We start from the raw sequence: 122,192 nt of genomic DNA, 5'->3' as shown, positions 1-122,192 counted from the left end.
CTAATGTTTATCGTCCTTTTATTCTTACCTGCTGTGTTATTGTTTTTCTTTGTTCAGGGTTATATTCCACATTTGTTATTTCCAACTGTGTTAACAAGTAAGAAATTATTCCTTTTATGATTTTATCTTTGTACGCTCTCTGGGGCGACAACTTTCTATCCAAAGTATAAAATGTGTAAACGGCTCAATAAAGATTGAAGATTTAGGACATGACTCTGTTTGTGTGACAGTTCTTCACACATCCATGCAGACCATTGATGACTGAGAAACAATCATTACTGAACTGACGAGGAAGAGAGATCTAATTCTTACATGAACTTTAATAGGAATAGTGTTCACGATCACTCAGCATTATTTCACTGACTGCTAGTAAGCAAGGCAAGGCAAGGCAAGTTTATTTATATACATTTCGTACACAATGGTAATTCAAAGTGCTTTACATAAAAGAAAGTAAAATAATCATGAAAGAAAACAAAATAATAATAATCACAAAAATAAAACAAGGAATTTAAAATGATGTAAAAATTGACTTAAGAATTTAAGACACAGTACCGTGTCCTGCAGTGCTGTAGTTGAAGGTCACTGGAGCGGTGAAGGTGTTTTCAGTAAATACAGGAGCATTTACAGTTCCTCTCGTCTCAGCATTCACATTAACACTGACTCCAGTGTGAGCACTCCTGCTCTTCTGGTCTGGAGTACAAACAGAGAGATTCATTACATTTCCTAAATGACAACTTTAACATCACTCATATTCTCTTCTTCATTACCTTCCTCGAGATTCAGCTTTTTTCTTTTTGGATCATCTTGTGTGTCACAATCCTGCTCACCAGATGCCATCGTCCTTCACTGACTCACTGCTGTTGGACTGGAAGAAAAAGCATTTTAATCGCTCGAATTTCACCAGACACTTTCCAGAAATAAACAACTCTTTGAAAATTAGTTATTAAATGTCTCTATGTGGATGTATTATTCACAACATTTAAAGAAACAAATAATATTGGGTTTTGTTTACTAAGAATCATATAAAATAATGATAAAATAATAAAAAGAATCGGAGAACTTCTCTCAGTAAATGCCTGCTAATTCAATATGCTTACAGCTTTAGTTGTTGTTTCTGCTGTTTCTCTTTTCATCAGTGATTCTGCTCATTAACAGCAGCTGTTCATCAGTGTCTGAATTCACTCATTAGTGTTCATTTTCTCTGTCAGGTGGACTACATTAATAGACTCATGTACACAGCAAAATCCCCAGTGTTAATTTAACACTCTGAGTGTGGACTCATATAAACACTGAAGTAGTGTTAAAAGTAACACTGAAGCAGTGTTGAAGTTGATGAGATAATTAGGTGTTTGATTGAGTGATGATTAACCATTACTGAAGACACCTGATTTTAACAAGCAGAATCACCAAAGAAGAAAATCACAATTTGTGTGTCACCATTATAGTGGTCAGTATTAGCTTTAGTTGGGATCTTGACCCTTAAGTGGTTAACTTTAGGTTTTGTGTGGCTGTGGTAACTGAGTTATAACAGACAGATAAACCAGAGGAAATGTGATCATGTGGTATTGATTATGTTTTGGCTTAATTGTCATGTAGTGACCTGAATACCTGAGTTGGGTTTTCTTTATTGATTACATCAACTAGGTGAAAAAAAAATGCAAGATCAGACAGATGTTTTTAAAAGTAGCTTCTACATAAATAAAGAGTTCTTTATTTAGACACACAGACATCAAGAATCAGCGTGAGCATCACAACAATGGTGACCATCAAAAAAGCATGTTATAGCCAATAAAAACTCACCATTTTTGCCGTTTTTATGTGACTTTTTAAGTATCTAGTTTTGTGATGTTCAGAGTTGATCTGGAAAGACTCTGAATGAGTTCAGACTCTGAATGAGTTCAATGATTCAAGGCACATAATGATTACATTAAAACATAATCATCACCACCTGATGACTTTCACTCTCGGCTTATCTGTCTGTTATAACTCAGTTACAACAGCCAAACAAAATTCAATATTATGAAGTCAAGTGTCAAGATCCCAACTAAAGCAAACACTGACCACTATAATGGTGACACACAAATTGTGTTTTTCTCGTTTAGTGATTCTGCTTGTTAGCATCAGGTGTCTTCAATAATAGTCAATCATCACTCAATCAAACACCTAATTATCTCATTAACTTTAACACTGCTTCAGTGTTACTTTTAACACCTACTTCGGTGTTTATATGAGTCCACACTCAGAGTGTTAAATTAACACTGGAGATTTTGCTGTGTAGGACACTGATTGTGGAGACATGGGACAACACATGTCCAGCAATTGTACCTGCTATTGGGTTTAAAATGAACATATTTTCAGTTGTGAATGTTGTGAAGGATTAATAACAATGTATTTAACAAAAGTATCCCCTTCAATTTAATTTTATCATTATTATATGAAATCTATGACACTTATTGTGTCTTCTCACTACATCTAAAACAGTGTATCCACAGAGAAGGGTTCAATCATTCATAAGCTATAAAATGGATAAAAAATGTTTTCAATGATTAAAAAAAAAAAGAGCATTTTTTATCAAAATCAACACTTTATAATATCTCATATTAAAGCAAGGTTGTATTTCAATTCCCCACTTTTTGTCAACACCACCAGACATACATTAAACTGTGGTAAAATCAGGGAATATCAGGGCAGCTATTACTCTAAAGGACCCCCTGCCACATTCACATCTGCAGAGACATCAGTGTCAGACAGGCTGTGGTAAGATTTAGAGTTTAAGAATATTTTAAATCCTTATGTTAATATTTCCTGATTCACAACCATGATATGTCAACTCAACACCATCTTCCAGTTTCTGAGAAAATTATTTATTTTGTTTAGATCATTTTATTCTCCTGAAACAGGTTCTGTTAGCATCTCACATCAACAGAGAAAACAAAATGGCCTCTACATGAACTCCATTTGTTTTGTGAAAGATATGCCAAATTAGTCAACATCATCAGATGTCAACACCATAAGATTTTCTGTCTGACGGTAGTGAAGAGGCCAATGACCCTACCAATGACGGAGTTTACATTCAATGTGAAGTTATCATATTGTTGTGGTTTTCATTTTTAATTTTATTAAATATAAAACCGTGTTTAATTTTTCTAATAATGTATAATTACTAAATATACAGCAGATATTGATTTTGTGGATTGATAGTCATCACTTAGCAGAGTTAGGCTTGAGGGAACATCAATAAAACAAATCTAGTGTGTTGCTGTTAATTGCTGTTAATAGAGTTCATCATCTGGTTGACTACGTCTTGTATTAATTGTTCTGAAGATTTCTGTCATATGTACATGAACTGACAGTCACCACTGATAAGCTACTACTAAATATTGTAGAAACTTACTGTAAAGTTGCTTTGCAGTGATTTATATCGTAAAAAGCACTATACAAATAAACTTGAATTGAATTTAATTGAAATCAATACATGATACAGTTTGTTTTATTCTGATCATATGTGTTCTGATCATTTTTGGATCATTGGTTAAGATGTTTAAATGTGAATATTACAGTTTTTTTTTCCCAATTGCTAACAAGCCTTTACCAATACTTAAAGTATTTTTTCTAGAGATGCACTGATCGATGGGCCAGGGATCGGAATTGGCTCAAATTTAGGCCCGAGCCTGGCGCTGGCCCGAGACGCCCAATTTCCGATTTCGAGCCAATCCATTTTCTTACCAGCGGCACATAGAGCCCTGCACGAGCCTCGAATTTAGGCCCGAGCCCGGCTCTGGCCCGAGACGCCCAGGCCCGAGCCCGGCCCGTGTCCGACAGCTTATCAGAATTACCGGCCCGAGCCCCTTCTCCCAAAACAGCTTATACTACTGTTACAGCTATTAAAAATAGTTCAGTTTTGTATGTAATGGCAAAGTGATTATATTTCGTTTAGTTTTTTTTTTTTTTTTTTTTATTCATTTTGAAAAACGTTTGGAGCATTTTTTGTTTGTTAAATATAAGTTTTTTTCTTTTTTAAAGTAATGACCTAGCGGCCAGCGGCAGACAGTAAGCTGATCAAATATGTTTGATCAATTTAGCCTTCTCAAATCATCACGACTTGCCTAAAATAAAATCTATAGATATAAAATAATTCAAGCAACTAACAATGTTTAAATGTTAAACCTAGATAAATGTGCTCTATATCCAATAGTTTGTGCAAGTGGAAGCTATGTGCGCTTTGCAGGACATAGAGGCGCCAGCATGATCACTTGCATGTTTTCCGTGGATACACTATAATTTTTGCTCATAAAGGTAAGAGTAATTCATCATTCGTAGCTGTAAAGGGCTCTACTTTTATTTTTGTTCACTCACAATTTTAACAAAACGTTGTGCTTTTATAAAATAAAGAAAACAAACATGATGCGCTTTCTTCCGTCTTGTCTTGAGGAGCGCTTCACAAAAATGAACCGAAACTCAGTGAATACATGCCTCACAGACATGATAAATATATCTATAGAAAGCTTTAAATTAGTACTTAACTAAATAAAACATATCGAAAACAAAAACTCTTTTATTATAATAATCCGTATAGATGCATTTCTTAAAGGTGCGTCTAATGATGAGATGGCGAGCACTGCACATGACCAATTGGCTCGTTTGTCGTGGTAATCAAATCAAAACTCTGTCAAAATGCAGCTTTTCCCAAAGCATTGGGAACTTTTGATAATGCTCCAACTATCGGGACCCAACGGGCTTGCAGACCTCTAGTGGCACAGGCTACATAACATCAGCCATGCATTCTCGCTCTTTCCTCTCTGACGACCACTTCTCTCTCACACACGTCTCATTCAGCTCAGTCTCAAACAGCTTATAAGCCACAAATACCAAAATGAGTGGCAAAGTGCGCTAAAACGTTTAAATACATACAAAAGTAGGTTACACTTTAATTCGATAATGCACTTTAGACATTCTACTAACTATAAGTAACTTTGTAACTACATATCAACTACATGTCAACTAATTATCATTAATTTGCAACTACAGGTCTACTAACTCTCAGAGTAGACTGTTAGGGGTAGGTTTAGGGTTAGTATAAGTTCACGAACAAAGAAAGTGTTAGAAGATATTAAGCAGACAGTCTACTAATACTCTACTAAGTGCGAGTTGACATGTAGTTGCAAATTTACTAACTGTTAGTAGAATGTTTCAAGTGGACTATCAAAATAAAGTGTTACCCAAAATGATGTCAAAATGCACGTCTTGGCGAGTATCCAGTTAAACACAGTCAGATTTGGAACATAAAATAGTTGAGAAAGAGAAGGGATGTTGTCTAACAATATATTGGGTCCATAGATAAACTCTTAAAGGGACCGCAGTCCAATATGCCTGCGGCTGTCTGTTACGTTAATCAAAGAACAAAAGGCAAATAAAATCACTTTCTGCTCTTGACTGCACTCTAAAAAATGCTGGGTTAAAAAGGGACCAACCCAACGGTTGGGTTGTTTTGACCCAGCGGTTGGCAGAGGTATAAAGTCCAGATGTCAGAAAGTAAAAGTCCTGCCATATGTTTATTTCACCCATGAACTCAGCAGCTGATTTCACCAGAGGAGAACCAAGTCATTCCTTTCAAGTCACAAGCAAATCTTGATGTTTGTGTGACAAAATGTTTTATTTTTTTCTCTAATCCTTGAAATTATCTGCTTTAAATTCAGCTGTATTTCAGGCTGTGGACCCATTGAGTCACTTGAATAAATAATATGCAACTTACTAGTGATGGGATTTATGGCTCTTTGAGGGGATCCTGATCTTCGCTAGCCGTTCCTTTCAAAGAGCCGTTCAAAATAACGGCTCTTTTGGCTTTTTTTAAATATTTAGTCAGTTTTAAGAAGCCAGCTTGGGGGCATCTCAGTTTATCCTGGAAATAATCACTGAGAGGAATGATGAGGTGAGATTTGTAGTCAAATAATTAAAACTCAGATATCACACACCAATATCGGAGTTTGAATTATTCTGAAATATTGATTATTACCTCATTTGTCATGTGTGGACTATATTCCATAGGGTTGCACAAATCCTTCTGCTTAGACAGTGACATCACTATTTTGGATTTACCTTTAGTACAAAGTGTGTGTGTGTATGTGTGTGTGTGTAAAGCTACGTTGACTTATGTTATTCATACAATACCTACTCACAAATAAACATCAAAAACAAAGCCGGCTGCAATGAATTTCTGTGCAAAATCGCTTTTACTACAAACACTTCCACACAAGAACATTGTTATCACACAAGAACATTTTGATAGAACACAAAAAATATTTAAAGAAGATAAAATTAGAATAAATAAAATGGAAATGTCTACATACTACAAACTATTACTACTGTAAACTTTGCAATTAGGACATCAGCCCCTTCAAGTCAATGAACAATAACAAAGTGGGCTGCAATGAATGTCTGTGCAAAACAGCTTTTAGTGAAAAATTTCTATACAAGAACAGTATCACAAAAGAACGTTTTTATCATAACTAATATCATCACGCTATAAAGGGTTGGCCTGCGCTGGGTGCGCCCCTCCCCCTATAACTGTTCTGTCTCGCGGAGGAGCTCATTTGTGTGCATCTGTGTGAAACACGCATAGGAAAAAAGAACCACAGAAAGAACGGCTCCCCTCCAGCCGCGACTCGGCTCCCATCGTTCATGTTTATGAGCCGTTCAAAAGAATCGGTTCATTCACGAACGTCACAACTCTACAACTAACACCATACGTTAGATTGGGTGAAACCAGGTAATCAGAACACATATGTGCTGATATCTTAATCATCTAACCACATGTTCTCTTGCTGTTTTTGCCATAACAAAGATTACAGCAACTAAAGAACAACACTGACAAGTCAAGTGTCAAATTGCACAACTAAAGCCAACACTGACCACCATTATGGTGACATCAAACCAAATTATTACTTTTAAACAGACATCAACATCAACATCTAAACCTCTGCTTAAATCTTTATTAGAATGTTAGAGGATAATGTTCTAATAATGTTATTAATAAACATTTTTAGAATGTTTTTAGAGAACGTTATCCTATCTTTTGAGAGAACGTTCTGGGAACAAAAATAAAACTACCCGCTAAAAACATTGTTAGAACAATGCATGGTAATGTTCTTAGAACATTTTTAGAACAAAAAAATTCTAGCTGGGAAGAGCCACCCCACACAGTTGGTCAAGGAATTTGCTGAACCACAGACAATGTCAGAGGCTCCTTACCTGCACTGTAAAACATTGTGCCGTTAAATAACAGTAATTTACTGGCAGCAGGGGTTCCAGTAAGGTACTGTTAATTTACAGCTATCAACCGTTAATTTACAACTCTTAATTTTTTTACAGTGTTTTACCGTAATTCTACAATGGAAATTAACTATACTCCCACTGCTTCAAACAGTTCGAGTTTCAAAACTAACATTCATACGATGTTAGTACTGTGAACTTATTTCATTTGAGTCCACTGAGAAGGAATATTTCTTAATATAAAACTGCAAACACTTAATATGTAATAGTAAAGTAAAAGCATGACTTTTACTCAAATCACTGCAGTTCATTGTCAGCTATAGCACACATGTATGTGCTGAAGTACTTAACACAGAGATCATCACTGTATCAGCAACTCCACATTCACTGTCTTTATATAAAGCAGCAAAACATCAGTGTTTGTGGCTCATCATTGACTGAAGCACAGACTCTACTCTCCAGTAGGGCTGGGCGATATATCTAACGATATGATCATGCACATCTAGTCAGTAAATCTGGTTCCGTGATTACCGCTAAATTGCCATCACCTGCTTTCAAATGGAGCGGCATTTAATAGACAGAGCCGTAGTTCAATGACAAGGTACGCAATATCGCGTTGATTATCGAAGGCGATTCATCTGGGATAATGAACGCGATATTGCGTAGCTTGTCAGTGATCTACGGCTCTGTCTATTAAATGCTGCTCCATTTGAAAGCAGGTGATGGCGATTTAGCGGTAATCAAGGAACCGGATTTACTGACTAAATGCGCATGATCATATCGTTAGATATATCACCCAGCCCTACTGGAGAGTAGAGTCTGTGCTTCAGTCAATGATGAGCCACAAACACTGATGTTTTGCTGCTTTATATAAAGACAGTAAATGTGGAGTTGCTGATACAGGTCCTTCTCAAAAAATTAGCATATTGTGAAAAAGTTCATTATTTTCCATAATGTAATGATAAAAATTAAACTTTCATATATTTTAGATTCATTGCACACCAACTGAAATATTTCAGGTCTTTTATTGTTATAATACTGATGATTTTGGCATACAGCTCATGAAAACCCAAAATTCCTATCTCAAAAAATTAGCATATCATGAAAAGGCTTCTCTAAATGAGCTATTAAACCTAATCATCTGAATCAACTAATTAACTCTAAACACCTGCAAAAGATTCCTGAGGCTTTTAAAAACTCCCAGCCTGGTTCATTACTCAAAACCGCAATCATGGGTAAGAGGTTAACCCAGAAGGCCATCAATTACACCCTCAAGCGAGAGGGTAAGACACAGAAAGAAATTTCTGAACGAATAGGCTGTTCCCAGAGTGATGTATCAAGGCACCTCAGTGGGAAGTCTGTGGGAAGGAAAAAGTGTGGCAAAAAAATGCTGCACAATGAGAAGAGGTGACCGGACCCGGAGGAAGATTGTGGAGAAGGACCGATTCCAGACCGTGGGGACCTGCGGAAGCAGTGGACTGAGTCTGGAGTAGAAACATCCAGAGCCACCGTGCACCGGCGTGTGCTTTTGAACCAGAAACAGCGGCAGAAGCGCCTGACCCGGGCTACAGAGAAGCAGCACTGGACTGTTGCTCAGTGGTCCAAAGTACTTTTTTCGGATGAAAGCAAATTTTTCCATGTCCATTCGGAAATCAAGGTGCCAGAGTCTGGAGGAAGACTGGGGAGAAGGAAATGCCAAAATGCCTGAAGTCCAGTGTCAAGTACCCACAGTCAGTGATGGTCTGGGGTGCCATGTCAGCTGCTGGTGTTGGTCCACTGTGTTTTATCAAGGGCGGGGTCAATGCAGCTAGCTATCAGGAGATTTTGGAGCACTTCATGCTTCCATCTGCTGAAAAGCTTTATGGAGATGAAGATTTCGTTTTTCACCACGACCAGACACCTGCTCACAGTGCCAAAACCACTGGTAAATGGTTTACTGACCATGGTATTACTGTGCTCAATTGGCCTGCCAACTCTCCTGACCTGAACCCCATAGAGAATCTGTGGGATATTGTGAAGAGAAAGGTGAGAGACGCAAGACCCAACACTCTGGATGAGCTTAAGGCCGCTATCGAAGCATCCTGGGCCTCCATAACACCTCAGCAGTGCCACAGGCTGATTGCCTCCATGCCACGCCGCATTGAAGCAGTCATTTCTGCAAAAGAATTCCCGACCAAGTATTGAGTGCATAACTGAACAAAATTATTTGAAGGTTGACTTTTTTTTGTATTAAAAACTCACTTTTCTTTTATTGGTCGGATGAAATATGCTAATTTTTTGAGATAGGAATTTTGGGTTTTCATGAGCGTATGCCAAAAATCATCAGTATTAAAACAAAAAAAGACCTGAAATTTTTCAGTTGGTGTGCAATGAATCTAAAATATATGAAAGTTTAATTTTTATCATTACATTATGGAAAATAATGAACTTTTTCACAATATGCTAATTTTTTGAGAAGGACCTGTACATAAACAATGTCCACAGATACATTTATATATGGGTTCATTTCATTTGTTGCAGGCAGTGATGTATTCATCAAATGATAACAACTAATAACAGACACAGCTTTAAAGCATTGCAAGCTACAAATGAAGAGCACGAAGAACTGAAATCAATGTATACAACTAGCTGAAGTTTGCTGTGTTTTTATCCTAACAACACACAAAGACTGCCTGCAATCATTCAGTCAGGGACGACTGCACAAAATGTGCAAAGTGTTTGTGAACAAAATGTACACTGTAGATTAATAAAAACATTATAACTGTTACAAAAGATTGCGGTTTTAGTGGGGGGTTTATGGAAAATGCACATATTTAACAAAGTTTGTGGATTTTGCACTTTTGAGACACTCCCTAACTTGATGTGCGCAAGCGGAGATCATTGTAAGGAGTTTTTCACTTCTGATGCTTAAAACAATTACATCGTCAAATAATATTATTATTCATTCTGATATTATGCTTTTAAATCTAATCTGAACGAGATACAGCATGAGCCATGAATATTATGCCTTTACATTAATTAATGCTGAAGAAAAGATTGAATGTCCAAGGAATGTCCAACATAAAACCAACTTTCTAGCATCCTGACAAAGTCACACATGATCATCTGCTTGATCATCGCATGAAGAGCTTTAAATAAAACCATCAAAATGACTTCAGCACTGCATTAAAGAAGCAGGAAATGATCAATGGCATCAAAACAACAAAAGAAAGATGAAACACTCACCTCAAACAGTACTTGTAGATCTTCTTCCGCGATGAACAGATCTGAAATCTCTTTCACTTCTAGCAGGATGTGGTCGAGTGAGCTCAGCTCAGTGCGCTGCACATGAAAAAAAAAAAAAAAAAAAGAAAAGAAACCATCATCATTTTAACACACGTGCACTGCAAATGCTCCCAACACAAAACAAATAAAGAAATGAGATGCAAAAACATACAGACCAAATGTTTAAGGGAACAGCAAAGCTACAAACATGGCGATGCATGTTTATCAATGTTTGCTCAGAAAGGTGAGATTTTTGTTGTTTATTTTAACATCCTCATCATAGGATTACTTAGCATATATTAGCCTAAATAAGCTGACAAAATACACAATTACTGTAACTATGAAAGATTATGTAAGCTGCATGGCTAAATTTTTAAAATTGCCTCTATGGTATTACCAATTTTTGGTTGCCAGAACATTAGTTTTTGGTTTGTAGAGTGTTATTCTACGTTCCCAGACCTCAAATTATTTATTTTCATTCCTACGAATTCATACAACCTTTAATCAAATAAAACAGATTGTTTAATTGATATATATATATATATATATGAATAACATTCAAAATATTCAATACAGGCCAAAATGGTGCAAGAATATATATATATATATATATATATATATATATATATATATATATATATATATATATATATATATATATATGAATAACATTCAAAATATTCAATACAGGCCAAAATGGTGCAAGAACATTATAACAATAGCAAATAAATTAACTACTTAAAATAGCTACTTTTAAATTTAAATTTCATTCAACACTGAAACACTTTTCTTAGTAATTGTAGATTCTGCACATTCAAAACATTTAATAAATACATGCATAAAAGCGCAAGAATATTACAACAATAACAAATTAACTGCTTTAAAATAAAAACAGCTACTATTAAAATTTCATTTACCACTGCTTTTAACACTTACAAGTAACTGTAGATTATGTACATTCAAAATATTCAATACATGCACAAAAAAGGTGCAAGATTGATATAACAATAACAGATTTACTACTTTAAAATAAAAAATAGCTACTTTTAAAAACTTTAATAGTAACAGTAGATTCTAATGGCAGATTCTTGGCCATTCTTGGCAGATTCTTATTAATAGCTATCAGAAAAGCAAATAGCCATAATACAACGTTTCTCCCCCCATTTAAAACCGTCAGGATATAGAAAGGATCCTTAAGGGAAGCTGGACAAAGACAGTATAGGCTATATAGGCTTAAACCAAAATATGGTAAACAGTTTATTAATAAAATATAGCCTATTATGCACAGGAAAGCAGGCAAGCCCAGAATAACAAGCCAAAAGCTAATGTAAAGCGAAACTGGGCTCACGTACAGCTCTCTTTCATCACAAATCCAAATGTTTCCATATTCGCAATGTATTTGAAGAAAAAATCATAATGAACAAAAATGTGCCGCACTGGAGTGGGCCGGGGCTCACGATACGGCACAAACATAATACAGATTATTTAAATTGATTGTGTAACGTTATATCTGTATTGGTGATTCTTTATTTTAATAATGAACAGGCCGCACTTGCAATGAACATATGCGCATGAGGCGCTACCGCGATCAAATCGCTGAAACAAAATACTCCGTCACTTAGGCTACAGTAGGGCATAATGCGATTTTGAATTCAGTTTGAAGATTCAATAATATAAAAGATTATTAGAAATGTTATAAAGCGAACACTGTTACGTTCTCATTCCGCTCTGGAACCTATACGAGAATGCAATTTTCCCCTGAATATCCAGAATATTGCATATGTGAAATTGATTTTATATAGGCCTAACAGTTCAACAAAAAAGGCAATATTAAGTGTACATTTTAAATTTTAAAAGAAGCCTACATTTTAAACACAATATTGTCCATATTGTATTTTACAAAAAAATAATAGTTCCAAATGAGCCCCCGCCCACTCCAGTGCGGCACATTTTTGTTCATTATTATTTTTTTCTTCAAATACATTGCGAATATGGAAACATTTGGATTTGTGATGAAAGAGAGCTGTACGTGAGCCCAGTTTCGCTCTACATTAGAGTTTTGGCTTGTTTCTAGCTATTCTGGGCTTGTCTGCTTTCCTGTGCATAATAGGCTATATTTTTATTAATAAACTGTTTACCATATTTTGGTTTTAGCCTATATAGCCTATACTGTCTTTGTCCAGCTTCCTTAAGGATCCTTTCTATATCCTGACGGTTTTTAAATGGGGGAGAAAACGTTGTATTATGGCTATTTGCTTTACTGATAGCTATTAATAAGGTTATTAATATTACAATTTTTATTAGCATTAATAGTAATTTATTAGGCCTTACCGAATTGGGCCTCCAATGTCACTGTTATAGTAGCTACATCCACATTAAGTGTTTTAGAATGTCCCAAAACCATGTCTTAAAACTATAGGCAAAGCTGACTGTAGCCTATTTGAACTTGAGTCCAAGTTTAAAATAAAACTCTTTCTTTCTATGAGGGATAGCCTAACGCTTAAAGTGCAGTTTACCAGGTTACGTTCATATTCTGGGCTATTCTGCTTGTCTGTCTACTTTAATAATATGGTGTGTAATCCGTATACTGAATTTAGTCATCCAGTGTGTAACAAACGTTATAGTCACGGGAAGAATGAGGCGGGAACCGGCGAACATTCAAACAAAACTTTAATAATAAAATATACCTAAAAGACCGCGACAGCCCCTACTCGCGGACGACTGTCGCACACAAAACAGAACCAAAACACAAAATAAAGTCCGAGCCTGGTCCTCTATCGTCCAACACTGTCATCAGTCCCTCCTTCAGTTCTCCTTCGCGGGACTCGTTACCGGTGAATGGCGCAGGTGCTCCACCGGCCTCGCTCCGTTCCCACGGCTCTCACACAGTGTTTTACATTAAGCGTTTTAGTATGTCCCAAAACCGTGCCCTAATAAGCATGCACTGACTATTTTCTCCAAGTTCAAAACACAAACTCTATGAACCGCTCCATTGTGAACTTATGGAGCTGTATAAACCACTACAAGCTGTAAAGTAAACAGGAAGTGTTTGTCCGAACACATCTTTTTTTGCAAAAAAACCAAAATTTTTTAGAGAGAAAACAAAAATATCTTTGAGAGAAAACAAAAAAGTTCCCCAAAAAAACCAAAAATTTTCGAGAGAAACCAAAAAAAAAAAAAAAAATATATATATTTTTTCCTCCCACCCCAAATTTTTTTCACTCACTCTGATTTTTTTCCACCCACAATGTCCCTTAAGGGGCTCCGTAAGAACCAGCATATGAATCTCTACAATGGTGACAATCAACAAAATGCTTCATGTTGCAATACATGAAAAACTCCCCATAATGCACTGCAGTATGAATAATGATTTTCACCACTGTTGAGGATCATATGATAAATGTTCATGGCTAAATGCCTAATATAGTTACTGTTTTTTTTTCTTCTTAATATTGAAGCATTATGCTGGCATTTACATAATGATATATCTCTCTTTTTTAAGAATAATCAATAAATTTAAATCAAGATCATACAGTCATCATAAGCTATCTGCTAGTTCAAGATTTTTTTCAGCATTGCATAAATGTTTGCTGTGAAACAATAATGCAATTGTTTAGAAGCAAATTTATCAAAAACTGCTAAAAGGCTCAAGAGCCCAACTGAAGCAAATACTGACCACAAATATGGTGGAAATGTGTTTTTTTTCCCTTCCAGTTGACTTCATCCAAGGCTGTGCTTAAAGTCAGTTGTAGTTCTTGTGTTTCTCTTTTCTTCAGTGATATTGATTGTTAACAGCAGGTGTTCATCACACTAATGCACAATCTTCATTTAATTAGTCACTTAATTATCTCATTAACTTTTAACTCTTTGAGGACTTGGGATTTAACTCAAGACTGTTTGTGTTTTGGAAGGAATGACTTGGTTCCTCCTCTGGTGAAATCAGCTGCCGAGTTCATGGATGGAGCAAAAATATGGCAGGACTTTTACTCTTTGGCCCCTGGACTACCCACCTCTGATCGCAAGCTACAAATGAAGAGCACGAAGAACTGAAATCAATGTATACAACTAGCTGAAGTTGCTGTGTTTTTATCCTAACAACACACAAAGACTGCCTGCAATCATTCAGTCAGGGACGACTGCACAAAACGTGCAATGTTTTTATGAACAAAATGTACACGGTAAACTAATAGAAAAATTATAAACTGTTAAAAAAAGGTGAAAAAGTGTAGTTTAAGGCATATGGTGTGTGCAACGCTGGAAATATAACTACCTTTTTTTGAAATAGATTATTCCATAAACCTGCTGAGAGACAGCGCGCATCATGTCCATTCATGAATGCCCCCGCCCACTGAAACTGAGAATCTCCTCACAGGAAAGAGTGAGTGCAGGTCAGTGGGGGAGGGGGAGTACACCCTCAGTTTACTTACATCTATAACAGATATACTAATCATATACAAATTAAACATTGTCTTAATCAATATTCATCTATTCAGGCACATCTGCTAACATAAACTTTCCAGCCTCCTGACAGAGACACATTTGATCATCGCATGAAGAGCTTTAAATAAAACCATCAAAATGACTTCAGCACTGCATTAAAGAAGCAGGAACTGATCAATGGCATCAAAACAACGAAAGAAAGATGAAACACTCACCTCAAACAGTACTTGTAGATCTTCTTCCGCGATGAACAGATCTGAAATCTCTTTCACTTCTAGCTAGTGAACTGAACCAGAGACAATAGCTATGTCCCAAAGTTGAGTGTGCACACTTCGAAGGCCACGGACTTCGAGGACCAGACCTCCGAAGTGCGTGAGATGCTCCGCCTTCACAGGATTTCCTAATTCCGTCACCAGGTGTTTCCGATTAGCGCTCTGTCGCATAGCAACGGCGAGAGAAGAGCGCTGACGAGAGGACAGTCCTGCCAGGATAGGAGGAGCCAGAACTGATCGGTTTTGTTTTTATGATTTACTCATAATGGAGGAGATGGTGATGAACCTCAGGTTTAGCCAAGACCGAGGCCAGGTAAACTACACTGGTTTACTGCGATCTTCGTCGGATTACAACTTTAAATGCAGGTACTGGCTTGGAGCTTACTTGAATAATGTAATGATACATATGAAAAACTACAAAATACACACATAGCAGTTCAAATGCTGACTGATATCTTACAAAGGTGTGATTTTATGTAGTTTATTGTCTTGACCATATGTAGACAAGTTTTGCAACCCGTTTTTTTTTAGGCAGTTAACCATAAAAATAAAACTGTATTTAAAAAAATAGAGAATAGTACAGCTTAATGTCCAGCAACTTTAAATTTAATAACCTTGAACATATTTAGAAGTAAACTGCAACATACACAGAAGTGCAGCAGTATTATTAATGTAAAACCATCCTGACAAATTCTCTTTTTCAAGACAATACTGCACATACCTTTACTTTTACTCTCAATACCTTCAGTATATTAGAGTATGCAAGATAATACTTTTACTTAAAGATAGTTCAGCCAAAAATGAAAATTCTGTAATCATTTACTCACCCTTCAGTTGCTCCAGGTTTGTCATTTATATTTTTGGGTTTAAAAGGTTGTAAATATGACTAGTAGTTTTTCCCCAATATGGTATTGTATGGAATGATTTTTGTGTCTTTATTATTCAATCAAACATTCTGTGTTTGAAAGTAAAACTAATTATTTTGTAATTAAAAAATAAAAAAAGATTGCAAAAAAAAAGTCCTCTTAAGGCTCAAAAATAAAGAAATTCATAACAAAATTATTTGCAGCGCATATAAATCTTTGAAAATCTTTATTTTTCTTTATGCACTCCAATATTTTTTATAGCGAAACCACAAATGTTGCTCTTTTCTGCCGGCTTTTTTTTGCGGGTCTAAAACTTTTTTTTGCGAGTTGAAAAGTTTTGCTTGCGAGTTAAGCTGTCTCTCAGTGGGCAGTCTCTACCCACCAGGATGAAAGGCCTTTTCCTATTGGTCACTCTCGATTGAAGTCACAGGTTGACCACGCCCACTCAGTTTACCCGGAATCAGCTGCACTGCCGCCGCAGTCTGACAGAAGAGCGAGCGAGGGTGCATCATGACGAGCAACATGTCGTGTAGCCTACTGGGTAAGATAACTAACTTAACATCTTAAACTCAGTGACAAGTCAACTTAATTATTATCTCCTCTCATGCTCTCCCATCTAAATACGTTATATTTGATTAGCCAACAGTATAGCTAGCTGCCAGAGCCCCCAATAGTACAGCGTCAGGCCAATATTTTTAGAGATTATTATAGCTCCAGTGAAGTAAGGAAAGTAACGCACATCAAATAACTAGCTCATTTGGCGGGTTATGATTAATCAATTATGACCGTATGCACACTCAAGTCTATTCGCGGCACCCCACAGCTGTAGTCTGCCATTAAGTTTCTAAAATACAACGATTTGGGACTATTGTCTGTACATTCTGACTTCACCCTAGTCTACAGAACTGTGTATTGTGCATTTTAATAACAGGTTTGTTTTGTACTATCTTTAAGACCTGTGCAAAGACCTGTTGGGGTGAGTGAATGAACAGCGCTCTCTTCCACCCTCAATACTCATGGCTGAAGTGCCCTTGAGCAAGGCACTGAACCCCCAGTTGCTCCCCGGGTGCTGGATATATAGCTGCCCACTGCTCCGGGTGTGTGTTCACGGTGTGTTCACCTCTCACTGCTGTGTGTGTGCACTTGGATCGGTTAAATGCAGAGCACTAATTCCGAGTATGGGTTACCATACTTGGCAAATGTCACAACTTTCACTTTCATGACAATTGCCAAACTTATTACTTCAATAGTAAGGACTAATATTCAGGACTTGTCAGCCAGTACCACTGTAGCCTTGCAAAGACTTTGCTTTGAAGATTTTAATGAACTAACTTCCACATTTCAATATGCCCCTGACTTCTAAGGGGTGTTTATATTTGTGACCACTTCCCAAAAAGCCTAGAATTCTATCAGTAGAACATCACATTTTTCTTTTCTGTTTGCAGGAAGAAGATTTGGTGTTGATGGAGGAGGCAACATCTTCAAGGCAAAACCTTAGACCTGATCATCCAGTGTCAAAATCACCCTTTAGGAGGTACACAAGCAAAAGCTAAATTGAACATCGCCAATTATCAATTCCTATTTTACAAAATTTGTCCTGCATACATTTTTATCTTTAATGTGTAGGCACTTGAAGACCAGTGCCCAATATGCACAGGAACATTTCCAGTGTCAGAAGTAGACCTGCCATGCCAGCTTTTGTGGAGACAGGTAATGGTAATAGGGACTCACATTGACTTAAAAAACACCTTTCAAACAAAAAAAACAAAAAAAAAAAACTTACAAAACATCTAAAAGGGACACTTAGGACTGGAGTAATGGAGCTGTACATTTTGCTTTATTGTTTTTAGCTTTATATACATATAATTTTATTTATTTATTTTTACAGGCTCTCCAAGGAAGGTGATTTTCAGGGGATTGACTGGAATTCCTGTTTTTTTTATGTTTCCACAACTTCAGACGTGTTATCTCGTGACAGACTTCAGATGTCTTTGTGGTGTTTATCTGTGCTGCTGCATGACGAATCACATCCTCCTCACTGTAAAAATAAATAAATAAAATCATATACATGTATATAAAAACAATAAAGCTAAATTTTCAGCATCATTACTCCAGTCTTAATACAAACAATACAAAAATACACAATTTTTTTTTTTTTTTTTTTTTGATCAACAAACATTATTATTGATGTTGAAAACAGTTGTGTACAATTTTTTCAGGATTCTTTGATGAATAGAAAGTTTAAACGAGCATCATTTATCTGAAATAATATACACTACTGTTCAAATGTTTGGGGTAGGTAAGACTTTCATCAAGGATGCATTAAATTAAACTTTTATTCAGCAAGCATGCATTAAATTAATCAAAAGTGACAGTAAAGACATTTATAATGTTATAAACAGTTTTTACTTCAGATAAATTTCTATTCATCAAAGAATCCCCCCCAAAAAAAATTTAACATTGACAATAATAAATATTTTTTGAGCAACAAATCAGCATATTAGAATGCTTTCTGAATGATCATGTGACATTGAAGACTCGAGTAATGATGCTGAAAATTCAGCTTTGATCACAGGAATAAGTTAATTTTTAACGTATTCAAATAGAAAACATTTATGGTAACAATATTTCACAATAATACTGTTTTACTGTATATTTGATCAAATTAATGCAGCTTTGATAAGCAGAAAACATTGTCAAAAAACATTTAAAAAAATTTAATGTTTCCAACCAACTGTCTGTGTGTGTATATATGTATATATATACATTTTGATTTTTTATGACCTTTGCAATGTACTGTTTTGAACTAATGTAATGAACATAGGTAGGTTACCGTGAGGTATGATCCAAATCAGAGCACATTTTAGGTGTTTTTAAGCTTCAATGTGAGTCCCTATTACCATTATCTGTCTCCACAAAAGCTGGCATGGCAGGTCTACTTCAAACACTCCAAAAAATATTGGACACTGGTCTTCAAGTTCAACAAACGCCTACACATAAAAGATAAAAATGTATGCAGGACAAATTTTGTAAAATAGGAATTGATAATTGGCGATGTTCAATTTAGCTTTTGCTTGTGTACCTCCTAAAGGGTGATTTTGACACTGGATGATGTTGCAATCAGGTCTAAGGTTTTGCCTTGAAGATGTTGCCTCCTCCATCAACACCAAAATCTTCTTCATGCAAACAGAAAAGAATAATGTGATGTTCTACTGATAGAATTCTAGGCTGTTTGGAGTGGTCACAAATAAAAACACCCCTTAGAAGTCAGGGGCATATTGAAATGTGGAAGTTATTTAATTAAAATGTACTCAAAGCAAAGTCTTTGCAAGGCTACAGTGGTACTGGCTGACAAGTCCTGAATATCAGTCCTTACTATTGAAGTAATAAGTTTGGCAATTGTCATTGCACAGGTCTTAAAGATAGTACAAAACAAACCTGTTATTAAAATGCACAATACACAGTTCTGTAGACTAGGGTGAAGTCAGAATGTACAGACAATAGTCCCAAATCGTTGTATTTTAGAAACTTAATGGCAGACTACAGCTGTGGGGTGCCGCGAATAGACTTGAGTGTGCATACGGTCATAATTGATAAATCATAACCCGCCAAATGAGCTAGTTATTTGATGTGCGTTACTTTCCTTACTTCACTGGAGCTATAATAATCTCTAAAAATATTGGCCTGACGCTGTACTATTGGGGGCTCTGGCAGCTAGCTATACTGTTGGCTAATCAAATATAACGTATTTAGATGGGAGAGCATGAGAGGATATAATAATTAAATTGACTTGTCACTGAGTTTAAAATGTTAAGTTAGTTATCTTACCCAGTAGGCTACACGACATGTTGCTCGTCATGATACACCTTCGCTCGCTCTTCTGTCAGACTGCGGCGGCAGTGCAGCGGATTCCGGGAAAACGGAGTGGGCGTGGTCAACCTGTGACTTCAATCGAGAGTGACCAATAGGGAAAAGGCCTTTCATCCTGGTGGGTAGAGACTGCCCACTGAGAGACAGCTTAACTCGCAAGCAAAACTTTTCAACTCCCAAAAAAAAGTTTTAGACCCGCAAAAAAAGACGGCAGAAAAGAGCAACATTTGTGGTTTCGCTATAAAAAATATTGGAGTGCATAAAGAAAAATAAAGATTTTCAAAGATTTATATGCGCTGCAAATAATTTTGTTATGAATTTCTTTATTTTTGAGCCTTAAGAGGACTTTTTTTTGCAATCTTTTATTTTTTAATTACAAAATAATTAGTTTTACTTTCAAACACAGTATGTTTGATTGAATAATAAAGACACAAAAATCATTCCATAGTATTGGTAGTTACTAAAAGTAGTTTACTAAAGTATGTCAATATTTCTTGAACAAATTATGTTGTCATAGCTCTAAACAATTTCTCTTTTCCTTCTTTCCCTAAATCAGAGCAGACCCCTGTACTGCAGGATAAAGCTGAATGTGGCAGTGCTGAACAGGTGTTTAATGGTTTGTTCTGAGCAGGGAGACCCTGACTGTGCTGCTGGATCTACTGGGAAGTGAACGGCAACAGTGATGGTGTGCCACGATCCAGACCCTGGTGTTTCTCTTCTGTCTGCCAGCGGTACATCATACAGATGGTCTCCAGAGTGTTTGACATGTCCCTCGTTCCACAGTCACTGCACTGTCCTCCGAGTCTCTGAGGAGGTGCTGTCCATTCACCAAGAGACTGACCTCCTGAAGACCCCAGAACACATGGAGGCAGGGCCGGGCTCAAACTGATGCTGTTTTCTGATGTTAAACCTAAGCTATGTTGTAAATGGTTGTAAAAAGTACTTTCTATTATGTATAGAACAATTAGTTTTAATGTGTAAAAAAGTATTTTACAGGACAAACAAATAAATGTATAAAATAATGTTTTGTGAAAAAAATTATAAGCTACATTAAAAAAAATAATAATGTACATAAGCACTTTTCTTTTATTTACACATGTGAATATGCAAAACAAAAATACAAAATGTACAGAAAGTACTCAGGCTTATTTACGAATAAATTACACACAAAAAAATGAATAATGTATACAATTTATGCATTTCATTTTTAACTTGCGTCACAAAAATAAACTACAGATATTAGGTTGTTTCATTGACAATATGACATTTAAAAAATATATTGTAAAAACTGTAATGTGCTCAATTTTTCCCACTGTTTTCTCTTGACTAATGAAGAATGTATTTGTTTGAGTTTGATGTCCTCTGTCCACTCGCTCCCTCACCTGTCTCAGAGCACTTCACAAATAAACCATGCCTGTTAACAACAAAAACACATGCTCACTTTCTCCAGAATAGTATTAAAACAAAAGAAAATGGAAACACTTATAAAAAAAGACAGGTTTGCGATCTTAACATTAGAAAATATGACACACCAGGACATGCATACAAAATACTGAAGTGCTTAAGTTTGGTTAAAACATTTGTAGACATCTCTTGCATGACTGCACTACAGAAACACAACAAATGGAAAGACCATTGCCTTATATAGTGGCTGTCTTATTGTTTGTGGGCTTTATGTTAAAAAAAACCCTGGCTTTAAACACTTTCGCTAGGTATTTGAGTAAATGAAAACACAACACTAACATTTCAATGTGAAGTCCTCCACAGAACTCTCACCTGCCTCTGAATATAAACACCTTCGTCATATGCACGCAAGTGATTCTGGGATATGGAAGGGTGCGAAGTGTCCATAAGATGTACACTTCATTTTCATGGGAAATGAAGGGCGCATTTGAAGTCGCTTTCGAAACTTGTCAGCCTTCGCCGCGCCGCGGTGACGCATGCGCACTTCAAATGCGGTCTTAAGCTGTGTCCCAAACTGGGGTTCCGGCAAGATGGCGGGCTGAACACACGCGCCCTCACTAAGCGGCCTAGTTATCTCCCGTTTTCTATTACGAAAATAAGCTTGTTTCTCAATTACACCTACCCAGAGTGACTTTAAAGATTTCGTGCGATTGTTGTTGACCTAGAAACTGCAGTTTCAGAGATGGAAACAACAACTGATTCATTTAGAGAAACGCCGTGATTCCTCTCACTTTACACCCACTAAAGTACATATGTCGAAAAAGCTAAAACCTCAAGAAGAGGACATCACCAACGCTACTCTGCTGCAAGCCATTACTTCCCTAACTGCTTGCTTCGATTCACAAGATGAAAAGTTAGAAGAATTGGCGAATCAAATGCGAAACAACTGCATCATGATTGCAGAGATTTCCAAAGCTGTTGAATTTAACTCGGCTGAAATTAAAGACTGCAAAGAAAAGTGCAAAGAGTTGAGCAAATGGTTTACCACCGCACACAATGACTTGGAAAGCAGAACATCTGATCTTGAACGATATAAAAGAAGATGGAATCTTCGGATTAACGGCATGAAGGAGAAGTCTGAAGAGGATCCCCGCAGGGAAGTGATTGACCTGATTGCCGAAATTGCTCCGCACTCGATACAGAAGTTAGACGATATTATTGACACAGTGTACCGGATCAGGAAGAAAGAATCAGGAAGACCAAGACAGATGATTGTCCAATTCGCAATGCGGAAATACAGGGACGAAATTTGGAAATCAATGAAAAACTCATCTGTTTGCCTTAACCGGGGAGTCAGATTTGTGGAAGACTTCACGAAGGAAGACCGTAACGCTTGTGCCGTTCTGTGGCCGCTGATTGCTCAAGCACGTAAAGAAGTAAAAAAAGCGTATTACAGAGGTCCGTTTGGTTACATTGAAGGAAGACGGGTAGGATGGTGTGAGATGTGATATTTTGGAGAAATGCTAGGTTGCAAGATATGTACTCGGTTAATTGTCATCCATTTAGTACATATCTGATTCGAGTTCGCAATCTGTATTTGTTTTTTTTTTCTATTTTTTATTTTTATTTGTTCTTCGTATGTTTCCAGTTAAGCTACCGTTTTCATTACTCTCTTTAAATGTTCGGGGCATTCAAAATAAGGTCAAAAGAAAGGCTACACAGCAAAATCTCCAGTGTTAATTTAACACTCTGAGTGTGGACTCATATAAACACCGAAGTAGTGTTAAAAGTAACACTGAAGCAGTGTTGAAGTTAATGAGATAATTACGTGATTAATTGAGTGATGATTGACCATTATTAAAGAAACCTGATGTTAACAAGCAGAATCACTAAACGAGAAAATCACAATTTGTGTGTCACCATTATAGTGGTCAGTGTTTGCTTTAGTTGGGATCTTGACCCTTAAGTATTTAACTTTAGGTTTTGTGTGGCTGTGATAACTGAGTTATAACAGACAGATAAACCAGAGGAAATGTGATCATGTGGTATTTATTATGATTCGGACTAATTGTCATGTAGTGACCTGAATACCTGAGTTGGGTTTTCTTTATTGATTACAGTCGTGGCCAAAAGTTTTGAGAATTACATAAATATTAGTTTTCAAAAAGTTTGCTGCTAAACTGCTTTTAGATCTTTGTTTCAGTTGTTTCTGTGATGTACTGAAATATAATTATAAGCACTTCATACGTTTCAAAGGCTCTTATCGACAATTACATGACATTTATGCAAAGAGTCAGTATTTGCAGTGTTGGCCCTTCTTTTTCAGGACCTCTGCAATTCGACTGGGCATGCTCTCAATCAACTTCTGGGCCAAATCCTGACTGATAGCAACCCATTCTTTCATAATAACTTCTTGGAGTTTGTCAGAATTAGTGGGTTTTTGTTTGTCCACCCGCCTCTTGAGGATTGACCACAAGTTCTCAATGGGATTAAGATCTGGGGAGTTTCCAGGCCATGGACCCAAAATTTCAACATTCTGGTCCCCGAGCCACTTAGTTATCACTTTTGCCTTATGGCACGGTGCTCCATCGTGCTGGAAAATGCATTGTTCTTCACCAAACTGTTGTTGGGTTGTTGGAAGAAGTTGCTGTTGGAGGGTGTTTTAGTACCATTCTTTATTCATGGCTGTGTTTTTGGGCAGAATTGTGAGTGAGCCCACTCCCTTGGATGAGAAGCAACCCCACACATGAATGGTGTCAGGATGCTTTACTGTTGGCATGACACAGGACTGATGGTAGCGCTCACCTTTTCTTCTCTGGACAAGCCTTTTTCCAGATGCCCCAAACAATTGGAAAGGGGCTTCATCAGAGAATATGACTTTACCCCAGTCCTCAGCAGTCCATTCACTATACTTTCTGCAGAAGATCAATCTGTCCCTGATGTATTTTTGGAGAGAAGTGGCTTCTTTGCTGCCCTTCTTGACACCAGGCCATCTTCCAAAAGTCTTCGCCTCACTGTGCGTGCAGATGCGCTCACACCTGCCTGCTGCCATTCATGAACAAGCAAAAAACTTCTAAAAATACAATCCATCAGCTGAATCCTCTTTAGGAGACGATCCTGTCGCTTGCTGGACTTTCTTGGACGCCCTGAAGCCTTCTTTACAAGAATTGAACCTCTTTCCTTGAAGTTCTTGATGAACCTATAAATTGTTTATTTAGGTGCAATCTTAGTAGCCACAATATCCTTGCCTGTGAAGCCATTTTTATGCAACGCAATGATGGCTGCACGCGTTTCTTTGCAGGTCACCATGGTTAACAATGGAAGAACAATGATTTCAAGCATCACCCTCCTTTTAACATGTCAAGTCTGCCATTCTAACCCAATCAGCCTGACATAATGATCTCCAGCCTTGTGCTCGTCAACATTCTCACCTGAGTTAACAAGATGATTACTGAAATGATCTCAGCAGGTCCTTTAATGACAGCAATGAAATGCAGTGGAAAGGTTTTTTGGGATTAAGTTAATTTTCATGGCAAAGAAGGACTATGCAATTCATCTGATCACTCTTCATAACATTCTGGAGTATATGCAAATTGCTATTATAAAAACTTAAGCAGCAACTTTTCCAATTTCCAATATTTATGTAATTCTCAAAACTTTTGGCCACGACTGTACATAAACTAGGTGAAAAAAAAAACAATATCTTTCATTTTTGTCCTAATCAGATAGATGTTTTTAAAAGTTACTTCTACATAAATAAAGAGTTCTTTATTTAGACAGACAGACATCAAGAATCAGCGTGAGCATCACAACAATGGTGACCATCAAAAAAGCATGTTATAACCAATAAAAACCCATCATTTTTGCCGTTTTTATTTGACTTTTTAGTATTTAGTTTTGTGATGTTCAGAGTTGATCTGTTTATCTGAATATGCTGTTTGTCACCGTTGTTGAGATTCATACACTGATTCTTGATGTCTGTGTGTGCCTAAAACAACAAACGTTTTAAAATCAGAACAGTTAGCAAGGGACCCTTACAAAATGTATAGTAAACACAGACTCTTTCACTGTGGAATGAAAGTTGTTATATTCTATCAAGAATACATAACTCAGAGAAAAGTCTCTGAATGGATTCAGTGATTCAGGTCAAATAATGATTACGTTAAAACATAATCATCACCACTTAATGACTTTCACTCGCTTATCTATCTGTTATAACTCAGTTATATCTGCCAAACAAAATTTAATTTTATGAAGTCAAGTGTCAAGATCCCAACTAAAGCAAACACTGACCACTATAATGGTGACAAGCTAATTGTGATGTTCTCGTTTAGTGATTCTGCTTGTTAACATCAGGTTTCTTCAATAATGGTCAATCATCACTCAATTAATCACCTAATTATCTCATTAACTTCAACACTGCTTCAGTGTTACTTTTAACACTACTTCAGTGTTTATATGAGTCCACACTCAGAGTGTTAAATTAACACTGGGGATTTTGCTGTGTATGTTTTTATTTTGTAAAGCAACTGGTTCGCATTGTATTTTTTTGCAAGAGACGCACTCTACCGTAACTGATGCTGCTTTTTGGTCGAATCAATGGGGAGATAAAATGTTATTAAGCCACGGATCCTCCCACTCTGCAGGGACTGCGATTTTATTTAACAACTGTCCAGGTAAAGTGATTTCTGTTAAAACTGATTCTAATGGACATTGGGTTGCAATTGTTCTGGATATTGAATCTATCTTTTTTATTTTGGTCAATGTATATGGTCATAATAATGCAAAACAAAATCAACAGCTTTTTGCTGAGGTCTCTTCTTTAATTTGTAATTTCAAGAGGTTATTCCCAACAGATAATATTGTTAAAGGTGGAGACTTTAATGTTACACCAGATGAAACTCTTGACAGGCATCCACCTAAAAGTAGTTCCCCTCAACCAAACTCTATGATTACTCATTTTTGCAACAATCTTAAAGTATTGGATGTATGGAGACATCTTAACCCTAACATCAATAAATTTTCCTGGTTTAGACCTAATGCCTCTAGCAAATCAAGGATCGATTATTGGTTAATTTCAGATAACTTGTTACATTTTGTTAAGGATTGCTCTATTTCACCAACACCTCTAACAGATCATTGCGCTATTGTCTTGGTTGTTGAGCCAAAGAGTAAGATTTCATATAAAAAGGGGTATTGGAAATTTAATTCTGATTTGCTTGAAAATGCAGGATTTTGTGCAAAGATTAAAGATTTAATTAAAGTAATTGAGAATAGTAATGATTTCAGTTCTCATAAAGCCAGATGGGAATTTCTTAAATTTAAAATTTGTGAATTTTCTATAAGCTATAGTAAAATGCTTGCCAAATTAAGAAGACAACATGAATACAATATTATATTTGAAATAAATAAGTACTGTAGCAAAAATGCATTAAGTAGCATTGAAAAAAGTAATTTTATTTCTCTTTTGAAATTGGATAACTTATACATCAAGAAAGCTAAAGGTGCATACATTCGCTCAAAGCCCAAATGGATAGAGGAGGGAGAGAAAAGCACGTCCTATTTTTGTAGATTAGAAAACAGACGACAGTCTAAAAACAGTATTATTTCCCTAATGGTGAATAATACTGAAATTACTGATCCTACAATAATAAGTAAAGAAGTTCATAATTTCTACAGTGATTTATATTTATCTAATTTTTCTCCAAAAGAGTGTGATGACTTCTTTGAAAAAAATTGTAATTTTATTCCTAGGATTGACAATGAATTAAGAGATCTTTGTGATGCACAATTAGGTATGGAGGAACTCGATCTAGCAGTTCAGAAACTTAAGTCAAACAAATCCCCTGGTCCCGACGGCCTTACAGGAATTTTTTATACATTTTTTTGGAATGATTTGAAAATGTTATTATTTAATGCTCTTACTGAATCTATTGAAGATGGATTTTTGTGCCCCACAATGAGTCAAGGCTTGATCATTTTAATTCCCAAACCAGATAAAGATCATAGATATTTAGATAATCTCCGCCCAATCACCTTGCTTAACAATGATTATAAAATTTTTACACACGTTCTTGTCAATAGACTGAAAGAGGGGCCTTAATGGGGTAATTAATGAGGTTCAATCGGGATTCCTTAAAGGTAGATCTATTCACAATAATGTAAGACTAGTAATGGATATGGTTGAATACAATCATCTGATAAAGGATGATGGATATATTCTTTTCTTAGACTTCAAGAAAGCCTTCGACACGTTAGAACATAGGTTTTTATTTAAAGCTTTAGAGCTCTTTGGTTTTGGTGAGCACTTTCTCAATATTATAAAAATTATTTATAAAGATATGAACAGCTCCATTTCTCTTCCTTACGGTACTTCACAAAGATTTTCTATTAGTCGTGGAATAAGACAGGGCTGCCCTCTATCCCCTCTTTTATTTATTTTGGCTGCAGACATGTTGTCTACTTTAGTTATTCATGATCGAACGGTACAGAAATTAAATGTATTTGATAAAAGTATAGCAATCAGTCAATTGGCAGATGATACTACGCTATTCTTAAAAAAACAAGGATCAAATTCATCTGGCTATTTCATTAGTTAATACCTTTGCTAAGGCATCAGGACTCCAGCTAAATTTAAGCAAATGTGAACTCTTTGCCCTTCATCAGAGTGATATCACTTGTCTGAATAATATTCCGGTAAAAAATAAGGTAAAATATTTAGGCATTACAATTACCAAAGATCAGAAAATTTGTACGAAAGATAATTTTGAAAATAATCTACAAAAAGCAAACCGAATCTTAAATTGCTGGTTACAAAGAGACCTTTTAATTTTTGGTCGAATTTTATTATCCAAAGTCGAATACTTATCCAGATTGATTTATCCAGCTCTTTCTTTAGCTCCCCCCACAAATTTTATTAAAACTTGTTCCCGGAAAATGTAAAATTTTATTTGGAGACAAAAAGCTCATTATATTAACAAAGTTGACATTGTTAAATTTTACGAACAAGGCGGTTTGAATGTGATTGAATTTGAAAACATGAATATTTTGCTAAAACTCAAATGGCTAAAAATGTTTGTATGTAATGAAGATAGTTTTTGGTTTACAATTCCCTCAGCTCTGTTTCAAGAATTTGGTGGAATTCAATTTTTGCTCAATTGTGATTTTGATTTATCGAAACTCCCGGTGAAACTATCAACATTCCATCAACAAGTTCTCTTATATTGGAAATTGGCACATAAACACAATTTTACACCTCATACTGTTTCTATCTGGAACAACAAATATATACTGCACAGGAATAAATCTTTATGCTTTAAGAATTGGCTAAGCAGAAGTTTATGGTCGGTGATGGATCTAATGGATGAAAAGGGTAACCTCTTAGACTATAATGCTTTTACATTGAAGCATGGATTTACCTGTCACCCGAAGGAGTTCTTCACTGTCATTAATGCAATACCTTCTGGCTTAAAAATGCTGATGAGATACTCCCTTTCTTATGCTAAAGTTAAACCAGCTCTTCCTAATTTATTCATTGGAGATATTAATTTTAAAAGTGTTCATTGTACTAACAAGTATATAAGACAGATCGTCTTAATAACATGTTATCCCTGTCAAATTAAAAGAAACAAGCTACATAACATGTTTAGTAAGAATACTGTAAAATATCTTAGAACAGCTTATTTACATTTTCCTATTCCCCCTAAAGCAAAAGAAACGCACTTCAAAATTTTAAATGAGATTTATCCCTCTAATAAATTCTTAAATCAAAAATTTAAAATAGATACTGTCCCCTGTTCCTTCTGTAATATAGATTCTGAAGACACTGACCATATCTTCTTTACATGCAATTTTTCCAAAGTCTTCTGGATATCAGTTCAGGACTGGTTGATAGAAAAAGAGGTGGTTGTTGATGGTTTTGCTTTTACTTTACAACATATCTTATTTGGTATTCCCAAAGATTGCTGTGTTAATTTTTATTTGATTAATAACATTGTAATAAAGGCAAAATATTTCATTCATAAATGTAGATTCTTTAAGTCCCTCCCACTACTTGTGGTGTTCAAAAATGATCTAAAGTGTTATTCTAAAGCCCTTGAGAGAATGAGAGGTGGGAGTGCGATAAAGCTGCTTGATCTTTTGATTTCATATGATTTGGTGTGATGTCCCTTAATTTAATTTAATTTAATTTGTTTCTACTTATTTATTTTTATTTATCTGACTATAAGTGAAATGTAAGATATGATATAGTTTTTATTTATTTATTTATTTTTTTATCCTTTGTAAGTAATTTTTTGGTTAAATTGTGTTGAGCCTATCATTCGATATCTTTATGTCCTGTAGAAGGAATGCAGTTGCCTTGGTTGTATGTATAATTTTGTATTCAATAAAAAAAAAAAAAAAAAAAAAAAAAAAAAAAAAAACCTGTGTCCCAAACTTAAGTGCATGGACTCCGGAGGGCGCATTTGAAGTGCGAATGCGTCACAACGGCGCGACGAACGCTGTCCCAAACTGAAGTGTGTCAAAAGATTAATAATATACGCTTCCCTTTCTATACTCTTTTCATATTGTAAAAAAACAAATATTACATGTTCGTATAACAAAAGAAAATTACATTCCAATTTGTTATTTATAAATTTAGAAACTTCCCACCACAACCTTTTGGTATATTGACAGTGCCAGAAAATATGAGGTAAGGTTTCTGGTTGCAAAAAACAAAATGAACAATTTACATTTATGTCTTTGTTAAATTTGGATAGAAAATGTTTAGCAGGGTAAAATTTATGCAGTATCTTAAATGAAATTTCCTTGACATTATTTGTAATAATATATTTATTAGGTAACAATCAGACCTTATTCCAATTAATAGCTCCAATAAACCTTGACCAATAGGAAATGACATGTGGTTTACTGACTAGTTGTTTTTGAAAAAGGGAATGTATAGCCTTTGCTTGTCGAAAAACAAACTTTACCACAAATCGTATCAGCTAGCTGCAATAGAGACACACGTTTAGAGTATGAAATACCTCTACATAAAGAAACAACACTCAAAGAGATAGCACCAATTACTGAGGCAAATTCTTTAGGAGAAACAGGGAGGTTGAAATATGAAAGAAACTCATCATAAGTCATAAATACCCCTGATAATTCAACAACTGACCAACCACAAGAATGCTCTCATCAAACCAAGTTTTCAAAAATATACTCTTGTTTGTACAAAATATTACAATTATTCCAGATGTAATAATGATGTGTAGAAAAATTATGCTTGTAAATTAACTTCCAAGCCAAAAGTGCTTGCCTGTGAAAAGCTGACTGTTTAACTGGAAGTTTCTCGATTCTGTAATCACACATAATCAAAAATGAAAGGCCACCAAGTTTGTCAAAAACCGATTTAGAAATCATATTCCACACAGAATCAGTGTTTTTTTAGAAAATATTTCAACCAGTTAATTTTAAAAGTGTTATTTAAAGTAGAAAAATCTAAATAATCAAGCCCTCCATTTTTATAAGAATTAACAATTACAGATTTTCTAATATAGTGTTTTTACACAAAAAATTCAGCATAATTTGATCAATTATCTTATTTATTTTATTATCTGAGTGTATTGAGGAAGCTATATAATACCTTCCGCTTTAGCCTGCAGAACACGACCTTTGAGAGACAAGTCCCTCTGCAACCAAATATTAAATCTATTCTTTACTTTTTTTAATCACCGGATCGAAATTTTGTGAGATTCTCTCCTGCACATTTTTAGTAATAATCATACCCAAATAAGTTGGAGAATCATTTACAGGGATATTACATATATTTCTGTAATGGCAACTTTTTAAAGCAAATAGTTCATATTTTTGTAAATTAAGGCACAGACCTGAGGCACTGGAAAAAACTTAAATAATCTTGACAGCGGACTGAATTTGATCAACATTTTTCAGGAAAAGAGCCGTGTCATCAGCCAACTGACTTATCAGGACACTTCTCTCTTCAACTTGAATTCCTTTTAAATTGGATGATTTAATAAAGTGACAAAACACCTGAGCAACAATGAGAAAGAGGTAAACAGAAACTGGGCAGCCTTGCCTAACTCCTCTTTCCAAATCAAATCTTTGAGTAGTGCCATTATTTAATTTCACAGAACTATTTCCCCCTGCATAAAGAGTTTTCATGGCATTACAGAAATAAGCCCCAAACCCAAAGTGTTCTAAACAGTAGAAAATAAAAGGATGCTCAACAGAATCAAAGGCTGTGAAAAAGTAAAAAAAAAAGTATAAAGCTATCATCATTTATAAGGTCAGAATAATCAAAAATAAGATAAAAAATAAGTCTAATATTGTTACATATATGACGGTTTCTCATAAACCCAGATTGATTTTCATTAATAATAGAATCTAATACTAATTTGAATCTTTGGGCAAATACCTGAGCAAATATTTTATAGTCATTATTTAACAGACTAATGGGTCTCCAATTATCAATAAGCAACAAATCTTTCTTGGGCTTAGGAATCAAACAAATTATACCTTGCGTCATAGTTGTAGGAAGCTGTGAGTACTGTAAGCTTTCAGAGTATACTACAAAAAGAAACGGGGCAAGAATCTCAGAAAACTGCTTATAGAACTCTGTAGTAATTCCATCATAACTGCACAGCAAAAAATCCAGAGTGAAATTAACTCTGCTGGGAGTACATGTGAGACCACACTCAAGAGTGTGAAAGTGTTAAAATATGAGTGTTAAATTAACACTGAATCAGAGTTAAAGTTAATGAGATAATTAAGTGATTAATTGAGTGATGATTGACCAACAAAATAAAGTTGGCAAAAAGGTCAACCACATAATGTAGCACCATAAAGACTTGTATTTTGGGCAAATAAGCATCTCTTCAATCAAAGAAAAAAAATCTCTTGCTTCATCCGCTGAAACAGTAACTGTCCAAAAGTGCAGATATGCATACAAGATCACGCAACACGCGTCTTATGTCTTCAACTCTTCAACAGAAGTCAACATGTCTTCAACAGCATTAGTTCCCAACTCAGTCGACTTAGTCGGGCCTTGTACAAAGGCTCTGCCTCCAACAAAGTTTTCCCAGCCGCTCAAGCTTTTTGAACTTCCGGCCACAACTTCATCCTTCTCTCGTGATCTCCCTTGGAAAAGTCCTCTCTGAACTGAAAACCCTTGACCCGCAAATACGAGGAGCTTTTGGCAGCCTTCCAAACTGCATCTCTGTAGGAGCGCGTGGAAAACTGTAGTATGGTTGCTCTAGGTCTACCACTGCTTTGTTGCGCACTCCCGAGACGGTGAACAACATCAATGGCATCTGGAAGCTTATCACTTTCGCTGGGAAGAACAGCTTGACAAATCTTGATGACTTCTAGACGAATATTTTCATCAGCTGCCTCTGGAATGCCTATGATCTTCAGATTGCGTCGTCTCATGTAGGTTTCTAATCCATTCTTCTCTCCATTTTGTTGACCGGCTTTTCAATTCAATTTGATCCACGCGCCGCTCTAAGCACACCACCTTTGCTGTGACAGTCTTTAAATCAGACGACACAGCATCCACTTTTTCTCTCAGGTCGGAGATCTTTCGCTCTATCGCGTCAGAGCGGCAGTTAATCAGCTGCGTTATGTTCGCCAGCTGAGAGGAAATATCAACGCGTATTATCACTGGCCTTTTTTTTAGCAGCTGGTGGCTTGCTTGGAGTAGCAGGCAGAGCTGGGAACTCCTCTTCTGCCAGGCTAAATGAATCCTCTTCGCTCATGCTGACAACATAATCATGCCCGCTGCTTACCACTGAGGATGTGCTTGTGCTAGCAGCACTTGCATTACCCTTTTCCTTTTCAGACAACGCTGAGAGCCCTCTTTTACGAACCATGGTGAAGCAAAAAAAGAATTGTCAAAGACGCAACAGGCTGTTACAACTCAATAAAGAACCAGAAGATCTAATTACTGCTTATAAGCAACATTTATAAGACAACTTGGTGCAAGCACTCAAAATTGCGTCCGTTCAGGCTGCCATCTTGGTCACACCCGCGTTCCACTGATCTATAATATATAACTGGATTGCTCATGACGTCATTAAAGTGAAGCCGCCGCGCCGCCATATTGGTAATCCCTAGTGTGCGTAAACATTCTATTGAATTAATAGGAAATTGTATGATTTTAATGAAAAAGCATCATCTAACAAATCAGCGTTTATAAATCTGAAGTATTTCTGTACATTATTACTATGCAAACACCCTAGGCATGTAAACGGTTATTTTTTTAAATGTCGGGAATTTCCCCTACTTATTAAAAACCTACGTTCATTACAGTAGCGAACATCATGAACATGATAAACATCAGACGGACACGACCTTAACATATAAAACAAACGACAAAGTGCTCATTCTGAAATCTGAATTTATTCAGAGAAATAACTGACTATATACAGTAGCCTACGGATTTAAAGACATAAAGCTTTATTTCCAAGATAGTAAGTTAAGCTTTTCATTTCATTATAGAGCAACATTAACAACATAATTGTATTATTCATTGTAATATATTCAAATCCATTTCTGATACTAATACGTTCATGTTTAATAATTCCTGAATAATTCTTAAAGAATAGTTCTTAAAGAAATAGGCTATATTTTGTATTTTGTGTTGGATCGTTACCTGTGTCATCAGTGCGCAGCAGGCACGCCCACCTAAACGGTTTAAATAAATCGCTTATACTGCCCCAAAAGACCGTAAACACTGCAGATAACATCTGAAGTAAACATTAATTTACATACACATAACATAAAAACTAGTCCTGTTTGACTAATTTGCTTCTAATCGGGTGATTTTAGGACAGCGGTTTGAATGTGACTCAATGGTGCTCTCTGCCGGTAGGGTTTAGTAAGATGGCGGATCGAACACTTCCGGGGGCTTCACTGTCTGCTGGCAGTTTAGAACGCGATGAGCGATCCAGTCATATATAGATCAGTGGTGCGTTCTTCACAGGGTTTTCCGCCATTTTAAGTGAGATTCCATTCCGAAGAGAGCGAACATGTTCAGTTCAAAGGGCATAGGGAATAAGGGAACATCGATACATCACTTCACAGGAAGTGGAGGAGGACCAGCGGTGCTCTTGCTTTCCGGTTTGGGATTATAGCGGGCCGGGTGTGACGGTCTGAGAGATGGCAGAGGGAAATGATGTGTCAGGAAGTGAAATCGGAATGGAAGTAGGTGCCAGTGGCGGGAAAAATGAAAAAGATGGTATATGGCATACTCAGAAAGTTAGGCGAAAACGTAAAAAAACTAGAAAGTTAACTGAATCTTCCCAGTCTGATAAAGATGAGGTACATAGTGCGGGAGTAGTAGAAGTAGCAACGGAGTTTAAAGTAGTTGTGAAATTGATTAAAGAGGGCGAGTCGTTTAGTAAATGGAATCCGGTTAAGCTTACAAAGGAGATAAACACACTGGTTGGAAAAGTGAAATGTGCGAAAGTCTTGCGGGACGGGTCTTTGTTAGTCATCTGTAAGGTTGCCAAACACAAAGAGAGAGCACTCAGTCTGAGTAAAGTTTTAGGTGAAAATGTGAGTGGAAAATTGCTTGACAGTGTAAAGTATTTGCGTGGTGTCATTACAGGCATCCCACCTGAGGTCCCAGTCGAAGAAATTAAATCCAATGTATCGGGAGGAAAGGTTGTAGAAGTTAGACGACTAAAAATGAACAGAAATGGGGAAAGGAGTGATAGTTTTTCAGTCATGTTGAAGTTTGAAGAGAGGGTTCTACCAGATAAAGTCTGTGTTGGTAACATGAGTTATGGTGTTAGGCCGTTTATTACTCCACCACTTCGATGTTTTAAATGTCAAATGTTTGGACATGTCACGGCAGTATGTAAGGGGAAGCAGAGGTGTGGGAGATGTGCCGGGGATCATGAATATGGGAAATGTGAGGAAGGAGCTGCCTTGAAATGTTGTAATTGTGGAGGTAAACATAGCTCAGCTTACAGGGAATGTACAGTTAGCAAAAGAGCTGAAGAGGTACAGAAGGTTAAAATCCAAACTGGGGTCTCATTTGCGGAAGCGGCTAGGAAAATACCTGCTCAGCCAACCGTACAGGTGAATAAAACAGCGGCTGTAGAGGCATGCAATTCTGCTTGTCAGGGATGCAGTAAGATCAAAGAAGATACTCTACTCATGAGAAAAGATGACTTTGTTTTGTTCATGGTAGAGGTTATTAATTGTACTGCTCAAGTTGAAAGGAAGTAATTGTAAAAGCAGCGCAGAAGTACCTCGGTTTTAAAAATACTAGCTGGGAATTAGTGGAAGAGAAATTAAATGAGAGTCAATTTTCATCCCAACCTCAAACATGGAGTGGTGTACCGTCTGTCTCATGATAATTATTCTCCAGTGGAATGCGAGAAGTCTCATCAGCAATGGTCAAGAGTTTAAGAAGTACATCTCTGATTTGGGAGATAGGCCCCATATAATATGTATTCAGGAGACATGGCTCAAACCTCAGTTAGATTTTATTATTCAAGGTTACACAGCAATAAGAAATGATAGGAAGGATAGACAAGGTGGGGAAGTAGCAACATTTGTTCAAGATGGTCTGAGGTACAAAGTTGAAAATATGGGGCAGGAGTATGAATCAGTAGTTGTTAAAATCTGGATAGGTAATGATCAAGTTTCAGTGGTTAATTTTTATAATCCTAGTAAGAGGTTGAGTATTGAGGACCTAGGTGCTGTAAGTGGACAGATTCAAGGAAAGATAGTGTGGTGCGGTGATTTTAATTCTTATAATGTATTGTGACGTAAGAATAGAGGAGACAATAGCAAGTCAAACAGATCCTTTTATTTGGGATGAATAGCACCAGTCTCAGGGTGACAAAAGGGGAAGCAGACACAGTTCTCAGACATGCAGTACACCGGTACTTCCGAATGTGATGGTCTCTCCGATGCTGACGATGACTAGGCAGCGCAGGCTTGCATGGACAACTCGATCCAATGGTCAGACGTGAAGTGGGGAATCCAGTGTTGTTGAATAGTGAAGACAACACTGCAACGGCGAACTTCCAGCCGGAGACAAACCAGGAGACACGAGGAGCCGAAGAGACAGGAACATCCATACAACAACGATCTGACAAACACAAGACGCATGAGGTGAGTATAAATAGACAGTGGTAATGCACAACACCTGTCGCTGATTTCCCGGAGGATCATCAGCGACCATGCCCACACACACACACAGTGCAAGGGATCGTCAATGAATTCCTCAACCGTGACAGTACCCCTCCCTCTAGGAGCGCTTCCTGGAGCTCCCAGAGGAACCTACCTGTTGATAGTAATCATCAATAAGGGAGTGATCCAGAATGTCCCTAGCAGGAACCCAACTTCTCTCCTCTGGAACCGTAACCCTCCCAGTCCACCAGATACTGAAATCCGCGTCCCCTCCGTCTTGAGTCCAGAATTCGATTTACCGAATAAGTGGGTTCCCCATCGACGAGTCGCGGCAGTGGGGGAACCGGGGCTGGCAGATTAATGGGTGAATAAAATACGTGTTTCAATTTGGAAACATGGAACACGGGATGAATTCTTCTGTACGCAGGATGGAGTTTAAGGCGGACTGTCACCGGACTAATGACTTTGGTGACAGGAAATGGGCCAATGAATTTGGGAGCTAGCTTATTAGAAACGGAACGGAGTGGAATGTTCTTAGTAGAAAGCCACACTTTGGAACCGACGACATACACGGGAGGTCTTGACCGGTGGCGATCGGCCTTAACCTTGGTGCGCGCCCTTACTTGGAGCAGAGTCTCACGGGCTCTAGTCCATGTACGGTGACACCTCTGGACAAAAGCGTGAGCGGAGGGGACCGCGACTTCGGATTCCAGACTAGGAAAAATAGGTGGCTGGTACCCTAAGCTACCCTCAAACGGAGATAGGCCCATGGATGACACAGGTAGCGAGTTGTGGGCGTACTCCACCATTGAGAGTTGTTGGCACCAAGAGGAAGGATTCTTGACGGCAATACATCGCAACATTCTCTCCAAATCTTGGTTGGCTCTCTCGGTCTGCCCGTTGCTCTGGGGGTGGTAACCCGAAGATAGACTGACAGTGGCCCCCAGTAATTTACAAAATTCTTGCCAAAATTTGGAGACAAATTGGGATCCCCTGTCAGAGACCACGTCCGTCGGGAGGCCATGTAACCGAAAGACGTGATCGATGACAGTCACCGCTGTTTCCTTGGCTGAAGGCAATTTGGGCAAGGGAATAAAATGAGTCGCCTTCGAGAACCGGTCCACTACGGTTAAAACAACCGCATCGCCTTGGGATGGCGGGAGGGCGGTAACAAAATCTAGCACTATGTGGGACCAGGGTCTCGAAGGGACAGACAGCGGTTGAAGAAGCCCATCTGGGGGTCGATTGGCAGTCTTACCCATCGCACAGATCGAGCAGGCCAAAACAAAATCTCGAATGTCGCAAGCCATAGATGGCCACCAGAATCGTTGCTTAACTAAAAATCTAGTACGATTTACTCCTGGATGACAGGCTACATTGGAACAATGACCCCATTGAATAACGTCAGACCGTAATTCCTCCAGCACAAACAATCGGTTCGGTGGGCACCGGGCCGGAGGTGTTACCCCTTCTAAGGCCGTCTTGACCTTCGATTCAACCTCCCATCGGAGTGTGGAGATGAATAGAGTCTCTGGTAAAATGCACTCGGGAGTAGCCGGGCATTCGGATGGATCAAAAATACGAGATAATGAATCGGGTTTGATGTTTTTAGAACCCGGACGGTACGAAAGAGTAAAGTCAAAACGACCAAAAAAAAGAGCCCACCGAGCCTGCCTGGAGTTGAGTCTTTTGGCAGATTGAATGTATTCTAAGTTCTTGTGATCAGTCCAGACGATAAAAGGTACCCCCGACCCTTCTAACCAATGTCGCCATTCTTCCAATGCTAACTCGACTGCCAACAACTCCCTGTTACCAATGTCATAGTTACGTTCGGTAGGCGACAAACGATGAGAAAAGAACGCACAAGGATGCATCTTGTCATCTGAAGAAGAGCGTTGAGAAAGCACTGCACCTACCCCCACCTCTGACGCATCGACCTCCACCACGAACTGACGTGATCGATCAGGGGTCGTAAGAATGGGAGCCGAAACGAAGCGACTCTTCAGGTTGGTGAATACAGCTTCGGCTGTTTCGGACCACCTGAACGTCGTTCTGGGGGAGGTCAAGGCAGTCAGATGCGTGGCTAGTTGGCTGTAATTACGAATAAAATGTCGGTAAAAATTGGCGAACCCCAGAAACCTCTGTAGGGCCTTACGGGAATCAGGACTTGGCCAATCCACCACAGCCTTAACTTTGTCAGGATCCATACGCAGTCCCTCAGACGAAATGACGTAACCTAGGAAAGGGACAGACTGTGCATGAAAAGCGCATTTCTCCGCCTTGACAAAAAGCCCATTCTCTAGCAACCTCTGAAGCACTCGTTTGACATGCTGAACGTGTTCCTGGAGAGACGAAGAAAAAAATCAATATGTCATCCAGGTAGACATAAATGAACTGATCGACCATGTCTCTCAGCACATCATTGACGAGTGCCTGGAAGACCGCTGGGCTATTGGAGAGCCCGAAAGGCATAACCAAGTATTCAAAGTGCCCCCTAGGGGTGTTAAACGCGGTCTTCCATTCATCCCCCTTCCTGATGCGGACCAAATGATAAGCATTACGTAAGTCCAGTTTTGTGAAGACCGACGCTCCCTGCAACCTCTCGAAGGCTGAAGACATCAACGGCAAAGGATAAGTATTCTTTACCGTGATGTTATTCAACCCCTCGGTAATCAATGCAAGGTCGCAGAGAACCGTCCTTCTTCCCCACAAAAAAAGAACCCCGCCCCCGCTGGAGAAGAGGAAGGTCGGATGAATCTGGATGCCAGAGAATCAGAAATATATTTCTCCATGGCCTCCCTCTCAGGAACAGACAGAGAGTATAACTTGCCCTTAGGCGGAGACGTACCTGGCAGTAGATCTATAGCACAGTCATAGGGACGATGCGGAGGAAGAGAAGCAGCTCTGGACTTACTGAACACTTCCTTCAGGTCGAGGTACTCGGCGGGCACATTTGACAAATTCACCGGCTCTTCCTGCAAGACAGAACAAGACAGAGACGAACAAGCAGACACTAAACAAAACGCATAACACTCAGTGCTCCAGGCCGAAACAGAGTTATGTCCCCAGTCCACCCTGGGATTATGCCGCACCAACCAGGGGTGGCCGAGGACAATGGGAACCTGAGGGGAGTCCATGAGGAGAAATGACAGTTCTTCAGAATGATTGCCGGATGTGATGAGTGTTATCTGACTGGTGGTGTGAGATACTGTGGGTAACTGTTGACCATTGAGTGCGTTGACTGAGATCTTGTTAGTGAGAGGTATGGTGGGTATCTGAAGTTGTTGTGCAAATGACCAGTCCATAAAGTTACCTTCACAGCCCCGGAATCGAGAAGAGCTTGACCGTGATGTGACCGAGTTGCCCACTGCAATCTCACCAGGAGGAGGGTGGAAGAGGCTTTCTGGATGGAGACCCCACCCGACAGGATCCTCTTCTTTACTGCCGGGCCTGCTCTTTTACTGGACAACGATTGAGAAAATGTCCAGATCCGCCACAGTAGAGGCACAATCCTCGGGATCTCCTTCTCTCTCTCGTCTCCCGGGAGAGCCGGGCTCGACCCACCTGCATGGACTCGTGATTGTCGACGGGGCTGACCGCATCACAAGCGTTGAGTGGGGAGATCCCAAAGTTCCTCTGTGTAAGTGTCATACGAGTGTGTTGTTCCAACCGATGCAGGCGTGCGTCCACTCTTAAGGCCAGTTCGATCAGATCGTCGAGTTTCTTTGGCAGGTCCAGTGTATAAATCTCGTGTTGGATGCGGTCAGCCAGCCCATGCAGGAAGATGTCCCATTGCGCCGGCTCGTTCCATTGGCATTCTGCGGAGAGGGTGCGAAACTCGATGGAATAGTCGGCGACGGATCTTTCTCCCTGGCAGATGTCTGCGAGCTGGCGAGCTGGCGAGCTGCCTCTCTGCCTGCGACTGCCCGGTCAAACACCCTTCTCATCTCCTCTGAGAGTGCCGCAAATGAGTCACAACAGGGTCGATGGTTTTCCCACACCGCCGTCCCCCATAGCGCCGCACGTCCGGACAGCAGTGTAAGCACGAAGGCCACCTTCGAATCTTCAGTGCAAAACGTCTGGGGTTGGAGAGCAAAAAACATTGAGCACTTGGTCAAAAAAGCTCTACAATAACTAGGCTCACCAGAATAACTCTCCGGCGTTGGCAGACGCGGCTCATGTTGACGGACGGATGCGGGGGAAATCAGCGGTGGGTTAGGCACAATGGGCTGTGTCAGTTGTTGGACCTGCTGGGTGAGCCCGGACACCTGCGCTACCAATGCCTGCACCACCCTTCCAGTTGGAGCGAGATTCTCCTCCTGCCGCTCCATACGGGCCGTGTTGTGTGCGAAGTACTCAGTGACATTAGATCCGCTTGCTGCCCCCTGCATGGTCAGATCGTTCTGTGACGTAAGGATAGAGGAGACAATAGCAAGTCAAACGGATCCTTTTATTTGGGATGAATATCACCAGTCTCAGGGTGACAAAAGGGGAAGCAGACACAGTTCTCAGACATGCAGTACACCGGTACTTCCGAATGTGATGGTCTCTCCGATGCTGACGATGACTAGGCAGCGCAGCCTTGCATGGACAACTCGATCCAATGGTCAGACGTGAAGTGGTGAATCCAGTGTTGGTGAATAGTGAAGACAACACTGCAACGGCGAACTTCCAGCCGGAGACAAACCAGGAGACACGAGGAGCCGAAGAGACAGGAACACAACAGGTACATACATACAACAACGATCTGACAAACACAAGACGCATGAGGTGAGTATAAATAGACAGTGGTAATGCACAACAACTGTCGCTGATTTCCCGAAAGAACAAAAGACAAAACTCAATTGCTTAAACCAAGTGCAAGGGATCGTCAATGAATTCCTCAACCGTGACAATTATGGGGAAGCCTGAATACAGATACAAATGGTGTGATTATTGAGGAGTTCCTTGAATTGAATTCGCTTGTTTGTGTTAATGATGGTAGAGGTACAAGATATGATTGCTGTAGAAACACAGAGAGTTATTTGGATTTAACATTTATATCGAGTGGAGTAGCAGGTATTACATCATGGGAGGTGTTAAGTGACTTACCTATGGGTAGTGATCACTTCCCCATAATTGTAACAGTTGGAATTGATGTAATTAAAGAAGATGAAGTGCGGGTACCGAGATGGAGGTTAGATAAAGCCAACTGGGAATTATTTCAAGCTTTAGCTGAGAGGAAGTGTTATGAATTAGATGAAAGATGTTTGAATGATGTGGAATTACTTAACTCTGAATTTGTGTGTAATATTCTTCAGGTGGCTGAGGTCTCAATTCCAAAGACTGGTGGAAGAGGACTTAAAAAGTCTGTACCATGGTGGAATGAGCAGTGTAGTGCTGCAATTAAAGAGAGAAGTAAGGCATTTGAGCAGATAAGGAAGAATCATACACTTAAGGCTTTAGTCCAGTATAAGAGAGCGCAGGCTGTTGTTAGAAAGACTGTTAGAGCTGCAAAAAAGGCTTTCTGGAGGGAATATTGTAATACAATTGAGAGAGAAACTAAGTTGTCAGATGTATGGGGAGTTATTAGGAAAATGAATGGTGTTAAAAGGAATTATTCTATGCCTGTTTTGCTTCGTAATGGTCAGACTGCTCTTAGTAATAAAGAAAAAGCAGAGCTGTTGGTGGAGACTTTAGTTAAAGTACACAGTTCTGAGAAATTGTCAGGCACTGCCAAGTGCTGTAGAGAGGAGGCTTTAGCTGAAAATCCAGGAGTTATTGTTTGGAAAAGAATTACAAGTCGGGATCTTGATATGCCTTTTTCAATTTTTGAATTAAAGAAGGCTGTCTCTAATGTGAAGCAATCTACACCTGGCAAGGATGGTATTTGCTACTCTATGCTTGGACATTTAAGTGATAGGTCTCTTAATGTTGTCTTGAAGCTTTTCAATCTGGTTTGGGAAACAGGAAGGATTCCTGGTGTGTGGAAACAGGCAGTCATAGTGCCAGTGCTGAAGCCTGGTAAGAGTGCAAATGACCCTTCTAATTACAGGCCCATTGCGCTTACCTCGCAGTTAGGGAAAACGATGGAGAGAATAGTAAAAGATAGGCTGACATATTATATGGAAAGTAAAAACTTGTTCTGCCTTTTTCAAAGTGGTTTTCGTAAGGGAAGAAATATGATGGACGCAATTCTATGTTTGGAGTCAGAAGTGAGAAAAGCCCAGACAAACAAAGAAATAGTGGTTGCTGCCCTTTTTGATACAGAGAAAGCTTACAATATGTTGTGGAAGGAGGGATTGTTGATGAAGTTTGAGAAACTTGGTATTGGAGGTAAGCTTTATAATTGGGTACTGGATTTTTTATTTGGAAGAGAAATTGAGGTTAGAGTTGGCACGGCCTATTCTAGTACATATGCTGTAGAGAATGGTACACCGCAAGAGAGCGTCTGCAGTCCAGTACTTTTCAACATAATGATAAATTACATTTTCGATCGAATTGATGGAAGTATAGGCAGGTCTTTATATGCGGATGACGGAGCCCTTTGGATGCGGGGACGTAATCTGAAGTACCTGGAAAAGAAGATGCAGGATGCAATCGTGGTGGTGGAGGAATGGGCTAATAAGTGGGGCTTTAGAATGTCTGTTACTAACAGAGGTGAGAAGTCCAGGGGCCAAAGAGTAAAAGTCCTGCCATAATTTTGCTCCACCCATGAACTCAGCAGCTGATTTCACCAGAGGAGGAACCAAGTCATTCCTTCCAAGACACAAACTAGTCTTGAGTCAAATCCCAAGTCCTCAAAGAGTTAAAGGTAATGAGATAATTAAGTGTCTAATTAAATGAAGATTGTGCATTAGTGATGAACACCTGCTGTTAACAATCAACATCACTGAAGAAAAGAGAAACACAAGAACTACAACTGACTCCAGGCACAGCCTTGGATGAAATCAACTGAAAAAAAAAAAAAACCTTTGCCACCATAATTGTGGTCAGTATTTGCTTCAGTTGGGCTCTTGAGCCTTTTAGTAGTTTTGATAAATTTGCTTTGAAACAGTTGCATTACTGTTTTACAGTAAATGTTTGCGCAAAGCTTGTGCAAATCTTGAGCTAGTAGTTAACTTATGCTTTTGTAATGTATGATCTTGATTAAAGTTTCTTGATTGTTCTTTAAAAAAGAGAGAAATCTCATTACACAAATTCCACCATAATGCTTCAATATTAAGAAAAAAAAACTCTGTTTAAAATTAGGCATGTAGCCTGAACATTTATCATATGATCCTCAACAGTGGTGAATATTATTATTATTCATACTGCAGTGCATTATGGGAGTTTTTCATGTATTGCAACATGAAGCATTTTGTTGATTGTCACCGTTGTAGAGATTCATATGCTGGTTCTTGATATCTGTGTGTGTGTCTAAAAAGCACTAGAGTTCAAATTTCTATGTGCATTACACAGGTTTACAATTAATTTCCTGTAAATATTATAGCAGTTATTTTTTTGTGCTGTAGTTTCACTGGGATGGTTATTCAAAACCAAAACATATGGGGGGAAAAATAGAAGACAAAAAAAACATCAATTTGGATATAATCAAACCAGCTCATTGTGACTATATGTTCACTGTATATTACTGATCCCTCTTCTCCACAACACCACATACAGAGCTACAGAGAGAAAGATCTAGCACAACAAGTCAAGGGTCAAGAGCAAAACTAAATCAAACACTGATCTCCATGATGGTGGCATCATTTTAACCAATAAAACATCAACATCTGATCCTCTGTAATTTTCAATAACAGCAGGTGTTCACAATCATCATTTAATTAGTCACTTAATTATCTCATTAACTTTAACTCTTTGAGGACTTGGGATTTAACTTGAAACTAGTTTGTGACTTGGAAGGAATGACTTGGTTCCTCCTCTGGTGAAATCAGCTGCTGAGTTCATGGGTGGAGCAAAAATATGGCAGGACTTTTACTCTTTGGCCCCTGGACTTCCCACCTCTGGTTATTAAAACCCAAGTTATTTGTTTTTCAAGACGACATAAAGACATTAAAACTTTATGAGCAAAAGTTGGAACAAGTGAGTGTTGTGAGGTTTTTGGGAGTTATATTTGACGAGAAACTTACATGGAAGCAGCATATAGAGTATGTTCAAATTAAGTGTAAAAAAGTTAATAATTTGTTGAGGTGTTTGTCTGGTCAGAACTGGGGAGCTGCAAGAGGAGCATTGTTGAGGATTTACCAGACTCTCATGAGGTCTTCCCTTGATTATGGCTGTTTATCATATATGGGAGCAGCTGAAAGTCATTTGATTAGGTTGGACAGAGAACAATCACAAGGGTTGCGTATTTGTTGTGGAGCTTTTAGATCGTCTCCTATTGCTGCTTTGCAGGTTGAGACTGGAGAACTTCTGATGCGGTTAAGGAGAGTTAAGTTAATGTATGCATACTGGGTCAATCTCCAGGGTCATAGCTGTGTTCACCCAGCAAAAGCTGTGTTGAAGGATTGTTGGGAAAATCAGAAGTCTAACTACTATAGCTTTGGGTGGATTGTAGATATTTGTTAGATTATATTATGCTCTCTGCCAGATGTTTTTGTGCCTCTCTATAATCCCTCCTCCCTTCCAGATGTTTTCTATTATATGAGATCTCATCTGCTGCCTTGCTCCTACCCTCCCTTTCTTTCCCCTTGGTTTTCTCCCTCCTCCCATCTGTGTGCTCTCTCTCTTTTCTATTCCTATATCTCTTTACCTCAATGTATACCCGCATGCGCAGTTGATGCATAGGGTTCAATCGGTGAAGAATGGTGGGGGACCTTTGTGGGCCCAGGTTACTGGGTTTAGGTTGTCCTTTACTGAAAGTTGAAGAGTCCCACTGCCAGTATTATTCCTTATATGTCCAGTAGTTCCTGAACATATGTATGACTTATATAACTTGTTGTTTTGGCTCATACTCAACACATATGTAATCTGTATCCTATTGGTTGAAAGGGCTAAACCACCCTCATTTTATCCTTATATATACCCTGTGTAAGACAATAAAGATTTGAAGTGAAGGTATACTCAGATTTTGTGTCTGTTGTGCCTTTTCTTCCCACGGCCGTGAACACTTCTGGAGGACTGAGAAAACTTTGGTGCCAACGAGATAGGACGGGATCAGTTTATTTGTATATTAATTAACAATTTGGGGGCTCGTCCGGGATTTCTCAACAGACAGGTAAGAAATAATTTAATCATTCCTCCCTGTCTAAAAGAGAAATTGATGATACTCTCGTTTCGATATTTTGATTGAGCCATATTTGGCATTCAATCTGTTATCTTCACATTTGGTATGTGAGAAGAAGAGTGGATGTTTTGTTGAAAACTTTCATTACCTATTTCTAAAATTCGAAATAGATGCTTTGTGAAAGATTATCCATTTATTTGCCAGAGTGTTCTCAGTCCTTCCTAGATTGATGATTTTTAAATGATTTGAGAGTTTTGTGAAGTCCTTGCAAGGCACTAAAACAAATAAACTGATAAATCGCAATTCTTTTAATTGTCTATGTATGTCCCTTGATCTATACAGGATGGGTGAAACAGCAGAGTAGTATGTTCCAGCAGATTGTTTAGTGCACATTCATCTAATGGCTATTTGCCATTCTAAGTTCACTTGGATTTAGTGAAGTTTGAAACAAATCTACTCTTGCTTTGTTCTCTCTCAGCTGTGTTAGATCAGTGAGTTGCTATTTTAAGAGGCACAAGGTGGGTTTCCATTACAGATTTGCGCAAAACTTTGGTGATATTTAATAAATGTCGAAAAATTGGCATTTCCATTAACCGAGGTTATGCTTCTAAAACGTAATATTTTGCCACCCGCGATAAGTCATGGCAACTGATTTTGGCTATATTTATTCAAAGGAGGTGTATGCATGTATCTTTACAGAAGCTGAAAGCCACTTCAGAAACATGTGTGGCGTGGCTGGAACAAACACAAGCATTGACTAGAGTGTGATCAGCTTCATTGGCTGTATCAGAGCCAAACTTCACCGCAGACGTGTGCAGTGTAAATTGTCTAAGCATTAATGGTAGGGGAAAACCCTTATACCGGACGTATGAAATGTTTTTTGAAGATTATTGTACATTGAAGAATTATCATATGACTTTTTACATACGGCATGTAACATGTAAATGCGAAAACCCTGTTTCCACAACAGGTTTGCGAATTATTAATTTTTTAATAATAAAATATAAAATATGAATAAAAACAGCAAGTTTTTGCGAAATTGGTGTTTCCATTAGGTGTATTTTCAATTCGCAATGTCAGCTTGCGCAATATGAAGGGGAATGTAAGCACGCATGTCAGTAACCAACAAAGCCAAAATTAGGACAGTACTGTTGATCAGACGGATGAGCAGAAATGAAAACTGTATTTAGATGATTTGGCAGAATTTTTTTTAGGACATTTGAGTTAAGTATTGGCTCTGAAAAGTTAAAGGCTAATTTATATGAAAAGTAGGAGCCACAAGGGAATAATATTGATGAATAAACAAGTAATATAATGATAAATAGATATTTTCAAAGAGATAGCTTGCATTACATTTTATCTTTACAAGCATGAAGTTTGTGTCCGTTATCTCTGGGGGACAGCCTGAAATGTGATACAAAAACTATAGTCTCAATCTCCACAATGTGTTAACTAAAATAACTTGTGCATTGTGATCAATGGGAACAAGATTGAGTGACTATTTTAAACGGCCATATTAAGCTAATAATTTAAATAAAATAAAAAATCTTGACTTTGGTTGTTACATTGGGTATAATATTTACAAGATTTCAGACTGAAGTTATAATACAATGCATCAGGCTGATGTATTCATAAGAATTATAGAAGCAGGAAATGCTCTTATCAGACAGAACACTCTACAGCCCAATTCTACATTTTGCAAATAAAGAATTTCTTTCACTCCCCCACAAAAGAAGAACTTGCTTATTAACCCTCTGGAGTCTAAGGGTATTTTTGGGGCCTGGAGAAGTTTTGTCATGCCCTGACATTTGTGCTTTTTTTCAGTTTCTTATAAATCTGAATGGCTAAAGTCTAATCTCACTGTAATCAGCACAAACTGGCCTATGATAATATGTGAGCAGCATGTATGTACATGATTGTGTTTTTGAGAAAAAAAATGTTATGCGTGGTTAGTGAAAAACTAAAAATGTTAAATCACTTGAATAAGGCAATAAAACACATACAGAACATTGGTTCCCGGGACTTTTGAGAAATGGAGCTTGTAGCCTAGAATTTTTTTTTTCTAAATGATGTGAAAATCATCTTGTTTACTCACTTACAGAAAACAATATATTGATTTAAATTTTCTAAAACACTTTTTGTTGGTAAAAGTCATATGCGAGTAGGCGTAAAACTATCATGAATTCACACCTGAGAAGACAAAGGCCTGCATAATGAGCTGCATAATGAGCCATTCAGTCAGCTGTGTCACTGAGAGGGATGAGTTACAAGAAAGAATGTGAGGACAAAATAAATGTATATAATTTTATATTTGTAGTTTATTTAGAATATATTTAATTATCCCACAACATAATTTAATATTCACTTGTGAGTGCAGTTAAACAGTTTATTAGGAACAATCAAAGCTGACTTTCAAACTGAATTTTTTGCATCATTACTCCAGTCACACAATCCTCCAGAAATCCTTTTAACAATCTGATTTTCTACAAAAAAACATTTATTGTTATTATTATCATTATTATCATTATTATTATTATTATTATTATTATTATTAATGTTGAAAAGAGCTGAGAATATTTTTTTCAGGTTTTTTAGGGGGGATAAATTGAAAGAACAGCATTGTTTATTACATTTGTTACAGTTACATTTATTGGTACATTTATATTATTTACATCAAGCTTTTGAATGGTATAGTAGTGTATATTGTTATTGAAACTTCATAATATTTCACTTGATTAAACATTTAGTCAGGAATTATAGTTTGGAAAAAGTCTTTGGAAAAAGTCTAACTAGTAAAATGTTTACACGTTATGTGAAAACTAGTACAAGTATATAAATAAAAAGAGACTTACTCATGTTTATGATCTCTGCTGGATAAAGCGCTTCATTCTTTTTTTCTGAGGAAATCCAAATCTCAAATCCTCAACCACATCACATCTTTTTGGGGTGAATTATGTCTTATTCCTCTCATCGCGAAGCAAACAGTAAAATAAAAAAAACTTGAAGAACAGTTTTGCTGTTGTCTTCTGTTGTGTGGGCGTATTCAAAAGCCGCGCGCTTCAGTGAAACATTTGAATCTCAATAGCGCGCTCGGCGCGGGGGCCGTGATCACATTAGAAGATAATGAAGGGAGACGTGAAAAACGGACATTGCGTTGTTTTCATATGAATTACTTTATCACAGAATATTTGTTTTCGGCAGCATTTGTTTAGTTTAAAAAGTAGACATGTCAGGCTTTCTATAGATATCTCTCTCATGTCTCTGTGCTGAGTATTCACTGAGTTACAGTTCATTTTAATGACGTGTTTGTAACTGAAGATCAGCGCAGACAAAAGCTGCAGACAGCACTCCTTGTTTGTTATCTTTATTTTATATTTGCACAAAGTTTTGTTGTTATTATGTCTGTATACAAAAAAAAGTAGACCCTTTACAGATTCGATTGATGTAGCCTATTGCTCTTATCTGTACGATCAAAACTGAAAGTGTAATTTAAGTTCTTTTCGGGGTTATCAGGAGAAAATACCCCAAAACGCGTATACGCGTTAATCTACTCCAGAGGGTTAAAATAAACCAAAGAACTGCTATATATATATATTGTTAACTGGATGAGATTCCTTAAATTTTGGACAGTTGCACAAGATGACTGACCATACCAGAGATTGCTTATATGCAGTTGTGGTCAAAGTTTACAATGCGGTTCTCTTGAGTGTTCATTTTATAGAAGCAACAAGACGACATCTTGGGCAGCTGCCAAAGGGCGATCCAACATGAAGAAAGAGACATTATGGCTGTGAAGAACAGGAAAAGCTGAGGAGTGATCGGCTACACCCCCTGTAAGAGGAATCTGACACTTCTGGGAGGGGCTGGAATGGAGAAAGAATGAAAACATTGCAGACATCTGCCATGAGAGGCAGAGCCGAAGATAACTGCATCCTGAGTCAAAACTCCGATGCCCCACCATATCCTCATCACCAAATGACAGACTGGAAGACACTGCAGAAGGAAAAATACACTAAGACAGCCAAGATATGTTCAAATGACTTTCAGAGACTTTCATCTTTTCCCTCGTGGGCAGGTACTGCATATACAGTGACCACTACAGAGACCGCCTCAGATTTTGATTTGTCATATTAATTTGCAACGTGATAATTCAATGGTCTAATAGCAGTTCTTTGTATAGGCATCAGTCCAACCATATGAAAGAAGTTAAATGTTTGCTTGATTTCTCAATCAGCTAAAACTTGGACTGGATTTAGCATAGAGAGGACTTACTGTGAAATACAGGGAGAGTTTAGACTCTGATGTAGCTTCTTGTAAAGCTGATAAACATAGATGTTCCAAGATTCCTTAAAACATAGGGGAGTAGAGGGCACAAAGTGTCCAAGATCAAAATATGAATTGTAAAGCAATGATACTAGTCACTCCATCTTGGTAAATATAGATTTCTTAGGGCTGAATTAAGTTTAAAAAAAAAAAAAAAAAAAAAAAAAATTCCAAACTTGTCAAATCACAAATGCTGTCATACCCAGAGAAAGCGGTTACATGATGTAAGTGTTTTTGGCCATGGATCCAAGATTATGTGGAGATCTCCAATCTTTAAGAGCAGCTCATGAGCAATAGAAAAAACTAGTAAAGACAAAACTAAAATACACAGAATAATTATATCTCAGAAATTAAAATTGGTTCTTTCAATAATGGCATGCCTAGGCCTAAAAGATTATTTTGACAAAGTAGTGAAAATTTGGGGGTTATGAACGCGATGAGAAATTCAGCCCCATTGTGATGGACATCATCCAACGGTTATAGTCCAACGTTTAGACACTGTCACAAGGGGAATGCCACAGTGCCTACGTTGAGTAGCTTCTGTCGGTACCAAAATTGTTTTATTTGAGAAAGACTTGGTGGTATTCCACCCTAGAAACTGACATTCCCCATTCAATTCACTGTCTGTGAAGGCAGTGACAAAAAGAGATGATGCTCTGGCCAGAGGTGGGTGTGAGAGTGTGTGAAAGTGTGTGAGTGATGGTGCACCAAGGCAGACAAACTGCCATGAACAGCGGTTTCAAAAATTTTCTAAGTGGGCACACAAGGTAGATTATGCCCCAGAAAATAATGGCTATGGATTAATTTGGCTAATTATCCTGGCTTGGGATATTTTGTGGCAGGAAAAGAAAAGTGCCACACCTGCGCAGGGTAAAACATGGGAAGGTAGAGCAAGAAGGCTTGCCCTGTCCACCCCACACTTTACTTTTATTTTTCCCTTTCAGGATGTCATGATGGACTTCATCAAACTGATTATGTGTCATATGTATGAAATACATTGTGCTTGTTAACATGTTACATGTGGGCTGAGTGTTTCACAGGTCATGTTTCAGAAATTATTTGATGATAGTGAGATACCTTGAAACAACACATAAATAGTTGAGTTGAGCTGAGTTGAATTGAACTTTAGTGTATACCACTTAGACGTGGTATACGGGGGGAAGAGGAAAGAAATCAGATGGGAAAATAAATGATATTGACTGAAATTGGAATGATATGGGTTCTAGTCCTCTCACTTTACTGGTGTTATTGGGAAAATGGACAGCCCTCAGTCCACATGATTTTTTGGGAAAATGGACAGCCCTCAGTCCACATGATTTTTTTCCTCACAGGTCACTACAATAAGGATCGACTAGGTGATGAGTAAACGTGTTGTTTCTAACAAAAACATTTTAAGATTTCCTATCACAGGTATAGGTAGTTCTTCTGATATAAAGTATGGTTTACTCCGCTAATCTGGAATGTCCGATGAGACAGCGATATACATGGCTTCGGTGTTCCTTGTCGTTGAAAGGTGTGCCTCTAACCCAGGCAGGGGCAGAAGAGTCCCTTAGGGGGACCAGCGAGGAGAATGAGGAAACTCAACTGGTGGCTTAAAAGCCCGCTGTTTGTTTCAACTGATTAAGATCCTGCCAGAATCAAGGAAAGATTGAGGAGCAACTCTTAGCAGGGGAAAGTGACTGATTAAATCATCCTGATCCTGACCTCATTCTGATACAGCATGGAACGAAGAGATTATGATGTTGTTTACATTTATCAGAAGATTTATTTTTTGTGTATTTGTTTGACATTACTGATAATGTTGTTGTTCTAGTAGTTGACTCGAGTTACTGCATAGGTCTATAGCACTGATATAGACTTTAAAAGTTAATTTGTTAGATTAACTTGATTTTTACATTATAATTATTAATAACACAAGCTAAAATTAAAAGTGCAGCACAAATGAGACGAGATGAAAAATTGGACCACCTCTGGAAGTCCACCTGACATTATAAGCCTGAGAGCTGTAGTAAGTCAGCAACCCAGCAGACATCCAGATGACATTAGGGGTTAGTTTATATTGGCCCGAATCTGACTGTCCTAGTTAAGGTCTCATACATTAAGCATATCCAGTTGGGGATATAGAGGTATTTTTAGAAACCAAAGATGTGAACAATGTAATGAAAAGCATTTAAATTTTTGCAATCTAATATATATTATGTTTTTTATAGAGAATTATGTGAAGGAAATTAGAACTTGTAAGAATAATATTAAAATTATCAGGCCATGGCTGCTAAACTGGTAATATGCCTGGCTGTACAGAAAGCTTGCTCATCTGTGCATATTTCCTTGTAAATATGGGTGAGGAAAATTGGCTAGATAATGCAGATAGACCATACATTTACTATGAACATGTGGTAGTAACTAGCCAACCATATTGTTAAGATTGAGGCCAAGGAAAAGCTACAAGGCTTACAGTTACCTGCACTGCAAAATGAACAGATTATGTTTAAAGGACAAAATGTGTTATAGTGGGAATATTATGTTACACAGATAACCCTCATAATGAGGCGGATGGTAAATGTTTGATCAAGGTTGATTGATGCTGATTAATAAAGGTTTACTGAATATGTCTAGGAATGCTTAGGAATTATAAGCCAAGGGAAGTAGCGAACACTCAGAATGATTTTTGCCTTGGTTCGCAAGTTGGTAAAGGATGCTCGTAAGTGTGTTGATGAATAGAACTGTTGAATGTGCTGATCTTAAGTGGAATGAGAATGTTAGAGATGAAGGGAATGGGCAGAGAGCTTAAGAGAAAAAATGCTGAGCTAATGTTTAACTCTGCTGGAGAGAAGGGGAATTGGGCAGAGAGCCTTTATGCACAGCAAAAAATCCAGAGTGAAATTAACTCTGCTGGGAGTACATGTGAGACCACACTCAAGAGTGTGAAAGTGTTAAAATATGAGTGTTAAATTAACACTGAATCAGAGTTAAAGTACTAATGAGATAATTAAGTGATTAATTGAGTGATGATTGACCATTATTGACGAGACCTGATGTTTTGAACAAGCAGAATCAACAAAGACAAAAAAAGTAAAAAAAATATTTATGTCACCTGATTATAGTGGTCAGTGTTTGCTTTTAGTGATTTTTGGGCTCTTGACCCTTACGTTTTTTAAAATTAGATATGGTTTGGCACTTATAAACACTTCAGTTGTAATAGAGAAGACGAGTGAGTAAAAGAATAATATATGATTATGTGATATTAGTTATGTTTTTGTATGAACAGCTGCTGTTATAATCACCAGCTATTTTAAAACCTGAAAACGTCACCGATCTTATTGACTTTTAGATGTTTGATTTAAAGCCATGTTAAAGACAGTGTTTGCTTTAGTTGGGCTCTTGACCCTTGATAATTTGTTGTGACGTTGTAACCATGTGTTTTTGAAACACCTTTATTATAACTAACCCAGAAAAAAATTCAGGTAATACAGCATATTCATCATCTCGTATGGAGCTGCCAAATCAGTGCTACAGTTCATGGTCAGAGCCATGGATTAACATAAATTTTTGATATGGTGGCACCAGCAAATATGCAACTGCAACAAAAAAAAAAAGCTCAATGCATGCATCCATGGAAACATGCTTTGTTTGATTTGTTTTTTATGGTCACCATTGTTGACCGTCGTTGACTAAGGTTCACACAGGTTTTGATTCTTGATGTTTGAACCATGTCTAAAATGAAAGAACTCACAACACCTTTGAAAGATTTTTGAACAAACACCACTTTTACAGAAATTCCTAACAAGTTGCTTTGATTGTATTTAAAAGTGCCAGCTGTCTGTCTGTCGTGTCTGTCTATATAACACCTGATGATATTTTCTGAAGAGCCAATCATTCGGCAAGAGGCAATAACCACTGATCAATGAAACTGAAAACATAACTCAAACCTGATCTCAATCAAAAACCACAGAAATATTTTTTGGAGCTGGTGATTGCCCGTTTGTGGGGTGTTTTATAACTCCATACAAATCCAAGCCAAACTAAATCACAATTATCACTTTAAAAATATTAAGGGTCAAGAGCCCAACTAAAAGCAAACTCACAACTATTGGCCACTATAATGGTTAAGGCAATCATTAAAAAACGGTGTTATTTTTGTCTTTTAGTGAGGGCTTTGTCAGTTGATTCTGCTCGTTAACATCAGGTCTTTAACGTGTTCAATAATGGTCAATTATCATCACTCAATTAAATCACTTAAACTAACTGAATTAAGTTCAGAGTCATTAACTTTACAGTTTTAACTCTGATTCAGTGTGAATTTAACACAAACGGTTTATTTTAAGGATACTTGTTCACACTCTTGAGTGTGGTCTCACATCGGTTTAGAAGGATCATTTAGTTTCCATTTGAAAAAAGCTTTGGGATGACAGCTGATCTTCAGAGTTAATTTCACTCTGGATTTTTTGCTGTGTAGAAAGAGAAGGATCATTTAGTTTCCATTTGAAAAAAGCTTTGGGATGACAGCTGATCTTCCTAATAAGAAATCTCCTAATCCAGAAATAGTTACATTTGACAATGGAAAGCTCCAAACCTCCAATAGACAACTGGGGCATTACTCTGTAGCTACAGTATGACCTAACCATATGCAAAAGTTTAAGTGAAATAGAATTAATAACCCAGTTATAAACTTTAGGTGAGGAGTCTACTCCAAAAAGGTTGATAAATTCATTATAGGAATAAAAGCTACCATCCTTATTCAATAAATCCAAAACAAAAATAACACCTTTGTCAACCCAATCCTTAATAAAGATAGATTTTTTTTCCATGCTGCACATTCTGATTATTCCATATAATACTCATATGAGGGGAAAAATTGTGGCAAAATGCAAGCTTACATTTAAGGACAAAGCTGGGTAAACAATCCTAGAAATGCCTTCAGCTTTAGCTATCAAGACACAACCATAGATACACAGCAAAAAATCCAGAGTGAAATTAACTCTGCTGGGAGTACATGTGAGACCACACTCAAGAGTGTGAAAGTGTTAAAATATGAGTGTTAAATTAACACTGAATCAGAGTTAAAATTAATGAGATAATTAAGTGATTAATTGAGTGATGATTGACCATTATTGACGAGACCTGATGTTAACAAGCAGAATCAACAAAGACGAAAATCACTATTTTTATGTCACCATTATAGTGGCCAATGTTTGCTTTAGTTGGGCTCTTGACCCTTAATATTTTAAAGTCAGATTTTGTTTGGCTGTTGTAATGGAGTTATAAAACAGACGGGCAAACAAAAAATATTGGTTTTCCTGAATCACTGAGTTAAACTTTCATTGTTGATTATTCCGGCCGAATGATTCTTCAGCATAGGATTACCAGCATTTTAAATACAATCTGTGGAATTTCGTATAAGTTGTTTGTTTAAAAATCTTTCAAAAGAGTCTTTCATTTAGACATGCAAACATCAAGAATCAACCTGTGAACCTCAACGACGATGACAATCAAAAAAGCATGCTGCAGGAAACTTGTGTTGCAGTGCATTCTGGGTGCCACCTATCAAAATTCATCCATGGCTCCCATGATGCACTGTGGCATGAATGAATTATTACCTGAATTGTCTTAGTAATTTCCTTTATGTTTTAGGCTTTAAATAAGTTCGGTGATTCAGGTCAAATAATTACTATGTAAAAACATAACTAATATCACATAATCATGTTTTTATTTTTGCTCGTCTCTCTATTACAACTGAGTTATAACAGCCAAAAACCAAGTCTAATTTTAAACGTAAGGGTCAAGAGCCCAACTAAAGCAAACACTGACCACTATAATGGTGACATAAAATTTTTTGATTTTTTGTCTTTGTTGATTCTGCTTGTTAACATCAGGTTTCGTCAATAATGGTCAATCATCATTCAGTTAATCACTTAATTATCTCATTAACTTTAACTCTGATTCAGTGTTAATTTAACACTCCTATTTTAACACTTTCACACTCTTGAGTGTGGTCTCACATGTACTCCCAGCAGAGTTAATTTCACTCTGGATTTTTGCTGTGTATCATAGAAGCTGTCAATATGCTTTATGTGAATTACTTGTGATTAAGCTCCGTTTTTGTTAGTGATCGGGGGAAATGCGATTTTTTTCATTGGATTTTAACTAATCGTGAGGCTAAGTAAGAATGTCAAAATGTTTTAAGTTATTATTTATGTAGAGCTGAATAATAATAATAAAAAGTAGGCTATGCGTTTCTAGCCAATCGTAATTTAAAGCTTGATATTTTTCCTGAAGCTGTAAATATGATTCATAGATTATTTGTGTCTTGTGTCCTTGTTGTCTGTTTTTGGAGCAATATAATATCATTCTATTTTAGCTCATTGTTAAATGAGAATATTATGTTTAAGTCATTATTTGTTCATAGAGATTAATTTTAAACATGAAAAGCTGTGTTTCTAACCGAGGTGAACACGCTGAACGTTCATAATATTTTTATTAAGCCGAATGTTGTATATGTGAGTATGTTTCATGTGCATTCATTGTGTCTATAGCTCCGTTTCTGTAACTGTGGGACTGAAAATAAATAAAAACCATAAGTTTGTCATGTCAATCGTAAGTGAACACGTGTGCAATATTTACAGAATATAATATTTACAGAAGCTGTCAATAATGAATGAATAATGCATTTCTTATGTTTCTGGCCTACTCCATTGTAACTTAAGATCCTGAACAAGATGAATTGTTCGTTGTGAGTTTGATCAAATGTTTTAAGATATAATGCTTATGGCAATTAAAAATTAAAAACAAGTTTAAATGGCTGAATCTTCTATACAGACTTTTTATTCTTCATTTTCTTTCATGACGTACTCCAGTTCATGTTAAAACACACTAGACATTGTTGTTCTGTGCATGTTTTGTGTGAAATCATATTTATTTGGTCCATCAGAAGTGAATGCACTCATTGATTAACATGGACAGTGAAAACAAACACGCTCCACTCACGCTTGCAGTGTGAAACCGGTTTTATCAGCAGAAGAAGAAGAAGTGGATACGGGTCACTGGAGAAGAGAAGACTCTTTGTTGCAAGCGAACAAAGGCGAGGCATTGTTGTAGGGCGAGGCAAAGGCGAAACTTTTTTATCCTTTGGGATTACACACGTTTATGAGCTTCTGCATCACGCCGCTATCTTACACAACTTTTTATCACTCTTTCTTCCTTTTAGAGCAGAAAATTAACGTTACATATTTTTTGTCTTATTTTGTAAATCGTGGAGAAGAATGTTAGATGTTGTTCTCACACTGTGTGTTTTGCTCTTACATGGTAAGCCATTTTAATAATTTGACATCCTGTTATTGTATTTTAGACATTTCTAGCTGCGGATTCCATATGACTCTCTCTTAATATTTAAGGTTAACATTGAAGACAACATGTTGTTTGTTTTGAATGCTAAGTATATATATTTGTGTAGTCTCAAGAAGTCCTGTATTTGGTGATGTGATGCGTTTTGATTTGGTTGACCCTTGACCCTTTGAGCTGAAAAACAACCTCGGGTTCGTCTTCATACATCCTCAACTGTGTGTACTACAACTCTGTCTGAAAGAAAATCAAAATAGAGTTTAGAATATTTCTACATAGGCCTTACTCTTGACACAGACGCTGTGTTCACAGACAAACTGTGTAGAGTGAATATGTGAAATAGTGTCATTTGAGCCTTAATTAAATGATAAATAACAGTAGGTTATTTGCTAACCCTCTTAAAATAAAGGACATCATCCGTGCTGTATGAAATATGCAAAAACGTAATGTTTGTTTGATGATATAAATCAGTGATGTTCTTCTGCTGTTTTACATTATAAATCCAGACATATATCTCTCCTCTCATTCTTTATGATCTGTAGAAACACATTCCTGTTGTATAAACTTGTCCCACTGTCCCGGACATGATTTCTAATGGTTTATTAATTTCTTCTTCAGGAGCGTCTGGTGTTGAAACAGACAGTGTGTCAGTGATGGAGGGAGATTCAGTCTCTCTATACACTGCTGTTAAAACAAACCAGCAAGGCAGAATCAGATGGTATTTTAATGACCATCACATCGCTGTAATCACTGGAGATCAGAGTGAGATGTGCACAGATGCTGAGTGTATTGAGAGATTCAGAGACAGACTGCAGCTGGATCATGTGACTGGATCTCTGACCATCACAAACATCAACACCACACACTCTGGACTCTATACAGTACACATCCACAGCAGCAGCCGTGAAAAGATATTCAATATTACTGTTCAAGGTAAGTTAATAAAGGGATACTCCACCATGAACATTTTGTCATTAATCACTTACCCCCATGTCGTTCCAAACCCGTAAAAGTTTCATTCGTCTTCAGAACACAATTTAAGATATTTTGGATGAAAACCGGGAGGCTTGAGACTGTCCCATAGACTGCCAAATAAATAACAGTGTTAAGGTCCAGGAAAGTATGAAAGTCGTGGTCAGAAAACTCCATCTGCCATCAGACGTGCAATCTGGGTTATATGAAGCGACAGGAACACTTTTTGTAAGCGAGGAAAATAAAAATAATGACTTTATTCAACAATTCCTTTGTCAGCAGTCTCCTCCATATCACTGTATGCTGTGTATGCTCTTCTGAGTCATCCGCGCCACAAGGATGCGCTGTTTTCTTTCAAATCAATGCTTAATACACGTAGAAACCATCCTTGTGGCGCGGATGATACAGAAGAATATACATATATACAAATACATACAAATATATATATTTTTAAATATATACGTGTGTGTATTATATATACTTAATAAATATACACAGTACACACATATAGTATGTAAACTAGGGGTGTAACGATACACATATTCGTATTGAACTGTTCGGTACGAGGCTTTCGGTTCAGTACACATTACAAACCGAATGATTCGTTGGACTAATCCTATTACAACATGTTATTCTGTTAGGATAGATTAGTGTGAGACGAGTGCGCATTTACAGTTCTTTAACTGCATGATTCAGTCTATTAAAATACATTTAGAATGATCACAAAATTCAAGATATGGGGACAGAAAATGTATACAGTATTTGTACATGATTTCATATACACTGTAAAAAAAAGTCTGTAGTTTTTACAAAATAATTTTGGCAGCTGTGGTTGCCAGAATACTTTTGTAAAAAATACAGAAAAACGGTAAAACACAATTACGGCCAAAAACTGTAAATTTTACAGTACACTGTAAAAAAAAGTCTGTAGTTTTTACAAAATAATTTTGGCAGCTGTGGTTGCCAGAATACTTTTGTAAAAAATACAGAAAAACTGTAAACACAATTACGGCCAAAAACTGTAAATTTTTACAGTATAAAACTGTTATTTACAAACAAGAAAATTTTAATGTAAACCAGTAAATTCAACAACGCACACTGCTATTAAAATCTGTTTTGTACCTTTAACATACTGACAACCACCATAATAATGCAGGTGGTAAAAGAGAAAGCCACATGAAGAATCGAAGTTCATCACAAGTAGCTTCGCCACAAGCAGAAGTTTATATTAATATATAGAAGGTGCACAAAGTCATTCATGCAAACACAAAACACCATCATGGTGACACACGATACTTAAACAATTCAATAAACTTTCATTAAACAGCAGAAGATGTAACATAAAGCCCAAATGTACAACTGATAACAAAAAACTATTAAAAAAAACATGATTATTTAAACAAAATACTTTCAAATGTGGAGCGTCACACAGGGAATTATGGGAATATCAGTTTACAGTTTTTGACTGTAAATTATACATTTGATTTGTTCTTTTTTTATTTCTAAAAACTGTAAAATTAACAGCATTTTACTGTAAAATTACATGAAATGTCTGGTTAGATCTTTTACAGTTTTTCCCTGTATATAGTACAGGAACTTACTGTTAACCTATTAACACTTTTTTTTGTAGCGTTTTTACAAAATTGTACAGTTAAAATGACACTTATTTTTTACAGTGTACAATATGCTACAAACAAATAGCCTAAATTATAAAAACAATATTATTATAATTGTAGCCATATTTTTATATATATAGATGGGCAACCTCTCAGGTTCACAATTATTTTTATTTTTTTGTGGAAAAAAATGTATTACCTCAATTTGCATCGTTTCATCAATCATGCTAAAATTAGCCTACGGCATAAACTTGTAAAGTGACATACATACTTTATTTGTATTTTTAAAAACAACAGACTAAAACTTTAGTTTTTACAAATATTTGCATGTCAAATTAACAAAATTGTTTTGTTATGAGTATTACAGTATTTCTCTGTTTTTGATACCAATAATTTGTAATTTTAACAAATAATTTTGATTACAATCACATATTGTTATTGTAAATATATAACAAAATATTATGTTTAATAGTTTACAAAATTCCACTGTGAATTAAACAAAAAAAATATGTTTTGGGGTTTACAATACTTTTCTGTATGGATTTTACATAGTTTTTCTGTAAATTTCACGGTCATTTTTTACAGTGTAGTTAATCAATATCACAGAAGAGTATAGTTTTTTTTTTCTCTTCCAAAATCAGAATGATTACAAATGATTTTTACAACAGTTCAGTAAGCAAGAAATTAATTGAGACTTACGTTTTAGACGCCATATTGCCTGTTTTTGCTCGATTTCGCCAACAAAAACAATTCCAAACACAGCCACAGCACAGTTTTGCATCTCTGAGCAACATGATGGTGTTTCGTTCCTGAATGAATCAACCGTTTAAATCAGTCCCTCCAGGATTTCACAATTTTTTTTTTGTGATTTTTGCGATCAAAATGAATGATTTTGCTGCGGCTTTTCTCAAAATTTGCGATAATATTTGCGCCATTTCTTATTGTTTTGCAGTGAAAATATACCACAGACAACATTCTTCTAACACTGTTATGACTTTTCTGACTTCGAGAAGCACTGTAGGGCTCCAGACTAACGTTCGACGACACCAGCACTAGTGCCATTAAGTTCTACAGAAGGTGTCTCCAGTACCTGACAGTAAAGCACTCTCCCTAATCACACATGTACATCTCGGAGATGTCTATTTGATGTCTGCATTTACATATGCAAGATGTATTTTTAAGAGTGCTTTATCATCTGCAGTATGTCTCTAAAATGTTTCCTGTCAGATGTCAAATAGACATTTATTAGAATGCATGTAAAACTGCTTCTGAGACGTTTATCAGAGTACATAGCAGATGATTCCCAGATCTTTAGCAGACGTCTTACAGATGTAATAAATATATTACATCTGATAAAATGTACTTATATTACTGTCATTCATAATGTCTAAATATAATTTAATGAATACAAAAAATATATAGGCTATATTAGGGAATGGAAATGGCCTATAAGTACTTCTCTGCAGCCATCTACTAGTGGTCATTTAATATCATTATTTATTTATTTATTTATTTTTTTAAATAAGTGTTTGCTTTCCTACATTATAAAACTTTTAGTTGTATACATTGGGGAAACCTATTAAGGATGAACAAATATCATCACATTAAAAATAACTTTCAGATTCGGTAATACTTAAAGCTTTGAAGTGCTGGGAAAAGTTGTGTGAAGCATTTAAAATCACTCGAAAACATTAGACCATTTCTGCCACAAGTTGTTCCTGTAGTCTTACTGTTAAATCCATGGTCAATGGTGGAGATTTTGTGTTTATTGAACAATGTTTCTTCTGGTTTCTACATCAGTGGCGTTTGTTCTGATATCAGCTTTAACAGAATTCTTCGCTGAATTTGAATGCTTCTCACAAGATTTCACAGAGATGTTATTGATTCTGTGGTGAATTCTACTGCTTTCTTCACACTGTATCTCCCAGCGCTGTGTATAACGGTGCTGCGTGATCGAGTTCAGCCCGCGGCTGCGGCTCGAGCAGATAAACGGTCTGCGCAGCCCGGACTAGTAACACGGATTCGTTCCGCTTTCGGTTCGTTTATCCAATGTAGCTCTTGTAAATCGGTCCTGATGAGAACACAAGGCCTTTCTTTGACTGAATGCGCTTTGCGATGATGTCACGGAACGCTTCTAAGCCAAAATTATGCGGAAAATTTGTGGCAATTACGAAAATTTGTGATCTTTTGCGAAAATTGAGGAGTTTCCTTGATTTTGCGATATATTCAGCGATCGCAAAATCCCAAAATTTTGTTTTATATGCCGCTAAGAAGACACCCCAGAAGATGGGTCAAGTATAGCTCCATCATTGTTCAGAGCAAAAAAAAAAAAAATGTTTAATAAACAAAGAATTCGTAAAATATCAAAGAAATTTCTCTGGCATTTTTTCTTTTTGCTGTATTGTATCGAACCGAACCATGAATTTTGCGATCCGTTACACTCCTAATGTAAACACAGAGGTGGGTAGTCCAGGGGCCAAAGAGTAAAAGTCCTGACATATTTTGCTCCACCCATGAACTCAGCAGCTGATTTCACCAGAGGAGGAACCAATTCATTCCTTCCAAGACACAAACTAGTCTCAAGTTAAATCCCAAGTCCTCAAAGAGTTAAAGTTAATGAGATAATTGAATGACTAATTAAATGAAGATTGTACTTTAGTAATGAACACCTGCTGTTATTGAGAATTACAGAGCATCATATGTTGATGTTTTATTGGTTAGCATTATGCCACAATCATGGAGATCAGTGTTTGCTTTAGTTGTGCTCTTGAACCTTGACTTCTTGTGTGAGCGCTCTCTCTGTAGCATTGCATGTAATGTTGTGAAGTAGTGAGATCAGTGCTATAGTGATTGTATAGTCATCATGAGCTGGTTTGATTATATTTAAAGTAACATCTGTTTTCTTTGTATTTTTAGGTTTTGATTAATCAGTCCTGTGAAACTACAACATGCAAACAAGATACTGCATTAATATTTTGTTAATTAATTTTAAATCTGTGTAAGACATATAGAAATTTGAGCTCCAGCACTTGTTAGACACACAGACATCAAGAACCAGCATATAGATCACAACAATGCTGACAATCAACAAAATGCTTCATGCTGCAATGCATGCTGGGTAACACCATGATAAAAACTCCCATCATGCAATGCAGTATGAATAATGATTTTCACCACTGTTGAGGATCATATGATAAGTGTTCATGTCTAAAAGCCTTATCCTAAACAGCTTTCTTTTCTCAACATTGAAGCATTATTGTGGCATTTGTTTAATGAGTTTTTTCTTTTCTTTAATAAACAAGTGTTGTTAGTAAACTAAAAATATTTAAACCAGGAACATTCACTCATGAAAAGTATAATTTAATCTGCTACTTCAAGGTTTGTTTCAGCATTGTATAAATGTTTGCTATGAAATAATATTGCAATTGCTTAGAAGGAAATATTTCTGAATTCTTAAAAGGCTCAAGAGCCAAAAAACACTGAACACAAACAACAATTAAAGTGGCAAAGTCCCCCCCCCCCTTCCAGTTGATTTCATCCAAGGCTGTGCCTGGAGTCAGATGTAGTTCTTGTGTTTCTCTTTTCTTCAGTGATGTTGATTGTTAACAGCAGGTGTTCACCACTAATGCTCAATCTTCATTTAATTAGTCACTTAATTATCTCATTAACTTTAACTCTTTGAGGACTTGGGATTTAACTTGAGACTAGTTTGTGTCTTGGAAGGAATGACTTGGTTCCTCCTCTGGTGAAATCATCTGCTGAGTTCATGGGTGGAATAAACATATGGCAGGACTTTTACTCTTTGGCCCCTGGACTTTACACCTCTCAAAGTGATCTTAAGTTTGCAATTGTTTTCATATCTGCACATGTTGTGGAGTTGATTATTATTTTCATCAAAAGATCCTCCAGCAGAAGTTGGTCTGTGTTTCAGATGCTCCTCCTGCCAAACAAGATGATGTGAAGTCAGTGATGGAGGGAGAATCTGTCACTTTACATCCTGGTCTAATAAAAAACACAAATGACGCGATGACATGGCTATTTAATGCTATCTGCATCGCTGCAATGAATTCACATCCCAGTAAGACCTGCACAGATGCTGAAGAGCGATTCAGAGACAGACTGCAGCTGGAGAATCAGACTGGATCTCTGACCATCACAAACACCAGAACCACAGACTCTGGACTTTATTATCTACAGATCAACAGCAGCAGCAGCAGCTTCAGTGTTAGAAGGATGAGGAGTTTCAGTGTTTCTGTCACTGGTGAGTGTCCTCCATTGCAAACCAGAGGTGGGAAGTCCAGGGGCCAAAGAGTAAAAGTCCTGCCATATTTTTGTTCCACTCATGAACTCAGCAGCTGATTTCACCAGAGGAGGAACCAAGTCATTCCTTTCAAGTCACAAACGAGTCTCAAGTTAAATCCCAAGTCCTCAAAGAGTTAAAGTTAATGAGATAATTAGGTGACTAATTAAATGATGATTGTGAACACCTGCTGTTATTTGAAAATTACAGAGGATCAGATGTTGATGTTTTATTGGTTAAAATGATGCCACCATCATGGAGATCAGTGTTTGATTTAGTTGTGCTCTTGACCCTTGACTTGTTGTGCTAGATCTCTCTCTGTAGCTCTGTATGTGGTATCATGGAGAAGAGGGATCAGTGATATACAGTGAACATACAGTTACAATGAGCTGGTTTGATTATATCCAAAATGATGTTTCTTTTGTCTTCCATTTTTCCCCATATGTTCAGGTTTTGAATAATCATCCCAATGAAACTACAGCATGCAAAAAAAATACTGCTATAATGTTTACAGGAAATTAATTTTAAATCTGTGTAATGCACAAAAAAATTTGAACTCCAGTGCTTTTAGACACACACACAGATATCAAGAGCCAGCATATGAATCTCTACAATGGTGACAATCAACAAAATGCTTCATGTTGCAATACATGAAAAACTCCCATAATGCACTGCAGTATGAATAATGATTTTCACCACTGTTGAGGATCATATGATAAATGTTCAGGCTACATGCCTATTTTTAATTTTTTTTTTTTTTCTTAATATTGAAGCATTATGGTGGCATTTGCGTAACGAGATTTCTCTCTTTTTTTAAAGAACAATCAAGAAACTTTAATCAAGATCATACAGTCATCATAAGCGTAAGTTACCTACTAGCTCAACTGAAGCAAATACTGACTACAAATATGGTGAAAAAGGGTTTTTTTTTCAGTTGATTTCATCCAAGGCTGTGTTTAAAGTCAGTTGTAGTTCTTGTGTTTCTCTTTTCTTCAGTGATGTTGATTGTTAACAGCATGTGTTCATCACTAATGCACAATCATCATTTAATTAGACACATAATTATCTCATCAACTTTAAATCTTTGAGGACTTGGGATTTGACTCAAGACTCGTTTGTGTCTTGGAAGGAATGACTTGGTTCCTCCTCTGGTGAAATCAGCTGCTGAGTTCATGGATGGAGCAAAAATATGGCAGGACTTTTACTCTTGGGCCCCTGGACTTCCCACCTCTGACTGTTTTAAGTAATATTTTAAATAATCTTATTAACCTGCACAATGCAAGAAGTTTTCCTGTAAGCAGTGATGTTGTTTTAGTTCCTGTTCTTCTAATACCATTATTTACCAGCTAAATCTGTAGTACACAACTGATGAACAAAGCAGAAATCTGCACAGCTCAGTTAGATACATCAGTAAAACTGGAACTGTATGGTTCCAGGTTCAGGTCAGTTTTTGGCTGCTGTAGCAGGAGTATGTGCTGCTGTAGATATTCCAGAAATCTCAGTTAATCTGAAACTGTATGGTTCCAGGTTCAGGTTGGACTTCGGCTGCTGTAGTTATTCCAGAAATCTCAGTGAAAACATGAAGCTCTATCAGGATCCAGTTCCTCTTCTATCTATTCCTGCAGAAACATCAGTTAAACCTACATTACCGATTCTACTCGTGGCTGTTGCTGCTGCTATCATTTACTACCGTAAGCAAAGGGAAAGTGAGTATTACATACAGCTGATTGAACAAGATGGAAATAATAGATTTTTTGTTTGTGCGTTATGTGAAAATATGTATTTTCATTCTAATTTGCCAAAGTCATCTTTGTATGTAACTGAGTTTTTCATTATTGTTTAACAAGCAGCACAGTGAAGCAAAATAATAAGGTAATTTAACCCAAAATTCCTCAAAAACACATCTCCAGTCTTCAGTTTTTGTCTCTGTGTAACTAAATCATCGATCCTGTTCATTCTCTTACTCTCTGTGTTCTTTTATTTGTTTACAGACTGATGTTATGAAATACTCATCTGTTAATCAGACTGAGGCTGCTGCTGATGGAGCGTCCCAGGAAAAGACTGACACTGAAACACCACCGTAACATTATTTACTATCCTATTTGTATTGAAAGCCAGTTAAGCAGTAAACCAGCAATAAACTAAGAAACAAAACACATTACCAGCAGCAGAACAGCGAGTGCTAGAGGTTTTTCAGTATTTAGTAGAGATGTGCATCTCATAACTGATGCGATACGCATCTCGATGCACAGCCAATGATACGATACACTGAAGATACACATGAAGCAGCTAGCGATGTGATGCAATGCGATACACCCCTGTTACGATGTGATCTGATTTCAATTCAATTCGATTTGATTCAACACAATATGATGCAATGGATGCAATATGATTGCTTTTATTTCTCTGGTTCATACAGACAGCAGATCATAAATTAACTTAAGTGTCTTCTAACTTCAAGTTTCAAGTTTACTAAATAAGCCAGGCTTATTTCAGTTAGTCTGACTCATTGCCAAATGATTTGGTTGCATCAATCTAATTTAACATAGATCAAGCTCATTCACTGTGGGAACTTATTCTGGGAAACTAGCCTGGTCCGGAGCAGACTAACTGTCAGACTAAGCTGAGCTCCTCTAACACTGACCAATAAAACACAATGATATGACCACTGGCTCTCTCACATATTACTGTAAACCCCAACAAATTATGTTAACTCAAACTGTTTGAGGAAACCGATTACCTTAAACCATTCAAGTTTTAAAACTTAACAGTTATGAGTACTCTGAACTTAATTCAGTTGAGTTCACTGAAAGAAGATATACATTGCAATTAAGTAATTAAGTGCTTAACTGATTGATAATTGTGAATTAGTGATGAACAGCTGCTGTTAACAAACAGAATTACTGAAGAAAAGAGAAACACAAGAACTACAACTGACTTCAGACACATCCTTAGATAAAATAAACTGAAATAAAATACATTAAATCTCTCAAGATCTGATTAAACAACCCCACAAACAGAATCACCAGCTCCACTTATTAATAACCAGACTGACTTTATTTCTGTCAGACGTCTACAGAAGATCTGATTGAGAATTAACTAAGGTTTAGATGTTGATTTATTGTTTCATTTGAAGTAACCATGTTAGAGATCAGTGTCTGCTTTAGTTGGGCTCTTGACCCTTGACTTCTGTCTTAGTTTTTTCTATGGTTGTTGTAGCCATGTGTTCCTGGAACATATATACTGTATATTATAACACAAAAGCCCAGAGAACATGCGATCAGTAGTTGGTTGTAGTATATTTATGATGACAATCATTAATTAGTGGGCTGATTTCATTCAAAGTATAATCTCTGGTTAAATGGATGTTGTATTGATTATAGTACATTTACATTTACATTACATTACATGTAGTCATTTAGCAGACGCTTTGACTTACAAATGAGGACAATGGAAATAATCAAAAACAACAAAAGAGCAATGATATATAAGTGCTATAACAAGTCTCAGTTAGCTTAAACGCAGTATACGTAGCAACGGCTTTTAAATAATATAATAAATAAAAAGAAAACAGATAGAATAGAAAAAGAATAGTAGTAGTAGTAGTAGTAGTAGTAGTAGTACTTTATTGTTCAGCCTAAGCTGAAAATTGATCTTTGGTCTCGCCATACAATCACAAAACAATTAACAATACAAAACACCCAATAAATACATCTAACCATACACAACATCCACAATGACAAAATTAAAATATACATTTCCTACCTCTTATTCAAAAGACTTATTGCATTTGGTACAAAGGTTTGTTTATATATTGCTTTAATTGCTTTTGGTGTTCTGTAATGATGACGTGATGGTAATAATTCAAAAACTTGATTCAAGGGGTGTGTTGTGTCTCTCATTATAATCAAAGCTTTTCTCTGAACAGCAATTTGGTATAACTGAGCGACTGACTTTTGCTTTAATCCTATAATTTTCCCAGCTACTCTTATAATTCTGTCTAATTTAACTTTATTCGCAGAAGTAACTCATCCGAACCACACAGTTATATTATACCCTAAAACACTCTCAATTAAACCTGTATAAACTCTTTGCAACACAGCTTTGCTCACACAAAATTCTTTTAGTTTCCTTAGCAAGAATAGCCTTTGATTTGCTTTCTTACAAATAAGAGCCACATTATCAGAGAAGTTCAATATACAGTCTATCATGATTCCTAAATACTTAAAAGTCTTCACAATTTCAACAGTTTGATCACATAACATTATTTCTGTTAGAGGCTCTGAATGATTTAAAATCAACTCTTTTGTTTTACTTACATTTATCAATAAAGAACTTTCTTCACACCATTTTTCTAGTTTCAAAACCTGCTCCTCGTACTCAAAATGTACACAGTCTTTCCATAAAAGTGCCACAAGTGCCATATCATCTGCATATTTATATAGTTTGTAATTCTCATGCTGCGCTCTAATACCACTTGTATAAACAGAAAATAAAAGAGGTGACAGGACGCATCCTTGGGGTGCCCCCGTGTTTAAAGATATAAAATCTGATTTGAACCCCCGAGCACAAACTTGCTGTGGTTGATTTGTTAAAAAATTCTTTATCCAATGAACTATTCCCCCATTCACACCTAGAACCAGAAGACATTCCAAGAGTAAATGTATCTGTAAATGTAGAGCAAGCTAGTGTTAAAGGTATTTTTTTATATATAATTGTATAATAAATGAAAAGAAAATAGTTAGAATACAAAAAGATTAGAAAGGTAGTTAGAATTTTTTTTAAAAATAGAATTAGAATAGTGAGTGCTAGCGTTAGAGGGTCAAATAAAGATGGAAGAGATGTGTTTTAAGCCGATTCTTGAAGATGGCTAAGGACTCAGCTGCTGGGATTGAGTTGGGCAGGTCATTCCACCAGGAAAATAATAATAGTAAAAATGATTCTGTATGATTCACAGATGATGAAAATGATTCACCATAGTAAAAATGATTCTGGGAGCCTGTAGGTATGTGATAATCAGTTAATAAAACTAAATATAACTTTCCTAAATCTGATTATTGATGTCTGTGTAAGTCTGATTAACACTATAAATGAAAACTTCTTGTGCAAAAACTGTTCGGAAAAGGGTTTCAACTGATTATCAGAGAATCACTTTTACTAATTATTCCAACTAATTGCACAACGTCTATTCAATCAGATATATAACAAACAAGACCTGATTATATCTTCTCTGTTATATTTGAGTTACAACAAATATATTTCAAGAACACATGGTTACAACAGCCAGAGAAGAAACTAAGACAAAAGTCAAGGGTCAAGAGCCCAACTAAAGCAAACACTGATCTCTAACATGGTTACTTCAAATGAAACAATAAATCAACATCTAAACCTTAGTTAATTCTCAATCAGATCTTCTGTAGACGTCTGACAGAAATAAAGTCAGTCTGGTTATTAATAAGTGGAGCTGGTGATGCTGTTTGTGGGGTTGTTTAATCAGATCTTGAGAGATTTAATGTATTTTATTTCAGTTTATTTTATCTAAGGCTGTGTCTGAAGTCAGTTGTAGTTCCTTTCTCTTTTTTCTTCGATAATTCTGTTTGTTAACAGCAGCTGTTCATCACTAATGCTCAATCAGCACTTAATTAATCACACAATTAACTGCAAAGTTCTAACACTTACATGGTTTAAGTCAAGGCAGGTTTGAGTTGCATGACTTGTCGGGGTTTACAGTGTAATACAGCCACACAGCCTTTCTCTCTGGTTCTGTGACAGCTGTGCCTTTTACAGTTAGAACAGAGAGCAGAAGATGAGAACATTACAATCTATCATTGCTCTTTAAAGCATTACAATCACTAAATTAAAAATGACAATAAATAAAGAGAAGGACTACATTTTAACTGCTATAAGAAACACAACTCATTAACTCATTTGAGCTTAGTATTTTTACTCGGCTACTGTATTAGCTAACATTTTATTAACCCATTACAATACTCCATTAACATTTACAGATGAAGAATATAACTGTGAGATGTCTTTTATACATGGAGGAAAACACATCATCTCAAAAGCAATTAAACAGCACAGATGTATTCGATGGTGGATCGATTTGATCCCTGATCAACATTACCATTTCATAAATCAGTAAGAGCTGGACATGGATGTTTAATTTCACCAACACAAATGTTTCTGTGTTTTTAGTAAGCTGCTCAGGTGTTGTGAAGTATCTGTGTATATAAAGAGCTTTTGTTTCATGGTAAAAGAGAAATATGTGCCTTTCTTTAACTTTGCATCACTCAGTGTGAAAAAGTGCTTTAAAGTTGTAAAAAAGTTGAGTCTATATAAATGCTCTTGTTTTTCTAAATAAAATAATAAAATTATCTGTATGTTTAAAGATGATTATTCACACATAATCGCTGGATTCTTTAAATGGTGAACTAGTTTGGACACAAGATCACTAATAATATTATAATACTGCTTGTATTATACACACATGTATTAATGAAATATCAAGTGATAATGTGATATCAGACGCTGAAAAAGAAATGACACTTACACTTTGAAAACATATTAAATTGTAATTTTAAAGTAGGAATAATAGTAAGACTTTGTAATGTATTATTTTTTTGTTTCCTTCAAGTGGTGAACATTATTAGTAGCACTAATATACGCAGTAATAACTTTTGTATTCTTTTCTGTATAAATATAGTGGTCAAACACCACCGTTTTTCCATATTCCACTATGTTCTTCCCTCAACTTTGATGAGTTGATATGTACCTCTCCCATCTCAGTGCATGCTCTTAATTGATGTAGCGCCACTATGATAGCGTTTAGCTTAGCACCATTCATTCCTTAGGATCCCTGCACGACGGGAGAGGTACATATCAACTCGTCTATGTTGAAGGAAGAACATAATGGAATATGGAAAAATGGTGGCATTTTCTTTTAATTTTTGAAAGAGTTGATCTGCCTGCATGGATTTCTATCACAACCTCATGTTCATCTTTAACACTAGATGAGACTCCAGTAGTACAGTATTAATACTCGGAGGATTTTACCTTCCTCTCTTTCAGAAAGTAACACTTATTATACACTGTAAAACCTGACAAGTCACAGTAACTCAAACCGTTTGAGTAAACAGATTGCCTTTACTTAAACCATGTAAGTTTTAAAACTTTGCAATTATGTAATCAAGTGATTAATTAAGTGCTGATTGAGCTTTAGTGATGAACAGCTGCTGTTAACAAACAGCATCACCAGCTCCACTTATTAATAACCAGACGTCTACAGAAGATCTTATTGAGAATTAACTAAGGTTTAGATGTTGATTTATTGTTTCATTTGAAGTAACCATGTTAGAGATCAGTGTTTGCTTTAGTTGGGCTCTTGACCCTTGATTTGTGTCTTAGATTATTATTTTTTTGGACGTTGTAACCATGTGTTTTTGAAACATGTTTGTTATAACTCAAAAAAAACCAGAGAAAATATTATCAGGTATTGGTTGTTATACAGCATATTGGTGATGATAATCATCAATTATGGAGCTGTTCAGAGTTCAAAATCTTACTAAATATGTGTTCCATAGTTAGTTCAGTTGATTACAATGAAAGACATTCAAAAAGTCAGTGGTTTTTTCATAATCAGTTAATATAAAGAACTTTCCAAACAGTTTGGTCTTCTATGGTTTCAATTAGTCACACACAGACATCAATAATCAGAATATGAACCTCAACAATGGTTACGAAAAAAAAAAAAACATGCTGCAACCCATGCTGGGTACTATTGTAGTACAAAACTCATCCATGGCTCCCAGCATGCTCTGCTGCATTGTTTTTGTTTATGGTCACCATTGTTGAGGTTCATATGCTGATTATTGATGTCTGTGTGTGACTAAGTGACACCACAGAAAACCAAACTGTTTGGAAAGTTCTTTATATTAACTGATTACCACAAAACCACTGGCTCTTAGAATCACTTTTACTGTAATCAATCCAACTAAATTACACGACACCTATTTCATCAGAGATTAGACTCCAAACAGTTCAATAATCAATGACTATCATCACCAATATACAGTATAACAACCAACATCTAGGTACAGGTTAGATAAAAAATGCTAACCTGAATGCACCGTAAGTTGCTTTGGATAAAAGCAGCTTCTAAGAGTGTGAGTGTGTGTATAACACCTGATGATATTTTCTCTGGGCTTTTGAGTTACAACAAATGGTTACAACAGCCAAAGAAAAAACTAAGACAGAAATCAAGAGTCACGAGCCCAACTAAAGCAAACACTGATCTCTAACATGGTTACTTTAAGTGAAACAATAAATCAACATCTAAACCTTAGTTAATTCTCAATCAGATCTTCTGTAGACGTCTGACAGAAAAAAAAGTCAGTCTGGTTATTAATAAGTGGAGCTGGTGATGCTGTTTGTGGGGTTGTTTAATCAGATCTTGAGAGATTTAATGTATTTTATTTCAGTTTATTTTATCTAAGGCTGTGTCTGAAGTCAGTTGTAGTTCTTGTGTTTCTCTTTCTTCAGTAATTCTGTTTGTTAACAGCAGCTGTTCATCACTAATTCACAATTATCACTCAATTAATCACTTAATTATTTAATTGCAATGTATATCTTCTTTCAGTGAACTCAACTGAATTAAGTTCAGAGTACTCATAACTGTTAAGTTTTAAAAACTTAAATGGTTTAAGGCAATCGGTTTCCTCAAACGGTTTGAGTTAACATAACTTGTCATGTTTTTAAGGATATCTGTTTACTCAAACGGTTTGAGTTAAGTTACTTGTCGGGTTTTACAGTGTAGTGATTACAGGAAAACCGAGCTAATATCAGACATTACTGTCTTAAAAATGACAACATTTCTTTATCTTGCCCCAGCTAGCTCTAAGTGGGACTCGAACCCAGGTCACCAGCATAAGAGTAACTATATGATTTTCAGTCAGATTTCTCAATATATTATTTCATTTGTCTTAATTATGTCACAGTAATTTCATTTACAGAAAATTATTTCATTTAAAATTTTAATTGATGCTTCAACAAATAAATTACAAAATTACCAAGGGTTTATATATAAAAATAAATACTAACTATATACACACACATATAAAATCACAAAATAAATAAAACAAAAAATTTCACAATATCTTAAATGTACTAAACAACACAGTTGTTCTTCTAAAATGAGCATTTTTATCATGCTCCTCTGTTTAGGTTCAGTTATTTTACTCTAATATCAATGTACAGGTCCTTTTCTACACAATTAAGTGAAATAACTGAACATAAATATAGGAGCCTGATAAAAATGCTAACAGTAATGCTATTATTGCTAACACCATTGATATTTTAGCTTCATCCATTAAAACTAAACAAGTAAGTTCACTTGTAAACATGTAAGTCATTATTCTGATTAAAAACAAGAAAACAGACAGCGGTCAGTGTTTAGATCAGCGATCAAACAAGCATCTTCTCAGTCGCTCAGACTCTGGTTGTGTTACACTGCAGTAATGTTGATGAGAAACACTGTGAAAAGCTCAGGCTGATGACCGTTTGAGATTCCTTCCCATCAGATCTGATCAGAGCTGATTCTCAGGATGAAGCTGCAAGCACAAGAAAAAAAGACACTATTGTTCAGAGCAGTGTTTGCAGATTTCTCCGAACTCTCAAACTGTGTGCCATGTGCACTCTGATGTTAGTAAAAGCACACACACACACCTGAGTCTGAATGGACCTACAGGGATGCTACATTATTAGTAGTGTAACGCTTCAAATTACACACAGTTCTGCTTTTATCATGGTTTTAGGGTCACGTTTTGGTACGGTTCTCTGTGTGCTGTGTTCAGTGAAAATCTGTGAAACAATAATAACATAAGAACAAATAAACTACAAGCAACAAGATGATTTCTTGCTCATCTTCTGTTTGATCAACATTAAAACCCCAGACAGCAGGAATATTAGGCTGCAGTCATGACATAATCAAAATCATAATCATGATTCAACACACTGATAGTGATACACATGCGTTGTCTTTCTCCACTGTGTCACTTAAGACAGAAGCTGCTATGTTTGCTATGATGCTTGCCACGATCAGTGTCTGTGGTTCACTGTGCAATGCTGTCTTTTGTGATTGGCCATAATCTCCGCAGACTGCAGCCAATAGAAATGCTTCTCTATCAGTGTGTGTGCTGCTCCTCACAGAACAGATCGTGAAATCAGATCAAGTTTCTGTTCACAGATCACAGATTAACCACTGCACATCTCCAAGAAAACACAGCACTGTTTACTGATGAATTCATCTGAGTCAATGATCCATTCATAAAGAGAGTCACTTGCTTCGTTCCTAAATGAATCAGCCGTTTGAATGAATCGATTGAATGAATGATTCAGTGAGAAAGACAATGACTTGCTGCTGGCCGTTTCAGTTTCATTTTTAAAGTATAAACTGAGTTATTTAAATTGTTCAGTATATTCAAAACTTTATATTTACAACATTAATTTCATAACATCGTTATTATGAATTTAAATGCATTCCTCGTTAAACAGTCTGTAAATATGCCACGTGTGTGTTGTTTCTGTGCCGCCTCAGTGCAAAGATAACACATGATAAAATTTAATAGTTTCCTTAATCTGAGCAGTACAAGTCCTGGCTAGTTCTAAGTTTGTTACCAGAATAGACAATAAAAAAAAGGACTCAATTTAACAAAGTTAAGTTGTTGGGGTGGGGGGGGGTGTCAACTCCTACATTTGTCCTTCGTGGACAAAAGTGGGCACCCATAGGAAATGAATGGAAAATACTTTAATTCAGAGCATTGTTTTGTTTGTTTTTTCCAATAATCAATAATTGATATTTTGATAGTTTTATTTTTAGGTTTTGGCTGTCTTGAGTTTACTGGAATGATTATTATTAATATTTTATTTTTTTCTGAAGTAAAATAAATATTAAATATAACAAAAATAAGAATATTTTAAATTAAAAAAAATGTACTTTTAAAGTTTTTTTCTAAAGTAAAAGCAATATGAAATACAAAAAATTGCAGGGAATAAAATTAATTAAATCACTTAAATACAGTGTAAGTTGCTTTGGAAAAGAAGTAGATATTTGATATCTTTGCTGTATTAATAAAGGCAGATTGCTAACTCTTTCTAAGCTGTTGTGTGTGTTAGTGCAGAGCAGTGGTGTACAGTCAGGGAACAGCAGCTGCAAACATCATCATAAAGACACCAAGACACTGACGGATGATCGTTTAAAGCACATTAACTCTTTACTCTGCTGCCTGCTAGACCTCTGCTTGCTCTCCTTCCACTAACACACGTTACAACACACTCTTGACATTTGTCTGATAAATATATATATATACAGAAGAATGTTGGTAATTAAACAGCTGCTAAACCCTGTGGACTTCCATAGAAGAAAAATAAATTAATTAATTATAAAAATACTACGGGACTCAATGGATTGGTCAGAAACTGTTGGTTGGGTGAACTCTCTCTTTAAGTAGATCATAAAGATATAGTACAAACCTGCATCTTATTTCAGCTTGAGATCTGTTTCCTCTCACCTTCTGCACACTTGAGTTCTACCTGAAAATACATTACACTGATTTTAGAAATAAACAAGTAGCATTTACTAAAGCAAATGTTTTTTCTGTGCTTTAAAGCAGCAAATGCATGAGATGTTTTATCATAAATGAGAATGATGACCGTGATCAAAATGAACAGTAAGAGAAGTTAATTAACATGAGGAGGAGAGAAGAAGGTCAAACAGATGTCTGAAAGCATGGAAGCTGATAAAAGATTGCTGGAAAATATTGTTACTGCTTTAACAACAGCAGAAAATCAAGAAGAGGAGAAGCAGTAAGAATGCATTCAGAAACACTGAGACTTGTGTTTAAATGTGTTGAATAGCTCTGACAGTGGCGGCTGAAGACCTGTGTGGACACAGATTACAGTGAAGGAACACATTATATAATAATACACTGAGTCTGCATGTTCTTACCGGACTGCCTCAGATCTCTTGTGTCTCATCCGCTGGAGGAAGCTGTTCATTTCCAGCTGTTCTGCTGCATGACACGCTTTTATTCTGCATTGCTCTGTAGTTCTTCAGCAGCTCTCTTACTGCTCCTCCGTTCATCTTTCTCTCTCTCTCCTGGTCTTTATTCTTCATCTCTCTCTGTCTCCAGTGTGAAAGATAAATGATGCAGAGCTCTGCTCCTGTCTGCCTCTGCTATGGCTTTCTCTTCTTTTAGTCATTCACCCATCAGCATTTAATGGAAGTGCTGAAGAACTCAGGAGTATCAACTACAGACACAGTTCTCTTTTTGTTTCTCCTCTCTTCTGCTCTTTATCTCTGCTCTGACTCTCTCCTCCATCTCTTTTCTCACTCTCTCAATCTCCTCTTGTATTTGTTTCTCCTCTTGTTGTTTTCTTTGCTCTTCTTCCTCTCTTCTGAATCTCTGAGCATCTTCGTACATCTGGTTACTGTAGTGTCCTCCTCCATTCTGCTCTATCATTGAGTCAATCTTCTGCAGGAGATCATTCACCTGCTCTCTGTTATTCAGATCTCTGTTGTTGAAGATGTGATATCTGCCTCCACACTGCTGAACTAGATGTCTTAATCTCCTGTTCTCCTTAATGAGGTCCTCTATGGGCTCATCTTCCAGCAGATCTCCATGAGTGAAGAGAATGATGGAGTATTTAAACACCTCCTGACCCAACATCATCTCAATCATCTGAGGAATCTTCTGCTCCTCTTCGGTGAATCTCATATTCACAGGAAACACAATGAGAAAAGCGTGTGGTCCAGGACTGGATAAATACACACTTCTGGCTATCTCCTCAGCTAACTCTTCAGGTCTCATCTGTGTGTCAAAGAATCCAGGAGTATCTACTACAGACACAGATCTGCCTGAAACAGTGGCGTGTGCTTCTGAACATTCACGGGTAACTGAATTCATTCTCTGAACAGATATGAACTCTCTCCGTCCCAGGATTGTGTTTCCAGCTGCACTCTTCCCAACTCCACTTTTACCCAGAAGAACAAGCCGTCTGATGAGAGATGGTCAGCAGGAGCGTCTGGTTCAGTGTTTTGAGGTATTTTCCTCATTAGCGGATTCTCCTTCAATGTCTCTAGGACATCTCCTTCATAACAAAGAAGAAATATACTCATGGCAAATAATTTTGATTAAAAAGTGTCAGGAATTATATATATTTGTATAAAACACTCACCCAAACTGTTCATGTGTGGCTTAAATATTTTTATAAGAAGCTCTTGAATTTGTCCAGTATGTCCTTTCGTCTTGTTGTTGAACACGTGGTATCTCTGATCATATTTCTGAACAAGGTTCTTCAGCTCTTCAGTTTCATTGATGAATTCTTGTATAGTCATGTTTTCATCCTCCAGTTCATCTCCTCTGGTGAAGAGGATCCAGGTTTTCTTCAGGCGCTCGACTTCCAGCAGTTTCTCGATCTTCTCCACAGTTTCTCTCTCTTTTTCAGTGAATCGGTCAGCTTTGATGACCAGCAGAAACACACAGGGACCTGATTCACATCTCTGAAGAACCTCTTCATTTATCATCTTCTGAATCTCATCTTCACTCATATCTGTGTCAGTGTTAATTTTGGCAGGCGTTTTTGATTTAGTCTTAGTCTTAGTCTTGAGACGAAAATGCTTAATAGTCTTATTCACATTTTAGTCATTTGAGTCTTTCATAGTTTTAGTCTAGTTTTAGTCGACGAAAAGTCATTGCATTTTAGTCAACTTTTAGTCACTACTTTTAGTCAATAGCTTTAGCCAAACTGTAGTTACCAGAATTTATTTTGGTAGCGATTTTATATGTAGTTTTCAAATTAAAATAATCATTAATTCTTCTCTCTTTAGACCAAATCAATTAAGCTTATGAGAAATTTGAATCAAGGACTGAATTTGGAAAATCTTGAATAAATTATGACAATTTTCATTTTTGGGTGAACTTTCTCTTTAAGTGAAAAAGGAGCAACTTATAAAAATAGTATATATATACAGGTCCTTCTCAAAAAATTTGCATATTGTGAAAACGTTCATTATTTTCCATAATGTAATGATAAAAATTAAACTTTCATATATTTTAGATTCATTGCACACCAACTGAAATATTTCAGGTCTTTTATTGTTTTAATACTGATGATTTTGGCATACAGCTCATGAAAACCCAAAATTCCTATCTCAAAAAATTAGCATATCATGAAAAGGTTCTCTAAACGAGCCATTAACCTAATCATCTGAATCAACTAATTAACTCTAAACACCTGCAAAAGATTCCTGAAGCTTTTAAAAACTCCCAGCCTGGTTCATTACTCAAAACCGCAATCATGGGTAAGACTGCCGACCTGACTGCTGTCCAGAAGGCCATCATTGACACCCTCAAGCGAGAGGGTAAGACACAGAAAGAAATTTCTGAATGAATAGGCTGTTCCCAGAGTGCTGTATCAAGGCACCTCAGTGGGAAGTCTGTGGGAAGGAAAAAGTGTGGCAAAAAAAACGCTGCACAACGAGAAGAGGTGACCGGACCCTGAGGAAGATTGTGGAGAAGGACCGATTCCAGACCTTGGGGGACCTGCGGAAGCAGTGGACTGAGTCTGGAGTAGAAACATCCAGAGCCACCGTGCACAGGCGTGTGCTTTTGAACCAGAAACAGCGGCAGAAGCGCCTGACCTGGGCTACAGAGAAGCAGCACTGGACTGTTGCTCAGTGGTCCAAAGTACTTTTATCGGATGAAAGCAAATTTTGCATGTCATTCGGAAATCAAGGTGCCAGAGTCTGGAGGAAGACTGGGGAGAAGGAAATGCCAAAATGCCCGAAGTCCAGTGTCAAGTACCCACAGTCAGTGATGGTCTGGGGTGCCATGTCAGCTGCTGGTGTTGGTCCACTGTGTTTTATCAAGGGCAGGGTCAATGCAGCTAGCTATCAGGAGATTTTGGAGCACTTCATGCTTCCATCTGCTGAAAAGCTTTATGGAGATGAAGATTTCGTTTTTCAGCACGACCTGGCACCTGCTCACAGTGCCAAAACCACTGGTAAATGGTTTACTGACCATGGTATTACTGTGCTCAATTGGCCTGCCAACTCTCCTGACCTGAACCCCATAGAGAATCTGTGGGATATTGTGAAGAGAAAGTTGAGAGACGCAAGACCCAACACTCTGGATGAGCTTAAGGCCGCTATCGAAGCATCCTGGGCCTCCATAACACCTCAGCAGTGCCACAGGCTGATTGCCTCCATGCCACGCCGCATTGAAGCAGTCATTTCTGCAAAAGGATTCCCGACCAAGTATTGAGTGCATAACTGAACATCATTATTTGAAGGTTGACTTTTTTTGTATTAAAAACACTTTTCTTTTATTGGTCGATGAAATATGCTAATTTTTTGAGATAGGAATTTTGGGTTTTCATGAGCTGTATGCCAAAATCATCAGTATTAAAACAATAAAAGACCTGAAATATTTCAGTTGGTGTGCAATGAATCTAACATATATGAAAGTTTAATTTTTATCATTACACCTTTTTTTTAAACATTTTTTTAATGAAAACAAAATAGTTAATTTTATGTTAGGCATATAACTAAAGAAGCACAATAAGACAAATACAATAGAGATACAAATTAAACTCATTTTTCAGATACTGTAGGTTTTACTTAACATGTATACATTTATTTAACATCTTTTGTTGGTTAACATTAATGACAGATAGGTATTTAATTTGGAATGCTGTCCTTTTAAGACGAAAGGCATGCATGAAATACTGACACACGTTCAGTTTTCACCCACCTGTTTGCGTTCATTTAATCCATACTGTATTTAAGTGAGATACTCTACACGATAAACATTTGGACTGCTGTGTGTGTATTTGAGCGTTGAGAACTGATCGCGCGCTGTACATGAGAACTGAGGAAGTGGAGCGTGCGTGCGAGAGAGAGAGAGAGCACTTCTATAAGCGTGATTTCGCCTATCCCGCCTTCACTAACTTTAAGTTAATCGACAACGAATTGTGACTCCCGGGAAAAACGGGACGTCTGGTTACCTTGTCCATACCCCTTCGGGTGCTGAGGCCATTGTTTCAGATCACTAGTTCACGTTTTATTAGTCTATCCACCCAGCTAACAGGGAACGTTCCCAGAACATTCAGTAACGTTCTTTAAAAGTTGTGTAAATGTTAGTACAAAACGTTATTAAAATAATGTTTTCGGAACGTTCTTATAACGTTGTTAATGTTCTTTTAAGGTTGCTAGAAAACGTTCTTAGAACAACGTTCTCGGAACGTCTTTAGGACGTTATTTGTCCTTGATGAATGTTCTTATAAGGTTGACAGAAAACGTTCTTAGAACAACGTTCTCGGAACGTCTTTAGGACGTTATTTGTTCTTGATGAATGTTCTTACAAGGTTGATAGAAAACGTTCTTAGAGCAACGTTCTCGGAACGTCTTTAGGACGTTATTTGTTCTTGATGAATGTTCTTACAAGGTTGATAGAAAACGTTCTTAGAACAACGTTCTCGGAACGTCTTTAGGACGTTATTTGTTCTTGATGAATGTTCTTACAAGGTTGACAGAAAACGTTCTTAGAACAACATTCTCGGAACGTCTTTAGGATGTTATTTGTACTTGATGAATGTTCTTATAAGGTTGACAGAAAACGTTCTTAGAACAACGTTCTCGGAACGTCTTTAGGACGTTATTTGTTCTTGATGAATGTTCTTACAAGGTTGATAGAAAACGTTCTTAGAGCAACGTTATCGGAACGTCTTAGAACGTCTTTAGGACGTTATTTGTTCTTGATGAATGTTCTTACAAGGTTGATAGAAAACGTTCTTAGAGCAACGTTCTCGGAACGTCTTTAGGACGTTATTTGTTCTTGATGAATGTTCTTACAAGGTTGACAGAAAACGTTCTTAGAACAACGTTCTCGGAATGTCTTTAGGAAGTTATTTGTAATTGATGAATGTTCTTACAAGGTTGACAGAAAACGTTCTTAGAACAACGTTCTCGGAACGTCTTTAGGACGTTATTTGTACTTGATGAATGTTCTTACAAGGTTGACAGAAAACGTTCTTAGAACAACGTTCTCGGAACGTCTTTAGGACGTTATTTGTACTTGATGAATGTTCTTATAACGTTGTTAATGTTCTTGTAAGGTTGATAGAAAACGTTCTTAGCACAATGATCTCAGAACGTCTTTAGGACGTTATTTGTACTCAATGAATGTTCTCATAATGTTGAGAGAAAACATTTTTAGAACAACATTCTTAGAGCATTCAATTTTATTTAATGTAATTTCTAAATTAATTAATTGCTAAATGTTATTATGGTGTTATCCTAAAACATTCTGATAATAGCAGGTCCTTATAGTTGCAGGCTACTTTATGAACGTTATCATAATGTTGGGAGAAACTTCTTTCTTATAGGCTATATAAAACCTATGAATAGAATAGAATAAAATAAAATAGAATATGATAGAAAAATAAATGTATTTAAATATGAAACTACAAACCTGGAGTAGGTGGTGGCTAATCGCCTGAATGTAATTTATAATTATTAATTATATATCTTTTATAATTTATTTAAAGTCACTTAGGCATATTAAGTGAATGGCAATCACTGTAAAAGTGAAATTTGCTAAATTTATTTAAGTCAAAAAATTTAAAAGATTATTTCAACTTAATTTGTGATTTGAGCTCTATATTTGAGCTATTTAGGTTAAGCAGAACTCAAGCTAAATAAATTACTATAAATTAATTTAATCTACCATACAATCTATGATTTTTACGTATAAATGGCTGACCACAAAATATTTAAAAGAAAAATGAGCATAATTCATGATTTCAAACATGTTAAAAGTAGTTAATTTTACTCGACAAAATATTATCTGGGTGTTTTTCAAAAACCGCGCGCATTTTCAGTCAGTCGTGTCCACACTCCGCTCATCCCCCGCACGACCGCGCTCACTCGCACTGATCACAGCAGGACTACTGGCGACGCGGTCACGGAAAATAACAGGTAACGTTAAGCATTTCGAGCTTCTTTATTCCTATTAAAAGCACTTTTGAACGTTTGTGTTTTACTGTCAACTTTAACTGAAGATTAACCAGCTTAGTTATCATAATGTGTGTAACTTTAGCTAAGGGTAGCAAGGAGCTAACGCACCATTACATCAACGTTATCAACGGCAAGTGTTAAATATGCAGTGTTATACACAACAGTTCGTAAGTGGTAAATTAATAAATATTTTTGGTGTTTATCACAGCCAGACACAGACAAACGAGTCCCGCAAAGTGTATTTTTAAGCTTATGTTAGAGAGACGGCTGACAGAGCATCTTCGTCATCTCTAACCGTCACTCCCGCCACAGATCTGAAGCGAGGTAAAGCCAACACACATTCACTGTATTAAAACACCTTTAAACTTCTTGTTAATTTTTATTGATTATCTGTAAGTTTCATCTAGAATGTCTATGTGATGCTGATCAAGTTTACTAAATCCACCGAACGGTGTACAAACGGGCTGAAGAGCTTTATAATGGCTGTTTAAACTTAGTTAACATTTTACACTGTTATTTGCTCCTCACGTTGTCTTATTTAAAATTCATATTATCAAATTGTTTGTCATACTTTGAAATCAATGTTTTCAGTGCAAAGGCATAGAGGGGCGGTGTGATGGTATTGGCAGCAAGAAGGCTGCAATACTAATATGGGCCTGAAATGAAGTAAGTAGAATTCACATTAAACAAATTGATGGGCTTTAGTGTTGTACCAAATGTTATTTGTCACGTTATAAACAGTTATGTAAATACATCGTTCTTCAGTTTTTATTTTTTGATGATTTGCCATAAATGCAGATGTAATGATGACCAGAAATGACAAGCAGCACAAATGTTAAGTCTTCTGAAGCAATACTATACTTTTGTTTTGTGAATATTAGATTAATCAAATCGTGAATACACAGATGAAAAATAACAAACCTCAACTAACATCCCACAAGAATAACATCATGACATCTAAGAACCAGTCATGTGTAATTCAGACTAGGGCTGGGCGATATATGAAAAAAAAAAAAAAAATCTCGATATTGTCACATTTTTTATGATATATATCTTGATATATTTGCATTTGCATTTAGATAATAAAAATAAAAAAAAATTGGGGGAAATAGTTAAACTGGGATAAGAATTTTTATTTTATTTTTTTTAAACAAGTTTTTAGCTAAGAACACAAGTCTGTCTACTGTCTCTGGTTTAAGAGAAGCTCTGTGGCATGAAACTATGTTCCCACTGCCCTTAAAATCCTCTCAGATGGGGAGCTATTTGCTGAAGCACATAGGTATTTCTTATATATATATATATATATATATATATATATACCAAAGACTTATACACTCTCTGTCTATATTGTGAAAACTGGTAAGACAAATGAAAAATATTATAAAAGTTAAATTCCTATAAGTAATTCCACATTGCCATATTTTTACACATGATTCATAAAAATAAGCTGTCCATAAATGTTGCTTAATTGTGAGTTAAATTTCTCTAATTTTGTGTTTTGTGTTCAGGAACAATATCAGTCATTCAAGCTATGATCCTGGCAGATCTACTATCTGAAAAAAGATTTTTTTCAAGACACACAAGGTAGGACACAGTTCAGAACTTTATATTTACTTGGCAACATTTTTCTGAGATCAGCAGAAATTACTGAATAGTTGATCTACGGATGCTCATTTTAAATGGTTAACCATTAACAGACCGTTAAGAATTTTGACCGATTAAAACAATCAGTTAAATGGTTTAAAAAGTCATTTATTTTCAGTAATTTATCAAAATATTTAAAAAGGTTTGCTGCATGGTTAAAATATGCTACGCGTATACATGTTTTTAGTTTTTTTTAGAGAAAAACAAAAACACAAGTCCCATTTTATTATTTAATTCAGAAATAGGTCTGATGCCAACACAAAATGTTTAAAATCATTATAATAAACTGTAAACATAGCTAGACTATTTTAGTTCCCCTCACTCCACAACAAATCATTTCAATTAACTGTATTTAGAAAAGAACAAGAAATAGGCCTTTCAGAAGTTATAGCAATATAAACAACAAGCCAAAAAGGAATTAATTTAGGCTAAAACGAAACTGAAACCAGCGTTGGGTCTCTCATTCGACACAAATTAAAATGTTTCCGTATTCACGATGTATTTGAATGCCAAATTATTATTTATTTATTATTCATTCGCGTTCCAATATCAAATATGTTTTGCATAACATTACGGTGGTACGGTGATAACACTTAACAGCACTGATTTTACTGCATATTTAAACTGAGCAGTGTGGTTTTTCCCCCATGTTTGAGTGAATGTATTATTTATGATGATGAACAGGCTGCACTGTCAAAGTAGCAAAGCTTAACTGTGAGCGTGCATGCAGCGCCAGTGCAATCACTTGAGTGTTTCCTTCTAACAATGAAAGCAACTACTCGTTTTAGTCGTAAAGATAATCGGAATTGTAAACGGTTTGCCTTTATTTGTGTAGATTCACAATAAAAACAAATCTTTTTGTGTAAAATAAGCCTAAAGAAAAATAGGATGCCGCTTTCTGCTGTCTGTTTCCTTTTGTGCACCAAAAAAATTAACCGAAACTGCATTTTTCATTCATTTTCATAATATATTAAGTAAAAAATATATTTCTCGTATAGGCCTATTTGTTTGTTTTATATATATATATATATATAGAGCCTAGCTTTATTATGTTTTTCTCCTCCCGCAGAAGCGCTGCAGGTGTGTGATGTGATTTGAAGACCATGTGAATCCTCATGTTCTGTTGTTAGCGGCTTTTTGCACATGTAAAAATTAATACAAATGTTAGTATTTTTAACGGGTCACATACACTGATCCTTTCTAATTTAATTAAATTCTAATTTAAAATAATCTTGTCGGTTAACGGTTAATAATCGGTTAACGACCGTTGGTTGTCGGTTAGGAAAAAAAACTAAAATGAACATCCCTAAGTTGAACATAGTTGAACCACTAAAAAATTAAAATTCTGTCATGGTTTACTCACCCTCATGTTGTTCAAACCCATTTTGAATTAATTGTATTAATCTTTAGACAATTATTATTTTTTTTTATAATCTTTCATAATTATTGTCTTTCCATTGGAAGTCTAGGCAGTAGACTTATTATTTCATAGGAATTTTGTAATAACACAGTTTGTAACATCAGCCAATCTGTTTACTTTACAGATGGAGTGTGGAGAGACCGGACAGTTCCCACAGTGCTAGTTTTTCAGCACCCACACCCCACACACAAATTCATATAGAAGTTTTCAATAATAAAAAGTTTATATGATAGTTTATATTTAGCTATGAAGTTATAGTTCATTGTCATAAATATTAAACTAAATATTAAAGTCCCCCCTGTAGTGAAAATCAAGTTTTTATGCTGTTTATTTGTCTTTGTGGTTTTAAATATTGCTACATTACAATCCAATAACCAATCACATTAAAGAATCAATTCCTATCATTAGAATGCAAAATATACCAATACCAGCACAAAACTAAAAATACATTATAGCAAAAAAAACATTAAGCTGTGGTTTAATGTGAATTTAGATACAATATTTGACTACGGGAAACTTAATTTTTTTTTACATGATATGCAATTTTCACCAGTCTGTTCAATGTATTAATGAGATTTTTGAAAGTGATTATCTTTAATAATTCAGATACCTGTTGAAATGCACATAATTATATACTTGCTCGTATCTTGAATGTTGTGTTAATAAACATTATGTTGAAAGAATGTTGCAACAGTGCTAACCTGAAAATAACATTTTATTAAACTACACTTTGTAATGTTCAAATGAATGTTTATAGAATGTTTTATTTTTAATAAATTGTAAGTGGAAAGAACATTGTAGGAACATTCTGGTAACCATAAAATAACATTCCAGCAACGTTAAGCAAACTGGACATTTTAACGTTCCTGGAATGTTCCAGATAAACGTTCATAGAATGTTATATTTTTTATGAAATGTAAGTTTCAAGAACGTTGTAGGAACGTTATGCTGACAGTAAAATAACATTCTGGGAACGTTAAGCAAACTGGACATTTTAACGTTTTTGGAACGGTCTAAATAAACGTTCATAGAACGTTATATTTTTTATGAAATTTAGGTTTCAAGAACGTTGTAGGAACGTTATGCTAACCATAAAATAACGTTCTGGGAACATTAAGCAAACTGGACATTTTAACGTTTTTGGAACATTCTAAATAAACGTTCATAGAACGTTATATTTTTTATGAAATTTAGGTTTCAAGAACGTTTTAGGAACGTTATGCTAACCATAAAATAACGTTCTGGGAACATTAAGCAAACTGGACATTTTAACGTTTTTGGAACGTTCTAAATAAACATTCATAGAACGTTATATTTTTTATGAAATTTAGGTTTCAAGAACGTTTTAGGAACGTTATGCTAACCATAAAATAACGTTCTAGGAACATTAAACAAACTGGACATTTCCACATTTTTGGAACGTTCAAAATAACGTTGCCACAACCAAAAGGGAACATTAGGAAAACGTTCTCAGAACATAAATTTGTTAGCTGGGCATCCACTGCGGCTGCTATACTGACTAGATATGCAAACGCCCCTTATCCGATCGCAATCCAATGACAGGGACGCACAATTTGAAAGACAAAAGCCCATAGGATGCATTTTGAATGTCTGGTAGTCCTCAAATAACATTATAGTCCAGTCTCGTCTAGTTAAACGAAAACGCGGTATAAATTTCGTCATAATTTCGTCATCAGATATTATTTTTAGCTCGTCAACGTCTCGTCTTCGTCACAGAAAAAATGTTCGTTAACGAATATTTTTCGTCGTCGTCTTCGTTAACGAAATTAACACTGATCTGTGTTAAATAATCCTGGTGTGTCATAAACAGTGACTGGAAAGATACCAACTGATCCAGATTCAACAGCAAGATCTCGAGTGACAGATCTGGAGCTTTTCTTTGAGAGGAAAGCTTTTCGTCCCAGGATTGTGTTTCCTGATGCACTCTTCCCAGCTCTTGTTTTTCCCAGAAGCACCACATTTAAACCTTCAGTTTGTTCCATTTTAAAGATGCCAAGTGCTGTAAGACAAAAATGCACATGTGTAATTCACATCCCATAAAATAAGGTTATAAAGCTCTGCATTCAGTGAATATAGCTCTGAATACTCATGATCATTGTATGAATTCACTCATGAAGTCCTGTAGAAGTCTCTTCCAGCATCTCTAGCCAGGTCCATGTAATTTGCATTCATTTGTTTTCAATTTAATATTGAAAGTAGGAGAAATATAAAACTGTGCATTTAATAAAATGAAAAAGGGATGGACCAACTTTGCCATTCCAGGCCACTTTCCTTCAGAGTTTATCTCCAACCCTAATCAAACACACCTGAACACGCTAATCAGTGTCTTCAAGACTAAACTAGAAGGCTACAGGCAGGTGAGTTTAATCAGGGTTGGAGCTAAACTCTGCAGGAAAGTGGCCTGGAAGGGCAGCGTTTGCCCATCACTGGGTTAAGGGTGTTCTGGATATTGGACATTATATTGTCGTTTACCTGTTTCAGTGATATTTGGCTTGCTTTTAATACCATATATGCTTGAATGTAATAATGCTTGACTTGATGTGAAATAAAATAATTTGGAAATTGAAAGATTATAAGATGGTTTAAGATAAGATAAGAGATGAGTAATAAGCAATTGTGAAGTTGGTTTCCTGAGTTTGATGCTTTTGTAATTGACTAAAAAGGTTAATGAGAGCATACGCAGAGGTGAAGAAAGCAAGGTGCAACCTCGATCAGAGATGAGCCAGAAGAAGAGGAAAACTGGCAGACCAAGAAGTCAACCTAATCAACTAAGAAAACACATCGTAACGTATTAAGCATGAGTTACTTTCCAGCCAGGATATGGATGACCGTATGTCTATGATGGAGTTGGAATTCACCAATTTAATTCCTGCCTGCTAAATAAAAGTATTAATTTCTTAAAAAATAAATCACTGACCCCAAACGTTTGAATGGTAGTGTAGAAATTATGCAAATATGAAACTTCTATTATACCTTTAAAGGGATACTCCATCCCACAATGAAAATTTTGTCATTACCCTTACGAAAAAGAAGTTTATTCAAGTGTGCTATTAGTATACTTCTTTTAAACTAAAAATAGGAAAGTATGCTTTTTAGTTTACTTTTTATGTACTTCTCAGAAATGGGCTTTATGTACTCCTCAGAAATATACTTAAAATAACATTTAAGTATACCTGACTTATACTTACAAAAAGTCTAAATATACTTGAACTTTACTTAAGTATACTTAATAAAATAAACTTGAAGTATACTACTTTTTGGTAAGGTTAATCACTTACCCCCATGTCGTTCCAAACCCATAAAAGCTTTGTTCATCTTCAGAACACAATTTAAGATATTTTGGATGAAAACCGGGAGGCTTAAGACTGTCCCATAGACTGCCAAGTAAATAACAGTGTCAAGGTCCAGAAAAGGTATGAAAAGCATCGTCAGAATACTCCATCTGCCATCAGACGTGCAATCTGGGTTATATGAAGCAAAGGGAACACTTTTTGTACATGAAGAAAACAAAAATAATGACTTTATTCAACAATTCCTTTGTCAACAGTCTCCTCTGTGTCTCTCCGTATCATCATATGCTGCGTGTGCTCTTCTGTGTCCTCCGCGCCACAAGGACACACTGTTTCTACGTGTATTTAGCTTTGATTTGAAAGAAAACGGTGCATCCAGTGCAAACTTGACACTGTTATTTACTTGTCAGTCTATGGAACAGTCACAGGACTCCAGCTTTTCATCCAAAATATCTTTAATTGTGTTCCGAAGATGAACAAAGTTTTTACGGGTTTGGAACGACATGGGGGTAAGTGATTAATGACAAAATGTTAATTTTGCGGTGGATTATCCCTTTAATGGTTTGATTGATTGATTGATTGATTGAACAGACACAGAAAATGGCATTTCTTTATCAATTATATTACTGATAAAATGTGATTCTAATCACAAAGTTCACTCCTTATAAACTCTTGGTATGTCTGTTTCTTGCAGGTTGCTGGGATGTTGGTGTACTACATCCTCTCTGACGGGAAACATCCTTTTGGGGACATTCGTGAGGAGAACGTCAAGAAAGGGCAGTACTTTCTTGAAGATTTGCAGGATATAGTAGCAAAGGATCTCGTAGATAGGATGATCCAAAAAGAACCAGCAAAAAGACTGACCATTGATGAGGTCCTAGATCACCCTTACTTCTGGGATGAGGACAGGTGAATAATACATTTTTAATTTTTAATCTATTTTTAAGAAGCGTACATTTTTTGCTGCTTCTATCACTGTAAACTTCAAGTTAGTTCATCTAGTGTGTGTATCTAGTGTGTAAACAATGTATTTGTTTCATCTGCGTGAAAGAATATTTACAGTGCGATGTTTGCCACCTACTTCTATGAGATCTTTTGCATGGTTTTCCACTGCAGACTCACATTGTGTTACATCTCTCATGCTTGAAATAGTTTCTTCTGTTTACTCTGGACTCTCCTCTCAATCAATGCCAGGATCTTGGTTCTAGATTTTGGACTCTTTAGGTTGGCATCTGTCTTGAGCTGTGAGTCTGAGAATCGTAAAGTAATAGTTCACCCAAATATTACAATTCTGTCATTATATATGAGGGTGTCATGCTGTTCAGTCATAAGGACCACTTTTATGATTTTAGAGCTGGACAGCCCTCTTTTAGGTTTAATGTATTGACAAGTGTGGCCAGAATATTCACATTTTCTGTGTTCTAGCCATAATGATTTGAAATAACATCAGTGTGTGTAAATGATGACTGAATATTTATATTTATTTCAGGCAAGATACAGTCCTTAGAAAGTTGGGTGATAGGCCTGAAATTCAGAAATAGAAGACTTTAGCTAAATTTCATGACCTGTACATGAAAGAAAAGGAGCACTCAGAGGGAAGAGAGCTGACCATTTATGAGGCCTTCGATGAACTTAAAATTGAGAATGAAAACAAGTAGGTTATTTACATAGATCTAACATAATATACAAACCCGATTCCAAAAAAGTTGGGACACTGTACAAATTGTGCGTAAAAAAGGAATGGAATAATTTACAAATCTCATAAACTTATATTTTATTTACAATAGAATATAGATAACATATCAAATGTTGAAAGTGAGACTTTTTGAAATGTCATGCCAAATATTGGCTCATTTTGGATTTCATGAGAGCTACACATTCCAAAAAAGTTGGGACAGGTAGCAATAAGAGGCCGGAAAAGTTAAATGTACATATAAGAAACAGCTGGAGGACCAATTTGCAACTTATTAGGTCAATTGGCAACATGATTGGGTATAAAAAGAGCCTCTCAGAGTGGCAGTGTCTCTCAGAAGTCAAGATGGGCAGAGGATCACCAATTCCCCCAATGCTGCAGCGAAAAATAGTGGAGCAATATCAGCTTAAAGTTATCATCATCTACAGTGCATAATATCATCCAAAGATTCAGAGAATCTGGAACAATCTCTGTGCGTAAGGTTCAAGGCCGGAAAACCATACTGGATGCCCGTGATCTTCAGGCCCTTAGACGGCACTGCAGCACATACAGGAATGCTACTGTAATGGAAATCACAACATGGGCTCAGGAATACTTCCAGAAAACATTGTCGTGAACACAATCCACCGTGCCATTCACCGTTGCCGGCTAAAACTCTATAGGTCAAAAAAGAAGCCATATCTAAACATGATCCAGAAGCGCAGGTGTTTTCTCTGGGCCAAGGATCGTTTAAAATGGACTGTGGCAAAGTGGAAAACTGTTCTGTGGTCAGACGAATCAAAATTTGAAGTTCTTTTTGGAAAACTGGGACGCCATGTCATCCGGACTAAAGAGGACAAGGACAACCCAAGTTGTTATCAGCGCTCCAATTTTCCAACATGACAATGCCAGACCACATACTGCATCAATTACAACATCATGGCTGCGTAGAAGAAGGATCCGGGTACTGAAATGGCCAGCCTGCAGTCCAGATCTTTCACCCATAGAAAACATTTGGAGCATCATAAAGAGGAAGATGTGACAAAGAAGACCTAAGACAGTCGAGCAACTAGAAGCCTGTATTAGACAAGAATGGGACAACATTCCTATTCCTAAACTTGAGCAACTTGTCTCCTCAGTCCCCAGACGTTTGCAGACTGTTATAAAAAGAAGAGGGGATGCCACACAGTGGTAAACATGGCCTTGTCCCAACTTTTTTGAGATGTGTTGATGCCATGAAATTTAAAATCAACTTATTTTTCCCTTAAAATGATACACTTTCTCAGTTTAAACATTTAATATGTCATCTAAAGTGAAAGTGAAAAGTGAAAGTGACGTGACATTCAGCCAAGTATGGTGACCCATACTCAGAATTTGTGCTCTGCATTTAACCCATCCGAAGTGCACACACACAGAGCAGTGAACACACACACACTGTGAACACACACCCGGAGCAGTGGGCAGCCATTTATGCTGCGGCGCCCGGGGGAGCAGTTGGGGTTCAGTGCCTTGCTCAAGGGCACCTAAGTCGTGGTATTGAGGGTGGAGAGAGCGCTGTACATTCACTCCCCCCACCCACAATTCCTGCCGGCCCAAGACTCGAACTCACAACCCTTCGATTGGGAGTCCGACTCTCTAACCATTAGGCCACGACTTCCCCAAATGTTGTCTATCTATGTTGTCTATCTATCTACATCTATGTTGTATTCTGAATAAAATATTGAAATTTGAAACTTCCACATCATTGCATTCTGTTTTTATTCACAATTTGTACAGTGTCCCGACTTTTTTGGAATCGGGTTTGTAGAATGTCCCGAATCATTCCAGCTGATTGAAAAGAATCGGCTCAATAATGGTCATAAAATGGGTATCAGAGAAGATACCAGTTTAATATATTAATTTAATATAAATAGATGATACTTTATAAAGTTTATCTCAATATTTGACTGCAATGGCTGTGACACAACTGCACTAAAATAAGAGCATGATGATCATGAAATTGCGTTCGATACTATAGCAACATATTACAGGTATGTCCTTTCAGAATCATCACGACCTGTAGAAATAAAAGTTTCTCGATTTCTTCACTTTAAAATAATGAGGAGCAGCATATTTTCCTGAAATAAAGGGGAGGAAAATTGCAATATAGTAAAGAAAATTCAAGTTTCATAAAAATTGAAATGGCACACAGACACATTATTGCAGTGTCATTTATCAACTGCATTACAGATTACTATATGTAACAATATGTCATGTTATACAAATTAAAACAATACTGATACATCCTTTTCATTTCCTTTCTTATACTCTGATGATATGAAATAATAAAATTTTAAAAAATTATTTAATTCATAATTCATTTTTCTATCTAAAGGCCTGATCCTCCCACTGTGGATAATAAACCCAATTAATTTACTAAATGTAGTGGGTTGTTCGTCCGTTAGCCTAAAAATCAGCTTAATTAAACAAAACAATCATTTCACAGACATGGAGAGTTACAGACTAATGTTTTTTTTTTTTCTGTGCATTATAATGAAGGCTTTATAAAACTGCACAGCATTTTTAGCTTTTTAATTAACATCCTCTGTCCTACACCAACTACACACACATTTCTTATCATGTATGTCTATGAAAGACGATCGAACCAATCAGAATAGGGTCAAGAGCCCAACTAAAGCAAACACTGATCTCTAACATGGTTACTTCAAATGAAACAATAAATCAACATCTAAACCTTAGTTAATTCTCAATCAGATCTTCTGTAGACGTCTGACAGAAATAAAGTCAGTCTGGTTATTAATAAGTGGAGCTGGTGATGCTGTTTGTGGGGTTGTTTAATCAGATCTTGAGAGATTTAATGTATTTTATTTCAGTTGATTTCATCTAAGGCTGTGTCTGAAGTCAGTTGTAGTTCTTGTGTTTTCTCTTTTCTTCAGTAATTCTGTTTGTTAACAGCAGCTGTTCATCACTAATTCACAATTATCACTCAATTAATCACTTAATTATTTAATTGCAAAGTTTTAAAACTTACATGATTTGTAGTTGCATGAGCCTGACTGAAGCCAAGTCAATACAGTTGTGGAGTCAGTCCAGTATAGTTCTTGATCAATTTTGATGGTCAGTTCTTTCCTCAGAGTGGCAGCCAGCTGAGCGCCAGTCAGGGCAGCACAGAGTTCGAGTCGTGGTATAGACTGTTGTCGTTTGGGTGCCACTCTCGATCTCGCAGCGACAAATGAAACTTGAGTCTCGCCATGTTTATCACTTGTACTGATATATGCAACTGATCCGTATGCACGTTCTGATGCATCACAGAATACATGAAGAGTGCATCTGGTAACTGATAGATCAGTATTTGGTTTGGTATAGCATCTTGGGAATGTGAAATGTAATTGTGACAGCTCACTTTGCCAGGTAAACCAGGCCTGAAGTAGATCTTTGGGAAGATCTGGGTCGTCCCATTCACGTTTCTTGTCCCATAAACGTTGGATAATAATTTTGGCTCATGTTGTGAATGGAATTAAGAAGCCTAATGGGTCATATTGGCTTGCAAGGGTTTTGTAGATGTTCCTCAATGTTGGTACAGAATTTTCCTGTTTTTTTGTATCTGTAACCAAGAACATCTGAAGAGCACTGCCAGCGTAGGCCCAGAGTCATTTCCTGTGGGTCTGCTCCACTTTGAGTGAACCAAAGGTGACTGTTTGCAGATTTCAGCTCATCCCGGAAATGAGCGATTACTGATGGAGTGTTGGTGGCCCACTGTCTCAATTCAAAGCCACCCTCTGAAAGGAGTTTCTGATTTTTGGGCCATCCATCAATTCTGCAATTCTTTGTAGTGCGAGTTGATGTGGTTGACCATAAAGTGCAGTTAGAGACCTCATGGTGTTGGTGTACAGTATGGGTACCTGCTGTTGACATACGAGTCTGCAATGAGCAAAGCATTCTCCTGTTTCAGATGATCAACGAGTATTTGGTACTTGAAACGTTCTTTAGCCTCAACAGGTAGCAAATTCTCCAGTGCAATTTTGAGTCGTGCAAACTCTCTGGGATCCTCACTGCTAAAATTAGGAATGGTGGGAATGGGACCTCTGTAGGTGGGCTCTACATGAGGATAAGTAGGAGAAGGAGGACGCACTGGGTGGTATGGCTGATATGTTTCAGGCGGAGCATCAGTCTGTGTACTGTCGTGGGGTCAAGAATCTCGATTTGTCTGCAGGAGTAGGAGCTGATCGACCATAGCAGTCTGAGTGTCTCTCATAGCATGCATGGTGAGCTAATGTACCCCTTGGCATAAGTCTCTCATCTTGGTAGACTGGACTTGTAACCGAATAACCATGATGAGGTTGCTGATAACCGTGTGGTTCGGTGGAAGGGAAATAGCTGACGGGACTGCTGTTCGGACTATGATCTTTATAAGCTAAGTCCTGAGGCATAAACTGAACAGCTGTGGAAGATTGGCTGCGATCTCTTTGGTCAGTGGACAAATAGTTATGCCCTCTGTGGTCTATGTTGTAGTAATCACGTAGTCTGTCTACATGCCTAATGCCAAGATGAGGATATGTTGCATCTTATTGATTAGTTAACTTGTGCTGGGCTTGAGTTGGTTCATAAGGAGAGAAAGGATGATTTGTAGTTAGCAGATTTGCAGAGCCTGGTAGCCTCAGTTCTCCTAGGCTGTCAGTGAGATAATCAATCTCTTTGTGACTGACTGAATGAGAATGCAAAAGGTCTCTTTGTGAATCTACAGGCAGTGCCCTCATGGGCTGAGGAAGATCGTCTTGATCTCTAAGCAGAACTGGTCTGTCCTCAGTGGCTACTGTATGTGGACTTGAGGAGACAACTCTTTGATCTGCAACAGTTATTCGCCTTGGAAAAGTCCGACTTTATAACATAGCAGCAACTAAATCTACCAATATATACATGAAAGAGTATATAATTACTTACTTTTAAGATGTAGGCACACAGTATGAACAAAAATACGCTAGAAATCAGACCAGATCAGCACGGAGATCACTACAAAACTGCCGTGGGATTTAGCAACATAGTAACATGTTGGGGCATGAACACATTTGACTGACATTCAGTTCTCCCGATCTAAACCAATGAAATTACAGGAATGATAGTCAGGTGATTCAGAAATAATTTGTATATCCTAAAGTGCAACAAATTAAATGTCCAGCAGAGGGCACCAGCGTCATTAATTCTTAGTCTTTTGTACAATAGTTTCACTTTCCTTTGTCCTGAACACTCTTATGGTGAAGAATAGCCTGTGTCTTTATTCTATCATCATCTCTAACAGTTTGGGGCTTGTATAGACGAAAAGGAGGGGAAACCATCGGTAAGTTTTTTTTCTATTTTTCCTGTTGGTTGGGGTGCTTTCTTAGTTATATTCACACTCATTTCATGGTGTTTAAATTCATTGAAAATTCCATAAAATTTTAAAAAATGTTGGGTTGTTTCAACACACTATTGGGTAAAAATAATCCAGCCTAGTTTAATTTATACCCAACAGTTACCATCCTGGGATGGATCAAATATTAGAAATATTAGCTATTGGCATGGATTAAATAATACAAATATTACTCTTTAAAGCACTAATATGTTATGTTTTAAATGAACCTAGAATTAATTTAATCCAAAAATTGGGTTTGTCCAAATTTGACCAAACCATGGCTTGAAACAACCCAGCATGTTGTTAACCAATATTGGCTCACTGAGACCCCCGTTCTTTTCCAGCTAAAACCCTCTTTGAGTTTTTGTTTTGTTTTTTGACCAAATGTCTTCTACTGTAACTCCTGCCTCTATTCAGGAATAGACAGTTACTCTTTTAATTTTGTCATCAGAACATCCAGAACATCCTATGTCTGTGCTTCTGTCAGTTTCACTTTCTTTTGGCTAGAACTTTCTTTTTCCATGGCATGGAAATCCCCTACAGGATAGAAATGAAGATGAAATGAGGTGATTGTAAAACACGTGTCATGATTCCCTCCTCCCAGATACCAGGATCACTGCGCATCAGGAGTAAAGAAGACTGAGTCTGTGTATTTATTTAACAATGTGTACTTTGCATTACATGAATATTAATATCAATTGTTATTACAACTGGTGCATTACAATAACACTGTTTTTTAACTGAATTAGACGTTGCTCTTGAAATGGGTGGAGCAAATGGAAAACAGTGGGTAATGCTTGTGGCTGGTTCAAAGTCATGGAAAAATTACAGGCACCAGGTATGTGGCCTACAGTAACAGTATTTTTCTTGTGAGTATGTGCCTTCTCTGTGAATCAAGCCTTTGATCTTACAGTGTTTCTGGCACCTTGCTCCATGACACTACAGTTTGTAAAGAAAAATCTCCATTTCAGGCAGATGTGTGTCACGCCTATCAGATAGTACATCAGAACGGGATTCCTGACGAGCAGATCGTGGTGATGATGTATGATGACATCGCTTATAATGCAGAGTAAGAGACTTCCTGCAGATTTTGAAAGTCATGTGGCACATGATGTACATTTATGGCAGATTTAATACAGGATTCACATAGATCTTTCCTGTCATGCTGTACCATTAAAATCCCTAATTAATATTATATCCAATGTATTATCAGGCATATGGTTGGACATAAAAGTGTTTTGCCACAAAATGCCCCACATAATGTTTTGATCTTTCTTTACAGAAACCCTTATCCTGGAAAAATAATCAATAAACCAAACGGACCGAATGTGTATCCAAACGTTCCAAAAGACTACACTGGAAAGGTAATGTTCGTTTTGTCAAACATGAAACAGATGTTTTCATCCTATATCTGAGCACAATTCTGACTGTCTTACAGGAAGTAACACCTGAAAACTTCCTGGCTGCTCTCAAAGGAGACAGCAGTGCTGTGAAAAAGAGCAATCCAAAAGTCATTACAAGGTTTGTCTCCTTAGTCGATTACAGTTCTGATACAAATGAGGATAAGGACCGAATATGATGATATTGTTTAATTTGAAATGATATTGGACAATAATAATGTTATCTTTTTTGTGTCACACAGTGGAGGAAATGACACATTATTCATCTATCTGTCAGATCATGGAGGTTCAAACACCTTTTGCTTTCCTAAAGGCACTGTAAGTTTTGTTACCTCTGGGGTTAAAAATATATCGGTATTATGATTTTGAGCCAGTAAATCTCAATATACTGTATACATCTGTAGTCACAAAATAATAATAATAATAATAAAAATAACAAAAAAGCTACAATTCTTTATGAGAATTTAAAAGCAAGAATTGGAATCATTCATATACTGTATATACCAGTAACTTATCATTATTTGCCAGTATTTTTATGATCGGCTTGAAAATTTACTAAGTCTAAAATGTAAATAGATAAGTACTTAAAGCCACAATATGTAAGATTTTTTTATTAAAATAGCCAAAAACCACTAGAGCAGTGTTATATATTTTGCTGATTTGTGTACTTACATTATCCCTAATGTTACAAAGAATGTTTAAATCCAGAGAAATAAGCAATTTTAACTAGTGACACGGACCGTGTCTATAGTGTCATTGTGTCACCTGCCAATGGCCCTGTCCCAAATGGCACCCTAAACCCTTGCAGTCTTCCTCTGAGTCAGCACTTTCGTGACGTAATGCTGCTTTGACTGTCGGGTAGAAGTCTGCGGCGGAGCTCGCCCCAGTGCAGATCGAGGGCACATAACTGCCGCAAAGGCTCGTGAGCACCCTTCTGAACACCAAAAAGACAAATGGGACACCCTACGGTCTCGTGGACTTAACGGGCACGCGCATGCAGCGGTCATTGTAAGTCCTCTAGACCGCACCTGCACATGAAAGTGCTTCCCAAACCTGTCCTGGAGGCCCCCCTGTCCTCTAGACCGCACCTGCACATGAAGTGTTCCATTTGGGACAGGGCCAATGATGTCATGCATCCTCGATTTTCCACTAGACCGCACCTGCACATGAAGTGTTCCATTTGGGACAGGGCCAATGATGTCATGCATCCTCGATTTTCCAGGTTCATTTTGTAAAAAACATGGAAACCCCAAGGAAACTTTAATATGTTATGCATTTTATTAGACAGGTGACAAACACACAGAGTAGCACAGTGTTTCTCATACATTGATTTATTTGTGGCGCCCGCCACAACATCAAAACTGACCGCCACAAATAGATTTTCCAAAAGGCTTTGACTTCGTTGAATAAACATGAGTCTGCTTTGAGGACGAGGACAACAACTCCCATGATTCCACACTCACGCTGCGTCATCAAACTACGCCTTTGTTTCTTTGTTTGTTTTGAATATGGGCCCTCTAGCACTGAAAACGTATATATATTATAATCTTACATATTGTGCCTTTAATTAAAACATTGTTCAGTATTTAAACGCTTATATTGTGGTGATCTAATTCAGTCCTTTTCCTGCAGCTTCATGCCCATGATCTCATTGAAACAATCAAGGAAATGGCAAGAAATTACAAGTTCTCAAAGGTAAATACAAACATTTATATAAACCAATTAAAAAAATGTCCATATGATTTATGGGCTTTTGTCCCAGAACACCAGAGGTGGAAAAAGTACTCAGTACTTTTTAATGTTATCTGTCCTTTTCTTATCTGTAATCTGTTGCCTATTTAAATATTAATTCAGTAAACCAGGTACTTTTTACTTGAGTATCCAAAAGTACAATGATTTAAAGACAACTCTGAATTTGAATTTATTCATCTTAAAAAGCGAGCCATGCATATTTTACAGCACATGCGCATGGGTCATAAACTATCTTTTCAATTAAAGGCCAATATTTATCAGAAGTATGCGTTGACCGGGAGTTGACATGTTCGGTTCACTTAGTCTTGTTGTGGCCTCGAGATATTAATTTGTGGGAACATCATATTAACTCATGGGAATGTGATATTATGTCGTGGCCTCGAGATGTTATGTTGAGGGAACGACATCCATTTCTCGTGGCCACGAGTTTAATGTGTAAATGTGATTATCAGAGATGGATTAATTCATATTTTACTTCATATATAGTAAATCATTATATTAATTATTATAGAAATTATTACATTATTTCATTATTATATTAACCATAGGCCTTGGCTATGCATTATATGCGATAGCATTCAAATAAAGTTTATCATGAATAAATGTTACATAAAGTGCATAATATAAAATAGGTCTACAAGAAAACATTTTTATCCATCCTCCAGTCTTGTAAGTCCATTAACCCATATGTGTTCAGGGATCATCGGCGATCCCAGATTATTGTTGTTTCACTTTCACAGCACGTTAAACATCACACTCTGGACAAACTGTGCAATCAGTAGAAAGACATAGTTTTGATATTTGACCACTTGATAAAACATTGTTGCACGAACAGTAATTTATTAATTTATGTCAGGAGTGCAAAATAATAAATCCGTATTGTGTCAATTTTTGAATAGAAATTGTATTATTATTTTTTGAAGCTATTATTATTGGTTATATTTTTATATTGTTTATATTATTTTTCCCCTTTATTTCGATGTCTTTACTCAATGTTCTGAATATTTTGTAAATAATAGACTACTGTAAATGCTTGACATGCCAATAAAGCTTTAATTATGCTGACTGGAATTTTTGCTGGAATGCAGTTTAAATTGAACATATATTTAACTTTATTTAGGCTAATTAATAGACCATAATTATAAATACTATAGTGCCTCGTTGAGGAATTAATCATTCACGTAGTTTCATTTGTAAATGAAAACACAACATGCTCATTTATCATCACACAAGGGCATAAATGCAATCATAAAGTCAAAACTGCTTGCAAATTCTAGCATAATTATACAAAACGTTAACTACTGTAGGTAAAGCGATACACAAATTGAAAGGGGAAATAAGTATATATAACAAAAAATATAGAAATATAGCCTAATAAGTTAATAATAACAATATACAAATATTAAATTAAATGTTTAATGTTAATAAAAATGTTTTATCTGATAAAACTGATATCTGACAATCCCGGGTTGCTATGGCCACGCAGGTTTGTTTACGCATTAAACTCCTGGGGCCCGTTCTTCGTACGTCGCTTATTACATCCGAGATGAAATGTCATATCCAAGATGATATCATCGCGCTAATCAGGATCTAGCTAATTCGGTTCTTCGAACGCACCTGTTGTTGATGATTAGTATGACTGAATTGAGTTACCTGAGATAATTGCGTGTTCATGGGTTAGTTTAAAAGGGGCTATGTATCGATATTCAAAACCATAATCAGCAATGCAGCGATTGGCTGGCGGCAAGACGGCAACCTAATGACATCATATAATTAAAAAAAAGACACCCGACGAAAAACTTGACACATTTCTGGACTTATAAGGAAACAGCCAAGCAAACAAAACTAAATGTTATAATAGATAAATGAAATGTGCACTGTTTTTATTTTATTTTAATTTACATGATTCCCAATTAACGTTATTTATATTCACGATTTCTAATATTTGTACAGACTTTACATTTTTATTTCAATGTAGTAATTAGCAATTCATTTAACTTTATATTTGAACAGATTTGTTACGTGACAGCATTAATTAAAGTTTCTTAAGGGTCAAGATCATGTTATCTGCATCTCCTGCGCTCCATCAAGCCACTCCCATAATAGCTGTCATCACTCAAATTAATGCATGACTCTACATTATCTGTACAGCATGTGTGTAAGACTTTAATACAATTATGAAGTAATTATTTTATGACGAATAAAAATATCAGCGAGTAAAACTGTCTGTGTTAAAGACTAGCCTACATAACGTTTTTATATTATCTTTAAATTAATTTTTTAATTATTATTATTTTAAATTATTGTTCCTGGATCAGTAGGATGCTCTTGTAATAAAGTAGCGGTGGTAGCGGACAGATTTTAAGTATCAATTCTGCTTAAAAAGATGCAGTCTAGTTCTCTTTACATGAAATAAGCTGCTCCCGAGCAGGTTTAAGCTTATGGCCCTGTTGCTATGACAGCAACTCCAGGATGAGCTTTGAAGAACTAAATAATCCAAGATCACGCCAAATCATCAACAATCAAATCCAGCTAACTGATCTGATCTAAACCAAGTAATATTCCCCTGGCCAAGAGAAAAACATGTTGTTCCTTCAACATAGCATCTCGAAGCCACAACATAATATCACATTCCCACGAGTTAATATCTTGTGTCACGACATATCACATTCCCACGAGTTAATATGACGTTCCCACGAATTAATATATCACGTTCCCACAAGTTATTATGACGATCCCACAAATTAATTTCTCATGTCATGACATATCACATTCCCACGGCATATTATGACTTTCCCACAAATTAATATCTTGTGTCATGACATAACATCATGTTCCCACAAGTTATTATGACACGGCCATGACAAAACTAAGTGAACTGAACATGTCCCCTCCAGGTCACCGTAGAAGGAAGCCTATCAGATGTCCTAAATATAAAAAGCGGGCACCCATTAAAGAGGGCTGCGAAATTAAAACAAAAATCATCGTTGTTTATTATTGCCCTTAATATTGTAATTGTGATTATTAGCATTATTAGAATACTATCACCATATGCTTATAGGCTAAACAAACCAAATGTTGTAGAAGAACTCTGTCGAACCTATTTCAGGTCAGGCTGAGACCAATATAGAAAGCTGTCTTTGATCTTTTATTCTTGCAAGAAGGTCATTCAACACAGAAGGTCTTCTGCAGGAGGAAGAGCCAGTTACGCAGATGCACACATCCACCTCTCCGCCCTAAAGTGTGAAGCTTATGTCAACACAGAAAAACAGGAATTGCATCAATTCTTTAATATGATTTGGATAATTTCTTCATGTATAATCCAGCAACCTCCGCCTCTGTTACTGGAAAAGCAAATTCAGGTTTTGATTACTTTGCTTGTTAGCCCTGATCATGACATTATTATTTTCAGGTACAGACCCCTTTTATAAAAGGTTCTTGCATACTGAGTCCAAAATTTTCGTATACTATTTTTTGTTTGTATTCGTCATCCTTTCATATCAAAATGCTTGCTATGGATGCTAAAACGCAGAAAATCAAACATGATCTGAAATTTTTTATGACAGACGAAAGTTTCGGAGGCAGTGTGTAAACGTGACTGACAAAATGTGAGGTGGGGGTTGAATGACTTTTACTTTTTTAAAGTCAACTTTTATGTGATGAAAGTCGACTTATGAAAGTGAAAGTGACGTGACATACAGCCAAGTATGGTGACCCATACTCAGAATTCGTGCTCTGCATTTAACCCATCCAAAGTGCACACACACAGCAGTGAACACACACACAGTGAACACACACCCGGAGCAGTGGGTATCATTTATGCTGCGGCGCCCGGGGAGCAGTTGGGGGTTCGGTGCCTTGCTCAAGGGCACCTCTGTCGTGGTATTGCCGGCCCAAGACTCGAACCCACGACCTTAGGGTTAGGAGTCAACCTCTCTAACCACTAGGCCACGACTTCTCCCGTATTAAGAAATATATGCTTGAACTTTTCAGTTTCTAAGCTTTTTTATTGAAAAATCACAGAACAGCGTTGACAGTATATTTCTGCACTGAATGATTCTGTGAGCGTGCGATCTGCACATGATGTACAAGCTACTGTCTGTAGTCTATGTGTGTGTGTGTGTTACAGTGCAGCAGCGCATTATATTAGAATAGTGATTAACTTACCTGTACAATAAGCTGTTTGAAACGTTCATTCTCCCGTTCAATTTCGAGCATCCAGTAATATAATCACACGTCTTGTGGAGCTTTCAGAGTATACATTTATTTGTCATTTTAACAGAAACGGTGCACAAAAGTGGAAGTCATGCAAAGATTTCTTATCCTGTTACGCCCTCTATAGGACCAGTGACTAGTCAACGTCAAGCTTAAAGCGTCATGGCAGAGCATTAAAGTCGACTAGTCGATTAGTTGGTGCAACCCCTAATGTGAGGCCATATTTATTTTTAACATGCAAATATTTCCGATGAGAATTTTGGACTCAGTGTGCAAGGACCTTAATGCAGGGGTCAGTACGCAGCATGTGATTGACAGGAAGTTTGATGAGAAGCTGCCAATTAAGAGGAAAATGTTATTGCTCAGATGTCTTTAATAGCTCTGGAGATTTTATGGAATTCTCAGCTATGTCACAGATGTTTCTCCTAATACTGCATTGGAGAAATAAAAATAGAATTAAGCAATTGTTAAACAAGTTGTTAACAAATGAACCTGTAATCTCTCATCAAATACTCTTCATGTATTTGAACAATGTTTTAGTTCATATTGTGATGATTGATTGATTGCAGATTTGACAAATCTGAGCTCAGTTTGAGACATTGTTGAGATCTCCTCTGAAACTCTAATAGAGATTTCTGGATTTTTCTTATTTATCAGACTTTTGTGCTTGTAAATGTGAATTTTGGCAAACGCTTTGGAGCACACTAGTTTATAGATATCCTTAAGGCTAACACATTCACACTAAAAGGAATAAAACACTTAACAAGCCTTGGTGTATATTTATAAAAACTGTATGCATAAACATTTGACATTGTGTCTACACAATCACATTGCTGTCATGACAAATTTGAACAAAACTTTTCTGCTCCTGATTGGCCAGTTCATTAATTTGCTTAACAGAAATGTTCGCAATTAGTTGAAATGGTCAACAGGCAATGCAACCCCTCATTTATTTCCAGCTCTTGCATGTGCACTGTTCTCTTTTTGCTAAATAATAAAACAAGCTAAAAATACCATAGTAACAAGAGATGCTAATGTGGAGTAAAAGTTTGGCATAACAATGTTGCAAAGTAGAAACTGTAATAAATTTAAATACTACAGAAAGTTCAAATTTCTAAAATATCTACCGAAGTACATTTACAGACTATTTATTCTTTCATACTTTATACCATTTGAAAACGGAAAATAATAGATTGTTTCCTTCCAAATGAGCTTTTATTACACCTTTAAATACTTTTCCAAATTTTTTTTCTTTCTTTTTTTAATGTGGTGCAGATGGTGATATACATGGAATCCTGTGAATCTGGATCGATGTTCACCACACTCCCCGACAATGTTCATGGTAAGAATGGGAATTATATTAAACTATAATGAAATTGTATATATATATATATATATATATAATAATGTGTATTAATGTGTATCAGTCACTCCTCTCTTCCTTCTCTGCTAATGTCTCCACTGCTAAAATGACATACTACCATAATGAAATTAACAATTCTTCTAACTCTCGCATGCTTTTAAAAACATTTTCCTTGCTCCTTTGTCCTCCTCCTCCCCCTCCTGCTTCTTCTCTAATAGCTGACTACTTTGCCACGTTTTTCATTAATAAAATTAAAAACATCAGTGCACAATTTTCCACACCACAATCCGTCAAGCACATCTCACCAGCAAACATACACTCATTCACATCCTTCTCTTCACTCTCTGAGGCAGAAGTCTCCAAACTCATCCTTTCTAATCATCCTACTACTTGTCCGCTTGATCCTATTCCATCTCATCTCCTTCAAGCCATTTCTCCTGCAGTTGTACCTGCACTCACTCACATCATTAACATATCCCTCCACACTGGTGTTTTCCCCTCATCATTTAGACAGGCTCATATAACTCAACTACTTAAGAAACCCACCCTCAACCCATCCATTTTAGAGAACTACAGACCAGTTTCCCTTCTTCCTTTCATTGCAAAAACACTTGAATGAGCTGTGTTCGACCAAGTCTCTGCCTTTCTCACACAGAACAACCTCCTTCACAGCAACCAATCTGGCTTCAGAAGTGGATATTCAACTGAGACTGCCTTGCTCTCAGTTGTTGAAGCCCTAAGACTGGCAAGAGCAGAATCCAAATCTTCAGTACCTATCCTGCTTGATCTGTCCGCTGCTTTTGACATGGTTAATCACCAGATCCTCCTGTCAACCCTACTCACATTTCATTGCTTGTTATGTACGCTCTATATAATTGTGTATGTGACGAATAAAAAAAAATCTTGAATCTACTGGCAAAGGGCATCTCAGGAACCGCACTCCAGTGGTTTGAGTCTTACCTATCAGATCCTTCAGGTCCTTCAAATTATCTTGGAGAGGTGAGGTGTCCAAGTCGCAACATCTAACTACTGGGGTGCCTCAGGGCTCAGTTCTTGGACCACTTCTCTTCTCTGTCTACATGGCATCATTAGGTTCTGTCATTCAGAAACATGGCTTTTTATACCATTGCTATGCTGATGATACTCAACTCTACCTCTCATTCCATCCTGATGATCCATCGGTAGCTGCTCGCATCTCAGCTTGTCTAACAGACATTTCTTGCTGGATGAAGGACCATCACCTTCAACTCAACCTTGCCAAGACAAAACTGCTTGTGGTTCCAGCAAACCCATCATTTCATCACAATTTCACCATCCAGTTAGGCACATCATCCATAACTCCTTCAAAAACAACCAGAAACCTTGGAGTTATGATTGATGATCAGCTATTGATGATCAGACCACATTGCTAAAACTGTCTGGTCCTGCAGATTTGCTTTATTCAACATTAAGAAGATCAGGCCCTTTCTTTCGGAACATGCTGCACAACTCCTTGTTCAAGCTCTTGTTCTGTCTAGGCTGGACTATTGCAATGCTCTCTTGGCAGGTCTTCCAGCCAGTTCTATCAAACCTTTACAATTAATCCAGAAAGCGGCAGCAAGATTAATTTTTAATGAGCCGAAAAGAATACACGTCACACCTTTGTTTATCAATTTGCACTGGCTACCAATAGCTGCTCGCATAAAATTCAAGGCATTGATGTTTGCCTACAAAACCACCACTGGCTCTGAACCCCTTTACCTAAATTCATTACTTCAGATTTATGTGCCTCTAGAAGCTTGCGTACTGCAAGTGAACATCGCTTGATTGTGCCATCCCAAAGAAGCACAAAGTCACTTTTACAGACTTTTCCACCCTCCTGGTGGAATGACCTGCCCAACTCAATCCGAGCAGCTGAGTCCTTAGCCATCTTCAAGAATCAGCTGAAAACACATTTTTCTATTCTATCTGTTTTCTTTTTATTTATTATATTATTTAAAAGCCCTTGCTACGTGTTCTGCATTTAAGCTAACTGAGACTTGTTATAGCACTTGTATATCATTGCTCTTTTGTTGTTTTTGATTGCTTCCATTGTCCTCATTTGTAAGTCGCTTTTGATAAAAGCGTCTGCTAAATGACTAATATATATAAATACACACACACACACACACTGTGTTTTCTAGTGTATGCAGTGACTTCAGCGAGAGCACATGAGAATGGTTATGCCTGTTATTTTGACTCTGTGAGGAAAACCTATCTCTCTGATGAATTCTCAGCTGTTTGGATGCACTACACTGAAGCGGTTTGTCTTTAGCGTGATTTGATTTGATTTGAGTCAAAAATAGAATTATGCTTACGAACTAGACTATAATAAAAGTTTTTTATTTTTTATTTTTTGTTATTTCTCAGAATGACCTTGATAAGAAAACATTCCGGGATCAGTTTAGTTATCTTCAGGAAAAGATGCAGAAATCTCACTCCTGCCGTTTTGGGGACAAGGTAAAAACACTTCACACAGCATACATTAATAAATAAAACACTAAATTCAGTTTCTCGTAATTGTCAACAATGCAAAGTTTAACAGGATGAAATTCATATTTGTATTCCATCAGCGTTGTATTTTCTAGTTCCTATTGTTTTTGTTTGGACTTTTCTTTAGACAATGTGTGAAGATCCGATCAGTGTGTTTGTGAAATACACCCCTCAAAGTGTTCAGGACAAGACAAGAGCTGAGGAGCTTGCATTAACTCATCTGACCTCTAACGATGAAGTGCCATTCAAAATCTTGGAGCACCGAATTAGAACAGAAACTGATGCAGGCAAAAGACAATATCTGATCAGAAAACAAGAAACTCTTCATCAGGTGTGAAGTCTATGTAATACAGTACATCATAAACATGTCAAGTGCAGATGTTCTACAACAGCTGTGTGTTACTGGATGACAAAAATCCTAAAAAAACCTTTATTGATAACTAACTAAAGTTTTGGAAGGTCACCTAGAAGATTTCCTGCAGTCGCAAAAATATCAAACCAATAGATGGTTTCAACAGGAACAGCATAAACAAACGTTAGGCGCAAACTCAACTTCTGGTAGACTTCTGCAAAGAATCAAGAACAACAAATCCCTGTAGAGTAGAGATTATTTCTGATAACAAGCTAAATAAATAAGTAAATTACATTAGCTATATTTTGAGCTACCGGCAGAAGAAAGGAACCATCACTTGGCTAAACCTCAAGACATTTGAGATATTTGTCCTGAAACGCTCGTGTCGGTAGGACAAATTTCTCACGCATCTCATCTCAAGAGAGAGAGAGAGAGAGAGAGAGAGAGAGAGAGAGAGAGGGGAGAAGACAGACAATGCACATGCACATGTTTGCTTCACAGAGACAGAAAAGCCAAGTATCTACATTTGTTTTCTTCATATTCAACAGCCCTGTCAGATAAGAAAAGCATAAGCAGAGAAAACCATCTGTGGTTCTCACAGTGCCATAGAAAGCTTGCTGCTGTGTATTTAAAGCCCATTTACCTCTTCCACAGAAGTATTTCTGACTTCCAGCCAATCATTAAACAAATTTAAGCTGTTGTTTTTTGTTATTTTCGTGTTTTCTAAGTTTTATATAAGCTATCTTAAAACCGTTGATTGTTTAATGTCGTGTGCAGCTTGAATATGCTATAATGTTAAATTAAATGATGTTTTGGTAAAGGGTTATTTATTTATCAGAATAATACATGAATCATTATCTTCCAGACTAAAGCTAAAATTGAAGGAACAGTCAAAGCTATCAAACAGCAATTTCCTGGCTTTGCACTTGAGGGTGATTTGGATGATGATTATTCTCAGATGGATTTACATGCATTCAAGACTGTAGCTGAGCATTTCAGGACAACCTGTTTTGACTGGCACGAGGAAGAGGTGAACAACCCTGCAAAGTATATTTAATTGACCTTTTATAGCATGAAGACGACCTCTCATTTATTGGCGTTATGTGTGTATTTTCTCTCTCTATCTGTTTAACTAACTCTGTCTCACACAGTTTCAGATGGCTTTGTCACACACACATGTATTTGCTCGTCTCTGTGCACGTGGAGTTGAAGCAGAGAGGTGCGTTCATCAAAACACTATTCAACAGCATTTAGTTCATTGTTACAGTCTGCATTAACTTACATTTTATCTTAAATGTCTTCTTGAATCGCTAAACATGTTTTTCTGTTACAGAATCAAAGCGGTCATAACAGCAGTCTCCAGGGGAAGGAGGTTTCTACAGTAATAAAAACATACTTAAGAAGAGCTTATGACATTTAGATCAATCTCATCCTTATTATATGTGAAATTATGAAAGTTGCTCGTAGATAATAACTTTGGTTAAAAGTAGAAAGTGCAGTCTGACATTTGTGTCAAAATTGAGTTATTCACATATTTGTAGCCGTAGAACACTGACAAGCTACGCAATATCGCGTTCATTAACGAAGGCGATTCATCTGGGATAATGAACGTGATATTGCGTAGCTTGTCAGTGTTCTACGGCTCTGTCTATTAAATGCCACTCCATTTGAAAGCAGGTGATGGCGATTTAGCGGTAATCAAGGAACCAGATTTACTGACTAGATGCGCATGATCATATCGTTAGATATATCGCACAGCCCTAGTTCAATCTATAAAGTCAAATGGAATTCAGAATCTTTGAAGCTCAATATCTCAGATCTTCTCAGAATGCAGATGGAACCGTATACATACAGCTGGTGCTGTACTTTATGTTCACTTTTGGCTTTCAAAAGTGTTCATCTACCAAACTCTGAAAACATTCAAAAGATAAATCATGTCCTTCAGAGAGATTCTGTCTACCAGTGCCCACAAATGAAAACTATTTTATTATCCATTCTCCCTCATGAGCTTACTCAATACATGTGCGTACAGAGACTTATCACGGCGCTCTAAGAGGCTTGAAACTTGAAGTAAGTGATTTATGAGAACTGCTCATGATTTTTGAAATTGATACCCAACAAACACTCCTACAAAAACACTCCACTCCCTTTATTGTTCCGGCTTCCCTCAAAATAACAAACATGCTATGCAACACAGGCATGAAATTAATGTGTCTTTATCATAGCTATAATAATGCAAATGAGCAAACAAATATAGAAATTACAAGAGTACAGGTAGATGCAAACATCACAGCGGCTTCAGATACCCGATGACACTCAAAACTGCTCTGTTACTACATCTAAAGCATCTCTTAGTTCTGTGAAACAACAAAACCAATGCTATTCACATATCGAGCTAAATCAAAGCAGCCTCTTTTTCAGACAATATCAGTAATGTGAGTCCTGATGTATCTTTGCAGGAAAACTACAATAGTAGCACAGGTCCCTGCTCTTGCCTAATAGATAGTCACACTTTTTACAGTGATGATCCTCAGCACTTTTCCTTTCAGGTAGAATACTAGCATCTCTCTTTCCTCAAATGCCTGTTTGCTCTCTCTGTGCTCGCTGAGTGTATACGCTGTATTTCTGATTGACATGCTTCATTTTAAAACCGGTATCAGATGTAAAGGTTTACCAGTTTCAAGTAAGTTTAGACATGTTTAGATGATAACAAATGGAGCAGCAGCTACGTAACAAACCCCATTAGACTGCATGACTCTATCATTAAATGCTTGTACACCTACAGTACTACAGTACTTCATGTTCAGCAGATGTTGAGAATACACTCAGACAATGTAAGACAAGCATGCACTGAAACAAATGAAGTGAAACGCTGGCATGAGGAAGATACCTTGTGTCATCTATCTGGCCCATCAACAATGACAGATCTCTCTTCTGCATGCTGCATTAATTGCCTAATATGTACTGTATGGTGATGATGTACAACAATCAAACACCTTGATGGTTAACCGAGCCCATTTATTTGCTGTTGTTAGGTTTAGGTTAACATTATTAATTTAGCATGTATTCATTTAGCAGACACTTCTAGCTGTTTAGGTGAAAACAGTTGTAAATTTTGAATACATGACTTAATTTCAAGCAGTTATTGCATGTAAATCTTGAAAATTCATGTGCCAAACCTGTGTAGTTGGTTCACAAAATATAAAACCTTAATGTTATTTGCATGAAGCACTTTTCTGGTTGTGTTTCCTTGAACAACATTCCAGTGAACATCATAGCTCTCTGCTTTTAGGAGGTACTATGAGGGTTGATGTAAGAACTGTGATTGGTTGATATAAGTCACATTGGACCTCATTCCTGAAACATTTGTAATTATAGTTTATTTATTGTTATACTCTCCTCTGGATTCACAAACGCTTCGTACACATCAGATTTGATAGTTAAACATAAATAGGGCATGCATGCAGTTCATTCCCAGACAGCCTGTAGTAATCGCCCCGAGCTCGGCTCAGACTCAGCATCGGCGAGTGTTATCCGGGCCGAGTGTGGTCCACAGCTCGCTCTCTGGCATGTGTTTGTGATGAGGCTGTAAAGCACTTGCCTGATTCCTGAGTCTGTTAGCCTGGTAATACCAAACTCTGCTACTTCACTTTGCTTCGTAAACAGAAGCGAAATGAAATTGAGCAGAAGTACGAAGTCTGACATAGTCAGGCTAGAGTCTGTAGAGTCCAGGACACTTCTGGAAATGACTTGGCTCTGTTCAGTCATAGATGGCTACATTAATATAGCAATAATTAACATAAAACTGTTTTAAACTTGACTTAAGACCTTTACAGTATCTTATAATGTTTACTACACGTTTAATATTATGAATTTGTCAAAAAACTAATTATCTGCGATAAAATGTAAAAATAAATAAATTATATTAAAAGTGCTTTATAGGACAGAGCATTCTCTAATATTTATAACAATAGCAAATACACACTTATGTAAACCAAAAGTACACACACACACACACTTGCTTGTATGTATTTTGAACTCGCTTCATTTTTATGGAGGACTAAACCTGCAGAAATTAAAAATAAATAAATGAATATATAGATAAATAAATAAATGTAATAAAAGGAAAATAACTGATGTGATAAAAACAAAAATAGTTCATTTGTAATAAAATTTAATCCTATATTTATATTTTAAATTACTTTTTTTCTTTATGTATTTTCTGTATTTATTTTACTTTTTTTATTCTTTTTTTTACTTTTATATATATATATATATATATATATATATATATATATATATATATATATATATATAACTACGTGTCTGTGTAACAAATTAGCTCAAAGTGAGATGTACATAATTAATCATAACGGGTTATTATTAACTACATTCATCTTCAGGAATTACTTGTAGCATTATATCATAAATAGTACAATGAAATGATTTGTTCGTCCGCAGGGCGGACAGTGTTAATCGTTTATTGACTCCAAGTAAAATAATTTCTCTGGCCACGAAAAATAATTTTACTACTAATACATTGCTCCCAGAGCATTGTAACGAAACCGGAACGTTAAAGTGACCTCGTCCTGTGAGCAGCAAACACAGACAACCAAGTGTGAATAAATATGGATGTTTATTAAACTACAATACAGGGGAACATGCAACATCTGACTAGACACAAACTTACACACATTAAACATAGATGCCAACGCAAGGAAGGCATGGATAGAGAGAGAGAGAGAGAGAGAGAGAGAGAGAGAGAGAGAGAGAGAGAGAGAGAGCGCAGCAGAGAGAGAAAGAGAGAGAGCACACTGCAGAGAGTGAGAGAGCGACCGAGCGAGCGCTCACGTGCAAGAGAGTGGAGAGTCATGGCAGTATATACTCATACACTAAATCACAACCTGTTAAGAACCATCAAAGAATCTCATCACCTTAATTAAAAGGGGTCAAAGCCTAGAAGCTCAACTTAATAGTTAACAAGCGGTTACTTGCATTGGTTCTGTAGTTGCTGAGTAAAGTGTCCCGGTGCATGTATAATGTGTAGATTCCTGTTGAATCCTGTTAGGGGTGAAACCTTTGTCATTTCATCCATGGGTTGACTGCTCCAAAGTGAATCAACAAAGTTGCTGAAAACTGCCAGAAGATCGGACTCCCCAGAAGGGGAGTCGCGAGGTGTCCAAGGTGATGGGTGTCTCCAGGGAACCGCAAGTTAAGAGAGTTAAGAGAGTTAAGAGAGACGCCATTTGGGTGTGGAAGAGGTTTTATCTGGTTTCCCAGTAACACCCCTTTTGGTTGGATTGACCAATAACAAGGCATATAGTTCCAGCGGGAAAGTGTTTCTTTGTCTCAATGACACCTTATTTGCATATTTTATTAATGGAGTGATTAACTGGTTATCTGGTAACCCAAACTATGGTACAAATAGTATGATGCATTTTAGGCTCACATAGTAGAGATATTTAGCTAAGGCAAACCGAGAGGTTTAATTAGGTACCAAGAAAGATATGCAAGACAGATAGAAACATAAAGATACATTCTTATGCTTGAATATAGGCACTTAGAGGTCAACTAACACGACTAGAGAATCATAACTATGCTAATATGAGCTGGGAAACATACAAACACACAGGAATATATCGTATACATTTGGAATGGCTTACATCCTGAGTTAAATGCAAGAAGGTTTGAGAGTGAATGTGTGTGTGTGTGTGTGTGTGTGTGTGTGTGTGTGTGTGTGTGTGTGTGTGTGTGTGTGTGTGTGTGTGTGTGTGATCCTCTCAGTGCTGCTCAGCCGGGCCCATTAGGTGTCTGGCATCGAGGGCTATCTAGTTATCTCGGAATGTGTTTGAAGTTGGATGGGGAGACCTTACAGAAGGTCTGCTCAGTATCTTCCAGATAATTGGGGTAAACCTTGTCATGAAGCACTCATATAAATGTATACTATGGGGCCAGATTCTGTAATTTATATGCAAATGTCAAAAGGCTAAAGGAATCCCTACAACATTAAGCCCAAATGATCGTACATGATCTTAAGCAGATGCTACAGAATCTTTTAGAATTCCCCTTTTGGCTGACGAAGTTCCACGCAAACATCGTCAGACAAGGGTTGTCATGATGGTCGGACAGCAGGTGGATCATGATGATCGGATGGCAGGTGGATCAGCAAGGCCGGATGGCAGGTGCATCCTGATGGTCAGATGCTAGGTGGTTGCTAATTTTCCTCATCCTTTGGACCATCAGCTTGGGTGTTAACCTTGGTCAGGTTCAGCATTGTCTCAGCCTGGGTCCCGCTTTTCCGGTGGCTCCGTTTGAAGGTTCAAGGAAGGGCAGTTGTGCACCTGTTCATGGACCTTTGCATCCCGTTGACTCTGTTAAACAGGACAAGGCAAAGCCGAGAGTTAGGGTGTACCCGATTGCTGTGGCGAAGCAAAGTGCCATGTCGGTGGAGGTCCAGGATCTGGCAATGGGAAAGGTGGTCTGGACAGGCAGCCGAGACAGTGCTAGGAGGGCTGTGTCGATTGGGGTGATGTGAATCGTCTGGGACCCCCCTTTCTCAATGTTCAGTTCAAATTCAGGTTCCTGAGTGAGATTGTGGCCCTTGAAGAAAGCTGGAATTTTTACCCCGGACTGGTACTCTTCACTTGAAAGGTGGTACAGTGCCAGATCCCCGAGGTAGAGGATGGCACCTTTGGGCACTTGAATCCACATACTCTGGTTGGGCAGGCAGACACGGGTGGCAGTGTCAAGCTGGTCATAGGTCAATGTGGCATTATGGATGGAAGTGTTAACGAGCCACTGATTTCCCACAATCTCTGCTTGCGTTTCTGTGACTTGTGTGCGAGGCTTGGCCTCAGCCGGGCAGAGTGTCTCTCTTTGTATGGGTTGTAAACCGCAGATTCCTTCAGTGTTGTCTCGGAGGAAGGGCTTGCTGGGGCAGAGATAATGACTGTCTTTGGTCAGGGTACACATACGCAGATTTGGGGCCAGGTATGACTGTGGGTTACTGTCGTGGTAGGCTACCATAACTGGTGTGTGTATCCCGATGTGAGTGTTTCCTTGCCAAAATCCAACATTGACAATATCTTTAAGTCTCTTAATCAGGAGTTTTCTGATGCACTTCTCGTGAGTCGATGCGATTTGAAGGACGATCAGGATGGCTGTCACTTGTACATTGATGACTGGAAGTCCAGCTTGCAGTGTTGCTGTGGGAGACGTTTGCCGTTAACCCACAAAACACCTGTTCTGGGCACACCGTGCCTCAACATTGCGTCCTTAAAGGGCCAATGACCATGTGGCTTTGGAGCGTTGGTCCTCTGTATGGATGCATTGGTTGTTGAGGGCCATTAAAGTTTGGAGGCACATCTCTGTGATCACTTTCCAGGTTCCGTTGTGACTGGAGAATCGCTGGATGGTTCAGGAAGTGCAGAGCAGGCTCTTTTTGTCATCTGAGTAGTTTGTGCAGAGCAGTGGGAGCAGTGGGAGCAGTGTTTTGCTGAAGTGGGCACTACCTTTAGTTCTAGACCAACACTAAGGCAGTAGTTGGTAAATCCAGCTGTCAGATGAAACTCCTTGGGATGAGGGTAAATCAGGCATGGCAAAGAATGCAGATGCCATTTGAGTTTGATGCTAGGTGGTCTTGAGTCAGTCCACATAGTTAGCTTTAGCTATGCATCATTGTCTCTTGTGAAGAGCAGCTTTAGCATTGGCAGTTGTCTCTTCAGAAAAGGGGGTGTTGCTCAAAGTGGGGCTGGGTTCCCTCCATTCCCTTGAAGGTGTGTGGTTGAGGGTTTGGCCACACTGTCTGTTGAGCTGAACAGCGACCCCCTTTTTGTATATGCTGGGACTGCAGTCTTATATATTCACAAGAGTAAATGTTTGGTAAGGTCTTGGCAGAAGGTTCTCGCACTTGACAGGACTTCTCAAGGGGGTTACGATGTCTGCAAGAAACAGAAAGTAGCAGGTTGAGCTTTGGTTATTTTACTTCAGGTTAAAACGCAGGTGCCCTTGACAGTCACCATGGTTGACAACAAGACCTCATAGGGAAGCTCATGCACTTGCTTGTGAAGGCAGGTCTGGTGTGAGGCTCAAGGCCATATTCTCATGGCTGGCTGTGAGATTTTCTCGTGACCTCTGTGACCTGACAGTCTGTCTGGATGAACTGTTTGGCTGAAGTGGCAGGGGTTTTGCACTTCAGCCTTGAGTTTCGGCCCGTCTCAAGTTCAGCAAAGGGTCAATGTGATCCAGCAGCTCTTTATGAATGAGAAGGTGGTATACATGTATGACTGCATGTTCAGTGCACACCTTTGGGGCCTTAAAAGTTCAGTTCTGTTTCTGAGCTTCAACGTGGGGTCTATCAAAGAGTTAGAGGTGACCTAAAAGTTGGGTTTACTTCAGTGTCACCGGAGCTCCAAGTCTCGCCTTGTTTAACCAACATTCTGTTTCCTGGTTGCCCCCCCTTTTCAATTGGGTTCCTCAGGAGTCTTGATACCAGGTTTGTGTGGTGACCGGTATGCTGACAGGTGTTGGATCATCCTGGATGTGCAGCCATAAGCTGAAGTGGCTGGGTGATGCCATTACTTGGTGATGGAATGGCTGGCCCTGTGGTCAGTGGCTGGTTAGCAAGGATCCGAGTCGTGGGCTGGTCTGACCTTGAGACTGGGTTCTCGCGACCAGCTGAGATGTCAAGCCTGATCTTTGTAACCTGGCAGTGCACTTCAGACGAGTTGGGTGGCAGGAAAGGTGACATTCCCACACTTGAGCCCAATTCTATGAATGCTCCAAGTCCAGTTGTGTTGTGTACACGGGGAGTACAGTCTCATGGAGCTGATGGTAAGATGCAGTGGAGTTGGCCATGTGTGCATTTTGGCCTGTAGTGGGTGGTCAGCCGTCTGCTGATGTGCTGTCTGGGTGCCATGACTGTCTGGCTTTAGGATGGATTTCTCTGTGGCGAGAGACTGTTGGCTGAGATCTGGGCATTTCTCTTAGTAGGAGGGCATTCTGGTAGGTTGTTTGTTTCTCATGCCGCTCATAGTTAAAAGGACTCTGCTGGTCTGATCATGTTTGTCCTGCTGGTGTGGCCACTCTCAGGATCAGTTCCTTTAATGTCCTCAGGATCTTTTCATGCTGGCCCATGTGGTCTCCAGAGTCAGTTCTGGTACAGTGCAGAGATAGGTAGGATTTTAACAGTCTCTATGGAGGCAGTGCTGTGTTCTCTGTCGGCCAACGTACTGCGGACTTCGGGTGGAGGGAAGGTTCTGGAGTTGAAACCTTCCTCCCCTGTTGCCTGTTCTATCATCTGCCGTAGACTCGTTGTAGTAGACTCGTAGTTGTAGTTTTTGTAATCCGCTTTGACAGTTTCAGTCTGCTGGTACAGGATGTTGTGTGCCTCGAGGCTGGGGGTGATCCTGAGCAGATAGTCTGTCTTGTGCGGTCACATTGGCAGAGTTCAAGCATAAAAGTCCCCGTTTTGCAAGTGTTGTGGCCCTTTTGCAGTATTTAGGTCAACAGTTGTAATGTCTCTGGCCAGCTTGATAGAGTAAGAGAGCCAACAAGCTATCTCTCACTCCAAAGATAGTGGAGAGTCATGGCAGTCACCACTACCCCCCGTGGTTGCTGGCTGGGGATGTGTGAAGTGTGAACAGGGGGCCTGGGCCTGCTTTGTCAGGGAAAATTTTGTGTAGTGTTTTCCCTGTCTGTTCACCTTGTGGTCTGCAAGCATATTTCAGTTCATTCGTGACACTGAGGTCACCTTGGCTTTGTTTGACTTTAACCGATTGGTGTTTGGGTTGTCTTGTTGCTGAGCCAAGGACTTGGGTTTCAGCTTGGGCTGCTTGCAGGTGGCATTCACAGGCGTTGTTTCGATTCACCAGGGCCATTACTTAAGAGAGTTTCAGCCTGTTGGAGCTTCTCTGGCTTCTATCCCAGCTGCTTTCTTTGCTCAGTGTCTGTGCAGGTTTTGTAAAGGCCTCTTGAAGCTTTCCACTTCCTCCTGTAGCTCCTTGTCCTCTTCATCTGCTGTCACTTGCTGGTCCAGTTGCTCTGGCAGTTCTGCGCACGCTTCCAGTCCTCCGACCTCCTTATGGGCATTTTCCATTTCCTTTAACTGGATGATGCGGCTGTGGGCAAGAGCACCAATGATCCTGGCTGTCCCTCTGTAGCTGTAGCCTTGGTTTGATCATGGTCTGTCTGCCAGTTCAGGTTGTAGTCCAGATGTTTCACTCAGGTGCCACAGATCAGGAGTAGTTCCGGACCGGGGGTGGCGTCCGTTGCATCGCTCAGAGGTTGCTGGCTGATCAGGTGGGTGGCAGGGCTGGATGATCTGGACACAGGTGTAAGACAGGTGGAGAGGGAAAAACACAGAAAGCCAATGCAAGTATGTACAGATTTAGTGAGCTAAAATGTTTGGGCTATGTGTTTGCGTGGTTAACTGGTGTGATCAGTTAGTGACGCACAATAAACGCGTAGATATCGTGTCCGATAAGGCGGGAGTGGATGATTGGTCTGAGTGAGCACCTGAAAATTATGAGTAACACTATTGATGGGTGATAACCTAGGGGGTCATTTAATGACTTAGACTATTCGGTTTATCAACATTATTACCAAGTATTCTCTGATGGGTTCAGACAGGTTCAATCACTATGAAGGTATCAACTAAACAACTGAAATAAAATCAGGAAGAGACAGAGGGAGGGCTTTGCTTATTAAGTTTAGGAGATATGATTAAGCAGTTATCACTTGTTAAAGTAATGCAGCATGGTCATAAAACCTAGGGAGACTGTTAGCTGTGCTAGCAGGGACACATCAAACACCTCAAAGGTAATAAACAGAAAACAAACAGGAAGTGTTTCTAGTCAGCTCAGGGGCCTGGTGTAAGGAAGGTAATAGACAGGAAATTAGGCTACTAAAACCTGTACCATTCATTAAGGGGACAACAGTTGCTAGAACTGCTCTAACCTATACTGAGAGGGAAGATGGTGATGGTCAAATAACTAAAATAAGGTAAAGTTAAAATTAAAATGTCCTAATAGCTTTAGGAGAATAAAAGAAAATAATAAAAATAAACAAATTGATTTAATTAAATCTCAGATTAGCTGAATCAGTACTTCAAGCTAAAATAAATGAATGAAATGAAATCATAGAGAGGTAGAATAGGTAGAGGTAGAAAAAAAGAACCAACGTATGTCAGGAGGGGCCAAACCCTAACTTGAGTCTATACAGAAGGTTATCGTATAAACAAGAAGTGAAAACCAGGAGTGAGAGAGAGAGAGAGAGAGAGAGGAGGAGTGGTTCACACTTTAAACTCTCACAGTCACAGTGTCAGTTAGTCAGATGCTAACAGCTAACAGTTAAGTTAGCTTTGGCTACACTCAGTTGTTTGTTTACACATGGGTCTGTGAAGTGGGTGCTGTTATCAGATGGAACCAGAAGAGGCGGCTCTCACTTCCGGGATCAGATGTTGCTAAGAGACCGATACAAGCTTACAACACTTGCAAGTGGATCAGAACTTGCACTGTTGTAAATCTGCATGGGAAACTCATGCGCCGTCAGTTATGACGTATCGCATATAACTTAATTCACAAATCAAAACAGCACATTCACTTCACAGACAATGGCAAGTTACTAGTTAGCTAGACTAGAATTAAACCATTACTTTGCTATTCAATTGCATCACTTCAATGACTACAATGATATGCGATGGTTAAAGGAAAGCTTTAATTTAGGGAGATGAGGAAACATCACTCAAATCACTAATAAAAGCAAATATACTGCAGCGAGATTTTCTTCGTCGCCCAGGTTTTAATATCACTGCCAGTGGGATTTCTTCGCCATGCAGTTCAATTCATGCAGCTAATCTGAGGTTTCTTCGTCAGACTTATGCATTTAAAACTGAAAGTGGGGGTTTCTTCGCCCAATATCAGATAAATTTAGTATAAAACTATTTATGCATGCTGCCTCTGGGATTTCTTCGCCAGATAAATGGGACTTATGCGGTTGTTGCAACAATTTTGATTGAGATTTTAAGACTCCCCCTTATCATTAATCCAACACTGACCTGCAGTATTCTAAGATTAATTTTGCTCCGTGAACGGGCGAGAGGGCACACATTAGTTAGCTATGCTAATGGTTAAACCCACGGGAGTAATAGTCTAGTTTGTATGGCATCAATCTAGCTATACATAACTAAAGGCCTTAATTTTAAGATACGCGAGGACATTGCTCGTTATCTTCTTCACGCTAAAAGATGGTTTTCTTTCGCTCAATTTAGGGCGGTTAGAATTGCATTGAGACACACTATAAAAGGTTTAGCCGTTTTACAGAGAAGCACCCGGCTGCAGCCTGCAGATCGAGGCGGGGCTGCACCTGGTCTTGAGTCAGTCCACATAGTTAGCTTTAGCTATGCATCATTGTCTCTGTGAAGAGCAGCTTTAGCATTGGCAGTTGTCTCTTCAGAAAAGGGGGTGTTTGCTCAAAGTGGGGCTGGTTCCCTCCATTCCCTTGAAGGTGTGTGGTTGAGGGTTTTGGCCACACTGTCTGTTGAGCTGAACAGCGACCCCTTTTTGTATATGCTGGGACTGCAGTCCTTATATATTCACAAGAGTAATGTTTGGTAAGGTCTTGGCAGAAGGTTCTCGCACTTGACAGGACTTCTCAAGGGGGTTACGATGTCTGCAAGAAACAGAAAGTAGCAGGTTGAGCTTTGGTTATTTTACTTCAGGTTAAAACGCAGGTGCCCTTGACAGTCACCATGGTTGACAACAAGACCTCATAGGGAAGCTCATGCACTTGCTTGTGAAGGCAGGTCTGGTGTGAGGCTCAAGGCCATATTCTCATGGCTGGCTGTGAGATTTTCTCGTGACCTCTGTGACCTGACAGTCTGTCTGGATGAACTGTTTGGCTGAAGTGGCAGGGGTTTTGCACTTCAGCCTTGAGTTTCGGCCGTCTCAAGTTCAGCAAAGGGTCAATGTGATCCAGCAGCTCTTTATGAATGAGAAGGTGGTATACATGTATGACTGCATGTTCAGTGCACACCTTTGGGGCCTTAAAAGTTCAGTTCTGTTTCTGAGCCTTCAACGTGGGGTCTACCAAAGAGTTAGAGGTGACCTAAAAGTTGGGTTTACTTCAGTGTCACCGGAGCTCCAAGTCTCGCCTTGTTTTCCAACATTCTGTTTCCTGGTTGCCCCCCTTTTCAGTTGGGTTCCTCAGGAGTCTTGATACCAGGTTTGTGTGGTGACCGGTATGCTGACAGGTGTTGGATCATCCTGGATGTGCAGCCATCAGCTGAAGTGGCTGGGTGATTCCATTACTTTGTGATGGAATGGCTGGCCCTGTGGTCAGTGGCTGGTTAGCAAGGATCTGAGTTGTGGGCTGGTCTGACCTTGAGACTGGGTTCCACCGCGACCAGCTGAGATGTCAAGGGTGATCTTTGTAACCTGGCAGTGCTCTTCAGACGAGTTGGGTGGCTGGAAAGGTGACATTCCTGCACTTGAGCCCAATTCTATGAATGCTCCAAGTCCAGTTGTGTTGTTTACACGGGGTGTACAGTCTCATGGAGCTGATGGTCAGATGCAGTGGAGTTGGCCATGTGTGCATTTTGGCCTGTAGTGGGTGGTCAGCTGTCTGCTGATGTGCTGTCTGGGTGCCATGACTGTCTGGCTTTAGGTTCTCTGGTATTCTCTGTGGCGAGAGACTGTTGGCTGAGATCTGGGCATTTCTCTTAGTAGGAGGGCATTCTGGTAGGGTTGTTTGTTTTCTCATGCCGCTCATAGTTAAAAAAGGACTCTGCTGGTCTGATCATGTTTGTCCTGCTGGTGTGGCCACTCTCAGGATCATTCCTTTAATGTCCTCAGGATCTTTTCATGCTGGCCCATGTGGTCTCCAGAGTCAGTTCTGGTACAGTGCAGAGATAGGTAGGATTTTAACAGTCTCTATGGAGGCAGTGCTGTGTTCTCTGTCGGCCAACGTACTGCGGACTTCGGGTGGAGGGAAGGTTCTGGAGTTGAAACCTTCCTCCCTTGTTGCCTGTTCTGTCATCTGCCGTAGACTCGTTGTAGTAGACTCGTAGTCGTAGTTTTTGTAATCCGCTTTGACAGTTTCAGTCTGCTGGTACAGGATGTTGTGTGCCTCGAGGCTGGGGGTGATCCTGAGCAGATAGTCTGTCTTGTATGGTCACATTGGCAGAGTTCAAGCATAAAAGTCCCCGTTTTGCAAGTGTTGTGGCCTTTTGCAGTATTTAGGTCGACAGTTGTAATGTCTCTGGCCAGCTTGTTGGGGTATGTGGGTCCACATGGTGTGTGTGTCTGCAGTGATCCTCTGGAAGGGACCCTGCCACCACTACCCCCCCGTGGTTGCTGGCTGGGGATGTGTGAAGTGTGAACAGGGGGCCTGGGCCTGCTTTGTCAGGGAAAATTTTGTGTAGTGTTTTCCCTGTCTGTTCACCTTGTGGTCTGCAAGCATATTTCAGTTCATTCGTGACACTGAGATCACCTTGGCTTTGTTTGACTTTAAATACCGATTGGTGTTTGGGTTGTCTTGTTGCTGAGCCAAGGACTTGGGTTTCAGCTTGGGCTGCTTGCAGGTGGCATTCACAGGCGTTGTTTCGATTCACCAGGGCCATTACTTAAGAGAGTTTCAGCCTGTTGGAGCTTCTCTGGCTTCTATCCCAGCTGCTTTCTTTGCTCAGTGTCTGTGCAGGTTTTTGTAAAGGCCTCTTGAAGCTTTCCACTTCCTCCTGTAGCTCCTTGTCCTCTTCATCTGCTGTCACTTGCTGGTCCAGTTGGTCTGGCAGTTCTGCGCAC

At 37.5% G+C, this 122,192-nt stretch overlaps 2 protein-coding genes and 3 long non-coding RNA genes across 7 annotated transcripts; 4 read left to right on the top strand and 1 right to left on the bottom strand.

The window, feature by feature from the left end:
• The first annotated feature begins 17,614 nt into the window (after positions 1-17,614).
• On the top strand, positions 17,615-18,226 carry LOC122142557. Its single transcript, XR_006158676.1, has 3 exons — positions 17,615-17,645; positions 17,738-17,821; positions 18,000-18,226. It is a non-coding gene; the product is annotated as an uncharacterized LOC122142557 (long non-coding RNA).
• A 47,723-nt stretch (positions 18,227-65,949) lies between these two features.
• Positions 65,950-67,027, top strand: LOC122142561. Its single transcript, XR_006158679.1, has 3 exons — positions 65,950-65,998; positions 66,143-66,164; positions 66,284-67,027. It is a non-coding gene; the product is annotated as an uncharacterized LOC122142561 (long non-coding RNA).
• A 6,333-nt stretch (positions 67,028-73,360) lies between these two features.
• LOC109081255 (GTPase IMAP family member 8-like) lies at positions 73,361-87,777 on the bottom strand. The gene is made up of 5 exons (XM_042753752.1): positions 87,239-87,777; positions 77,497-77,911; positions 76,297-77,359; positions 75,822-75,881; positions 73,361-73,900 (listed from the first exon to the last, which is right to left on the bottom strand). The coding sequence occupies exons 1-3, from the start codon at positions 87,430-87,432 to the stop codon at positions 76,595-76,597; spliced, it is 1,374 nt and encodes a 457-aa protein (XP_042609686.1). The 5' UTR covers positions 87,433-87,777; the 3' UTR covers positions 73,361-73,900; positions 75,822-75,881; positions 76,297-76,594.
• Positions 82,263-86,047, top strand: LOC122142551. Of its 2 annotated transcripts, XR_006158672.1 has the most exons (5): positions 82,263-82,326; positions 82,574-82,689; positions 82,957-83,031; positions 83,874-83,949; positions 85,554-86,047. It is a non-coding gene; the product is annotated as an uncharacterized LOC122142551 (long non-coding RNA). The 2 variants fall into 2 exon arrangements; XR_006158671.1 differs by having other exon boundaries at positions 82,289-82,689.
• Positions 87,778-95,628: 7,851 nt separating the features above from the next.
• On the top strand, positions 95,629-108,797 carry LOC109080937 (legumain-like). 2 transcript variants are annotated; one of them, XM_042753784.1, is made up of 15 exons: positions 95,629-95,747; positions 96,406-96,444; positions 96,551-96,639; positions 96,777-96,870; positions 97,084-97,165; positions 97,240-97,322; positions 97,444-97,519; positions 98,834-98,896; positions 104,444-104,510; positions 106,694-106,812; positions 106,920-107,009; positions 107,170-107,373; positions 108,260-108,424; positions 108,546-108,613; positions 108,728-108,797. In XM_042753784.1, exons 3-15 carry the CDS (start codon positions 96,618-96,620, stop codon positions 108,777-108,779), a joined length of 1,185 nt encoding a protein of 394 aa, XP_042609718.1. In that variant the 5' UTR covers positions 95,629-95,747; positions 96,406-96,444; positions 96,551-96,617; the 3' UTR covers positions 108,780-108,797. The 2 variants fall into 2 exon arrangements, with proteins under 2 accessions (XP_042609718.1, XP_042609717.1); XM_042753783.1 differs by having other exon boundaries at positions 96,773-96,870.
• Positions 108,798-122,192: the final 13,395 nt, after the last annotated feature.

The sequence above is a fragment of the Cyprinus carpio genome, unplaced genomic scaffold, assembly GCF_018340385.1.
Source record: "Cyprinus carpio isolate SPL01 unplaced genomic scaffold, ASM1834038v1 S000000001, whole genome shotgun sequence".
NCBI lineage: Eukaryota > Metazoa > Chordata > Actinopteri > Cypriniformes > Cyprinidae > Cyprinus > Cyprinus carpio.
The sequence above is the reverse complement of the archived record's forward strand: the minus strand, read 5'-3'. Positions and strand labels throughout refer to the sequence as shown.

What these genes read in the sequence shown, in the direction of transcription:
- LOC109081255 (XM_042753752.1), bottom strand. Translation starts at nt 87,432, where the DNA reads ATGGAACAAACTGAAGGTTTAAATGTGGTGCTTCTGGGAAAAACAAGA. An exon ending in GTTTATGACACACCAGGATT is followed by an intron (nt 77,912 to 87,238) that starts ATTTAACACAGA and finishes TGCCAAAATTAA; the next exon opens with CACTGACACAGATATGAGTG. An exon ending in TTATACAAATATATATAATT is followed by an intron (nt 77,360 to 77,496) that starts CCTGACACTTTT and finishes CGCTCCTGCTGA; the next exon opens with CCATCTCTCATCAGACGGCT.
- LOC109080937 (XM_042753783.1), top strand. Translation starts at nt 96,565, where the DNA reads ATGGGTGGAGCAAATGGAAAACAGTGGGTAATGCTTGTGGCTGGTTCA. An exon ending in AATCCAAAAGTCATTACAAG is followed by an intron (nt 97,323 to 97,443) that starts GTTTGTCTCCTT and finishes TGTGTCACACAG; the next exon opens with TGGAGGAAATGACACATTAT. An exon ending in CCTGCCGTTTTGGGGACAAG is followed by an intron (nt 107,010 to 107,169) that starts GTAAAAACACTT and finishes ACTTTTCTTTAG; the next exon opens with ACAATGTGTGAAGATCCGAT.